At 43.7% G+C, this 137,446-nt stretch overlaps 2 protein-coding genes and 1 pseudogene across 3 annotated transcripts; 2 read left to right on the top strand and 1 right to left on the bottom strand.

Annotated features, from left to right (window-relative positions):
* Positions 1-30,003: 30,003 nt before the first annotated feature.
* On the top strand, positions 30,004-32,130 carry LOC123180703 (leucine-rich repeat extensin-like protein 4). Its single transcript, XM_044592816.1, has one exon. It carries the CDS (start codon positions 30,232-30,234, stop codon positions 31,471-31,473), a length of 1,242 nt encoding a protein of 413 aa, XP_044448751.1. The 5' UTR covers positions 30,004-30,231; the 3' UTR covers positions 31,474-32,130.
* A 7,546-nt stretch (positions 32,131-39,676) lies between these two features.
* On the bottom strand, positions 39,677-100,844 carry LOC123166672 (uncharacterized; annotated as a pseudogene).
* A 10,883-nt stretch (positions 100,845-111,727) lies between these two features.
* On the top strand, positions 111,728-113,086 carry LOC123166654 (uncharacterized). Of its 2 annotated transcripts, none has more exons than XM_044584461.1 (2): positions 111,728-112,085; positions 112,706-113,086. In XM_044584461.1, the coding sequence occupies exons 1-2, from the start codon at positions 111,987-111,989 to the stop codon at positions 112,934-112,936; spliced, it is 330 nt and encodes a 109-aa protein (XP_044440396.1). In that variant the 5' UTR covers positions 111,728-111,986; the 3' UTR covers positions 112,937-113,086. The 2 variants fall into 2 exon arrangements, with proteins under 2 accessions (XP_044440396.1, XP_044440401.1); XM_044584466.1 differs by having other exon boundaries at positions 111,728-112,367.
* Positions 113,087-137,446: the final 24,360 nt, after the last annotated feature.

Genomic DNA, 137,446 nt, shown 5'->3' with positions numbered 1-137,446 from the left:
CGTAAGTCACCCGATCCAACTACAAAAAAACAAAAGCCCACTGCAGGGCGTGGAACCGTATTGGAGGGATGGCTCAATGGGCCATGCAAAATTCACAGTACATCGAATACCATACCAACACATAGCCTTAGAGCATGTTGGATACTCCGGCAGGTGGCCAAGAGCGGCGGGGATATCCTCATCGATAATACAACAGAGCTCCATCCCGTGGAAAATAACAATACAGTATTGACAGTCTTCGAGACCTTCGCCTCAAATAATAGGCGCAAGCGAGCACTCCGCAGCCTTGCCGAAGTCTGCCACGTGGCACCAATAAATCTATGGAGCGATACGGCTATAATCTTTAATGCCAGTGACGAACCTAAATTCCGAACAGCTCGAGCACCAGCCGCCTTGGTCCTTAGTCCAATTGTGGACGGCTTCCGGCTCACTAAAGTGCTCATGGACGGTGGCAGCGGATTAAACCTCATCTATGAGGAGACTCTTCGAAAAATGGAAATAGACAAGAGCCGCATTGAGCAAAGCAGCACGACCTTCAGAGGAATTATCCCTAGTCGGGAGGCACGATGTGCAGGAAAAATCACACTAGATGTGGTATTCGGCACGCCGGAGAACTATAGGTCCGAAGAAATCACATTCCAAGTGGCCCCGTTCAGTAGCGGATACCACGCCCTTTTAGGGTGGGAGACATCCACGATCTTCCAAGCTATACCCCATTACGGGTACATGAAGCTCAAAATGCCCGGGCCCAATGGAATCATCACTCTAGCTAGTGATCCGGACATAGCACTCCGCGCCGAAAATAAAACTGCCGCACTAGCCCTCGAAGCGTTATCCGAAGCCCTGGCGTCCGAGGAACTAACTGCGCTGCGCTCCACAGTGGACAGGGACGACGTGATACTCGACAAAAGACCCAAGTCCACCTCTTTTAAACTAGCGGACGAAATAGTCAAATTCCAAGTCCACCCAACGGACCATACAAAAACAGCATCCATCGGGGCACGGTTAAACCCCACAGTAGACGCCGCATTGCCGGAGTTCTTGTGCAAGAATTGGGACATCTTCGCCTGGCATCCTTCAGACATGCGAGGAATCCCACGTAGGCTGGCCGAGCATAGCCTTAACATTCTAAAGGGGTTCAAGCCGGTCAAGCAGACTCTTCGGCGTTTCTCTGAGCCTAAGCGACAAGCCATGGGAGAAGAGCTAGCCAAGTTACTTGAGGCCGGATTCATTAAAGAAATAAAACATCCGGACTGGCTAGCAAACCTGGTGATGGTACCAAAGAAGGACAAATCCTGGCGCCTATGTGTCGATTTCAAGGACCTTAACAAAGCTTGCCCTAAGGATCCCTTCCCCCTCCCCCGCATCGATCAAATTATCGACGCTACCGCAGGACACGATTCATTGTGTTTCCTCGACGCATACTCCGGATACCATCAAATTAAGATGGTGGAGTCCGATCAAGCCGCAACGGCATTCATCACTCCATACGACCCCTTCTGTTTTAACACCATGGCTTTCGGGCTCAAAAACGCCGGTGCAACCTATCAACGCATGATTCAGACATGCCTGGAAACACAAATTGGCAAAACAGTGGAGGCATACGTAGACGACGTGGTCATTAAAACCAGATACGTCGAATCCTTAATAGATGACTTAAGGCTCACATTCGACAATCTTCGAACATATGACATCAAGCTCAATCCGGAAAACTGCGTTTTCGGCATGCCCGCCGGAAAGCTCTTGGGCTTCATCGTCTCTAGTAGAGGAATTGAAGCAAATCCGGCTAAAATCCGAGCTCTGTCACAATTGGCTATCCCAACAGACCTCAAGCAAATCCAGAAACTAACTGGATGCATGGCTGCCTTAAGCCGCTTTATCTACCGATTAGGAGAAAAGGCACTACCCCTTTATCACCTTCTTTGACGCACCAAACACTTCGAGTGGACGGATGCGGACACGGCCAGATTGGAACAAATAAAGGTCGTTTTGGCCACCAACCCAATCTTGGCCGCGCCAAATGTCGGCGAACCAATGTTGTTATATATAGCGGCAACACACCAAGTTGTAAGCGCAGTGCTCGTCGTCGAACGAGAGACGGACGGACATAAGTTCCCGCTTCAAAAGCCGGTATACTATGTATCCACTGTCCTCACTCCATGCAAATCACGGTACCCACATTATCAAAAGATAGCATACGCGGTCTTCGTGGCATCCCGGAAATTATGACACTACTTTCAAGAGTGTTCAATTATGGTGGCCTCTGAAGTACCACTCAACGACATAATAAATAACCGCGATGCCACGGGCCGGATTGCTAAATGGGCTATTGAGCTCCTCCCATTCGACATAACATACAAACCACGGCGAGCCATTAAGTCACAAGTACTGGCCGATTTCGTCGCCGAATGGACAGAAGCCGAACTCCCTAAAGAGTACGCCGCGTACTCCAATTGGATCATGCACTTTGACGGCTCTAAGATGCTGGCTGGTCTGGGGGCAGGCATTGTCCTGACATCCCCCACCGGAGATACAATCCAATACGTACTCCAAATATTATACACAGACTCCAACAACGCAGCAGAATATGAGGCCCTGTTGCATTGTCTCCGGATGGCGGTCTCCATGGGCATTCAACGCCTAGAGGTGCGTGGGGATCCGAACCTTGCAATATCTCAAATAAATGGAGACTTTGATGCCAAGGATCCAAAAATGGCGGCTTACCGCAACGCCGTCCTCAAAATGTCAGCTCGGTTCGAGGGGCTTGAATTCCACCACGTGGTCCGGGAAAACAATCAAGCGGCGGATATCCTCGCCCGCATCGGCGCTAAGCGCGACCCTGTCTCACCTAATATTTTCTTGGAAAAGTTGTTTAAGCCATCCGTGGTGTGGGAAGGGGAGACCGGCAACAACGGTCTGGATCCGGACACAACTCCATATCCCGAACACTCTGACATAATCGGAGGCCCTGCCACCGAAATAACACCTTCGACCCACGTGATTATGGTTGTCATCGCCTCGTGGACAGAACCCTTCTTGGCCTACCTAACTAGGCAACAACTCCCTGAGGACCCAAGCGAGGCACGTCGCATTGTGCGGCGGTCTAAAGCCTACAAGGTCCACAAGGGAGAGCTTTATAAGAAAAGCGCCACCGGAGTACTTCAAAGGTGCATCTCCGAAGAGGAAGGACGGCAACTTTTGGCAGAAATTCATGCTGGACTTGGCGGCCACCACGCTGCAGCTCGGGCCCTTGTAAGCAAGGCCTTCTGTACAGGTTTTTACTGGCCGACGGCCCGAGCAGACGCACAGGATCTCGTTCAACGATGCGTCGGTTGCCAGCTTTTTGCAAACCAAAGCCATATGCCACCTACCGCACTCCAAACAATCCCCATTACTTGGCCCTTTGCGGTCTGGGGGCTTGATATGGTAGGACCCCTTAAAGGGGGAAGCCATAAGAAAAAATACCTATTAGTCATGGTAGATAAATTCACCAAATGGATAGAAGCCAAACCAGTTAAAACGGCCGAGTCCGGACCAGTGATAAACTTCATATCCGGGGTTGTACACCGTTACGGCGTCCCCCACAGCATCATTACCGATAACGGCTCGAACTTTACAGTCGACGAGGTAAAAACTTGGTGTAGCAACATGGGCATTAAGCTCGATTATGCTTCTGTCTACCACCCGCAAACTAACGGACAAGTCGAGCGAGCAAATGGTCTTATCATGAGCGGCATTAAACCCAGATTAGTGCGATCTTTGAAGGAATCAGATACGCACTGGGTCGAGGAGCTCGACTCTGTACTATGGGGGCTGCGGACCACGCCGAATCACACTCCGGATACACACCTTTCTTTATGGTGTGCGGCGTAGAGGTGGTACTGCCCTGCGACATAATTCATTACTCACCTCGAGTGCGCATGTACAAAGAGAAAGAAGCCGAGCTTGATCGGCAGGACAGTTTGGACGCCCTGGAGGAGGAGCGTGACGTGGCAAAAGCCCGCTCCGCATTCTATCAGCAACAGGCTCGACGGTATCAAAGCAGAGAAGTACGGGCCAAAACTTATAACGTTGGTGAACTCGTTCTACGCCTACCGGAGAAGAAAAAGGACAAGCTCAAGCCCAAATGGGAAGGTCCCTTCGTTACTGACCAAGTTCTGACCGGTGGAGCGTACCGTCTGCGGGATGCATCGGACAATCGACTCGAGCCAAACCCATGGAACGCGGCCAGACTCCGACGATTTTACGCCTAGTGCCGGACTCTGTGTTCGTCTCCTTACCTCCGACCATTTTTTATATATCTGTTACATGTCTTTTCTTTCTTTCTTCCCCTTTTTCTTCATGGCCTTAAAAGGTTAAATTGTGTTTTGACTGCACAATCTTGACGCGCTAGTCGTGCTCATTATACCTGGGGGCTTCTTATACAGAAGCTTAACATAACTATTTTTTGGGCTCTATGCCCCACACATGTGTTACTTTTCCACATGTACCTTTTTTCGCCATTATATGCATCGATGTGACTTAAGTTTTGGCCAAGCTGGGTTGCCTGGCTCTTGTGTTTATGCCCTACATTCCCGTTAATTTGGCTAGGGCATAAGGGGAGCACCTCTGCGATTGTTACTGCTGGGTCAGCCGGATGTGTACCTCAGACTGGGTGAAGCCGAAAGCTAGCGTTCTTAAGGGAATATTCGGCCAGTGAACAAAATATGACTTTTATTTATTGTAATACACGCCCCCAGATGTTTATATCCTGCGTCTCTTTTCGCAGTTCAGACATGCACATTAATGCATGTGTACCCAGGGAAAGGAACCCTTAACGGAACTATTCTCCCTGGAAGATGTTTCTTACTATCCATGTAATATAACATAGCTAGTTGGGTACTTATCTGTTCAAGCACTTATGACCCCTACGCCTGGTTTCCACGCGTACCCCGGTTTTTACATAACTGAGCGGGTATTCGGATACACTCCGGACTGTCGGGTCCAGAGGTCGAAGCGAAAAGGTCCGCCATGGCAAATGATTTACAATCCGGCTAGGGACAATATATGTCACTTGAAGTACACAGTCACTTAGACTGACTAATTCTGCTTCTATACCATCCAACAGGTTGTCTAGCCTACAATCCTATTGGGAATACTTTGCAGCTAATTTCACCTGGTCATACACCAAACTGACGGGGATCTCTTTCCCATCAGACCCCACAGGTCCGACCTCGGCCATGTGGTTCGGGTCAGCCTTGGTATATCGCGTCTTCACCATGGCCCAGGCTTCCCTTGCTCCTTGTCGGCAGGCTGATATCTTCCATAATCGGAAGCACCGCCGCGCTCCCTTGAGCTTCTCTACAAGCTCCATCATGCCTCCTGGCAGGGAGGCGGATGGCCACAAGGCTTTGGCAATGCCCTGCATCACCTGCCGAACTTGTTCGTGCAGTTGTGAGAGCTCTGGCAGAAGATCACCCATAGACCCGGGCATCTCCTCTGCGGGACGACCCGTTAGCATACCTACAGATATAACTCTGTTAGCCGGTTTCTTCACCGAACTCTATAAAAGTTCGTTCAAGCACTTGCTAAAAATGCCGCGTCGAAGCCTCTTATTCTCCCTTACGGAGTCAGCAAGCTGGGCTCGAACATCTTTCAGTTCAACACCCAGCAGGGTATTGGCATCTTGGAGATCGTTTTTCTCCCGCATAACCCGCGTAAGCACGCGCTCGCCAGCCTTTAGCTTTCATTGAGCATGTTGCTCATCCCCTCGCGCGACCTTCGGACTCACTCCGGAATCATCTGCAGAATTTATTGTTAGATTTGTATTCATGCCGAATACTAATTGGTACATGTCATTCTTTTCGATAGAAACAAGTGTTACCAGATGGGGCCTTTTCGGACTCCTTCATTGCGGCAACTGCGGCCCGTAGCTGGGCTTTGCACTCCTCGAGCTCTTGAGACAACTGGGTATTCTTCTCCGTAAGAACCTATGCGAACGATGATCCTTAAATCAGTTGTGCCAACTGTTTCAAGTCTCAGGGGCTACCGATATACATGATTATTAGATTTTATTACCCTTATATCCTTTACATACTGGTCCGTGGCTCTGGCAAGACCATTTTGAGCAGCTCGGATGTACGCGTCTCCTGAGTTGAAGGCATCGAACGCCTCTTCGGAGAAACAAGCGTCGCGGAGTACGGCCCGGCGACGCCTGTGATTCATGGCACTCTCCACTCGGAATTCATAGCGGGCAGCCTATCCGCATCCTCTGTAGGAGGAACATCCGGTGTTGGCCCCACGTTGGCGTCTGCCTCTAAGCCCGGCTGGTGGAGGCGTGCCCGGCAGGCTCTCCGGATATGGTCCGGCGGGCGTTTTTCCTGCTAGGAAACATGGACGTTATTATATTATAAAAGACGACAACCATGGAGCGGGGTTCTTTTCCATACCTCTGCGACGACATCTCTGTCCTGACCGCCTTCCTTTTAAGCCTACTCGGTTTCGGTGCCCCTTGTTGGTGAGTCACTGCGGGTTCGGCATGGCGTCCCGAGGACCTTCCCTGTAAGACACCATATGTGTGCGGTAGGTGAAGTGCAAAAAAAGGGATCCTTCTCGGAAGTTGGGACTCCGATTTTACTTACATGCGATGCAGGGAGTAGTCCAGGATAATCGGCTATGATGGCCACCAAGGCACCGTCGCAGCTTAATTGATAGAACATCATGTCGATGAGCTCCACAAATGTGTTCGTATCTTCTTCGAGTCTGGGGTCGAGGGCCCGGTTAGGGTCCTCTGGCTGTGGAGATGGGCTGTGGATCTCCCTCACAGCTTTTCACAGTTCCTGCTATGAAATAGCAATGTAAATACTTCTGACGAAGAATGTGGGAATGTTTGGAGTAAAAAGTAGCAGCTCACCAAGTTCGGGGGGTTGCACATGGAAAATCCATCCCGTGGCTTAATGCAGATGAACTCCTCTTGCTCTCCTTTATATAAATTGGATAGTATTTTCGCTAGAGCAGCGACGGAGTCCGGTCCCTTACGACCGCAGCGGGTAGCATCGTCTTCTCCATTGAAGTGCCACATGGGTTGTCCCCGATATTGAAGTGGCTGCACCCCCCCCCCACATTATGCATATTGACATAACCTCAATTATCGTCAATCCTGATTTGGCCAGCGTTTTTATCCGGCCCATCAGGTAAAGGACTTCTCTGTTATCTTCCTCCTGGGGGCTCCGAGGGCGCCAGCTGCGGCGTTTCTTCAAAGGGGCATTGTCGAACTCAGGAAGGCCCATCCGAATAGGGTCCGGAAGGGGGAAGTCCTCCATATAAAACCACTCTAAAGGCCAGTCTTCGGGTGTCTTCTTCGGAGTACCGGACAGGTATCCGGTCCCGGCGATGCGCCATATCTCGGCTCCGCCCACTTGATATATTGACCCCTCCTGTGTACGGGGTACGAGGCAGAATAGCCTCTTCCATAGCTCGAAATGAGCTTCGCGGCCCAAAAACAGCTCGCAAAAGGCGACGTAGCCAGCGATGTGTAAGATGGAGGCGGGAGTAAGGTTATGCAGCTGGAGGCCGTAGAACTCCAGGAGCCCGCGGAGGAACGGATGGATTGGAAATCCGAGTCGCCTCCATAAGTAAGGGACAAGGCATACCCGCTCCCCCATGGATGGGTTGGGAAAGCTCTCTGCTTTCTTCCCGCCATTGTAAGTGGCTAATCCGGCTCGGACGGGGACCATATACGCAGGAGGGAGAAACCCCTGGGTCTGTCACTCTACTAATTGGCTGTGGGGAACGGAACACTTCTTCCAATTGCCTGGCTTAGGGCTACGGGAGCGAGAGGAGGAGCTGCGATGGCCGGCCATGATGGAATGGATTTTCCCGGGTGCTCTCCGATGGATGCTCGCTGTGGGAGGATGGTGTGATCCTGATCTAAAGATCCCCGTCTCTTTAAATAGACGATTTACTTACATGGTTAGGGTGGCAAGTGTAAAAATGCCCCGACTTCTCGCATTCGCTCGACACGTGGAGGATAGCCATTATTGGGCGCAGAAGCCGAGGAGTGCAACATTCGTGGGAAGTCGGACACTATTTGACAGGTACTCAGAATTTGGAGAAGAACCCGCCTTGCAATGCCAAAGACAATATGCGCGCCGGACTCATCATCATTGAAGCCTGGTTCAGGGGCTACTGAGGGAGTCCTGGATTAGGGGGTCCTCGGACGGCCGGACTATATCCTTTGGCCGGACTGTTGGACTATGAAGATACAAGATTGAAGACTTCGTCCCGTGTCCGGGTGGGACTCTCCTTGGCGTTGAAGGCAAGCTTGGCAATTCGGATCTGTAGATCTCCTCCCTTGTAACCGACTCTGTGTAACCCTAGCCCCCTCCGGTGTCTATATAAACCGGAGGGTTTAGTCCGTAGGACAAGAACAATCATAATCATAAGCTAGCTTCTAGGGTTTAGCCTCTATGATCTCGTGGTAGATCAACTCTTGTAATACTAATATCATCAAGATCAATCAAGCAGGAAGTAGGGTATTACCTCCATCGAGAGGGCCCGAACCTGGGTAAACATTGTGTCCCCCACCTCCTATTATCATCCGCCTTAGACGCACAGTTTGGGACCCCCTACCCGAGATCCGCCAATTTTGACACCGACAGAAAGCACTCTTCACATCCATTTGATGTAATGTAAAACCATTGAAAGCAGCATAAGCAATTAAGATGCGAATGGATTCAAGACGGGCAACGGGGGCAAAGGTCTCACCAAAGTCCAAACCTTCAACTTGTGAGTACCCTTGTGCCACTAACCTTGCCTTGTTGCGGATGATTACACCATTCTCATCTTACTTGTTCTTGAAAATCCACTTTGTTCCAATGACGTTGTGTTCCGTAGTTGGCCTCTTGACTAATGACCACACTTGGTTGGGCTCAAAGCTGTTCAACTCTTCTTGCATAGCAACGAGCCAATCGTTGTCCATTAATGCCTCTTGTACCTTGAGAGGCTCAACACTAGACACAAACTAGAAGTGAGCACAAAAGTTGGTCAATTGTTTATGAGTGACTCTACCTTCTGATATGCCGGTGAGAATTTTGTCAACATCAACACGACCGGCCACTCGAGGCATGATGGAGGTTAAGGTTTCATGAGGTTCAACTTCATGTCCATCATCCACGTCCTCAACATATGGATCATTAATGTGTGGTGGAGAATCTTCTTCTTCATATTGCATTTGTTCAGGTTCATTGTCCATGATTGCACTTTCTTGTTCTTGCCCTTGAGGATGATCTTGTTCTTGATGATTATCATGGAGAGGAACTTGATCATCATCTTGTACTTGGACTATGGGGATTGGTTGAGTAATAGGAGCTTGTGGTGGTACGGGTGTTGAAGTAGTTTGATGATGTGTGAAGCTTCCATCTTCTTCTTCATCATCATGAGGTTCTTGTTCCATTGTAAGAAGTGCACCAACGCCCATGGTCAAGATATCTTGAGAAGAATCTTCTTCACCTACATCACTTAGATCAACTTGCTCCCTATGGGAGCCATCAAATTCATCAAACACCACGTCACAAGTTTCTACAACACATCCATTGGATTTGTTGTAGACTCTATAGGCGTGACAGTTTGATCCATATCCAACAAATATGCCCTCAACGGTTTTAGATTGAAATTTTCCTAACCGCTCTCTTTTGTTGAGGATGAAGCATTTGCACACAAATACACAAAAGTACTTGACATTTGGCTTGTTCCCGGTTAGGAGCTCATATGGAGTCTTTTCCAATATAGTGTGGAGGAAGAGCCGGTTTGATGCATGGCATGTGGTGTTGACAGCTTCGGCCCAAAAACTATGTGGTGACTTGTATTCATCCAACATGGACCTTGCCATCTCCACAAGTGTGCAGTTCTTCCTTTCTGCCACACCATTTTGTTGGGGAGTGTATGGAGCTGAATATTGATGCTCAATCCCTTCATCACTAAGAAATTCTTCCAAGGTGTAGTTCTTGAACTCGGAGCCATTATCACTTCTTATTGCTAAGATTTCTTTGTCAAACTTGCGTTGAGCTTGCTTGGCAAAATCAATGAAGGTGATCTTTGTCTCGTCCTTGGACTTGAGGAAGAAGACCCATGTATACCTTGAGTAATCATCAACAATGACAAGCCCATACTTTTTCCCACCAAGACTATCCCATGAAGGAGGCCTCCAAGGGTCTTGAAGTAGACACAATATTCTTGGATGGGTGCTTTGATTGATGTTGCTTCCCGGCTATGCATGCACTACACACACGATCTTTCTTGGTTAGAGGCACCCATTTTGCAATGGGACCTCTTAAGTTAGTCACAAGGGTCTTAGGGACCCAAATAGCATAAAACCGAAATGCATTTCGAGGACCAACAAACTTTGCATAAACTTCTCCATCCTTAGTCTTACGAAGTACATAGGATGGAGGCATGAACTCTTTTGGCTTGTTGAGAGTGGGCATGCCCCTTGTGGCCTTCCCACTAACAACCTTACCATTCTCCTTGTGCCCTTCTCGTACAAAAGTTTCTTTTAGAGGGGTGGTGCACTTTTGAGAGGACGTCTTCTTCTTGCTTGTGCTTGGGTCAAACCCGAGTCCCTCTTTGGCAAACACTTCATTGTGTTGGCTCAACACCTCATTAAGGTTCTTTCGCCCTTGAGCACATGTCATGAGCCCTTTCTCGATTTGAGCTTTGAGAAAACGATTCTCCTCAAGAATAGATGCTAGATCACTACTAGAGTTTAGTAGTACAAGTATCAACATTGATAATAGGAGAAGAGTAAGCCTTGGCTAGAGTTTCAAGATAAGTAAGCTTGAGTGTCTCAAAACTCTTTGTAAGAAGGGTGAGCTCTTCTTCCTTACTCTTGAGGGACACGGATAGGATCTCACAATCCTTAGAGAGAGAAGCATTAGACTTCTCAAGCTTACTTTTATCATTCATCAACTCTTCGCAAGAGTCAATAGCCTTTTTCAAGGAGGCAAGATCTTTAGTATGAACATCAATGTTTGCACCAATTTTTAAGCATAGTTCATCATTTCGTGCTTCCTCATATTGGACTTTCCGCTCAAGGATTTCATATTTTTCCTTTTCCTCGGTGACAAGGGTTTCGAGTTCCTTAATTGAAATGGTGTGCTTACTCACCATCTCCACAAGAATACGAAACATAGTGAGCTTCTTTCCTTTAAGGGAGCACATGAACTTATTTAGTTTAGCAAGCATAGGATCATTTATATCATCATCCTCATAACTATCCTCCGCATCAAGATACTCATCACTAGGAGTAGGAGGAGTGAAAAGAGGAGGGTTTCATCGTGGGGTTACCTTGACCTTGTCAGGAGAGTGTTCGTCCTCTCCATCTTCTACTATGGCCTTTGCCATGAGGCACTTGTGAGCGTTGTCCTTGTAGTCCTTCATGTAGTTGTAGGTGACAACATCACCACTCTTGTTGACTAGCCTCAATGTGTTTTGAGAATCTTGAGCAACTCCGGCAACACCACTAACATCATCCGGATCAGATTCTTCTTGAGCAACCATTGCTTTCCCATCTCTCTTCTTGAGCTTGGAGTTCAAAGGATTTGGCAACTTCTTCTTGGGAAAGGTCTTGGGAAACCTTGGTTTATCCTCTCTCTTCTCATAAGGGCACTCGTTGGAGAAGTGGTTGGTTTCTTCACAGTTATAGCATTTTCTTACTTTCTTCTTTTGAAATCTTCCCTTGAATTTTCCCGCGCTAAACTTCTTGACAAAGAGAGCCATGTCTTCATATGAAGGGCCCTCATCGGATTCAACCTCATCACCATCTTCATCATCATCATCTTCTTCTTCTTCACTTTGCTCATCTTCACATACATGCTTGGCCTTCAATGCAAGATTGATCTTTGATGTTGGAGTACCATGCATGGCAAGATGTTTTGTAGCATTTTCCTTCGACTCTTCAAATAGTTGGAAAGTGGATATGATGTCATCTGTAGTCATTTCCTTGAAGGCATGGTGTTGTCTTATGTCCCACACCATTTGATGGTGATATGGGGCAAGGGCATGAAGCAACTTGTCCACAAGGAACCGCTAGTCATGTTGAATCCATCTTGTGTCTTGTCACACTCACACGACTCAATGTCAGCGGTGAGAGTCATGAGATGCTCAAGGAGTTGATTGGGAGTTTCACCTTTTTCCGTACAAAAGTTTTGCAATTGCCCCTTGGCAATTTCATATTGAGCACTCCGGAGGGTGGAGGTACCGGTCTTGGATCTTATAATACTTTCCCATAGTTCCTTGGCACTTGTGATGTGTATGAAAGGTCGCCTTTGCTTTTCAACCATACGTCTCCTTATACACATGGTTGCAGTGTCATTGAGATTATTGTCATAAATTTCTCTTGGTATAGGATTCTTTGGATCAACCACATGGTAACCATACTCCAAGATCTCCAGCATCTCATCATTTCCATATCGAAGATGATCCTGCATAGCAACTCTCCACAAGGCAAAATCGGAAGTGGCATCAAGTAAAGGAGGTTTGCCTTGAGAGTTATATTTTGGTTTCTCAACTTGGGCTCTTGCATAAAGCCAAGGAACACTGGAGTGTTCATTGCTAGGAGGTTGTTGACCAAGTGACGGAGTAGGCACAGTTGGCCTCGAAGCCGCACCACCCGAAAGTGATGCAAGCACCGTGGACAACGTGGCTATTCTCATTTGGACCAAGGCCTCAAGAGAAGCATCATGCTCCTCTTTTTTCTTAGCAAGGGCCCGTTCCAGATCCTCAGAAGTAAAGGACTTGACTTCTGACGAAGCGTCGCCTTTATCCTTCGGATCTGCAACACGGGGAGTCCCATCGGGGTTCATCTCACTCTAGGGCGGTTAAGCCACAAGAATAGAGCACGAGGCTCTGATACCAATTGAAAGGATCGAGATGGACCTAGAGGGGGGTGAATAGGTACAACTATAAATTTTAATTGTTACTTAGCAATTTTAGGCAATAATGCAGAATATGAAAGTGAGCCTAACAATTGCAAGTGAAGTACTAAGTGCTAAGCAAGTAACACAAGTAGTAAGCAAGCAAACACAAAGTGATATAAGTAAGTGCCAAGAGACAAGTAACCACAAGTAGAGAGTTAGGGTTAGGGATAACCGCAACTCCGGGAGACGAGCATGTATGCTGATGTTCACTTCCTTGGAGGGAAGCTACGTCACCGTTAGAGAGGTGGATGTTACCACGAAGGCACACCAACGCCACGAAGGCTCACCCTATTCTCCCTTTGAGACAACACCACGGAGGCGTTTCTCAACCACTAGTGATAGACCTTCGGGTGGTCTCCAAACCCTCACAAACTTTTCCAGGGGTAATCACAAAGGTCGATTCCTCTCCGAAAGACTCCTACCGCCTAGGAGTCTCAAACCTCCAAGAGTAACAAGAACGATGGGGAAAAGCTCAAGACTTGCTCAAATCACGAATTTCTTTGGTGCAAAGAAGGAGAAGGAGTGGATCTATCACTTGATCAGAGAACTTCTCTCAAATGCTCTCAAATCCCTTGGGGATCTAAGATTTGGTGTGGAGGAGTGAGAGAGAGAGAGTGAAATGTGTTCTAGGGTTTGTTCAAAGTGAGTGTTCGATGATCGTTTTGAGTGTAAGTAAATGAGCAGGCCGGACATCCGGGCTAGGGGCCGGACATCCGGGCTAGGGGCCAGACATCCGGCCTGGCAAGCTACAAGGAACAGAGTTGAAGCAGAACAGAAAACAGAGGGGCCGGACATCCGGGGCCAAGCCCGGACATCCGGTGCAACAGGAAGGCTCAGACATCCGGCAGACAGCCGGACATCCGGCGCGATTACGAACTAGTAATAGAACCTCAGCTGTTCCACGGTTAGCAGAGGCCGGACATCCGGGAGAGGGCCCAGACATCCGGCGTATCAGGAAGTCCCGGACATCCGGGGAAAGCCCGGACATCCGGCATGAAACCAGAAACCTTCTGGATATGAAAGAGGGTAAGCCCGGACATCCGGCGCATGAGTCGGATATCCAGGGAGCAGCCCGGACATCCGGCACTCCCAGGGGAAGAATAAAACAAAGAGGGGTGATAGATCAAATGAGTCAAGTAGAAGAGATATCATGGCAAGAGCAAGTCTTTTACTAACCCTATCGATCCCCTCTTAATAGTGCGGGATCCTATACTCAAGAAAACAAATGTGAAATCAATTTTTATGCTCCATCCTTGAGTAAAATCACTTGTAAGCTCTTGATCCACACACATCGATGAACCGGTAACTAATACCTGAGATTTACTTTACAACCATTGTTAGTTCCCTACATGTATATTGTCATCAACATCAAAACATGATGTAAGGGCATGATTGCTCTTTCAGTTATCCATCATAACCCTATCCATTTTAATCATGCGCTACACATTTTGAGAGCACACCTCAACCAAAACAGTTACATGTGTTGCGTGACATTTTAACCTCATTGATACGATCACAATAATTCTAGTCGACAAATTCCACATTATTAGACCAATGTTTGTGTTGGATTCATTTTTTATGAAGGTTAACGAATAGACTCAAATTTTTGGGTTCCCTCCATTATTTCGTTTCCATCGCTCCCCAATTTTTCCCCTTCCCACCTTATTTTCTAATTGTCCCGCTAAATTTCCCCCACCCCACCCTCTAAATATCTCGTTACTTGTTCACAACTAACCCCGCACATAACTTCACACTTTCCCCTCGTCTCTATCGTATCCTCCAGATTTAGATCCCTCCCGGCGATAGGTTTCCCTCCCCGGCGCTGACGTATGACATGACGAAAGGAGATCGCCGCCTTGCCATCGCCCACAAGGAAACGCTACTGAGAACCTGATACGTCCATTTTGCATCATGCTTTTATATCGATATTTATTGCATTATGGGCTGTTATTACACATTATGTCACAATACTTATGCCTATTCTCTCTTAGTTTACAAGGTTTACATAAGGAGGGAGAATGCCGGCAGCTGGAATTCTGGGCTGGAAAAGGAGCAAATATTAGAGACCTATTCTGCACAACTCCAAAAGTCCTGAAACTCCACGAAAGTTATTTTTGGAAATAATAAAAAATACTGGAAGAAGAATCCATGTCAGGGGGGCCTCCACCTGTCCACGAGGGTGGGGGCGCGCCCTACCCCCTGGGCGCGCCCCCCTGCATCGTGGGCCCCCTGTTGGCCCTCTGGTGCCCATCTTCTGCTATATGAAGTCTTTCGTCCGAAGAAAAATCAGAAGCAAGCTTTCGGGACGACAATCCGCCGCCACGAGGCAGAACCTTGGCGGAACCAATCTAGGGCTCTGGCAGAGCTGTTCTGCCGGGGACACTTCCCTCCGGGAGGGGGAAATCATCGCCATCATCATCACCAAAGCTCCTCTCATCGGGAGAGGGCAATCTCCATCAACATCTTCACCAGCACCATCTCCTCTCAAACCCTAGTTCATCCCTTGTATCCAATTCTTGTCTCTAAGTTTGGGATTGGTACCTGTAGGTTGCTAGTAGTGTTGATTACTCCTTGTAGTTGATGCTAGTTGGTTTATTTGGTGGAAGATCATATGTTCAGATCCTTTATGCATATTAATACTCCTCTGATTATGAACATGAATATGCTTTGTGAGTAGTTACGTTTGTTCCTGAGGACATGGGAGAAGTCTTGCTATTAGTAGTCATGTGAATTTGGTATTCGTTCGATATTTTGATGAGATGTATGTTGTCTCTCCTCTAGTGGTGTTATGTGAACGTCGACTACATGACACTTCACCATTATTTGGGCCTAGAGGAAGGCATTGGGAAGTAATAAGTAGATGATGGGTTGCTAGAGTGACAGAAGCTTAAACCCTAGTTTATGCGTTGCTTCGTAAGGGGCTGATTTGGATCCACATGTTTCATGCTATGGTTAGGTTTACCTTAATACTTCTTTTGTAGTTGCGGATGCTTGCAATAGGGGTTAATCATAAGTGGGATGCTTGTCCAAGTAAGGACAGCACCCAAGCACCGGTCCACCCACATATCAAATTATCAAAGTACCGAACGCGAATCATATGAACGTGATGAAAACTAGCTTGACGATAATTCCCATGTGTCCTCGGGAGCGCTTTTCTCTATATAAGAGTTTGTCCAGGCTTGTCCTTTGCTACAAAAAGGATTGGGCCACCTTGCTGCACTTTATTTACTTTTGTTACTTGTTGCTCGTTACAAATTATCTTATCACAAAACTATCTGTTACCTATTATTTCAGTGCTTGCAGAGAATACCTTGCTGAAAACCGCTTATCATTTCCTTCTGCTCCTCGTTGGGTTCGACACTCTTACTTATCGAAAGGACTACGATAGATCCCCTATACTTGTGGGTCATCAAGACTCTTTTCTGGCGCCGTTGCCGGGGAGTGAAGCGCCTTTGGTAGGTGGAATTTGGTAAGGAAAAATTTATATAGTGTGCTGAAATTTACTGTCACTTGTTACTATGGAAAGTAATCCTCTGAGGGGCTTGTTCGGGGTATCTTCACCCCGACCAGTAGAGCAAAGAGTTGCTCCTCAACCTACTGAACCTACTGAAAATGAAAATGTCTACTTTGAGATTCCTTCGGGTATGATAGAAAAACTGCTAGCTAATCCTTTTGCAGGAGACGGAACAATGCATCCTGATGAGCACCTAATATATGTGGATGAAGTTTGTGGATTATTTAAGCTTGCAGGTGTGCCCGATGATGTTATTAAGAAGAAGGTCTTCCCTTTATCTTTGAAGGGAGATGCATTGACATGGTATAGGCTATGTGATGATATGGGATCATGGAACTACAAACGATTGAAATTGGAATTTCATCAGAAGTTTTATCCTATGCATCTTGTTCATCGTGATCGCAATTATATATATAATTTTTGGCCTCGCGAAGGAGAAAGCATCGCTCAAGCTTGGGGGAGGCTTAAATCAATGTTATATTCATGCCCCAATCATGAGCTCCCAAGAGAAATAATTATTCAAAAATTTATGCTCGGCTTTCTGATAACAATCGCACCATGCTCGATACTTCTTGTGCTGGCTCTTTTATGATGAAGACTATTGAATTCAAATGGGATTTATTGGAAAGAATTAAACGCAACTCTGAAGATTGGGATCTCGACGAAGGTAAGGAGTCAGGTATGACACCTAAGTTTGATTGTGTTAAATCTTTTATGGATACCGATGTTTTCCGTAAATTTAGCACTAAATATGGACTTGACTCTGAGATAGTAGCTTCTTTCTGTGAATCTTTTGCTACTCATGTTGATCTCCCTAAGGAGAAGTGGTTTAAATATCATCCTCCCATAGAAGTAAAAGTAGCTGCACCTATTAAAGTTGAAGAAAAGACTATCACTTATAATGATCCTATTGTTCCTACTGCTTATGTTGAGAAACCACCTTTCCCTGTTAGGATAAAGGATCATGCTAAAGCTTCAACTGTGGTTCGTAAAAGCAATATTAGAACTTATACACCTCCTGAGCAAGTTAAAGTTGAACCTAATATTGCTATTGTTAAAGATCTCTTGTCTGATAATATTGATGGGCATGTTATTCATTTCTGTGATGAAACTGCTAGAATTGTCAAACCTTGTGCTCAAGATAAACATAGAGCTGTGGTAGGCATGCATGTTATTTCTGTTAAAATAGGAGATCATTGTTATCATGGCTTATGTGATATGGGTGATAATGCTAGTGCAATACCTATTAACTTATACAAAGAAATTATGCATGATATTGCACCTACTGAGTTAGAAGATATTGATGTTACCATCAAGCTTGCCAATAGAGATACCATATCACCCATTGGAATTGTCAGAGATGTTGAAGTCTTGTGTGGGAAAACTAAATATCCTACTGATTTTCTTGTTCTTGGTTCCCCACAAGATAGCTTTTGTCCCATTATATTTGGTAGACCCTTCTTGAACACTATTAATGCTAAGATAGACTGCAAAAAGGATATCGTTACTATTGGTTTGGGTGATATGTCTCATGAGTTTAATTTCTCTAAATTTCATAGACAACACCGTGAAGAGGAATTGCTTAGTAAGGATGAAATTATTGGTCTTGCTTCTATTGTCGTACCTCCTAGTGATCCTTTAGAACAATATTTGCTAGACCATGAAAATGATATATTTATGAATGAAAGAAGGGAAATAGATGAAGTATTCTTTAAACAGGAACCCATCCTGAAACACAATTTGCTTGTTGAAATCTTAGGGGACCCTCCTCCACCCAAGGGTGATCCCGTGTTTGAGCTTAAACCGTTACCTGATACTCTTAAATATGCTTATCTTGATGAGAAAAAGATATATCCTGTTATTATTAGCGCTAACCTTTCAGAGCATGAAGAAGAGAGATTATTGAAAACTCTGAAGAAGCACCGTGCTGCTATTGGATATACTCTCGATGATCTTAAGGGCATTAGTCCCACACTATGTCAACACAAAATAAATTTGGAGAAAGATGCCAAACCAGTTCGTGATCACCAACGACGGCTGAATCCTAAGATGAAAGAAGTGGTAAGAAAGGAAATACTAAAGCTCCTTGAGGCAGGTATAATTTATCCCGTTGCTGATAGTCAGTGGGTAAGTCCTGTCCATTGTGTCCCTAAGAAGGGAGGTATTACTGTCGTTCCTAATGATAAAGATGAATTGATTCCGCAAAGAATTATTACAGGTTATAGGATGGTAATTGATTTCCGCAAATTGAATAAAGCTACTAAAAAGGATCATTACCCCTTACCTTTTATTGATCAAATGCTAGAAAGATTATCCAAACATACACATTTTTGCTTTCTAGATGGTTATTCTGGTTTGTCTCAAATATCTGTGTCAGCCGATGATCAATCAAAGACCACTTTTACTTGCCCTTTCGGTACTTTTGCTTATAGACGTATGCCTTTTGGTTTATGTAATGCACCTGCTACCTTTCAAAGATGCATGATGGCTATATTCTCTGACTTTTGTGAAAAGATTTGTGAGGTTTTCATGGATGATTTCTCCGTTTATGGATCCTCTTTTGATGATTGCTTAAGCAACCTTGATCGAGTTTTGCAGAGATGAAGAAACTAACCTTGTCTTGCATTGGGAAAAGTGCCACTTTATGGTTAATGAAGGTATTGTCTTGGGGCATAAAGTTTCTGAAAGAGGTATTGAGGTTGATAAAGCCAAGGTTGATGCTATTGAAAAGATGCCATGTCCCAAGGACATCAAAGGTATAAGAAGTTTCCTTGGTCACGCCGGTTTTTATAGGAGGTTCATTAAGGACTTCTCAAAAATTTCTCGGCCTCTGACTAATTTATTACAAAAAGATATACCATTTGTCTTTGATGATGATTGTGTGGAAGCATTTGAAATACTTAAGAAAGCATTGATCTCTGCACCTATTGTTCAGCCACCTGATTGGAATTTACCCTTTGAAATTATGTGTGATGCTAGTGATTATGCTGTAGGTGCTGTTCTAGGGCAAAGAGTTGATAAGAAATTAAATGTTATTCAATATGCTAGTAAAACTCTAGACAATGCTCAGAGAAATTATGCTACTACTGAAAAAGAATTCTTAGCAGTTGTATTTGCTTGTGATAAGTTCAGACCTTATATTGTTGATTCTAAAGTAACTATTCACACGGATCATGCTGCTATTAAATATCTTATGGAAAAGAAAGATGCTAAACCTAGACTTATTAGATGGGTTCTCTTGCTACAAGAATTTGATTTGCATATTATTGATAGAAAGAGAGCTGAGAACCCCGTTGCAGACAACTTGTCTAGGTTAGAGAATGTTCTTGATGACCCACTACCTATTGATGATAGCTTTCCTGATGAACAATTAAATGTCATAAATGCTTCTCGTACTACTCCATGGTATGCTGATTATGCTAATTACATCGTTGCTAAATTCATACCACCTAGTTTCACATACCAACAAAAGAAAAAGTTTTTCTATGATTTGAGACATTACTTTTGGGATGACCCACATCTTTATAAAGAAGGAGTAGATGGTGTTATTAGACGTTGTGTACCTGAGCATGAACATGAACAGATCCTACGCAAGTGTCACTCCGAGGCTTATGGAGGACACCACGCTGGAGATAGAACTGCACATAAGGTATTGCAATCCGGTTTTTATTGGCCTACTCTCTTCAAGGATGCCCGTAAGTTTGTCTTATCTTGTGATGAATGTCAAAGAATTGGTAATATTAGTAGACGTCAAGAAATGCCTATGAATTATTCACTTGTTATTGAACCATTTGATGTTTGGGGCTTTGATTATATGGGACCTTTTCCTGCCTCTAATGGATACACACATATTTTAGTTGTTGTTGATTACGTTACTAAGTGGGTAGAAGCTATTCCAACTAGTAGTGCTGATCATAACACCTCTATTAAGATGCTTAAAGAAGTTATTTTTCCGAGGTTTGGAGTCCCTAGATATTTAATGACTGATGGTGGTTCACATTTTATTCATGGTGCTTTCCGTAAAATGCTTGCTAAGTATGATGTTAATCATAGAATTGCATCTCCTTATCACCCACAGTCTAGTGGTCAAGTAGAATTGAGTAATAGAGAGCTCAAATTAATTTTGCAAAAGACTTTTAATAGATCTAGAAAGAATTCGTCCAAGAAACTTGATGATGCATTATGGGCTTATAGAACTGCATATAAAAATCCTATGGGTATGTCTCCGTATAAAATGGTTTATGGAAAAGCATGTCACTTACCTCTTGAACTAGAACATAAGGCTTATTGGGCTATTAAAGAGCTCAACTAAGATTTCAAACTTTCCGGTGAGAAGAGGTTATTTGACATTAGCTCACTTGATGAATGGAGAACCCAAGCTTATGAGAATGCCAAATTGTTTAAAGAAAAAGTTAAAAGATGGCATGACAAAAGAATACAAAAGCGTGAGTTCAATGTAGGTGATTATGTATTGCTATACAACTCTCGTTTAAGATTTTTTGCAGGAAAACTTCTCTCTAATGGGAAGGTCCTTACGTTATCGATGAGGTCTATCGTCAAGGTGCCATAAAAATCAACAACTTCGAAGGCACAAATCCGAAGGTGGTGAACGATCAAAGAATCAAACATTATATCTCAGGTAATCCCATAAATGTTGAAACCAATGTTATTGAAACCGTAACCCCTGAGGAATACATAAGGGACACTTTCCGTAATGTTTCAGACTCCGAAAAGGAATAGGTATGTGGTACGGTAAGTAAACCGACTCCAAAACAGTTCTAATGGAAATTTTTCTCCGTTTTGGAATATTTAGAAAAATAGAAAAATAAGAAGTAGTCCGGGAGGGACACGAGGGCTCCACGAGGGTGGAGGGCGCGCCCCTGCCTCGTGGGCACCTCGTGCGCTCTCCGGACTCCGTTTTCTTGCACGATACGTATTTTGGTCGGTAAAAATTCATTATATAATCTCCCGAAGGGTTTGACTCCTGTATCACGCAATTACCCTCTGTTCTTGTTTCGAGCTGTCCTGCTGCAGATTAGAGCAACATGTCATCCCAGGATTCGGAAGGAGAAAGCTATGTGGCTGATTACCTTGCAGATCCTAAGGTCTATGGTGATGTGGAGCATTGTGGTTGGACTACGGAAGAAGAAGAGGACTATGAACCCAAGAGAAAGGAGGAGACGAGCTCAGATGAAGATGAAGTCCCATTACCTCAACCTGGGGACATGCATGTGGAGTTCAAAAAGTCAAGCCTCCCTGATAGAGCAAAGAAATTTAAGATCGAGTTTATCCCTTTTCGCCTCTTGCAGGAAAACAAGCAGGAATTATGCAAAAAGATATTAAGCCTGGAGCAGGAGATTGATGACCTGAGGGATCAAAATTCTGTCCTTAAGCGTAAATTAAGGAAGAAGCCTACGCCATCAACTAAACCACCATCTTCTTCACCAACAAAGAAGGAGGCATAATCACATGGGTATGGGCACTCCCCTTGGCAACTGCCAAGCTTGGGGGAGATGCCCCGGTATCGTATCACCATCATCTCCTATCTTCACCGTTTTTCTTAGTTTGATCCTATTAGATTTATCTTGATCTAGTAGAATAAAGTTTTTGGTATGATCTAGTTTTAAGTTTTGCTTTATGATCCCTCTATGTAATCAAGTCCGTGAGCTATATATAATAAAGATTAGTGTTGAGTCAAGGGCTTGATTATCTTGCTATGATCTTGAGGGAATAAAAGAAAAGAAAAAGAATAAAAAGAAACAAAGAGATCATATTGGTTTTATGGAGAGTAATGACTTCACATAGAAAGAGTTTGATGATTAAAAATTGTTGAGAGTTGACAAACATAGCTTTGGTCATCGTTGCAATTAATAGGAAGTAATAAAGAAAGAGAGGTTTCACATATAAATATACTATCTTGACATCTTTTATGATTGGGAGCACTCATTAAAATATGACATGCTAAAGAGTTGACGTTGGACAAGGAAGACAACGTAATGGGTTATGTTTTCTTATATTTGAGATAAAGTATATTGTCATGGATCATTCAACATGTTGAGCTTGCCTTTCCCCCTCATGCTAGCCAAATTCTTTGCACCAAGTAGAGATACTACTTGTGCTTCCAAAAACCCTTAAACCCAGTTTTGCCATGAGAGTCCACCATATCTACCTATGGATTGAGTAAGATCCTTCAAGTAAGTTGTCATCGGTGCAAGCAATAAAAATCGCTCTTTAAATATGTATGATTGATTGGTGTGGAGGAAATAAGCTTTATACGATCTTGTGATGTGGAAGAAATAAAAGCGACGGACTGCATAATAAAGGTCTATATCACAAGTGGCAATATAAAGTGACGTTCTTTCGCATTAAGATTTTGTGCATCCAACCCTGAAAGCGCATGGCAACCTCTGCTTCCCTCTGCGAAGGGCCTATCTTTTATTATTACCTTCTACCTTATGCAAGAGTCATGGTGATCTTCACCTTTCCTTTTTACATTTTATCCTTTGGCAAGCATAGGATGTTGGAAAGATCCTGATATATATATATATATATATATATATATCTAATTGGATGTAGGTTAGCATGAATTATTATTGTTGACATTACCCTTGAGGTAAAAGGTTGGGAGGCAAAACTATAAGCCCCTATCTTTCTCTGTGTCCGATTAAAACTCCGTAACCACAAGTATTGCGTGAGTGTTAGCAATTATGAAAGACTAAATGATAGTTGAGTATGTGGACTTGCTAGAAAGCTCTGACATAGACTCTTTCTGATGTTATGATAAATTGCAATTGCTTCAATGATTGAGATTATAGTTTGTTGGTTCTCAATAAAGTTTCTGATTCATACTTTGCATTGTAAATATATTATTACTTGAGCATAAGAAATCATATGACAATATCCATATATGTTGCTATTATGAGAATAATCATGATGCCCTCATGTCCGTATTTTATTTTATCGACGCCTCTACCTCTAAACATGTGGACATATTTATCGTCATCGGCTTCCGCTTGAGGACAAGCGAGGTCTAAGCTTGGGGGAGTTGATACGTCCATTTTGCATCATGCTTTTATATCGATATTTATTGCATTATGGGCTGTTATTACACATTATGTCACAATACTTATGCCTATTCTCTCTTATTTACAAGGTTTACATAAGGAGGGAGAATGTCGGCAGCTGGAATTCTGGGCTGGAAAAGGAGCAAATATTAGAGACCTATTCTGCACAACTCCAAAAGTCCTGAAACTCCACGAAAGTTATTTTTGGAAATAATAAAAAAATACTGGAAGAAGAATCCACGTCAGGGGGGCCTCCACCTGTCCACGAGGGTGGGGGGCGCGCCCTACCCCCTGGGCGCGCCCCCTGCCTCGTGGGCCCCCTGTTGGCCCTCCGGTGCCTATCTTCTGCTATATGAAGTCTTTCGTTCGAAGAAAAATCAGAAGCAAGCTTTCGGGACGAGACTCCGCCGCCACGAGGCGGAACCTTGGCGGAACCAATCTAGGGCACTGGCAGAGCTGTTCTGCCGGGGACACGTCCCTCCGGGAGGGGGAAATCATCGCCATCATCATCACCAACGCTCCTCTCATCGGGAGAGGGCAATCTCCATCAACATCTTCACCAGCACCATCTCCTCTCAAACCCTAGTTCATCTCTTGTATCCAATTCTTGTCTCTAAGTCTGGGATTGGTACCTGTAGGTTGCTAGTAGTGTTGATTACTCCTTGTAGTTGATGCCAGTTGGTTTATTTGGTGGAAGATCATATGTTCAGATCCTTTATGCATATTAATACTCCTCTGATTATGAACATGAATATGCTTTGTGAGTAGTTATGTTTGTTCCTGAGGACATGGGAGAAGTCTTGCTATTATTAGTCATGTGAATTTGGTATTCGTTCGATATTTTGATGAGATGTATGTTGTCTCTCCTCTAGTGGTGTTATGTGAACGTCGACTACATGACACTTCACCATTATTTGGGCCTAGAGGAAGGCATTGGGAAGTAATAAGTAGATGATGGGTTGCTAGAGTGACAGAAGCTTAAACCCTAGTTTATGCGTTGCTTCGTAAGGGGCTGATTTGGATCCACATGTTTCATGCTATGGTTAGGTTTACCTTAATACTTCTTTTGTAGTTGCGGATGCTTGCAATAGGGGTTAATCATAAGTGGGATGCTTGTCCAAGTAAGGACAGCACCCAAGCACCGGTCCACCCACATATCAAATTATCAAAGTACCGAACGCGAATCATATGAACGTGATGAAAACTAGCTTGACGATAATTCCCATGTGTCCTCGGGAGCGCTTTTCTCTATATAAGAAATTGTCCAGGCTTGTCCTTTGCTACAAAAAGGATTGGGCCACCTTGCTGCACTTTATTTACTTTTGTTACTTGTTGCTCGTTACAAATTACCTTATCAGAAAACTATCTGTTACCTATTATTTCAGTGCTTGCAGAGAATACCTTGCTGAAAACTGCTTATCGTTTCCTTCCGCTCCTCATTGGGTTCGACACTCTTACTTATCGAAAGGACTACGATAGATCCCCTATACTTGTGGGTCATCAGAACCCCAAGGATTTTCCATAAAGGTGATAAATATTTCCTCCTCCTTCAATACACAAGCCCATCTAGATTGCTATGGTTCACTCGTGTTGCTAGTTTTATCCTCATATATTCATGAATTCCTTGTTTAATTCAATACAAAAATAAATTTAGGGTTTTTATCAGGTTGTTTGGTGCGTGTGTTATAGATTTGATAGCATCTTGTTTTTCTAATTGCATTATAGACCTAAACCCGACTTTCCTCTCCATCAGAGGGTGCGAATGAGTTTTCTTTTTAACTGCTCATTTAGAAAGCAGTCACACCCGTCTCCGCACCGCCCCTCCCGCTGCCCCCCACCACCACCACATCGTATCTGCCAACGCCTAGATCCACCCCCTCCTAGGCCTCCCACCTCTGATGAAGCTTCCAATCGCCCGGAGCCGCCCCAAATGGCTGGATCCCACCCTCCTAGAAAGCCGCCATTGATTCGTACGACGGATCCATGATGCGGCAACAGTCGAGCCGTCGCCGACGACCCCATCACGCTCCTTCGATGTCGACTTGCCGATGCCGCCGCCGCCGAATAAGAAGAACCATGGCATGCGGCAACGGCCATGGGGGATGTGGTATCGTAAATCAGAGACACTAAGACAAGCGTCCGGTATTGGCTGGGCTCCCACCAATCGGCGGAGCTCACGGCGAAGGCATACGACATCAAGGCAGTGGCATTGTACGACTGCAAAGCGAAGCTAAACTTCCCAATAGGCACACCCAACGTGTCGTCGCCCGTCGAAATCGACCATCGAGTTGTATCCAGATGCTAGGTACGGGAGAACAGGCAGGCGTTCGAGTAGCTCGAGGTGGCGCGCGCAGACGAAGAGTACATGGCGGACATCCGGTAGATGCATCCGGAGATCGTCGCCGAGGAGCGCCGGGTACTTGAGCTGTGCCAGAAGGGGGTTCACGATGCCGACGAAGCCAGTCTGTCCGGGAGAAGGGGGTTTGAGGTTGTTCATTGTAAGGAAAAATAAACTTTATACAAACTTGAGATGGTAACGCAATAAAAACGACGGACTTCTCAATAAAGGTTGCTATCATAATGGGCAACATAAAGTGACATTCCTTTGCATTAAGAGCTTTCACATCCAACAATTAAAAGCGCATGACGACCTCTGCTTCCCTCTGCGAAGGGCCTATCTTTCAATGTTTAATTTTTACTTTTATGCAAGAGTCAAAAATATGTATTATTATTCCAACCTCAGTTATCCTCCACTTGACAAGCATCATATGGTGAGGAAAGATCCAGGAATATGTATCCAGTTGAATATATGCAATCATGAGTTATTATCGTTGACATTATCCCTGAGATAAATAAGTTGGGAGGTGAAACATTAAATCCCCATCTTCCTTTGTGTCTGATTGAAACGGTTTGTCCTAAAAATATGCTGTGAGTGCCAGCAATCATAGAAGACTATATGATAATTGAGTATGTGAAGTTTGTTAAACCAAAAGCTCTTACATAGACCCTTCGTGGAAATATGATGAATTGCAATTGCTTTAATGATGGAGAATACAGTTTGTTAGTTTCCTAGAAAGTTTATTGTTTATACTTTAGCTTGTGCATGAATTGTTACTTGTTCATGAGAAGTTATATGATTGATAGTTGTTGTTATAATAATGATCATGATGCTACTATGTTCGTATTTTTGTTTTTTTACACCTCTCTCTATAAACCTGTGGTGAAGCTTATCGAGCTCGGTATTCGCTTGAGGGCAAGTGAGGTCTAAGCTTGGGGGAGTTGATATGTCAATTTTGCATCATGTTTTCCTACTACTATTTCTACTATTTTAAAGTTACATTTTACTTTTTGATGCAATTCTAATGCCTTTTCTCTCTTAAATTGCAAGTTCTATCACAAGAGGGAGATTGCTGGCAGCTAGAATTCTGGACCTAAAAAGAGCTACAACAGAGATAGCTATTCTCCGGAGCTCCAAATGACCTGAAAATTTATGAAGATCTATTTTGGAATATATAGAAAATACTGGAAGGAACATGCGCCTGTTGAGCTGGTTGGTCCCACAAAGGGCCTTTGTGGCCCATCTCCTGCTATATGAAGCCATTTGCGTAAAAAAACAAGAGAAGTCTTTCGGGATGAAGTGCCGTCGTCTTGAGGCGGAATCTGGGCAGGACCACTTCTGCTCTCTCGAGGAGTGATTCTGCTAGAGAAACTCCCCCCCAGGAGGGATAAATCGAAGACATCGTCGTCACCAACGACCCTCTCATTGTGGGAGGACTCATCTTCATCAACATTTTCACCAGCACCATCTCATCTCCAAACCCTAGTTCATCTCTTGTATTCAATCTTTGTCTCAAAACCTCATATTGGTACATGTGGGTTGCTAGTAGTGTTGATTACATCTTGTAGTTGTCGCTAATTGGTTTACTTGGTGGAAGATCATATGTTCAGATTGTTAATCATATATTATTCTCCGATGATCATGAACATGAATATGATTTGTGAGTAGTTCCATTTGTTCTTGAGGACATGGGAGAAGTCTCTTATAAGTAATAATGTAAAGTTGGTTTTTGTTCAATGTTTTTATTATGTGTTATGTTGTTCTTCCTCTAGTGGTGTCGTGTGAACGTCGACTACATGACACACTACCATACTTGGGCCTAGGGGAAGGCATTGCGGGATTAGTAAGTAGATGATGGGTTGCTAGAGTGATAGAAACTTAAACCCTAGTTTATGCGATATTCCGTAAGGGGCTGATTTGGATCCATATGTTTCATGCTATGGTTAGATTTATCTTAATTCTTCTTTCGTAGTTGCAGATGTTTGCAAGAGGGGGTAATCATAAGTAGGTTGAGTGTTCAAGTAGGAACAACACCTTAGCACCGGCCCACCCACATAACAACTTATCAAAGTAGTGAATGCGTGTCAATAAATCACAATGAAAGTGACTAGGCGAAATTCTCATGTGTCCTCGAGAACGCTTTGCTCATTATAAGAAGTACTTTCGGTTTGTCCTTTGCAATAAAAAGGATTGGGTCACCTTGCTGCACCTTGTTACTCTGGTTACTTGTTACTTGCTACGAATTATCTTCCTATCAAACTATGTGTCATAACTATCTTACAACACTTGCAGAGAATACCTTGCGAAAACCACTTATTGATTCCTTTCGCACCTCATTGGGTTCGACACTCTTACTTATCAAATGGACTACGATTGATGCCCTATACTTGTGGGTCATCACTCCTCCTCTCTTCTTATTCACCGATGCGGTGCCTGATGGAGAGACATCTTCGATAGTTTTGTGGGGTGTGAGAGCTAGCTTGAGGATTCAATTTCTTGTTCCCACTACATCAATCTCGGCCAAGGAAGCTACTTCCTCCGTCCCATAATCTAAGACGTTTTTCAGCACTAGTGTAGTGCCAAAAAACATCTTACATTATGGGACGGAGGGAGTACATATTAACAAAATAATTGCTTTTGTCGTGCCATTTTTAACCTCCAAGTGAGGCCCATTTTCCCTTGCCCGTTGTTGGCAAGGTTTGCGTTTGGAAATGACGGCCATGAAGTCTCCAATGAAGTTGCTACGCCTGTTAGGACTCAATTGCATTCCTTTTGTGGATTGGGTTCCTAGATAAAAGAAGGGAGGACCATATTGTAATTTTTTGTTTCTTTTTATGAAAGACAACGGGAGAGCTGCTGTGATTCCGTTAAGAAGAAGAGAGGTTGATGGCCGAGTACAACATCAGGTCAGAGACCATGTGAGAAAAAAATCAAAATACAATCATTGTTGGCTTTGCGAGACAACATCGCGTCGAGTTTATAAATAATGCTCAGCCTGGGTCAAATGGGATTGGGCATCAAGCAAGTTTCTAGATCGCTGCTTCATCCCTAATTCGGTTAACCAGCGTTGGCAGTGGTAGTTCTTGCTAGTGGAAAATTCGTCGGTTTCGCTCTAGCCAAAGTTCCCAGCAGATTAGCATTGCCAGCGCCTGCGTACCTCTTCTACGTGTTGCATCAGTGTCCTAGGGGGTAAGCTCTTGTAGCCATTCACGAAGTGTTGCATCCACGCTCCACTGTGAAGACTTAAACGAAGGAATGTTCGCAGCCGCGGCCATAGAGTCCCAAACTCGTCTGGGCCACGAGCACTCCGAGAATAGGTGTGCGGCCTTTTCAAGGCAGCGCATGCAAAGAGGGCAAAAGTAGTTATTGTCCCAACCTCTCAACAATAGCACGTCCGCCATAAGGATCTTGCGTTGCAAGGCCATCCAGAGAAAGATCTTGCATTTGGCAGGAGCCCATCCTCGCCAGACACTGTTGCATATAGGAGATTTGACTGGAGGACGTCCTCTATTCAGTGTTGTACTCGCTCCGTTTCATAATGTAGTGCGGTAGATTTTTTGAAAAAGTCAAACTTCATAAACTTTGACAAAGTTTGTGGAGAAAACTATTTGTATCTATAATAATAAATATATATAATATGAAACTATGTCTTATGATATATGTTGGACATTCTAGATGTAAATCTTTTTCTCCATAACTTGATCAAAGTTTGTGAAGATTGACTTTTAAAAAAAATCTATATACACAACATTATGGAATAGAGGGAGTAATAATTTTGATATGAAATGTCAGGGACCTTTGGATCCTTACCCTTATTACAGGGCAAAAAATGTTGGATTGCTCTACCTGCTGCATGCTTTACAAAAAAGAATGTGCAAAATTCATATATGGATGAATGTGCCCCAACAATCCAAATTCCAGATTTCACTCTTACTATTAGTACTACTACTAGCTTTGGATTATGCACGCCACCCAGCCCTCTGGCCATGTCCAGTACAGTCCACTGAACCACTGAACCCACGCCATCACCGCCATAATTACCGTAGTACTGTACTCCGGAGACAAATGCGGGGGACCCCAAGCCTATCATAAATCCTCTCCCCCACCATAAATGTCCCCCCGCCGCGCCCCCTCTCCCCGCTACGCGTCCCCCGCCAAACTCCCACCCCGCTCGCTCTCCCTCTGAGCTGTGGCATAGCTGTCTTCCTCTCCCCACTCCCACCTCCACCTCCACCCCCCTCGTCCTCGCTCCTCCTCCGTCCATCCACAACTCAATTGCTGCCAAATCTTAGCGCTGCACCCACCGCCTCCGTTCAGTTCCCTGGATTCTTCTCCGCGCCCGCGAGAAATCTGGGTGATGAGATGATGAGGACGGCGGCGGTGCTCCTCCTCCTCTGCCTTTTCGCCGTCGCCGGCAGCGGCGGGGGCGTAGCGCGGGCCGCGGCCGTATGGGCGGAGGGGATCAGGGCGACTGCGGCGGTGGAGGTCGACCCTGCCTGGCGGTTCCCTAGCCCGCGGCTGCGGGACGCGTACGTCGCGCTGCAGACGTGGAAGCAGCAGGCCATCTTCTCCGACCCCAAGAACCTCACCGGCAACTGGGTGGGGCCCGGGGTCTGCGGCTACACCGGCGTGTTCTGCGCGCCCGTCCCGTCGTCGGGCGAGCTCGCCGTCGCCGGCGTCGACCTCAACCACGGCGACATCGCGGGCTACCTCCCGTCGGAGCTCGGCCTCCTCTGCGACCTCGCGCTGCTCCACCTCAACTCCAACCGCTTCTGCGGCCTCGTGCCCGACACCTTCCGCCGCCTCGTCCTCCTCCACGAGCTCGACCTCAGCAACAACCGCTTCGTGGGCGCGTTCCCGACCGTCGTGCTCGACCTCCCGTCCCTCAGGTTCCTCGACCTCCGCTTCAACGACTTCGAGGGCGGCGTGCCGTCGGAGCTCTTCGACCGCCCGTTCGACGCCATCTTCCTCAACCACAATCGCCTCCGCTTCCAGCTCCCCGACAACTTCGGCAATTCGCCCGTGTCCGTCATCGTCCTCGCCAACAACCACTTCGGCGGCTGCCTCCCGGCGAGCCTCGGCAACATGTCCGACACGCTCAACGAGATCCTCCTCATCAACAACGGCCTCACCTCGTGCCTCCCGCCGGAGGTCGGGATGCTCCGGGAGGTGACGGTGTTCGACGTCAGCTTCAACGCCCTCGCAGGCCCGCTGCCGCCGGAGGTGGCCAGGATGCAAAAGGTGGAGCAGCTCGACATCGCGCACAACCTGCTGTCGGGGACCGTGCCGGAGGCCGTGTGCGACCTCCCACGGCTCAAGAACTTCACCTTCTCCTACAACTTCTTCACCGGCGAGCCGCCGTCCTGCGCGCGCGTCCTGCCTGCCGACGGCGACCGCCGGAACTGCCTCCCAAACCGCCCCGCCCAGCGCATGCCGCAGCAGTGCGCCGCTTTCTATGCCCGCCCGCCCGTCGACTGCGCAGCTTTCCAGTGCAAGCCGTTTGTCCCACCTCGGCCACCCCCACCGCCAGCATACCCCGGCCCGTTGCCGCCAGTGTACCCCATGCCATACGCGTCGCCGCCGCCGCCTCCACGTTACCGATGATTCTTTGACAGCAGAGGCATTGCCAGTTTCACTTTCCCTTGCCGCACCCCTCGCCGCCGGTGTGGAAGAGCCAGCGGAGGTCGCCGTCACAAAAGTACGTGGTCATTGTTGTTCGTGGATTACCAGTTCTTGGTTGATAGCTACCGGCGTAAAGAAGAACGTGGTGCATATATCCTTTTCTTGTTTTTTTGCATTGGTTGGTGTCTGTTTTCCGCATCGTCGTCTTCGATCATCCGTTTGCGCGGTGGCGATGGCGAAAAGGATTGGAGCATGGTGATAGGGAAATTTGAAAGGTGGGAACAAAGTGAGCTTGGATTGATGGCTGCTAATTGGGATGTGAATAATAAACTGGTTGAGAGAGACAGGTTAAGCTGAGATTGAGAAATCCATGGAAAAGTTGTGATGCGGGATGTATAGAACGATACTACTTTTAGTTCGGTAAAAGGGTCAGAGATAAGTTTCTACATCAAGAGATTTGTCCTACTGAATTCCTCTTGTGTCACAGCTGCTTACTGTTATTCGATTATTATTATTAAGATATTTAGTTGGGCTTCTTGGAGAATGTTGTCTCCTAACTGTTAGTCTGCTCTTAGTACAAATTTTGTACTATGACACTAAATCTATCTATACTATCCTATACTGTTATCTCTTGATGTATCTCATGGTGTGCTTGTTAATTTAGCCGAGCCTAGATTATCTTTTGATGCATCCCATGGTGTGCTTGTTAATTTACCCGAGCCTGGACGATCTGAGATAGACATGATCTCAGAAAATATGGCGGCTAGCTAAACGGGTGCCAAAATTGTGTAGAATGAAATAGAATGGCTGCCAAAATCGTGTATCTGATTGGGACAAAGGTTTGCGTCGCCTAACTAAACGGTTGGCAGAACTATGTCCATGTGGGCAAGGCATGAGGTAAGAAACTTTGGCGGCTAACAAAACGGCTGCCTAAAATCGCGTGTAAAATGAAGAGAAGAAGAGAAGGATGTCTGACTGCCCAAAACCTGAAAATGGCATCGGTCTCGTTTTGCCAGGTTCCAATTTTCGTTCTCACTGACGACCCCATTTGGCCTTTGCTTCCGGTGTAAGATACGACCGTTGTGCCGCTTTTTTGGCGGTTAAGCGTGCTACCAGCTTTTACAGGCCCTTTCTGCTCCGGGATTAAACTAGTGGTTATGCCATTTTGCAGTGGGGTTTTGGTCTCTGACAAGAATGATCACTGCACCCCTTGCTATTGACAAACAGAGAAGCTGCCACTGGAGCGGGGTCGAACCCTGTTGGACTAAAGAAATTGGGTCCGAGATCGACCAGTGGGCAAGAAACTGACAAATTACTGTATAATATGACTGAAGAATCGCAACTACTTTATGGACGACAGTTTGCTAGCCGACCCTTGAACTACGACTGATCCAGGGGTGCTAATCCATGCAAAAGACGTAATGAAAGGCTCAGCTCAGTCATCGTGCATAGATTGTTCAAACAGTGTCGTGTTTGTAGCATTGCTCCTGAAGAATTTCCATTGGGATTATGTATGGATTTTTTTTGTTATATGATACGTTGACTGTTTAATTGGTTTTTTTAGAAAAGAAGGATGACCCCCGGCCTCTGCATCTGGACGATGCATACGGCCACTTTATTAATTATTCTCACAAGACCTTACAAAGCCATACAACAGCAAGACTAAAGCCACCGTCTAAGCAACAATTGTCGCTATACCTATCCAATTGATGAAAGGGTGCAAATAGTCTGGGCCTAATACCAAACAGACATCGCAGCCAAACCTAAACATCTAAGACCTGAGGTCCCAACCAGGACGCCTGCCGGGTATGGGGCACCTACCAGTCCGGCGCACTCCTCAACCAGGACGCCTGCCTGGTATGAGGCCGCCGCAGCCACCTGCCACCAATCCATCTTCAGAGTTGTATTGTTGCATGTACCGTGCCAGGTCTCTCTGCCATCGACGCCACCATGACGCCTGACAGCGTCGTCCTCCTGCGCGAGTCCATCCTCCCACAGCGAACTCCGAATCTGCACTGCGCCACGCCGTTAAGATCCGTCGCCATCAGTGTGTACGATGAATCACCGCTCCACCAAAGAATCCGTCCTCTGGTCCCTCGATCACGTGTGTACCTCCAAGAATGACGCCCCCAAGGGAGGAACGACATCAAAGCGCCGCCGTCATCCGATCATCCGATCTAGGGTTTCCCCCGGAGGTAGCAGAGAGTGGCCTTGAACTTCTCCACGACGATGCCTTCAAGAAGGGAAAGACGCAGATAGCGCCGCCACCGCTGGCCTTAGCAGACGCCGAAGGCAAGTTTTCACCCAGATCAGTTCGAAGGGATCCAACTCTCGTGCACGGGCCGCTGTCACCACCAGCACCACCAGGCAGAACCCTGGAGCACCGGCAGATCAACGAGCCGCCAGCACCACCGCATCCAGATCGCCGGCCACGCCGGGCCGCCGCCATCCCCCACGCCGTCCGGGTCAAAGACGGAGCCGTCGACCGCGCACAGGGACCACCGCCGCCTGCACACGTCGGAGCGCCCCCGAGCGGACTCCCACGCACACCAAGGGAAACCGCGAGCGTGAGCCCTGCCGTCGCCCCCAAGCCCGCGCGGCGCGCCCCGCCTCCAGTGCGCCGCCAACAACCATCGCGATCCGCCCGCGCCAGATCCAGCGAGTCGTGGGAGAAGAGATCCCGCCGCCGCCGACGCCGTCCGGGCTTTGCCCGGCGGCGGCGAGGAGGAGAGGTCGGGGGAGGGACGAGGACGCGGCGGCGCTAAGGTTCCCCCCGGTCGCCGCGCAGGGGCTATATCTCTTAAAAAATGTTTCTACGGGGTATTGTAATCCGTAACAAAGTAATCTACCTTATAAACTTTGGAAAGAGTATAAGTGCATCTCCAACGCCGACCCTCAAACATCCCGCAAGCGTCCGGACCAAGCTGTTCGAGCGATGCACGCCATCCAGCAGTGTCCTGCATTTGTGAACACACCAGTACATGTGTTTGTTTTCTCGAAAAACCAGAAGCAAAACATGAGGCTTTGCGGAGTCCAGCCATGTAGGACTTCGACACTCCCAGCCCACCCAAAACTGAGGCGGAGCTCACACATTTGGAGTTAGTCGTACTATTTTTGCGGCAAGCCCCCTTTCTCAACCTCGTCCTCTACCATTCCGCCACTCTCCACCCCAATCCCCACCCTTTTTCACCGCCGCATAGACCCGTAGGAAAAACTGACAAAAACGGTGGTGCTGGAGGATCAGGCGAAGGCGGACGCCCGAAAGATCAACTCGGCGACACGACAAGACCGATGCCTCAGACCGAAGGCAAAGGAGATGGCACCGCTCAAAAAGAAGGGCGACAATAGTGGCGACAGACGTGTAGGAGGCGAGCGTCGTACCGACGGAGAGCGTGTGCAGGGCGGGACCTGAGACAGGGGGCGCCACCACCATCACTATTCATGCAGACGGGGTTCTGGTCAGATCAATACAAGCCTCCCTACTTCTACGCTGCCCAGCAGCTCAGACGTCGGGCATGGAGCAGCTCGGTGCCCACTCTCTGTTTCGCCGGTATGTGTCAACCAGGCGAGCCGACGTACGACGACGTAGACACAGAGATGATGGAGATGATCTACAACGAAGGGGGGAGACAGACGATGGTTCGAGGACGATCAGGTGGATGACTTGGAGCCGAAGTTGCGGGCCCAACAACCCGAAACGTACACATAGTCCGGCATGTACACCCAAGCCGGGCACATGCACCAAGCCAGGCATGTACGCAATGTCGATCACGCAGCCGGGCATGTACACTGGCCAGCTGGATTCATACATCAGTTAGCAGGAGCAGGACGGCGACGACGACATTGATCCGGATGACTTTCTGGACGGTCCAAAGAAGAGGGGCAGGGGAGAAAGCTTCAACATACGGGAGGACGAGTTGTTGTGTGATGCATGGTGGCCACTAGCATCGAACCGATCCATGACACAGAGCAAAGGGGCGCAACATTTTGGGCCAACATTCATATTTGGTTCCATGAGCATAAGCATTTCGAGCCCTACCACGACAAACTCATCCGCAACCGTGGGACGAAGTCGCTCAACCACCGATGGTGCACGATACAAGAGGTTGTGTCCAAGTATTGCTACCATTTGAAGCAATTAATTGATCGATGGCCAAGTGGTGCGCAAATCACCGAGCAAGTAAATTGCTCTATGTCTTAGTCATTTGGCCGGATATGCAACTTGTTTGCCGGATATGCTCTGTGTGTTTAAGGATGGCAATGGGTAGGGTATTGAGCGGGTAGAGCAATACCATACCCATACCCGTGTAGTCAATGGGTACAAAATTCTATCCATACCCGTACCCATGGGTATGAAACTTTACCCGTACCCATACCCGACGGTTACCCATACACATTGGGTTCCCAGTGGATAGATCAAACAGTACACAAGTTATTCGCAATTTTACACTCATCTATAGCAGATTTGACAAAAAAACATTGGTCTCAACTCAATAACATATAGAAGAGTACATCACAGTTATCTCAATTCAAATTGAAAATTGGTGACAACTTTAACATAGGTTCACAAACTCACAACACAATTTTAACATAGGTACACTTGTGAATCACGGGTAAGCTTCACATGCTAGTATAAATGGGTAGGGTATGGGTGTATCCATGGGTAAAAGACTATACTCATGCCTTACACATGACTTAGCGGGTAGGGTATGGGTATTACCCGCGGGTATAAAATTGTGCCCATACCTTGCCCATGCGGGTACGGTATCCGCGGGTACCCGTACCCATGGGTAAAATTGTCATCCTTATGTGTGTTGGTCATTTGGTCGAATCAATAATTTGATGACAATATTTTTCTTTGTAGCCTTCCCATGCTTGTGACTTGTTCTTGAAGGTGGATAAGAGGAACTTCGTCCTCATGCATTGTTGGTTGAAGTTGAGTGGGCAACCCAAGTGGAATTTATTCATTACCAACACCATCAAGACCCTGGACATCGGCATCGGGGAACAAGCGGGTTCTCCAACTGACCCAACAGAAGTGCCGCCCAAGAAGGTTAGAAGACGGTTCCGGAGAAAGAAGTGGGAGGATGAGAAGGAGAAGAGAGAAGGGGCACGACCAAGATGATGTATATGTTCGAGGACATCTTGGTGAAGATGGAGGAGGCATGTGTCAAGCGCTCTGACGTCAAGCAGGAAAAAAGGCTGACGATTTTATCATGTTAATGGCAGCGGCTGAGAAGAAGTTCAATCTCGAAGAGAACAAGACAGCACTCAAAGAGAAGAAGGTTGAGACCACGACCACTTTGAAGATTCAGAGATGTCGACCTTGAAGATGGACGAGTTGGATGAGAATGCAAGGATTATAGTGCAAGACGTCTGTCTGAGGATGCTAAAGCACTTAAAAGAGCAGCTGGAGACAGCGGAGCAGGAGGCGGTTGAGAAGGAAGCATAAATATTGCAAGCATTAATTATTTTCAAACTTGAGCAAATTAGTTGAAGTTGGACAAGGAAGACAACATAATGAGTTATGGTTGTGTATATTTGCATAGAAGTTATATTGTTATGGATCCTCCAACATGTGGTGTTTGCCTAAGAATCTTTTGCTAGCCAAAAATTCGTACCAAGTAGAGATACTACTTGTGCATCCAAAAACCCTTAAACCCAGTTTCTTGCCATGAGTGTCTACCGTACCTACCTATGGATTGAATAAGATCTTTCGAGTAAGCTGCCATCGGTGCATAAAGCAATAAAAATTGCTCCTAAATATGTTTGAACTTTTATTGTAAGGGAAAATTGAGCGTTGTACGAACTTGTGATGGAAAAGTAATAAAAGCAACGGACTGCATAATAAATGTTGATATCATAAGGGGCAATATAATGTGATGTTCCTTTGCATTAAGAGCTTGGGCACCCAAAAATAAAACGCGCATGACAACCTCTGCTTCCCTCTGCGAAGGGCCTATCTTTTACTTTTCAGTATTTACTTTTATGCAAGAGTCAATAGTATGCATTCTTATTTCAACCCCAATTATCCTCTACTCCCTCCATTCTGAATTACTTGTCGCACGTATGGATGTATCTAGATGTATTTTAGTTCTAGATACATCCATTTCAGCGACGAGTAATTTGGGACGGAGGGAATAGTTGGCAAGCATCATGTGCAGGGGAAAGATCTAGGCACATATGGCCAATCAAATATATTTGATCATGATTTATTATTGTTGACAATTATCTCTATGATAAATGAGTTGGGAGGCAAGACATTAAGACCATATCTTTCTGTGTGTCGATGGATGCCATTTGTTCTAAGAATATGCTTTGAGTACTAGCAATCATAGAAGACTATATGATGATTGAGTATGTGGAGCTCTTACTTAGACTCTGTTGAATAAGTTGAATTGCAATTGTTTGGTGACTAAGAATATAGGTTGTTGAGTTTCAAAAGAATTCATTGTTTGATCCTTAACATGTGAATTGGTTGCTACTTTAACATGAGAAGTTTTATGAAAAATAATTTCTATTATGATGCTAGGAAAAGTGATTGAAATTATCATTTATCAAACTTATGCACTTTGCTAGCATTGACACTTCATAAATTATTTCTTTTATCATTTACCTACTCGAGGACGAGTAGGAATTAAGCTTGGGGATGCTGATATGTCTCCAACGTATCTACAATTTATGAAGTATTCATGCCATGTTTATAACAATTTTGTATGGTTTTGGTACGATTTGGATGGAACTAACCCAGACTGATGTTGTTTTCAGCACAACAACCGTGGTGTTGTTTTTTGTGCAGAAATAAAAGTTCTCCAAATGCAACGAAACTGTTTGACGATTTTTTTGGAACAAAAGAGGCACTAGAAGCTTCGTTGGAGGGCCAGAAGACTCACGAGGAGGGCACAACCCACCAGGGCACGCCAGAGGGGCCTGGCTTGCCCCGGTGGGTTGTGCTCACTTCGAGGCCCATCTTCGCGTGATTCCAACGCTGAAAATCCTATAAATAGAGAAACCATCAGAAATAACCCTAGATCAGAAGTTCCGCCACCGCAAGCCTCTGTAGCCACGAAAAATCAATCTAGACCCCGTTCTGGCACCCTACCGGAGGGGGAAATCATCACCGGTGGCCATATTCATAATCCCGGCGGCCACCATGATGAGGAGGGAGTAGTCCACCCTTGGGGCTGAGGGTTTGTACCAGTAGCTATGTGTTTAATCTCTCTCTCTCTCTCTCTCTCGTGTTCTTGAGATGGCACGATCTTGATGTATCGCGGGCTTATATAGTTGGATCATATGGTGTTTTCCCCTCTATCTTGTTGTGATGAATTGAGTTTTCCCTTTGAGATTTTTTTATCGGATTGAATACTTTTATGGATTTGAGAGCACTTGATCTATGTCTTGGCACTCAACTCGCGGATTTCCGAGGTGACATTGTGGTAATCTATGCATAGGGGTTGATGCATGTTTTCGTCCTTGTTTCTCTGGTAGAAATCTTGGGGCACTCTTTGAGGTTCTTTGTGTTGGATTGAGTATTATGAATCTGAAATTGTTTGATGCATATCGCATAATCAACTCACGGATACTCGCGGTGACATTGGAGTATCTAGGTGACATAGAGTTTGTTGATGTGTATCATATGGTGTTATTTTAGTACGAACTCTTGGTTAGATCGATTGGAAAGAATAGATTGGTGTTATTTTAGTACGAACTCTAGGATAGATTGATCGGAAAGAATAACTTTGAGGTGGTTTTGTACCCTACAAACAATTTATTCTTATATTCTATGCTAGATAGGAGCTTTGGAGTGATTCTTCATCGCAAATTGATGGATGGTCATATCATCCAATTATATTAGCATTGTTGAGAGATTGCACTAGAAAAAGTACGAACCCTAGGCCTCATTTTCAAGCATTGCAATACCTTTTGTGCTCCGTTTTATCAATTGCTACCTTGCTGTTTTTTATTGTTCCTATTACAAAAATAATATATACTATCATTACTATGCTTGTATCACCATCTCTTCACCGAACAAGTGCACCTATACAAATAACCATTGTATTTGGTGTGTTGGGGACACAAGATACTGTTGGGGAACGTAGTATTTTAAAAAAAAATCCTACGCACACGCAAGATCATGGTGATACATAGCAACGAGAGGGGAGAGTGTTGTCCACGTACCCTCGTAGACCGAAAGTGGAAGCGTTATGACAACGTGGTTGATGTAGTCGTACGTCTTCACGATCGACCGATCCTAGTACCGAACGTACGGCACCTCCGCGATCTGCACACGTTCAGCTTGGTGACGTCCCGCGAACTCACGATCCAGTAGAGCTTCGAGGGAGAGTTTCGTCAGCAGGACGGTGATGACGAAGCTACCGGCGCAGGGTTTCGCCTAAGCACTACGACGATATGACCGAGGTGGATTATGGTGGAGGGGGGCACCGCACACGGCTTGGAACAATCAACTTGTGTGTCCTAGGGTGCCCCCTGCCCCCGTATATAAAGGAGCAAGGGGGGAGGTCGGCCGGCTTTGGGGCACGCCAAGGAGAGGGGGGAGTCCTCCTCCTAGTGGGAGTAGGACTCCCCTTTCCTAGTTCAACTAGGAAGGAGGATGGGGGAAGGAAGGAGAGGGAGAGAGGGAAGAAAGAGGGGGCGCCGCCCCCCCTCCTTGTCCAATTCGGACTCCCAAGGGGGGGCAGCACTAGGCCCTCTCCTCTCTCTCCCACAAGGCCCATGTTGGCCCATTATATCCCCCGGGGGTTCCGATAAGCCCCCGGCACTCCGATAAATATCCGGTGATCCCCGGAACTCATCCGGTGTCCAAATATAGTCGTCTAGTATATCAATCTTTATGTCTCGACCATTTCGAGACTCCCCGTCGTGTCCGTGATCACATCCGGGACTCCGAACTATCTTCGGTACATCAAAACACATAAAATAATACCGATCGTCACCGAACGTTAAGCGTGCGGACCCTACGGGTTCGAGAATTATGTAGACATGACCGAGACATGTCTCCGGTCAAAAACCAATAGCGGAACCTGGATGCTCATATTGGCTCCTACATATTCTACGAAGATATTTATCGGTCAAATTGCATAACAACATACGTTGTTCCCTTTGTCATCGGTATGTTACTTGCCCGGGATTCGATCGTCGGTATCTCAATACCTAGTTCAATCTTGTTACCGGCAAGTCTCTTCACTCGTTCCGTAATGCATCATCCCGCAACTAACTCATTAGTCACATTGCTTGCAAGGCTTATATTGATGTGCATTACCGAGAGGGCCCAGAGATACCTCTCCAACAATCGGAGTGACAAATCCTAATCTCGATCTATACCAACTTAACAAGTACCATCAGAGACACCTTAGGGCACCTTTATAATCACCCAGTTACGTTGTGATGTTTGGTAGCACACAAAGTGTTCCTACGGTATTCGGGAGTTGCATAATCTCATAGTCATAGGAACATCTATAAGTCATGAAGAAAGCAATAACAATATACTAAACGATCAAATGCTAAGCTAACGGAATGGGTCAAGTCAATCACATCATTCTCTAATGATGTGATCCCGTTAATCAAATGACAACGCATGACAATGTTTAGGAAACTTAACCATCTTTGATTCAACGAGCTAGTCAAGTAGAGGCATACTAGTGACACTCTGTTTGTCTACGTATTCACACATGTATTAAGTCTCCGGTTAATACAATTCTAGCATGAATAATAAACATTTATCATGATATAAGGAAATATAAATAACAACTTTATTATTGCCTCTAGGGCATATTTCCTTCAGTCTCCCACTTGCACTAGAGTCAATAATCTAGATTACACAGTAATGATTCTAACACCCATGGAGTCTTGGTGTTGATCATGTTTTGTTTGTGATAGAGGCTTAGTCAACGGGTCTGCAACATTCAGATCCGTATGTATCTTGCAAATCTCTATGTCTCCCTCCTTGACTTGATCGCGGATGGAATTGAAGCGCCTCTTGATGTGCTTGGTTCTCTTGTGAAATCTGGATTCCTTTGCCATAGGCTCTTTGTCACCTCCATAAACGAGAAACATATCCTTAGTCCTTTTCAGGTATTTCAGGATGTTCTTGACCGCTGTCCAATGATCCATCCCTGGATTACTTTGGTACCTCCCTGCTAAACTAATAGCAAGGCACACATCAGGTCTGGTACACAGCATTGCATACATGATAGAGCCTATGGCTGAAGCATAGGGAACACCTTTCAGTTTCTCTCTATCTTCTGCAGTGGTCGGGCATTGAGTCTGACTCAACTTCACACCTTGTAACACAGGCAAGAACCCTTTCTTTGCTTGATCCATTTTGAACTTCTTCAAAACTTTGTCAAGGTATGTGCTCTGTGAAAGTCCAATTAAGCGTCTTGATCTATCTCTATAGATCTTGATGGCCAATATATAAGCAGCTTCACCGAGGTCTTTCATTGAAAAACTCTTATTCAAGTATCCTTTTATGCTATCCAGAAATTCTATATCATTTCCAATCAATAATATGTCATCCACATATAATATTAGAAATGCTACAGAGCTCCCACTCACTTTCTTGTAAATGCAGGCTTCTCCAAAAGTCTGTATAAAACCATATGCTTTGTATCAAAACGTTTATTCCAACTCCGAGATGCTTGCACCAGTCCATAAATGGATCGCTGGAGCTTGCACACTTTGTTAGCACCCTTTGGATCTATAAAACCTTCAGGTTGCATCATATACAACTCTTCTTCCAGAAATCCATTCAGGAATGTAGTCTTTACATCCATTGGCCAAATTTCATAATCATAAAATGCAGCAATTGCTAACATGATTCGGACGGACTTAAGCATCGCTACGGGTGAGAAAGTCTCATCGTAGTCAACTCCTTGAACTTGTCGAAAACCATTCACAACAAGTCGAGCTTTGTAGACAGTAACATTACCGTCAGCGTCAGTCTTCTTCTTGAAGATCCATTTATTCTCGATGGCTTGCCGATCATCGGGCAAGTCAACCAAAGTCCACACTTTGTTCTCATACATGGATCCCATCTCAGATTTCATGGCCTCAAGCCATTTCGCAGAATCTGGGCTCATCATCACTTCCTCATAGTTCGTAGGTTCGTCATGGTCAAGCAACATGACCTCCAGAACAGGATTACCGTACCACTCTGGTGCGGATCTTACTCTGGTTGACCTACGAGGTTCGGTAGTAACTTGATCTGAAGTTACATGATCATCATCATTAGCTTCCTCACTAATTGGTGTAGCAGTCACAGGAACAGATTTCTGTGATGAACTACTTTCCAATAAGGGAGCAGGTACAATTACCTCATCAAGTTCTACTTTCCTCCCACTCACTTCTTTCGAGAGAAACTCCTTCTCTAGAAAGGATCCATTCTTAGCAACGGATGTCTTGCCTTCCGATCTGTGATAGAAGGTGTACCCAACAGTCACCTTTGGGTATCCTATGAAGACACATTTCTCCGATTTGGGTTCGAGTTTATCAGGTTGAAGCTTTTTCACATAAGCATCACAGCCCCAAACTTTAAGGAACGACAACTTTGGTTTCTTGTCAAACCATAGTTCATAAGGTGTCGTCTCAACGGATTTAGATGGTGCCCTATTTAACGTGAATGCAGTTGTCTCTAAAGCATAACCCCAAAACGATAGCGGTAAATCAGTAAGAGATATCATAGATCGCACCATATCCAGTAAAGTACGATTACGACGTTTGGACACACCATTACGCTGTGGTGTTTCGGGTGGCGTGAGTTGCGAAACTATTCCGCATTGTTTCAAATGAAGACAAAACTCATAACTCAAATATTCTCCTCCACGATCAGATCGTAGAAACTTTATTTTCTTGTTACGATGATTTTCCACTTCACTCTGAAATTCTTTGAACTTTTCAAATGTTTCGGACTTATGCTTCATCAAGTAGATATACCCATATCTGCTCAAATCATCTGGGAAGGTGAGAAAATAACGATACCCGCCGCGAGCCTCAACATTCATTGGACCACATACATCAGTATGTATGATTTCCAACAAATCTGTTGCTCGCTCCATTGTTCCGGAGAATGGAGTTTTAGTCATCTTGCCCATGAGGCATGGTTCGCAAGTACCAAGTGATTCATAATCAAGTGATTCCAAAAGTCCATAAGAATGGAGTTTCTTCATGTGCTTTACACCAATATGACCCAAACGGCAGTGCCACAAATAAGTTGCACTATCATTATCGACTCTGCATCTTTTGGCTTCAATATTATGAATATGTGTATCACTACTATCGAGATTCAATAAAAATAGACCACTCTTCAAGGGTGCATGACCATAAAAGATATTACTCATATAAATAGAACAACCATTATTCTCTGATTTAAATGAATAACCGTCTTGCATCAAACAAGATCCAGATATAATGTTCATGCTCAACGCTGGCACCAAATAACAATTATTTAGGTCTAATACTAATCCCGAAGGTAGAGGTAGAGGTAGCGTGCCGACGGCGATCACATCGACTTTGGAACCGTTTCCCACGCGCATCGTCACCTCGTCCTTCGCCAATCTTCGCTTAATCTGTAGTCCCTGTTTCGAGTTGCAAATATTAGCAACAGAACCAGTATCAAATACTCAGGTGCTACTGCGAGCATTAGTAAGGTACACATCAATAACATGTATATCATATATACCTTTGTTCACCTTGCCATCCTTCTTATCCGCCAAATACTTGGGGCAGTTCCGCTTCAAGTGACATGTCCCTTTGCAGTAGAAGCACTCAGTCTCAGACTTAGGTCCAGACTTGGGCTTCTTCCCTTGAGCAGCAACTTGCTTGCCGTTCTTCCTGAAGTTCCCCTTCTTCCCTTTACCCTTTTTCTTGAAACTGGTGGTCTTGTTGTGTTGGAAATATGCCCTAGAGGCAATAATAAATAGGTTATTATTATATTTCCTTGTTCATGATAATCGTTTATTATCCATGCTAGAATTGTATTGATAGGAAACTCAGATACATGTGTGGATACATAGACAACACCATGTCCCTAGTAAGCCTCTAGTTGACTAGCTCGTTGATCGATAGATGGTTACGGTTTCCTGACCATGGACATTGGATGTCGTTGATAACGGGATCACATCATTAGGAGAATGATGTGATGGACAAGACCCAATCCTAAGCCTAGCACAAGATCGTGTAGTTCGTTTGCTCAGAGCTTTTCTAATGTCAAGTATCATTTCCTTAGACCATGAGATTGTGCAACTCCCGGATACCGTAGGAATGCTTTGGGTGTACCAAACGTCACAACGTAACTGGGTGGCTATAAAGGTGCACTACAGGTATCTCCGAAAGTGTCTGTTGGGTTGGCACGAATCGAGACTGGGATTTGTCACTCCGTGTAAACGGAGAGGTATCTCTGGGCCCACTCGGTAGGACATCATCATAATGTGCACAGTGTGACCAAGGAGTTGATCACGGGATGATGTGAGTTACGGAACGAGTAAAGAGACTTGCCGGTAACGAGATTGAACAAGGTATCGGGATACCGACGATCGAATCTCGGGCAAGTAACATACCGATAGATAAAGGGAATTGTATACGGGATTGATTGAATCCCCGACATCGTGGTTCATCCGATGAGATCATCGTGGAACATGTGGGAGCCAACATGGGTATCCAGATCCCGCTGTTGGTTATTGACCGGAGAACGTCTCGGTCATGTCTGCATGGTTCCCGAACCCGTAGGGTCTACACACTTAAGGTTCGATGACGCTAGGGTTATAGGGAAAGTATGTACGTGGTTACCGAATGTTGTTCGGAGTCCCGGATGAGATCCCAGACGTCACGAGGAGTTCCGGAATGGTCCGGAGGTAAAGATTTATATATGGGAAGTCCTGTTTTGGTCACCGGAAAAGTTTCGGGTGATATCGGTAATGTACCGGGACCACCGGGAGGGTCCCGGGGGTCCACCAAGTGGGGCCACCAGCCCCAGAAGGCTGCGTGGGCCAAGTGTGGGAGGGGACCAGCCCCAGGTGGGCTGGTGCGCCCCCCACCAAGGCCCAAGGCGCATGGGAGAGTGGGAGGGGGCAAACCCTAGGTCCAGATGGGCCTTAAGGCCCACCCTAGTGGCGCCCCCCTCTCTCCTCCCCTTGGCCGCACCCTAGATGGGTTTGGGGGCTGCCGCCACCCCTGAGGAGGGAACCCTAGATGGGGGCGCAGCCCCTCCCCTTCCCCTATATATACTTGAGGTATTTGGGGCTGCAAATATATGAGTTTTCCGGTCTCTCTTGGCGCAGCCCTACCTCTCTCCCTCCTCCTCTCCCGCGGTGCTTGGCGAAGCCCTGCGGGATTGCCACGCTCCTCCATCACCACCACGCCATCGTTCTGCTGCTGGATGGAGTCTTCCCCGACCTCTCCCTCTCTCCTTGCTGGATCAAGGCGTGGGAGACGTCACCGGGCTGCACGTGTGTTGAACGCGGAGGCACCGTTCTTCGGTGCTTAGATCGGAACCAACCGCGATCTGAATCGCTACGAGTATGGCTCCTTCATCCGTGTTCTTGCAACGCTTCCGCATCGCGATCTACAATGGTATGTAGATGCACTCCCCTTCCCCTCGTTGCTAGATTACTCCATAGATTGATCTTGGTGATGCGTAGAAAATTTTGAATTTCTGCTACGTTACCCAACAGTGGCATCATGAGCTAGGTCTATGCGTAGTTTCTATGCACGAGTAGAACACAAAGCAGTTGTGGGCGTAGATGTTGCCAATTCTTCTTGCCGCTACTAGTCTTATCTTGTTTCGGCGGCATTGTGGGATGAAGCGGCCCGGACCGACCTTACACGTACGCTTACGTGAGACAGGTTCCACCGACTGACATGCACTAGTTGCATAAGGTGGCTAGCGGGTGTCTGTCTCTCCCACTTTAGTCGGAACGGATTCGATGAAAAGGGTCCTTATGAAGGGTAAATGGAAATTGGCTATATCACGTTGTGGTTTTACGTAGGTAAGAAAGGTTCTTGCTAAAAACCTATACAAGCCACGTAAAAACTTGCAACAACAATTAGAGGACGTCTAACTTGTTTTTGCAGCATGTGCTATGTGATGTGATATGGCCAAAAGGATGTGATGAATGATATATGTGATGTATGAGATTGATCATGTTCTTGTAATAGGAATCACGACTTGCATGTCGATGAGTATGACAACCGGCAGGAGCCATAGGAGTTGTCTTTATTTTTTGTATGACCTGCGTGTCATTGAATAACGCCATGTAAATTACTTTACTTTATTGCTAAACGCGTTAGCCATAGAAGTAGAAGTAATCGTTGGCGTGACAACTTCATGAAGACACAATGATGGAGATCATGGTGTCATGCCGGTGACAAAGATGATCATGGTGCCCTGAAGATGGAGATCAAAGGAGCAAAATGATATTGGCCATATCATGTCACTATTTGATTGCATGTGATGTTTATCATGTTTTGCATCTTATTTGCTTAGAACGACGGTAGTAAGTAAGATGATCCCTCACTAAAATTTCAAGAGACGTGTTCCCCCTAACTGTGCACCGTTGCGAAGGTTCGTTGTTTCGAAGCACCACGTGATGATTGGGTGTGATAGATTCTAATGTTCGAATACAACGGGTGTTGACGAGCCTGGCATGTACAGACATGGCCTCGGAACACATGCGAAACACTTAGGTTGACTTGACGAGCCTAGCATGTACAGACATGGCCTCGGAACACAAGAGACCGAAGGGTCGAACATGAGTCGTATAGTAGATGCGATCAACATGGAGATGTTCACCGATGATGACTAGTCCGTCTCACGTGATGATCGGACAAGGCCTAGTTTGACTCGGATCATGTATCACTTAGATGACTAGAGGGATGTCTATCTGAGTGGGAGTTCAATAATCAGATGAACTTCATTATCATGAACATAGTCAAAAAGTCTTTCCAAATCATGTCATATCTTGCACTTTAGTTCTACTGTTTAAGATATGTTCCTAGAGAAAATTTAGTTGAAAGTTGATAGTAGCAATTATGCGGACTGGGTCCGTAAACTGAGGATTGTCCTCATTGCTGCACAGAAGGCTTATGTCCTTAATGCACCGCTCGGTGTGCTGAACCTCAGCGTCGTCTGTAGATGTTACGAAACATCTGACATACACGTTTTTGATGACTACGTGATAGTTCAGTGGTAATGCTAACGGTTTAGAATTGTGGCACCAGAGACGTTTTTGAAACGTCGCAGAACATATGAGATGTTCTGAAGACTGAAATTGGGATTTCAGACTAATGCCCGCGTCAAGAGGTATGAGACCTCTGACAAGTTTCTTAAGCCTGCAGACTAAGGGAGAAAAGCTCAATCGTTGAGCGTGTGCTCAGATTGTCTGAGTGCCACAATCGCTAGAATCGAGTGGGAGTTAATCTTCCAGATGAGATAGTGATGGTTCTCCATAGTCACTGCCACCAAGCTATTAGAGCTTCATGATGAACTATAACATATCAGGGATGGATGATGATCCTTGAGCAACTCGCGATGTTTGACACCGCGAAAGTAGAAATCAAATAGGAGCATCAATTGTTGATGGTTAGTAAAACCACTAGTTTCAAGAAGGGTAAGGGCAAAAGGGATACTTCATGAAACAGCAAATCATTTGCTGCTCTAGTGAAGAATCCCAAGGTTGAACCCAAACCCGAGACTAAGTGCTTCTGTAATGAGGGGAACGGTCACTGAAGCAGTACTACCCTAGATACTTGGTAGATGAGAAGGCAGGCAAGGTCGACAGAAGTATATTGGATATACGTTATATGAATGTGTACTTTACTAGTACTCCTAGCAGCACCAGGGTATTAGATACCGGTTCGGTTGCTAAGTGTTAGTAACTCGAAATAAAAGCTGCGGAATAAACAGAGACTAGCTAAAGGTGAGATGACGATATGTGTTGGAAGTGTTTCCAAGGTTGATGTGATCAAGCATCGCATGCTCCCTCTACCATCGAGATTGGTGTTAAACCCAAATAATTGTTATTTGGAGTTTGCGTTGAGCATAAACATGATTGGATTATGTTTATTGCAATACGGTTATTCATTTAAGGAGAATAATGGTTACTCTGTTTATTTGAATAATACCTTCAATGGTCTTGCACCTAAAATGAATCTCGATCGTAGTGATACACATGTTCATGCCAAAAGATATAAGATAGTAATGATAGTACCACATACTTGTGGCACTGCCATTTGAGTCATAATTGGTATAGAACGCATGAAGAAGCTCCATGTAGATGGATCTTTGGACTCAGTCATTTTTGAAAAGATTGAGACATGCGAACCATGTCTATTGGTATATATGCATGAAGAAACTCCATGTAGATGGATCGTTTGGACTCACTTGATTTTGAATCACCTGAGACATGCAAATCATGCCACATGGGCAAGATGACTGAAAGACCTCGTTTTCAGTAAGATGGAACAAGAGAGCAACTTATTGGAAGTAATACATTTTGATGTATGCAGTCCAATGAGTGCTGAGGCATGCAGTGGATATCGTTATGTTCTTACTTCACAGATGATTTGAGTAGATGCTGAGTGTATTTACTTGATGAAACACAAGTCTGAATTATTGAAAGGTTCAAGTAATTTCAGAGTGAAGTTCAAGATTGTCGTGACAAGAGGATAAAATGTCTGTGATATGATCATAGAGATGAGTATCTGAGTTACGAGTTTGGCACACAATTAAGACATTGTGGAAAGTGTTTCACAATTAATACCGCCTGGAACACCATAGTGTGATGGTGTGTCCGAACATCATAACTGCACCCTATTGGATATGGTGCATACCATGATGTCTCTTATCGAATTACCACTATCGTTTATGGGTTAGGCATTAGAGACAACCGCATTCACTTTAAATAGGGCACCACGCAATTCCGTTGATACGACACCGTTTAGAGAAACCTAAGTTGTCGTTTCTTAAAAGTTTGGGGCTGCGACGCTTATGTGAAAAAGTTTCAGGCTGATAAGCTCGAACCCAAAGCGGATAAATGCATCTTCATAGAATACCCAAAACAGTTGGGTATACCTCCTATTTCAGATCTGGAAGCAAAAGTAATTGCTTCTATAAACGAGTCCTTTCTCGAGGAAAAGTTTCTCTCGAAAGAACTGAGTGGGAGGATGGTGGAGACTTGATAAGATTATTGAACCGTCACTTCAACTAGTGTGTAGCAGGGCACAGGAAGTTGTTCCTGTGGCACCTACACCAATTGAAGTGGAAGCTTATGATAGTGATCATGAAACTTCGGATCAAGTCACTACCAAACCTCGTAGGACGACGAGGATGCGTGCTCCTTCAGAGTGGTACGTGATCCTGTCTGAGATATCATGTTGTTGGACAATACTGAACCTACGAGCTATGGAGAAGCGATGGTGGGCCCATATTCCGACAAATGGTTAGAAGCCATGAAATCCGAGATAAATGGATCTTTGAGAAGAAGACGGACGTGGACGGTAATGTTACCGTCTATGAAGCTCGACTTGTGGCAAAGAGTATTTCCACAAGTTCAAGGAGTTGACTACGATGAGATTTTCTCATCCGTAGCGATGCTTAAGTCCGTCGGAATCATGTTAGCATTAGCTGCATTTATGAAATCTGGCAGATGGATGTAAAAACAAGTTTCCTTACCAGTTTTCGTAAGGAACGGTTGTATGTGATACAATCAGAAAGGTTTTGTCGATCCTAAGGATGCTAAAAGCTATGCTAGCTCCAGCGATCCTTCCATGGATTAGAGCAAGCATCTCGGAGTCAGAATATAAGCTTTGATGGAGTGATCAAAGTTTTTGGGTTTATACAAAGTTTGTTAGAAACTTGTATTTACAATAAAGTGAGTGGGAGGGCTACAACATTTCTGATAAGTATATGTGAATGACATATTGTTGATCCGAAATGATGTAAAATTTCCGGAAAGCATAAAGGGTTGTTTGAAAGGAGTTTTTCAAAGGAAAACCTGGATAAAAGCTGCTTACATATTGGGCATCAAGATCTATAGAGATAGATCAAGACGCCCGATGATACTTTCAAAGAACGCACACCTTGACATGATTTTGAAAGAGTTCAAAATAGGTCAGCAAAGAAGGAGTTCTTGGCTGTGTTACAAGGCGTGAGTATTGAGTAAGACTCAAGACCTGGCCACAGCAGAAGAGAGAGACAGGACGAAGGTCGTCCCCTATGCTTTAGACGTAGGCTCTACAGTATGCTATGCTGTGTACCGCACATGAAGTGTGCCTTGCCATGAGTTGGTCAAGGGGTACAATAGTGATCCGGGAATGGATCACATGACAGCGGTCGAACTTGTCCTTAGTATCTAGTGGACTAAGGAATTTTCTCGATTATGGAGGTGAAGAGGAGTTCGTCGTAAAGGGTTATGTCGATGCAAACTTTGACACTAATCCGGATGACTCTGAGTAGTAAACCGGATTCGTATAGTAGAGCAATTATTTGAAATGGCTCCAAGTAGCGCGTGGTAGCATCCACAAGATGACATAGATATTCGTAAAGCACACACGGATCTGAAGGGTTCCGACCCGTTGACTAATAACCTCTCTCACAAGCATAACATGATCAAACCAGAACCCATTGAGTGTTAATCACATAGTGATGTGAACCAGATTGTTGACTCTAGTAAACTCTTGGGTGTTGGTCACATGGTGATGTGACCTGTGAGTGTTAATCACATGGTGATGTGAACTAGATTATTGACTCTAGTGCAAGTGGGAGACTGTTGGAAATATGCCCTAGAGGCAATAATAAATAGGTTATTATTATATTTCCTTGTTCATGATAATCGTTTATTATCCATGCTAGAATTGTATTGATAGGAAACTCAGATACATGTGTGGATACATAGACAACACCATGTCCCTAGTAAGCCTCTAGTTGACTAGCTCTTTGATCGATAGATGGTTACGGTTTCCTGACCATGGACATTGGATGTCGTTGATAACGGGATCACATCATTAGGAGAATGATGTGATGGACAAGACCCAATCCTAAGCCTAGCACAAGATCGTGTAGTTCGTTTGCTCAGAGCTTTTCTAATGTCAAGTATCATTTCCTTAGACCATGAGATTGTGCAACTCCCGGATACCGTAGGAATGCTTTGGGTGTACCAAACGTCACAACGTAACTGGGTGGCTATAAAGGTGCACTACAGGTATCTCCGAAAGTGTCTGTTGGGTTGGCACAATCGAGACTGGGATTTGTCACTTCGTGTAAACGGAGAGGTATCTCTGGGCCCACTCGGTAGGACATCATCATAATGTGCATAGTGTGACCAAGGAGTTGATCACGGGATGATGTGAGTTACGGAACGAGTAAAGAGACTTGCCGGTAACGAGATTGAACAAGGTATCGGGATATCGACGATCGAATCTCGGGCAAGTAACATACCGATAGACAAAGGGAATTGTATACGGGATTGATTGAATCCCCGACATCGTGGTTCATCCGATGAGATCATCGTGGAACATGTGGGAGCCAACATGGGTATCCAGGTCTCGGTCATGTCTGCATGGTTCCCGAACCCGTAGGGTCTACACACTTAAGGTTCGATGACGCTAGGGTTATAGTGTAGCGACCCGACCCGAATGGATCAAGTCTCTGTGCTTAAGTGTCATCCCTGGATCGGTATGCTGACACACACAGTACTCGAGGATTTATAACAAAGGTAAATCACATGTATAAAGTAACATAAATACTATTACCTCAATCCAAAATAGCGGAAGTAACAAGGTTGTGGATTCCCATCAACACCAACGGCAAAGTTGAGTGTAGAAATCGTAACCCTAACGTATCACTTACTCGTCGTAAGATATCCTGCAACATGAAATGTTGCAGCCCGAAAACGGGTCAGCACATGGAATGTACTGGCAAATTCACACCATAGAGAAATGATGAACAAAGGCTATCACTACATGCATATATGGCTGGTGGAAAAGCTCTATGGTTATAATGTTTTTGCGAAAAGCCAATTTTTCCCTACTGCAAAGGAATAAATTTTATTTAACTATCATGGTGGTTGTGAAACATTGAGATGGTTGACAGCATCTCAATCCCAATTAAGTAACATCATTAACCCAACAAAATTAATTATAAATATCACGGTGATGAGATACAAATGATAATCCAGGTACTAGATACTCAAGTTGTCCATAACCGGGGACACGGCTAATCATGATTAGTTTGTACACTCTGCAGAGGTTTGTGCACTTTTCCCCACAAGACTCGATCGCCTCCGCTTGATTCTCGCACTGCATGATGTTTGAGAAACGGATGACCGAGACACAGTCTTTCAGAAACAGTCACTCTCTACTCTGGATGGACCGGTACACCTACTTTCCCCTACATCTGCTAGTCCACCTCTTCAAGAGATCCTGTAACCTACTCAGCTATGCTAGAGCCCATAATAGCTTGCGGCTGCACACGGAAGTTTCTAGCATGAATAATCTTATGATCCCTTTGAGCCTGGGTGGCGGACCTTATACATACAGACAACACTGGGTTCTCCAGGTGCCTCAATCCACCCAGATGTGAGTTTTAGTTGCCACCTTAAGTTGAACCATTAATAAACATCTCACATCTGTCATGGATATCACTCAAACCCAAATCCACGTCTACGAGCATAGCATGGCAATAATAAAAGCAACGTAGAAGTAACTCCCAAGGGTTTGATAAAAGAACAGGTAATAGGTACTACCTCAACTACTTCCTAATACCCACAGTTTAATTAGATCCTAATCATGCAAGTGTTTGAGGGAATAGATCTAATGCAAATAAAACTGGGTATGAACGGGGTATGATCAAAGTGTGAACTTGCCTGCAATGATGATGAGGATAATTCGCACTCAAAACTCTTGATAGATCTACTCGTCACACTCCGGTCAATCTATCGTAAGCAAGCAATAGTAACCACACATAAGCAATCACTCAAAAGATCAGAAAGAACGAGGAAAACAATTCGGAAAACTTCAAAACCAAGCAATTAACTCTTGCAACATAAAACAATTTCTAACAGTACCAAAATTATATGAATTTGGCCTTATCAGAAAGTTTAGGTCAAGAGCTTCGATTTGCAAAAAGAATCAACTCAAACGGAGTTACGAAACTTAAGTTATGAACAAAAGAAGTTTGAATACAAATCTGTTTGAATTCAAATTTTTTAAAACTTTCAAAAACATGTTTAAGTTGTTTTACTGGATAGAGGAGATCATAACGAAGACGTGGGCCTTGGTTTCGTTGGATTTGGACAAACGAGTAAAAATTTGTGACCGTTTGAAAATCAAGGACTAATCTGTAAATAAAATCATCACAAACGGGTCCCTGGCAGAAAACTAAAATAAAAGGAAAAGTCTAAATAGCGAACGCTCGCTAACTAGTTCCAAACAGAGAACGTTCACTGTTTAGTAAAACCTAAAAAAACAGATCTAGGCTAGGGTTTTTTTTAAAAAAAAACCGAACATAAGGAAAACCGAGAAAACCGGGGCGGCGGTTATACCGGTTCGCGGCGGATCGGGTCCGGCGAGGTCGGGGCAGTGGCGTGCTCCGGCGACGGCGGCGCGCGGGCAAGGCGAGGGCGGCGAGCTCCGGTGGGTCTCCGACGGCGGCGAGGGCGTCAGGGGGCTCGGCGCGGCGCGGCGGTGAGGATGGAGGGGGCGGCGTCGGTCGGGAGTGGCGGGGCGGAGCAGGGCGTCGGCGACGAGGCTCGGCGGCGGCGGCAATCTCCGGCGAGTGCAGGGTGCGGTGGCGGCGGACGAGAAGAGAGGGGCGGGGCGGCGCTATTTAAGAGGGGGAGGGGCGGCGCGGTGGCGTGCGGGAGGGGCAGAGGAGAGGCGGCGGAGGGAGTCCGGCCGGGGCACAAACGCCGAGGCGGTGCGGCGGCGTGCGGCGGGAGGAGTCCCGCTCGGGGCTCGGGGGCGAGCAGCGTGGGCCGGCTGGGCCGCGGCCTGGCTCGGGCGCTGGGCCGGCCCGGTCGGCAGAGAGTTTTTTTTTTAAACTCCGACAAACAAAATAAAAACAAATAAAAGTAAAATATTATATAGGCATATAATATATCAAATTTTTCAGAAAAAGATTTCCTACAACGTGGACATTTTTGTAAAGTCAAATAAAATTCACACAAATTTTAATAAATCAAACAGTGCTGCTGCCTTATTAAAATCCAATAAAAATCATTTTAAAAATACCAAAATGATTTCAAATTTGTTTTTCTCCAATTTTCTAATGTAGGGAATCATGTTACCCTATTTTCTGTATATTTTGTTTTTGGAGAAAAATAATTTGAATAAAACTCAAATAACTCCAATATTGAAAATAATTTCAATGGGACTTTGATTTTAATCCTTTGAAACTCCCAACTCATATTTCATTTGTTTTGAAGAAGTCATTTTATCTTCTCTCGTGAAAATCATTGAGTTGCATAAAGTTTCAGAAATGAAAAATATTTTCAAATAAAATTCAAATATTTTCAACACCCCTTGTCATTTAAATAAATGGAAGAAGTCATGTCATCCTCTCTCCAGGGTTTTTGTGGTGAAAAGAATTTGAATTCATGGAGATCATAACAGCAAAAATGAAAGTTTGGGAAAGTCCTTTTATTCCCTCTCATTTAACTTTCAAAAAGTTTCGAATTCCACTCAATTTCACTCAATCAATCAAACAATCAATCCAATCTATCTGTTTATTATAACATTCCAAAATTTAGAATTTTGGGATGTTACATATAGGGAAAGTATGTACGTGGTTACCGAATGTTGTTCGGAGTCCCGGATGAGATCCCGGACGTCACGAGGAGTTCCGGAATGGTCCGGAGGTAAAGATTTATATATGGGAAGTCCTGTTTTGGTTACCGGAAAAGTTTCGGGTGATACCAGTAATGTACCGGGACCACCGGGAGGGTCCCGGGGGTCCACCAAGTGGGGCCACCAGCCCCAGAAGGCTGCGTGGGCCAAGTGTGGGAGGGGACCAGCCCCAGGTGGGCTGGTGCGCCCCCCACCAAGGCCCAAGGCGCATGGAAGAGTGGGAGGGGGCAAACCCTAGGTCCAGATGGGCCTTAAGGCCCACCCTAGTGGCCCCCCCCTCTCTCCTCCCCTTGGCCGCACCCTAGATGGGTTTGGGGGCTGCCGCCACCCCTGGGGAGGGAACCCTAGATGGGCGCGCAGCCCCTCCCCTGCCCCTATATATACTTGAGGTATTTGGGGCTGCAAATATATGAGTTTTCCGGTCTCTCTTGGCGCAGCCCTACCTCTCTCCCTCCTCCTCTCCCGCGGTGCTTGGCGAAGCCCTGCGGGATTGCCACGCTCCTCCATCACCACCACGCCGTCGTGCTGCTGCTGGATGGAGTCTTCCCCAACCTCTCCCTCTCTCCTTGTTGGATCAAGGCGTGGGAGACGTCACCGGGCTGCACGTGTGTTGAACGCGGAGGCACCGTTCTTCGGTGCTTAGATCGGAACCAACCGCGATCTGAATCGCTACGAGTACGGCTCCTTCATCCGCGTTCTTGCAACGCTTCCGCATCGCAATCTACAATGGTATGTAGATGCACTCCCCTTCCCCTCGTTGCTAGATTACTCCATAGATTGATCTTGGTGATGCGTAGAAAATTTTGAATTTCTGCTACGTTACCCAACATGTTGACCATCAACACTTGATGCTCCTTCTTGATTTCTACCTCCGCAACCTTTAGCATTGCGAAGAGCTCGGGAATTGTCTTATCCATACCTTGCATATTATAGTTCATCACGAAGATCTTGTAGCTTGGTGGCAGTGATTGAAGAATTCTGTCAATGACACCATCATCAGGAAGATTAACTCCTAGTTGAATCAAGTGATTATTATACCCAGACATTTTGAGTATATGTTCACTGACAGAACTATTCTCCTCCATCTTGCAGCTGTAGAACTTATTGGAGACTTCATATCTCTCAATCCGGGCATTTGCTTGAAATATTAACTTCAACTCCTGGAACATCTCATATGCTCCATGACGTTCAAAACGTCGTCGAAGTCCTGCTTCTAAGCCGTAAAGCATGGCACACTGAACTATCAAGTAGTCATCAGCTTTGCTCTGCCAGACGTTCATAACATCTGGCGTTGCTCTTGCAGCGGGTGTTGGGGAACGTAGTAATTTCAAAAAAAATCCTATGCACACGCAAGATCATGGTGATGCATAGCAACGAGAGGGGAGAGTGTTGTCAACGTACCCTCGTAGACCGAAAGCGGAAGCGTTAGCACAACGCGGTTGATGTAGTCGTACGTCTTCACGATCCGACCGATCCAAGTACCGAACGTACGGCACCTCCGAGTTCAGCACACGTTCAGCTCGATGACGTCCCTCGAACTCCGATCCATCCGAGCTTTGAGGGAGAGTTCCGTCAGCACGACGGCGTGGTGACGATGATGATGTTCTACCGACGCAGGGCTTCGCCTAAGCACCGCTACGATATTATCGAGGTGGATTATGGTGGAGGGGGGCACCGCACACGGCTAAGAGATCAATAGATCAATTGTTGTGTCTTTGGGGTGCCCCCTGCCCCCGTATATAAAGGAGCAAGGGGGGAGGCGGCCGGCCTAGGAGGAGGGCGCGCCAAGGGGGAAGTCCTACTCCCACCGGGAGTAGGACTCCTCCTTTCCTTGTTGGAGTAGGAGAAGGGAAGGGAGAAGGAGAAGGAAGGAAGGGGGCGCCCCCCTTCCCTAGTCCAATTCGGACTAGTCCATGGGGAGGGGTGCGGCCACCCTTTGGGGCCTTTCTCTCCTTTCTCGTATGACCCATTAAGGCCCAATACGAATTCCCGTAACTCTCCGGTACTCCGAAAAATACCCGAATCACTCGGAACCTTTCCGATGTCCGAATATAGTCATCCAATATACCGATCTTTATGCCTCGACCATTTCGAGACTCCTCGGCATGTCCCTGATCTCATCCGGGACTCCGAACTCCTTCGGTACATCAAAACACATAAACTCATAATATAACCGTCATCTAACTTTAAGCGTGCGGACCCTACGGGTTCGAGAACTATGTAGCCATGACCGAGACACGTCTCCGGTCAATAACCAATACCGGAACCTGGATGCTCATATTGGCTCCTACATACTCTACGAAGATCTTTATCGGTCAAACCGCAAAACAACATACGTTGTTCCCTTTGTCACCGGTATGTTACTTGCCCGAGATTCGATCGTCGGTATCTCAATACCTAGTTTAATCTCGTTACCGGCAAGTCTATTTACTCGTTCCGTAATACATCATCCCGCAACTAACTCATTAGTTACAATGCTTGCAAGGCTTATAGTGATGTGCATTACCGAGTGGGCCCAGAGATACCTCTCTGACAATCGGAGTGACAAATCCTAATCTCGAAATACGCCAACCCAACAAGTACCTTCGGAGACACCTGTAGAGCACCTTTATAATCACCCAGTTACGTTGTGACGTTTGGTAGCACACAAAGTGTTCCTCCGGTAAACGGGAGTTGCATAATCTCATAGTCATAGGAACATGTATAAGTCATGAAGAAAGCAATAGCAGAATACTAAACGATCAAGTGCTAAGCTAACGGAATGGGTCAAGTCAATCACATCATTCTCCTAATGATGTGATCCCGTTAAACAAATGACAACTCATGTCCATGGCTAGGAAACTTAACCATCTTTGATCAACGAGCTAGTCAAGTAGAGGCATACTAGTGGCACTCTGTTTGTCTATGTATTCACACATGTATCATGTTTCCGGTTAATACAATTCTAGCATCAATAATAAACATTTATCATGATATAAGGAAATAAATAATAACTTTATTATTGCCTCTAGGGCATATTTCCTTCAGCAGGTTTGGCACCTAGCGGTGCTTCCAGGACGTAATTCTTTTGTGCAGCAATGAGGATAATCCTCAAGTTACGGACCCAGTCCGTGTAGTTGCTACCATCATCTTTCAACTTAGCTTTCTCTAGGAACGCATTAAAATTCAACGGAACAATAGCACGGGCCATCTATCTACAACAACATAGACATGCAAAATACTATCAGGTACTAAGTTCATGATAAATTAAAGTTCAATTAAACATATTACGAAAGAACTCCCACTTAGATAGACATCTCTCTAATCATCTAAGTGATCACGTGATCCATATCAACTAAACCATGTCCGATCATCACGTGAGATGGAGTAGTTTTCAATGGTGAACATCACTATGTTGATCATATCTACTATATGATTCACGCTCAACCTTTCGGTCTCAGTGTTCCGAGGCCATATCTGCATATGCTAGGCTCGTCAAGTTTAACCCGAGTATTCTGCGTGTGCAAAACTGGCTTGCACCCGTTGTATGTGAACGTAGAGCTTATCACACCCAATCATCACGTGGTGTCTCGGCACGACGAACTTTCGCAACAGTGCATACTCAGGGAGAACACTTGTACCTTGAAATTTAGTGAGAGATCATCTTATAATGCTACCGCCGTACTAAGCAAAATAAGATGCATAAAGGATAAACATCACATGCAATAAATATAAGTGATATGATATGGCCATCATCATCTTGTGCCTTTGATCTTCATCTCCAAAGCACCGTCATGATCACCATCGTCACCGGCGCGACACCTTGATCTCCATCGTAGCATCGTTGTAGTCTCGCCAACTATTGCTTCTACGACTATCGCTACCGCTTAGTGATAAAGTAAAGCAATTACATGGCGATTGCATTTCATACAATAAAGCGACAACCATATGGCTCCTGCCAGTTATCGATAACTCCGTTACAAAACATGATCATCTCATACAATAAAATTTAGCATCATGTCTTGACCATATCACATCACAACATGCCCTGTAAAAACAAGTTAGACGTCCTCTACTTTGTTGTTGCAAGTTTTATGTGGCTGCTACGGGCTGAGCAAGAACCGTTCTTACCTACGCATCAAAACCACAACGATATTTCATCAAGTATGTGTTGTTTTAACCTTCAACAAGGACCGGGCGTAGCCATACTCGATTCAACTAAAGTTGGAGAAACTGACAACCGCCAGCCACCTATGTGCGAAGCACGTTGGTAGAACCAGTCTCGCGTAAGCGTACGCGTAATGTCGGTCCGGGCCGCTTCATCCAACAATACCGCCGAATCAAAGTATGATATGCTGGTAAGCAGTATGACTAGTATCGTCCACAACTCACTTGTGTTCTACTCGTGCATATAACATCTACGCATAAACCTGGCTCGGATGCCACTGTTGGGGAATGTAGTAATTTCAAAAAAATTCCTACGCACACGCAAGATCATGGTGATGCATAGCAATGAGAGGGGAGAGTGTTGTCCACGTACCATCGTAGACCGAAAGCGGAAGCGTTATGACAACGCGGTTGATTTAGTCGTGCGTCTTCACGATCGACCGATCCTAGTACCGAGCGTACGACACCTCCGCGATCTGCACACGTTCAGCTCGGTGACGTCCCGCGAACTCACGATCCAGTAGAGCTTCGAGGGAGAGTTTCGTCAGCACGACGGCGTGATGACGGTGATGATGAAGCTACCGGCGCAGGGCTTCGCCTAAGCACTATGACGATATGACCGAGGTGGATTATGGTGGAGGGGGGCACCGCACACGGCTTGGAACAATCAACTTGTGTGTCCTAGGGTGCCCCCTGCCCCCGTATATAAAGGAGCAAGGGGGAAGGCTGGCCGGCCTTGGGGCACGCCAAGGAGAGGGGGGAGTCCTCCTCCTAGTGGGAGTAGGACTCCCCTTTCCTAGTTCAACTAGGAAGGAGGAAGGGGGAAGGAAGGAGAGGGAGAGAGGGAGGAAAGAGGGGGCGCCGCCCCCCTCCTTGTCCAATTCGGACTCCCAAACAGGGAGGGGCGCTCGGCCAGCCCTAGGCCCTCTCCTCTCTCTCCCACTAGGCCCATGTTGGCCCATTATATCCCCCGGGGTTCCGATAACCCCCCGGCACTCCAATAAATATCCGGTGATCCCCGGAACTCATCGGGTGTCCGAATATAGTCGTCCAATATATGAATCTTTATGTCTCGGCCATTTCGAGACTCCTCATCAGGTCCGTGATCACATCCGGGACTCCAAACTATCTTCGGTACATCAAAACACATGAACTCATAATACCGACCGTCACCGAATGTTAAGCGTGCGGACCCTACGGGTTCGAGAACTATGTGGACATGGCCGAGACATGTCTCCGGTCAATAACCAATAGAGAAACCTAGATGCTCATATTGGCTCCTACATATTCTATGAAGATCTATATCGGTCAAACCACATAACAACATACGTTGTTGCCTTTGTCATCGGTATGTTACTTGCCCGAGATACGAGCGTCGGTATCTCAATACCTAGTTCAATCTCGTTACCGACAAGTCTCTTTACTCGTTCCGTGATGCATCATCCCGCAACTAACTCATTAGTCACATTGCTTGCAAGGCTTATATTGTTGTGCATTACCGAGAGGGCCCAGAGATACCTCTCCGACAATCGGAGTGACAAATCCTAATCTCGATCTATGCCAACTCAACAAGTACCATCGGAGACACCTGTAGAGAACCTTTATAATCACCCTGTTACGTTGTGACGTTTGCTAGCACACAGAGTGTTCCTCCGGTATTCGGGAGTTGCATAATCTCATAGTCATAGGAACATGTATAAGTCATGAAGAAAGCAATAGCAATATACTAAATGATCAAATGTTAAGCTAACGGAATGGGTCAAGTCAATCACATCATTCTCTAATGATGTGATCCCGTTAATCAAATGACAACTCATGTCAATGGTTAGGAAACTTAACCATCTTTGATTCAACGAGCTAGAAAAGTAGAGGCATACTAGTGACACTCTGTTTGTCTATGTATTCACACATGTACTAAGTTTCCGGTTTATACAATTCTAGCATGAATAATAAACATTTATCATGATATAAGGAAATATAAATAACAACTTTATTATTGCCTCTAGGGCATATTTCCTTCAGATACTTTTTGTTATTTGGTTGCAGGGTTGTTTGAGAGAGACCATCTTCATCCTACGCCTCCCACGGATTCATAAACCTTAGGTCGTCCACTTGAGGGAAAATTTCCACTGTCCTACAAAACTCTGTGCTTGGAGGCCCAACACGAGTCTACAAGAACAAATTGTGTAGTAGACATCAAGTCTCCATTATGCTATACATAAAAACAAACCTTTCATGATGGATGACATGTTTCTATATCATGCAACTCATTTATTTGAGCATTAGATATTTTGTGCTAACCAACACATGCACGTGCGCATCATAATGGATGTTGTGTACATATACCACGCACACACAATTTTTCCTTTGTCTTTGTTGAGTGTAGGTACTCATGAATACTTGTCAACTTCACAATCCCATGAGTTGACAAAACGAGCTCTTGACAGCAACGATAATTTGGGATACTATGGATTATACTTCCCACCATTTCATTCGTGCAAGGATTTCGCTCATCACTTTTACTTGGCTCTCACACAGCTATGGGTTATATACCACTTGTCTCCTTATACCCAACTTACCGTGTTCACTTTGCATGATATCACTGGTACACGTCGGTGCTATACTAACGGTTTTAAACCCCTTTCCGCGACTGCATTTGGAACCGTCGCCTAGTGAGTGACGGTGATAGGGGGTCCTTCCCACACGACCCAGAAACCGTCGGGGATATGCCCTCCTAGCACACACGCTCGGCAAAATGTGGTCATGTGCGACCGGCGAGCGCTCAAATATGGAAATACATACAGTAGAGCTAAAAATACAATTATACAGGTGAAATTGTTTCCGGTCGCAAGTACATCCCACACAGTCAGTCCCCGCTAAACGTTTTCGTTCGTATGTACATCCCACACAGTCGCTCCAAGGAAAACATTTCCGTTCACAGGTACATCACACATAATTTTTCCCGTTAAATCGTTTGTGATAGCGTTGCCACAATATTAACAATTTTATCGTTTGCATTATTGAATGCATCACACACGGTGCGTAGAAGAAACTATGTGGCAAAGGCTGTCCATCACACACAGTTTTTATGTGGTAAACGTTTGCTCAAGGTGGCCTAACGCAAACAGTTTTCAAGAGGATGTCGTGTGTGCAGTGGAGATTGATCGCACACGTAGTGGATCCTAGAAACATTTCTGGTCTCCACGTCTATCACAGACGTTTCACTTTCGCAAACTGTATGCAGTGTAATCCCTAATTAATCCCTAATTTAAAAATCACATGTTTTGAATTTCAAAGTAGGCACATCACTTATTTCATATCCAACCACATTTATTAAAAATATAGGTTCAACCACGAATGCATAATTCGATGCACAGGTACATATACTGAAGAACTACAGAAGCACCAAGTAAAGAATGGTGAACCACAGTTGTACTAAAGACTGTAAAGAGAGATGCGAAAGACATTCTGGTTGCTGGAGAAGGTGTAGCAGAATGCCCATATTGTGCCCTCCTCCATGCGTAATGCGCGCACAACTCTAGGCCAACCCCTTGTGATGGCTGCCCGTCCATTCTTCACTGTTTTCATTACGACTTCTCGATGCTCATTGTAGCCTGGATGAAATACTTTAACCTTCATTGTGTGTCCACCAATCATGTACTTTGCGAGGTAATCTTGAGTGAACTGCTTCGGGAACCACTGGGAACGAAAAAGATCCAGACATTGTTGTCTAACAACTCATTATGGGCAGTAAAAAGAGAAGGCTGCAGAGTTTGTAGTTACCATCCTACAGCTCACTGTTGTGTTGGATAGAGCATAAACAAATAATTTGCTTTCCACCATTCGTATCCTTTTGCTAATAATCCTTATCAGTTTCCTCACTTGATGCTTGTTCATGAATATCTCATTGCCCCATACGCAAAAAGGGTCGATGCGTGGATCCTTGCCAAGGGCATATGTACCTACAAGCAACAAGTCAATATTAGAAGCTAACAAGTGTCCAGGCCTGGATCTATATGCACTACATTATGGAACAACGGGGGGAGTACAAGCCGAGGGATGAAGCTAACCTCGGCAGAAAATGGTGGCCACTCCCGTTGTTGTCCTGCATAAGTAGTGGAAAGGCATGATAAGTACAGCAACCTTAACATCAAACAAATATAGCAAAGGTAAACAACATCATCTCCAAATGATAGCTTGAATGTGTTGGTTTCAGCATGCTGTTAAAGCAGATATAAAATGGAAGGCAATGTTACTGACAGCAGGCTTAACAGCCATCAAATATTGCAATTCAAACTGGTATTGTTCAAAATGAATAGAACGTAGGTAATGCTTAAACATCACACTGGATAAATGTGTAAAACTGAAATAAAGGGCATGTGTTAACTACACCAGGAATAACTGGAACCAAATATAGCCGTTCAAACTGGTATTGATGTAGTCGAGCGGCACAGTTCCGACTTGTACATAATGAACAACACATTGTGAATGACTGAAATAAACAAGGCATAAATGACCAGTATAACAACCAAATATAGCCATTGAAAACTAGACAGAGTCTCACTGCAACCAACCTAACAAGCAAATACAGATAAACAGGGCATATGCTTGAAAACTGGACAAATGCTCACTTCAACCAACCTAACAACCAGACACAGATAAACAAGGCATCTGCTTGATAACTGGACAAATGCTCACTGCAACCAAACTAAGAACCAAATACATATAAACAAGGCATCTGCTCGATAACTAGAAAAATGCTCACTCCAACCAACCTAACAACCAAATACAGATAAACAAGGCATCTACTCACTATAAACAACCAAATATAGCCATTCGTGAAACTGAAGTGGACAATTCATACTTAAACATCACATAGCCCTATTGAACAATACATTTTTGCATAACTGAAATAATTAAACACGTCACAGTTAAAGCACCACACGACAGATGCTACTACAACAAAGGGTACGGGTTGGCAAGCTAGAAAAGGTAAGATTTGCTGATAGAATGTTGCCTCACATTTCATGGACGGGATCCTTCCAGTTGGAAGAGCACAGACCCATGGTGCGCTCTCTAATGTCACAGATGGGCTGTTTCACCTTGGAAGAACCTTGGTGGCTGCCCTCCTCGTGGTCGTGGTCGATTAGATCTGACTTGGCAATTGAGGATTCCAAGCCGCCGCCGTAGAACGTGTCCTTCAGAAATGACAAAATGGGATCGATGGCGTATAACGCTCGCAAATCCTTGACCGCTTGGCGGAGGAGATCAGCGGCAGGGCCATCGAAGAGATCGACGACGGTTGAACCAGAGGGGTTTGGGATGGACCACTTAACCTGTGACATGGCCCGCGTGAAGCCGTCGCTATGGACGAGCTTGATGTCATAGCCAGCTTTCCCCAGTAATACGCTAGCCCGCTGACATGAAGCCTTCGGCATGGCAACGTAGTCAACGTCTTCGCCGGCTTCCGCGGTGACGTGTTGCTCCGGGATCGATAGGTCGGGGCGAATGACAGCCACCTCACCAACATCCGCCGGAGAGGCCATGATAAACCTCTTCTTGGCCGAACGCTCGTCGGGCTCCCTGGGATACGTGGTCGAGCTTAGGCTGCGACATTCTGGAGCAGGGGATGTGGATCTGGCGGGGAGGGACACTGCAGGCCTCATCTAAAAACTCAGGGGAGTGGGGCGACGGTATTGGAATCGCTGGATAACCTGGACTTTATTATCTAAGCTAGGAGGAACGGACAGACCGGCAGGGGGTGGCGGCCGTGAGCTAGGGTTCGAGGGGGGAGGGAGTGCGTGGGGGACTGTGGAGGGGGGTTGGTGTTTGAGGATACGCCGCGGCTACTGAAAATTTTAGTAATGGTGGGTGGAGATGGTGGTGGACGAGGGAGGGCAATGGTTCAAATGCCTCGGCTACTGCAATTTTACTATAAGGTTGGTGCTGGAGGAGTGTGGGCGACGGTTGAAGTAAGACGGCTACTAAAATTTGGGTAAAGGAATTGATGCGGGGCGGGAGTGCCCAAGATCGCGCACGGTCCAATAACAATATGCGTGTATGATAATAAGGAAAAGTGGCGCATAACTGCCGATTTTTGCAACGCTCAAGGCGGGTAGTTTGTTTTTATATTTCTAGCTAGCTGGTCTATCGCACACGGTTCGTCCTAATTTCCAAATAAACTTACCCGCCTTTAGCTTGCACAGGTGATGGTTTTACAGCGCACTTGCATCGCACACGGTTAAGCCAGTACCTCCACCCTTTGCTCGCGCTTGCGCGGTCGTGGTAATTTCAGCGCACTTGCATCACACACGGTTGAACCAGTACCTCCACCCTTTGCTCGTGCTTGCACGGTCGTGGTGATTTCAGCGCACTTGCATCACACACGGTTGAGCCAGTACCTCCACCCTTTTGCTCGCGCTTGCGCGGTCGTGGTGATTTCAGCGCACTAGTATCGCACACGGTTGAGCCAGTACCTCCACCCCTTTGCTCGCGCTTGCGCGGTCGTGGTGATTTCAGCGCACTTGCATCGCACACGGTTGAGCCAGTACCTCCACCTTAATTTGCTTGCGCTTGCGCGGTCGTGGTGATTTTAGCGCACTTGCATCGCACACGGTTGAGCCATCACACTTGCATCGCACACGGTTAAGATATTATACCCGTGTCCATGGAGCGTCATCAGAGTCTTTGCAACAAAAAATAACGTTAGAGATGGTCAGAAGACAGCCACACCAGCATGTGGCCCAAATATATATGAGTGAAGAGGGTGGTCTCTGATGTTCAAAATTCCAATGCACAACTTTGACCGCGCGGGCCCACTGTTGGGCGAGTCGTCGAAGATCGATGAGAGGGGCCAGAAGTCAAGAACCACCTGGAAGTGGCTAAATATATGTAGGAATATTAGGGATGTTTAAAACTTTAAATACACAATGCATAACTTTGGTGGCACCTGCCTCGCAAACCCGAAAGCACCCTTGGATATATATATATATATATATATATATATATATATATAGGACAACACTATTCTAATCCCAGGATTAGAATAGTTATTTGGATCACAACAGCCCCTATAAGGGCCCGATGGACCCCTCCTGAACTTCCCTGAACTGCCCGGCCCGACCCACTAGATCCCGAGGCCGCCCCGACAGGATCCACCTGATCCCCCGACCCCGAGCCGACCCCTCCCCCCTCCTCGCCGCTCCTCCCCTCGATCCCCGACCTCCCCTCGTGCTTCGCCGCCGATCTTCGCCGGATCCGGCTCCCCCCATCTCCAGCTCCTGGCCGACCGGATCCGCCGCCTCCCCTCCGTCTCCAGCTCCTGGTCAACTGGATCCGCCGCCACCCCTCCATCCCACCTCCTGGCCGACCACCGGCGCGGGCGAGCGAGCGACGGCGGACGCCGGCGCGAGGGAGCCCGCGTCGCCTGGATGCGGCGAAGCCGCCATGGACTTTCGAAAGCCTCATCCTCCTTCTATCCTCACCGCCCGACGCCTTGGCAGAGTAGATGACGGTCCCAATGCAAGCTACGGCGAACGGCGCGACCAATGGAGCAACTCCGCGGCGGAGGCAGCATCAGCGGCGCCTTCAAATCCAGTAGCGGTACATGAACTTCCTCCCACTTGTTGCCTTCTTCTTCAATCTTGACTTCCCTGACCTTCTTGCTTCGTGCAGATGAACTTCGCACCCTATGCAAGACATGGAGTTCCATGGAATTCCTCTCCTACCTCCCCGACGAATTGCTCTCAAGGTGGCCTATCAGCTGCTGGAAAAGGTTGGCCGAACTTCTAGCCAGGGTATGGTTGAACTTCCTTCTGTTTGTCATTGTCTTACAGCCATGTGAAGTTCAGGTAGTGTGTGAGCATCAGTACAGGCTACAAAAAGCATTTTAAAATCGGCCTGCTTATAGCCATGTGAAGTTCTGGTAGTGTGTGAGCCTCAGTCCAGGCTACAAACAGTAGGAAATCTGTCTGCTTTTCACATTCACATGTGAAAAGCCATGTGAAGTTCAACTATTAAGTGTGCTAGAGTTCAGGTTGGTATGTATCTGGTTGTGTGAAAAAAATAAAAGGAAAATAGAACATGCATGTGATCACATGAAGGTCAGGTTGGTATGCACTAGTGGTTCAACCATTCAAACTCATGAAGGTTCAGGTTTTTTAACTGTAGACAGTATTTCCCCATTGCAAAACAAGAAGTTCAGGTTGTGGAGAGTGCTTAGTTCAGGTACATATAAGTAATCAAATAGTGTAGAATTAACAGAATGTGAGGTTCATTCTGTGAAGGGTGCTCAATTCAGGTACAAAAGTATTGGCAGATGCTCTGCTCAGTGCAAAGTGTGATGCCTGTCCTAGGGGAAAACACATGTACATGAACACCACTTTTATATGAGAAGTTCAGGCTGTGAGTAATGCTAACTTCAGTTACAAAGGTATAGGCAGATGTAACTTGTGTGCTAATAAACATTTTTTCCTTTTATGTCAGGAAGACGAGAGACGCATGAAGAAGCTTAGAAGTTCCTAGCAGCAAGTACACAATCCTAAGCCTGTACGCATTGCACCACCCCCACAATGGGTCACACCTCAAACGCACCAACAGCATTACCAACCTACTCCAGAGCAAAAATGGATGACACCCGAAACACATGGAGACTTCCAAGATGCTGGGTCACAGCCCTATCTGCACAACTTTGCGCCTCCACTTAATTGGGTGATGCCAGAAATCCCCCGCGGATTATTTGTATCCACCAGCAGACTCCCAAGCACGCCGATGGAGGAGGGGGTTAGCTCAAGTCCTGTGTGTAACTCTGGAGGTTATCCTGGTGTGCCTCGTCAATGCCAAAGGGAAGCAACTAAACCGGATCCCAGGACAAATCCAACAGGAACACACACACGGAGGAGAGTGCTCTGCACACTACCACCGTTGATTCCTACTGCTGCTGCTACAAGTCAGAAATCTACGGGACATAAGGTAGATGGATCGCTTCACAAAACAAAATACCAAACCAAAACCAGGATCGCAATACCTCCACAACCACCTCAAGCAAAAAAGAACGCAAACAAGAGAGAGGCCATCTTCAGCCCTACTTCCTCCTCGTGATCCACTCCTGCATCCTGCTATGATTACTCCGCCGTGCTCCATCCCAGAGGGACAACAGCAGACTCCGTTGGAGTTGCGATCATACACGCACGTAAGTGAAACAAAATATTTAGGTATTTATATACCCATCTTGTATTATCTGCAAATTGTCTGCTCCCTCCAGGATAACAAGTTCATAAAGTGCACTTTTGGATTATTTTTCTTTCTCTGCAGACGCCGGATCTCCCGGATTATCTAATACCAAGACTAAAGATGCGATTCCAAGATGTAGAGAAAGCACGGGAATTTTATAACAGATACACTAGACACGCTGGTTTTGGAATCAGGAAGACGGGAGGCAATGACAACCACAAGCATTTTGTTTGCACGTTCCAAGGGAAATACACAACTTCTATTTCAGAGGCTAACAGGAAGCGAAACAAAACATCGTAGAGGACAGGCTGCAATGCAAGAAGGAGGGTGAAGGTGCAGGAGGATAACACATGTGTGGCAGTGGACATTGAGTATAATCATAATCACCAACTCATGCAAACTGATGGCATGCTGGTATTCTTGCACTCACACAAGAATTATGACCCCACTATTCTGGAGTACGTAAAGCTCCTGCAGTACCATGATGTCAAGCATACAACAATCATGTCCATGCTATCAGAAAATGAAGATGGAAGCTACTTCCGAAGCATGACCGGACGAGACCTACTAAACCAGTAAGTATTCAAAAATGCACATACAGCAAATGTACATAGCTTCCTAAGTCAACACCCTTTGCTAGCAAAAATAACAAATGCATGTTTGCATATAATTTGCAGGAAAGCCATGAATGCAAGGAAAGATGATTTGGATGATGTATTGAAACTTGTATCATTCTTCAAAGACATGAAGGCAATCAATGATGAGTTTTTCTATGACATACAAGTAGACAAGGACAAGTCAATTAAAAACATTTTCTGGTCCAATGCAAGCTGCCGAGGAGCGTATCAAGACTTCGGCGATTGCGTAACATTCGACACAACTTACAAGATCAACAGATTTCATATGCCTCTGGGAGTGTTTGTTGGAACAAACCATCACTTGCAGTCAACGATATTTGCTGTTGCCCTGATCTGAGACAAAGATGCAAAGTCATTCAAGTGGTTGTTCGATACATTTGTACGGTGCATGAACAACAAGCACCCAACTTGCATTCCAACAGGTGAGTTCAAAAAAACTCTACAAGTTTCATCATCTTTTTAGTCTATGGGTCTGTATTGGGTACATTGCTTTTATCTGAAAATAATGTAAAGCAAGCAGTTCAACCACTGTTAGCACAGAAGTCCAACAAAACAGTATACGAAGCAAAATTATATGTCGCATGTTTAGAAAAAATATAGTTCTGCATGTGAAGTTCAAATAGAGGAACCATAGAAGTTCAAGGACACTGTTGTAAGAAAAAACATATGAAACATGTTCAGGAAAAATATAGTTTTGTATGTGAAGTTCAAGCACTGGTACCACAGAAGTTCAATAGGACTGATGTAAGAAAAAATTGGGTTACATTATTAGTTAGTAATACTGCTACCTTTGAAGTTCAAGTACTTGAACAACATAAGTTGAACAACACTGCTATAAGCAAAATATATGTGACATTATTAGATAGTCCTACTGCTACCTATGACGTTCAAGTACTTATACATCATAAGTTCACCATCAGTGCAAAAAGAAGCAAGTTTTATTTTTTTAATTCATGCAGACCAGTGCCCCTCGATGGCGAAAGCTATACCACAATCATTCCCAAACACCGTCCACAGGCTATGCCGTTGGCACATCCTGGAGAAGTACAAGGAATACCTCGCGTTGCTGTACAAAATGTATAAAACATTCAAAGAGGAGTTCACAGCTATATTAAACTGGTTGCTGATGCCAACAGAGTTTGAAACTGCCTGGGCTGAACTCGTGCACAAGTACAACCTGGAGAACGATCAGATGATGATGCAGCTGTGGAGTGATAGGAAAATGTGGATTTCAGCATATTACAAGAACATTTTCTGTGCTAGAATGACTTGCACACAACGAAGCAAGAGCATGAATCACGTGCTCAAGAGAGGGTTTGTCAAGGGGACCCAGAACCTACACAAGTTTGCTAGGCGGGTAAATGCCTGCATACAAACTCGAATGCAGAAGGAGAACGAGCAAACAATGACCAGCATGGTATTAACACAAAAAAACATCCCCATCATATTGTGACTTCCTTCAACATGTGCACACTGTATTTAAAAAAATGAAACCCATGACTCTGCTTCGACTAATATCTTATTTTTTGACATGTGTAGACCAATCCTGTGACAAAAACAACCTACGGCTACGAGGAAGACATGGCTATCAAGTATACAAGAGTTGTCTACACCGAGATGAGGACTAGGATGAGAAAAGCCACGCATTTCGCGCAAAGCCTACAGCAGAGCCCACTAAGTACCTTGTGTACTACCACAACAAGGCTGGAAATAATGATGAAAACAGATTTGCCTGGTCAAAGCATGAATTCCAGGTTGTAGCTGACCCAGAGAATGAAACATACGAGTGTGAGTGCAAGCTTTGGATACACACAGGTGAGCAAAAAAACAAACTCATTAAATATCTAAACTAGTAGTATCATATCAAATACAAGAAACTCATTGCTGGCTCACAAACTATGTATTGTGCATTCATCACAAAATGCAGGCCTGTTCTGCCTTCACATCATGACCATACTGGACCACCTGAAGCCTGGCAAATTTCTAGACAAATATATCCTCAAATGGTACACAAAGACTGCAAAATCATAACCAACCTTTGATACAAGGGACTGATACGTCTCCAACGTATCTATAATTTATGAAGTATTCATGCTATTATATTATCCATCTTAGATATTTTATATGCATTTATATGCTATTTTATATGATTTTTGGGACTAACCTATTAACCTAGAGCCCAGTGCCAGTTTCTGTTTTTTTTCCTTGTTTTTGAGTTTTATAGAAAAGGAATACCAAACGGAGTCCAATTGATGTGCCAATTTTTGTTGATTTTTTATGGATCAAAAGAAGACCCCGGAGTAAAAGAGTTGGGCCAGGAGAGTCCCGGGGTGTCCACGAGGGTGGGGGCGCGCTCCCCCCCTCCCAGGCGCGTGGGCCTGCCTCGTGGACGCCTCGGGCACCCCCTTGACGTGAGACCGACGCCAAAAATTCCTATAAATACAGAAACCCCCAGAAGATAACCTAGATCGGAAGTTCCGCCGCCGCAAGCCTCTGTAGCTACGAGAAATCAATCTAGGCCCTCTCTGGCACCCTGCCGGAGGGGGCCATCATCACCGGAGGCCATGGAGGAGGATCCCGGAGGGGCCATGAAGGCCAAGGACCAGAGGGAGAACCTCTCCCCATCTAGGGGGGAGGCCATGGAGGAGGAAGCACAAGGGGGAGAACCTCTCCTCCTCTCTTTCGGTGGCGCCGGAGTGCCATCAGGAGGGGAATCATCGCCACGGTGATCGTCTTCATCAACATCACCATCATCATCACCATCCTCATCTATTTTACGCGATCCACTCTCCCGCACCCCGCTGTAATCCCTACTTGAACATGGTGCTTTATGCCACATATTATGATCCAATGATGTGTTGCCATCCTATGCTATTTTGAGTAGATATCTTTTGTACTTGGGTTGATTGATGATCTAGATTGGTACGAGTTGTATGTTTTATTTTGGTGCTGTCCTATGGTGCCCTCCGTGTCGCGCAAGCGTGAGGGATTCCCGCTGTAGGGTGTTGCAATACGTTCATGATTCGCTTATAGTGGGTTGCTTGAGTGACAGAAGCATAAACCCAAGTAAGGGGATTGTTGCATATGGGATAAAGGGGACTTGATGCTTTAATGCTATGGTTGGGTTTTACCTTAATGATCTTTAGTAGTTGCGGATGCTTGCTAGAGTTCCAATCATAAGTGCATATGATCCAAGAAGATAAAGTATGTTAGCTTATGCCTCTCCCTCATATGAAATTGCAATGACGACTACCGGTCTTGTTAACAATTTCCTAGGATAATTCCGCACACCGACCCATCATTATTCCATACTTGCTATTTATAATATTTAGTAATATATTCTAACTTTATGATAACATCACCTACTTTTATGTTTTAGCTCTCCGATACCATGCAAAGTTATCCTCTTCATACCCACAACGTAGTTTTATTTCTCGTTTCTAGTTGGAAGCAAACGTTCGGTGTACGTAGAGTCGTATCAGTGGCAGATAGGACTTGAGAGAATATTGATCTTACCTTTAGCCCCTTGTGGTTTCGACACTCCATACTTATCACTTCCACCATTGGGAATTGCTACGATGATTCCCTGCACTTGGGGATTATCAAGCTCTTTTCTGGCGCCGTTGCCGGGGAGCAATAGCGTGGGGTTGATATTCTCGTGTGTGCTTGTTTGCTTTGTTCACTAAGTAGATTTTTTTTTCCTTTTTGTTTCTGTTTAGTTGTGGGTGAAACATACCAAAAAATTTTAAGAATGAAAATACAAAAAAAAATTACTTGCCTTCCTTGCCTAAAAAGTTTCTCAAAAAGAGAAGTGATTGGAAAGTTATGCATTGAAGAAGTGAGGGTCGACCTTGAGCACTTGTGTTCATGCTCACGGAAACAATGTAGAATTTTTCATGGAAGTTTCTCTGTAAATAATTATCCCCATGTGTATATCCATTGTATTATAAAAATAATGTGCCAAGCTTTGGTTTTAGGATGATTAGATTGCTTGTTTACTATGTGCAGAACAACAACAAAAACTTTGGCTGTAGTGTGTGATTTTAAATTTTTTACTGGAAGGTCAAATGGGTCTGAAACTTTTTGCACATTACTTCTGTAAAAAAATTTCAAATTTTCAAATTTAGTTCATAATTTTTGGAGTTACAGAAGTATACTAAACTTCCAGATTACTACAGACTGTCCTGTTTTTGACAGATTCTGTTTTTTGCGTGTTGTTTGCTTATTTTGATGAATCTATGGCTAGTATCAGGGGGTATGAACCATAGAGAAGTTGGAATACATTAGGTTTAACACCAATTTAAACAAAGAATGAGTTCATTACAGTACCTTAAAGTGGTAGTTTGCTTTATTACACTAACAGATCTCACAAAGTTTTTGTTAAAGTTTTGTGTCGATGAAGTGTTCGAAGATCGAGGAGCTATCAATATGAGAAGAATAAAGAGAGGCAAGAGTTCAAGCTTGGGGATTCCCAAGGCACCCCAAGTAAATATTTCAAAGGATACTCAAGCATCTAAGCTTGGGGATGCCCCGGTTGGCATCCCATCTTTCTTCTTCAACAAATATCGGTATACCTCGGTTTTCGTTTTGTTCACATGATTTGTGTCCTTTGTGTTTTTGTTTTTCCTTTAAGAACCATGCTAGTATGAGATAGCACTTCATTGATTTATTGAATACTTCATGTGCTTCACTTATATCTTTTAAGTATGATCTTATAGAATTGCTCTTTGTGCTTCACTTAAATCTTTTGAGTATGGTTTTATAGAATGCTTCGTGTGCTTCACTTATACATTTTGAGCTTGGATATTGGTTAGTCTATATTAATCGTATAATGCTCCATGAACTTCACTTATATATTTTGGAGTATGAATAATACAATCATCTAAAGTGGGTTTGGAAGAGTGTCAACTTTAGGAATTAGTGATCCCACTATTCCGAATGAGAAGAATTTTGCTTATGTGGAGAGTAGAAAAATTTCTATGCTTGTAGATCATGAAAAGAATGCTTTATGTGATGGTTATATTGTTGAATTCACTCATGATGCTACTGAAAATTATTATGAGGAGGAATATATGCTTGTAGGAGTAGCAATAATACCAAGTTTCCTCTCTATGTGCTTAAAGTTTTGAAGTTATACTTGTTTTGCCTTCCTATGCTAGTTGATTCTTGTTCCTATAAATTATGTGCTCACAAAATCCCTAGGCATAGGAAGTGGGTTAAATTTAAATATGCTAGTCATATTCTTCATGATGTTCTGTACATGTTTCAATTCTTATCTTTTATGTGAGCATCATTGAAATCATCATGCCTAGCTAAAAGGCATTAAAGAAAAGGGCTTGTTGGGAGACAACCCAATATTTACCCTTACTGTTTTTGTGTGTTTACATGATTAAGATACTGTAGTAATCATGTTTCATAGCTTTTTTTCAATAAAGTGCCAAGTAAGACCTTTGGGAAGACTTGGGTGAAAGTTAATGTGATCTTGCTGTAAAAAACAGAAACTTTGCGCTCACGGGAATAGATGCCATTTTTTACTGGAGAGTGTTTTTAGGTTGATTATTTTTGCATATGATTAATAGACAATTTCCTCACGCCCACCAATTTATATCATAATTTTTGGAGTAGCATAAGTATGGTTGCTGTTCATATCATTACAGACTGTTCTGTTTCTGACAGATTCTGTTTTCATTGCATAGTTTGCTTGTTTTCTAGTTTCTATGGATTATATTTCTCAATATAAATTGTAGAAATGATATGGTACAGTAGGAATTGTGTGAGAACAATTATGAACCTTGTCTTTGACAGTACCAAAGTGAATGGTTTACCCTTTATCATACTAACCTATCTCACGAAGTTTCGTTAAGTTTTGTGTGATTGAAGTTTTCAAGCTTTGGGTGAGATATCGATATGAGGAGAATAAGGAGTGGAAAGATCCTAAGCTTGGGGGATGCCCAAGGCAACCCAAGGTAATATTCAAGGAATACTCAAGCGCCTAAGCTTGGGGATGCCCCGGAAGGCATCCCCTCTTTCGTCTTCAAAACTATCAGTATACCTTACTCGGAGCTATATTTTTATTCATCACATGATATGTGTTTTGCTTGGAGCGTATTTTGAATTTTACTTGCTGTTTGAATAAAATCATTGGATCTGAAATCTTGAATGAAAAAGAATCCTCCCATGGCTAGTTAATTATTTGACTACTCAGTGTTCTTCACTTATATCTTTTTGGAGTAGTTTGTCATTTACTCACGTGCTTCACATATATCCTGTGAGTAAATGGTTGAATGAATTGAATATCATAAATCTGAATTTATATATGTTTCATATGCGTATACCATGGGGAGTAATGACTTCACACAGAATAAGTATAGGTAGTAAACTTATTGAAAGTTAGCAAACACAGAATTGGTCACTTGAACAATTCATGAAAGAATATTGAAAGAAAAGAGATTTCACATATAAATATACTATCTTGGACATCTTTTGTAATTGTGAGCACTCATTAAAATATGACATGCTAAAAGGTTGATGTTGGACAAGGAAGGCAACGTAATGGGTTATGTTTTCTTATATCCGAAATAAAGTATATTGTCATGGATCATCCAACATGCTGAGCTTGCCTTTCCCCCTTATGCTAGCCAAATTCTTTGCACCAAGTAGAGATACTACTTGTGCTTCCAAATATCCCTTAAACTAGTTTTACCATGAGAGTCCACCATACCTACCTATGGATTGAGTAAGATCCTTCAAGTATGTTGTCATCGGTGCATGAAATAAAAATTGCTCTGTAAATATGTATGATCTATTAGTGCGAAGAAAATAAGCTTTATACGAACTTGTGATATGGAAGAAATAAAAGCGATGGACTACATAATAAAGGTCTCTATGACAAGAGGCAATATAAAGTGATGTTCTTTTGCATTAAGATTTTGTGCATCCAACCTTAAAAGTACATGATAACCTCTGCTTCCCTCTGCGAAGGTCCTATCTTTTACTTTTATCTTCTACCTTATGCAAGAGTCATGGTGATCTTCACCTTTTCTTTTTACATTTTATCCTTTGGCAAGCACATTGTGTTGGAAAGATCCTGATATATATATATATATATATATATATATATATATATATATATATCAATTGGATGTAAGTTATCATGAACTATTATCGTTGACATTATCCTTGAGGTAAAAGGTTGGGAGGCGAATCTATAAGCCCCTATCTTTCTCTATGTCCGATTAAAACTTTGAACCCATAAATATCACGTGAGTGTTAGCAATTGCGAAAGATTAAATGATAGTTGAGTATGTGGAGTTCGCTAAATCAAAGCTCTGACATAGACCCTTCCTTAAAATAAGATGAATTGCAATTGTTTGATGACTAAGAGCATTGTTTGTTAGTTTTCAAGAAAGTTTATGATCTATACTTTAACATGTGAATAGATTGTTAGTTGATCATGAAAAGTTTTATGAGATGAGCTACTGTTATGACATATAATGTTGCTAGAAAAAGGTGATTGAAATTACCATTGATCAAACTTGTGCACCTGCTAGCATTCACACTTCATAAATTATTTCTTTTATCATTTACCTACTCGAGGACGAGCATGAATTAAGCTTGGGGGTGCTGATATGTCTCCAACGTATCTATAATTTATGAAGTATTCATGCTATCATATTATCCATCTTAGATGTTTTATATGCATTTATATGCTATTTTATATGATTTTTGGGACTAACCTATTAACCTAGAGCCCAGTGCCAGTTTCTGTTTTTTCCTTGTTTTTGAGTTTTATAGAAAAGGAATACCAAACGGAGTCCAATTGACGTGCCAATTTTTGTTGATTTTTTATGGATCAAAAGAAGACCCCGGAGTAAAAGAGTTGGGCCAGGAGAGTCCCGGGGCGTCCACGAGGGTGGGGGCGCGCCCACCCCCCTAGGCGCGTGGGCCTGCCTCGTGGATGCCTCGGGCACCTCCTTGACGTGAGACCGACGCCAAAAATTCCTATAAATACAAAACCCCCCAGAAAATAACCTAGATCGGAAGTTCCGCCGCCGCAAGCCTCTGTAGCTACGAGGAATCAATCTAGGCCCTCTCTGGCACCCTGCCGGAGGGGCCATCATCACCGGAGGCCATGGAGGAGGATCCCGGAGGGGCCATCATCGCCATGAAGGCCAAGGACCAGAGGGAGAACCTCTCCCCATCTATGGGGGAGGCCATGGAGGAGGAAGCACAATGGGGAGAACCTCTCCTCCTCTCTCTCGGTGGCGCCGGAGTGCCATCGGGAGGGGAATCATCGCCACGGTGATCGTCTTCATCAACATCACCATCATCATCACCATCCTTATCTATTTTACGCGGTCCACTCTCCCGCACCCCGCTGTAATCCCTACTTGAACATGGTGCTTTATGCCACATATTATGATCCAATGATGTGTTGCCATCCTATGCTATTTTGAGTAGATATCTTTTGTCCTTGGGTTGATTGATGATCTAGATTGGTACGAGTTGTATGTTTTATTTTGGTGCTGTCCTATGGTGCCCTCCGTGTCGCGCAAGCGTGAGGGATTCCCGTTGTAGGGTGTTGCAATACGTTCATGATTCGCTTATAGTGGGTTGCTTGAGTGACAGAAGCATAAACCCAAGTAAGGGGATTGTTGCATATGGGATAAAGGGGACTTGATGCTTTAATGCTATGGTTGGGTTTTACCTTAATGATCTTTAGTAGTTGCGGATGCTTGCTAGAGTTCCAATCATAAGTGCATATGATCCAAGAAGATAAAGTATGTTAGCTTATGCCTCTCCCTCATATGAAATTGCAACGACGACTACCGGTCTTGTTTACAATTTCCTAGGATAATTCCGCACACCGACCCATCATTATTCCACACTCGCTATTTATAATATTTAGTAATATATTCTAACTTTATGATAAAAGCACCTACTTTTATGTTTTAGCACTCCGATACCATGCAAAGTTATCCTCTTCATACCCACGACGTAGTTTTATTTCTCGTTTCTAGTTGGAAGCAAACGTTTGGTGTACGTAGAGTCATATCAGTGGCAGATAGGACTTGAGAGAATATTGATCTTATCTTTAGCTCCTTGTGGGTTCGACACTCCATACTTATCACTTCCACCATTGGGAATTGCTACGATGATTCCCTGCACTTGGGGATTATCAGGGACTACAACACAACTGCATCGGATGGCAACTCAAGACTATCCAAGCAAGACATCTTGCTGCAGCTAAATTTGATGGTTAACAAGAAAGTGATGAGATGTGACCAGCAATATGACAGAGCCTTCTATATTCTCAAGAGGCTCGTGGAAGAGCTTGATGCAATACATTCAGCAAATCAAGCGGATGCTGACGAAAGGATGGATGAAGAGGATGCTGAAATTGAAGATGACCTTCATTATTATGCAGCTGAAATGCTCCAGGCCGCTGCTCAAGCCAACCAATACAAGCAGGGTGTTGACTAATCAATGCAGCAGCGGTAGCAAGAGACGATGAAACTGCCGCTGTACTCTGAAACAAAGGGTAGGAAGAAAATTTCTGCAACAAAGAAAAGTGACAAGAGAGCTCAAATAAAGGCACCACCTGCAGGAAGAGTCGTCGTGCTCGATGAGAACGGAGTGCCAATTGGACACAGGCAATGTAGTGTGTGCAAAAAAGTTGCAGGACACAACAAGCTCACCTGTCCAACACCCTTAGAAAGCAACAATGCCGAGGAGGTCAAGCAACCCAAAGTTCAAAAACAGCAACCCAAAGTTATAGAACAAAACAAGGGACCACACCCACAGAAAGCAATCAGCAGACTTTGTAGCATATGCAAGGAGTATGAACCACATAAAGCAAGAACATGCCCAAAGCGCGCAGATGCTGAAAAGACAAGCAAAATGCCAGAAAAGAAACATAAAGCAAAACCTAGAGCCAGCAACAAGAAAGTGGTGGAAGATTAAGAAGAAGACGAATATGAAGACACCATCGAAGAAGAGGAAGACGAAGAGGAAGAGGAAGTGGAATGCGAAGAGGAAGAGGATGATGAAGAGGAAGAGGAAGATGAAGAGGAAGAGGTACATGTCAAGCAAAAACCACTACAAGCAAAGCCTAGGAGGAGCGCAAGGCTGATGAACAGTTAGACTAGGTCAATTAAACAAAGCAAACTTATGTCATGTCAATGTGCAGAATGTTATTCCACTTTTGAAACAGTATTTTAGGAGAAGCTTACTTGAACTTCTATTGTTGAAGGTTCAAAGAAATTATACAGTAGAAGTTCAAGTAAGCTTACTGCAGAAGTCCTGGTATAGCATGAGAGGAGGTGTTGGTGATGTATTGCATAGAAAGAGCAAGCGGTAATAAAATGAAAATATACATTGTGAAGTTCAAGTAATATTTCTGCATAAGTCCTAGTATATTATGAGAGGAAGTGTTGTGCTGAGTATTCCATAAAAGTGCAAGCAAGAATAAAAATGAAATTATACACTATGAAGTTCAAGTAAGCTTAAAGTAGAACTTCTGGTATATTATGACAGGAGGTGCTGGTATTGTATTCCATAAAAGAGCAAGCAGCAATAAAATGAAAAAATATACAGTTTGAAGTTTAGGTCAACTTTTAGAAGAAGTTCTGGTATATAAAGCGATGTAGGAAAAAATATGCTTAAAAAATAAGTATTGCCATATGAACTAAGGTTAGCAAGCCTAAGACAACGCGTTTAGATATGAAGTTCTGTTTGGATACGTGCAGAAGTTCATGTACAATGCCGACAAAAGATAAAGAAACGTAAAGGAGTGTATGAGAATATTTTTGCACAAAGTTACATTTGAAATCCATTTGCAGTTGAAAAAACACAAAAAAACACATATAGATTCTATGCAAAAGGCTACATATTATTGGTTGCGTTGAAAAACATACCAATACATTACACAACACAGAAAATCCTCTCCATCTGGAACCAGCAGCCCAGCCACATCTCAAAGTAGAAGTTCAAGTCTACGATCATATGTTGGGGCCCAAAATTAAACAACACAAAAAACCCAGCAGACGAACCATAGCCCAGAGAGAAGTTCAAGTACATATGTTGGGGAAAAACATACAACACATGGATACTGAAAGAGATGCAGTACATTGAAATTCACAAGCCAAATCATTCTTCACACCAAATACATTTGACCTCAGTATATTAAATAATAGTGCTGCAGCTATAGATACACAAATTACTAAATCATTCTTACAACCAAATCTTTACAAAATCATTCCAATCATTATCAAAACCTAAATCTTTACAAACTCAAATCTACACTGAAACTAATGCTTCGAATTCATGGGCCCAAGGACTAGATCTCTTTAGGAAGCTCTGCACGCATCACTTCATTCTTCTCGCTAAAGATTAGAGTATGCATGAACTCAGCCTTCCAGTCATCTACAGCAGCCTGCAAACAAGAAATGAAATGATGGTTTAGTAAAGGATAACTAAAAGCACAGCAGGAGCGTCTCAGCAAAAAACACACAAGAAAAATGAAAGGATGATGACACAAGACCAAGAACAAAACACTCCTCCACATCACCAAAATCATCAACAAGCTCATCGCCATCATATGTAGAGTAGAACTTCACGGCAAACAAACCACAATCATTATTCACTTGCTTTGGAACATCGATAAAAGTAGGCCTCTTTGCAATATTCGCCCAGTTAGGCTGCTTGCTCGCTTTGTACGCAGCCTTGCCGTACACCTCCTCGAGCAACCCAACAAATCTCTTGATCTGCCAGAAATGACAAATAAGATGAAGTCAAAAACATGTTAACCAAAATAGTTAAGTTCAGGTACATAAAAGGGATACTCGCATAGATCCAGCTAAACAAATACCCGAAGTTCTAGTCAGTTCAAGCAGTATTACCAAAACAGAGACAAACACATATTTTGTCAACACAAGCCATAATAAACTTCGTGTCAAACAAGCAGATACGAAAGGAGGTTCAGACCAAGAAACACTCATGATATTTTGGCAGTCTCTGTGGAAAGTTGTTTGTGACGTTCCCTAATTAGTGTAAGGAAGTGAATCAAGGATGTCAATGCTCCCACGATATCTATTTAGCACATACATGCTGTAGTGCGCCATTGTGCCAATTGGCTTGAATAGTATCAAAAAAACCTGCCAAGAATGAAAGAAACGGTGAACACAAACTATAAAGCATAGGTATTGAACAACCGGGATGAACAAAAACTTCTTGACAAACTTAGCAAAAGGATGTACATAAAATTTAAAAAAGCAAGAGTTATGAAAAAACCAGCTTTGCGTTAAGAAGGTCTTCTTCCTTGCGAACAAACATTCGGAGGAGACCAGCAGATTTTTTTTGCATCAAACTTTGGAACTGTTGCACCGAAAAAATCATACTCCAGGCAGTACTGTGCATTCGCAAAAACAGAATTAAAACACCTCCCAAATGCCACTACAACAAAACTAGAGCAAAAAAGGGAGATAGGGGTGCAAAGAACTAAAACCTGTATGAAGTAGGGACTAAGTACAACCCTGTCAGCACAAGAGAATATCTCAGAGGTCTTCGGCTTATCCTTCCACAAATTTATGAGATAATCCATTCTGTCTCCTTCCATCTGCTGCCCTTCACCGAAAAGAGTATAGAGGACATGTCCTGTGAGGTCAATCACATTCCCAGGGATGGTAAACATGCAGTACCTCGTGCTGCATATTTGAAAGGATGGGGAAATATTAGTAGTTCAGATACAATAACAAAACAGAAGTTCAGATACTATAACTCAAAGGCAAGGAGAGATGAACAGAAGTTCAGATACTATAACAACAGAAGTTTAGACACTATAACTAAAAGGCAAGGAGAAATGAACAGAAGTTCACAAACTACAACAACAGAAGTTGAGAACAAAGTAGCATCTCTGGCAGCAGCAAAAATAAGAAGAAGAAAACTCACTCAGAATACTTCTCCAGACCATCTTTACTAAGCACATACTGTCTCAACCTCCGGGCCTCGGATAGATGAGGGTAACAGTATTTCTTTAGGGGAGCAACAGCAGAACGCCACTTCAAAGGCAATCTTGATGCTCTCTTGGAGGAAGTTAAGTTGCCAGACTCAACTGCCGGTTTCCTCCTGGTGATGACAGCATTCTTCCGACCTCTCCCATCAACAGTACCAGCAGCAGATTTACCATCCTTCGGGTAAGCAATCTTCTCAAAATCATCATCCGACGAAATCACCTCTGCTTCGACTGCTTCGACTGCACCAACCTTCCTGGAGCAAGGGGTGTTTGGAGCACCACAAATACCAACAGCCTGCTTCCCCAACTTGGAAGGAATAAGGGTTCGAGAGCTATCATCTTCTCTCGGAGTTGTACTCATCGATTCCTCCCTAGGCTGGTATTCCTGTGACCCGAGGAATGAGTAGTGGTAATCGGTCAAGTCCAACGGCTCAACTGTAAAAGAAAAGCAAGAGAAAAAAAGACCATTAAATATAACTGAAGTTCAGGTACAGCACAATGTGCAGTCCAACTAATATAGATGACATGGTTACTACTCAAGCTGGCCTAAAAAAATGTGTTGCATTTTAAAAACTAAATGAAGTTCAGGCACAACCCAAGGCACAGTTCAAGATAAATTTATGAACTGGAAAACATTCAACTACAGCTAACAAAAAGCATAGAAAGGCATCATCTCTAAAGTTCAAGTAGAAGATATGCTCGTACCCAACTAAGCAATGGAAGGAAAAAAATACTGAAAGTAAATACACAAGGAAAATAAAAAAGATAAAAATGAAGTTCATGTAGAAGAAATGCTCCTCTCCATCTGAAACCAGCAGCCCAGCCAGATCTCAAGCAGAAGTTCAAGTTCAATAAATAATGAAGTTCGTGTAGAATAAAAGACGCAGTACAGGTAAGCAGTCCAAATTTCAAGACTTACATGTATAGTAGCCAAACAGAGCTTGGAAGTCTGTCTCAAACAGGTTAGAAGAAGCAATTGAGTACAACCACGTCTTCCTGATATCCGCAATATTTTCATGGGAATAATTTGCAAGAACCCCATCATGAAACGAATTAACATTCGTATGCATGAAGAATCCGCAGTTGATACTGCCATCAAACACAAAAAAGAACAGTGTTAGAACAAAAAAGATAGACAACGAATAAAAGACGTCGCAACCTACATACAACTACAGTTAAACACAAGTGATAGAGAGAAAAGTGGAACTCATACTTGTTATTTTGTTGGGGGACATCAATCCAATCCAAAGGGAAATGGTCGATAGTAAGTGGACTGAAGGGTGTCTCCCTGTTGTTGCTGGCATCGCTCCAAAGCTTCTTGATGTTGTCAGTCATCCGCCGAAACAGGCGTACCGCACAGTCATCGTCTGGTCCATAGTGAGAGTCGAGAAGCTAGAACCTTGAATTCTTCATGTCAAGAAATATCGAAATCCAATGACCAACACCACCCATGTGAGCAGGAATTTCAAGCGGGTCAAAAGTGGGGAAAACAACCTGAAGCAACATAAACACATGAATCGTTAAAAACTGAAAATTAATATCAAACGGTACAAAGAAAAATAAAACAATACAAACACAGTGGATCGTAGTGCAAAACTAATACAAAGGCAAAGAACAAGATATTGCATACAGAATCATTGCATCCATGCTATGTGGACCAGTTGCCAAGAAGTACTTCCTCACACGCGAATCAAATTGACCTCTGAAAATCTTGTCCTAAAATAATGCAGACAACACCAACATATGAAAATAAAAAAATGAGACAAACAAGTTTTAACTAAGATGGTAAGGAACAAAACAGAAAAGAAATCACTATATGGCTGACTTACACAAACCCAATATGGCAGGACGAATTTGTCCGATCCCTGGTACTTCGCACGTAGACAGTAGAGTGCAACCTCAGCCACATTAGATCGAAACATTCCGCGAGGAGCAAAAGATATTGCGACATCTTCAACAGAAGCTTCACACTCCTTGTTTTGGCACATAATCATTGATCTAAAACAAGCAATAGAAAGTAAAATAAGTTCAGCATCAGGAACTCAGGAAGTTCATAACACATACAAGCACAGAAGTTCGGCTACGACATCACAACAGGCAGTACAAAAAGGCCAGAAGTTCAGCACTAGAGAAGTAAAATAGAAGTTCAGCAACATATAGTAAAGAAGTTCAGGTATGAAACCACAGGCAGTTCACAGGGGGTAGATGGATGTAAATATTGACCAGCTGCACTCACCTCTTGGAACGATCATTCTTAAGCCTAGTTACACTGAAATAAAAGTCATCAACCTTCTTTCGGATGACAACAAGGTCACAATCTGCTCAGCAAAAAGAAATAGAAATTAAGAGCAACATTCAAGCACATAGATTCACGACAGTTTAACTAATACCAACATTCAAAAACAAGCACATCTCAGCTGCTACACCAGAAAAGATAAAACCACGGGATTATAAACATCACAACCCATGCATTACAAACCTTCCCCCACATAGAAACAGGTTCACTTAACTTTATTTACAAACCACACGACAAAGCACAAACCATAAGTTCAACTTGCACCACATAGGCAGTTCACAGGGATATCATGGACAAAAACAAACAACAAAAGGGACGGGGATGGGAAAAGAAGAGAGAAGCATGCTCCTCTCTTTATGGATTCTTGCCTAGACCAGTGGCAGCACTGGAATGATCAACCTCCTCTCCATAGCTATCGCTTTCAGTCTCTTCATCGTCATCTCCAGTAGACATTGCAACGTCGTCAGGAAGGACACCAGCAGCAGCTGGAGCAGCTGGAGAATATGAAACAACAAAAATTGTTGGTTCTCCTGCACTAGGAAGAGCTGGAGAACCAGCATCAACATCAACTGATGGCTCTGCTGCAGGAGACTTCTCCGGGCCTGCGGCAGCACTACCACCAGTCTCAACAGCAGCCTCGACAGGATCTTTCTCCAAAATGATATCTCCAGCTAGCTTGCCCTGCTCAGCATCACAAACCTCAGCTGGCTTGCCCTGCTCAGCATCACAAACCTCAGCTGTCTTGCCCTGCTCAGCATCAGAAACCTCAGCGCCAATGGACGACTGAGGTTCAGTTGGGTCCACCCCGTCGGAGCAGCCGGTGCCTGACACGGACTTGTCTGCATGTAACATCCCAAATTTTCAATTTGGTATGTTATACATAGATCATCATTGCATATCATGTTTTATTGCATTTTGACAAAATCCTCGATAAATCCTAAGCAACTCAAGGACCCTCGGAGAGAGTTGGGGATTTTCTCGAATTTTCATATTTGATTTTTATCAAATAATAAGACGAGGATTTTGGTTTTAATTATTTTCCCTCCGGAAAAATATTTCATTTTAAAATAAACGAGAGGAGAAAATATGACTTCTCCAAAACAATTGAAATACTGGAGGAAAAATGTTAAAATCATTATTTGGATTTTATTTGCAATTTTTATTGCATTAAAAATATTGCATGTTTTCAAAAAATTCATTTTGTGTTAAAAAATGTTCACCCTATTCTAGATTTTCTAACTAGACGGGGAAAATTTATTTCATATTTTTCTGATTTTTATTTATTTTTCTACAAATTATTTACCGTGGAACTTATTTAAAAAAAACTGCGCGCGCCCGACCGGGCCGCAGCCCAGCCAGGCCGCCGGCCCACCCCGCGCCCTCTCCTCCTCGCGCACGAGACGCCGCCGCCGCCATGGCCGAGTCCGGCTCCCGCACGGCTCCCGCCGGCCACCCCCTTCCCCAAGTCACCTCCACCCCCCCTATTTATACCGCCGCCGCCCCCCCCTCTCCCTCAACGCAAGCCGCCGCCGCCGCACTCGCCTCGCCCGCCGCCGCCCGCACGGATCCGCGCCGCGCCGCCTTGCGCCGCCGCCGGAGCCCCGCCCCTCGCCCCGAGCCGCCCGAGCCCCGAGCCCCCGCAGCCCCGTCGCCGGAGCCTCGCCGGAGCCCGTCCCCGAGGTAGCCGCACCTCGCCGTTGCCGGTTTTCTTTTTAAAAAAACCCTAGATCGGTTTTTTTTCGGTTTTATTATTTTGCGAGCGTTCACCGAACCGTTCGTTTTAACGAACGCGTTCGTCGGTTTTTCTCTGTTAACGAACGTCCGTTATTTAATCGTTAGTCCGTTTTTCTTTTTCGTCGGATTTTTCTCGTTATTTTCTCAGATTCGATTTCTAATCGAATCTTCGATTCTGTTTAACTTCTCGCTCGATTATCGGAATCAGGCGATTCAAGCGCCTAGAGTTTCGTCTCGAAATTCTCTTTCCGTTTAACCTACTCAAACAAGTTTTGCTACAGTAAAATTTGACCTAGATCCAGATTAGCAAACGAAGTTTCTTTCTTTCGTCGTTTGATTTTCGTTGCTTCTTTCGAGTTGATTCTTTTTGCAAACCGGAGTTCTTAAGCTGAACTTTCTGGTTGGATCTTTCATTCGAGTTTTACCTGTGCATTAGATGAGTACTGATTGTAAGCTTGTTTGTTTGCGTTAGAGTACCCGGAGTGTGCCGCTTGTTACTTCGACTCGCTAGGTTTTGCGGATCATCAGCAAGGCAAGTAACACTTTGATCATATCCCGTTCATACCCAGTTTTACTGCATTAGATCTGTTTTCCTCAAACACTTGCATGGTTAGGATCTAATTAAATTGTTGGTATTGGGAATTAGTTGAGGTAGTACCTATTACCTGTTTTTCTTATCAAACCCTTGGGAGTTACTTCTACGTTGCTTTTATTATTGCCATGCTATGCTCGTAGACGTGGATTGGGTTTGAGTGATATTCACGACAGATGTGAGATTGTTAATAATGGTTCAACTTAAGGTGGCAACTAAAACTCACATCTGGGTGGATTGAGGCACCTGGAGAACCCAGTGTTGTCTGTTTGTATAAGGATCGCCACCCAGGCTCAAAGGGATCATAAGATTATTCATGCTAGAAACTTCCGTGTGCAGCCACAAGCTATTATGGGCTCTAGCATAGTTGAGTAGGTTACAAGATCTCTTGAAGAGGTGGGCTAGCAGATGTAGGGGAAAGTAGGTGTACCGGTCCATCCAGAGTAAAGAGGGATTGTTTCTGAAAGGCTGTGTCTCGGTCATCCGTTTCTCAAACATCATGATTATGGTTTCGCAAACCTCTGCAGAGTGTACAAACTAATCATGGTTAGCCGTGTCCCCGGTTATGGACAACTTGAGTATCTAGTACCTGGATTATCATTTGAATCTCATCACCATGTTACTTATAATTAATTTTGTTGGGTTAATGATGACACTTAATTGGGATTGAGTTGGAGGTACCTTCTCAATGTTTCACAACCACCATGATAGTTAAATAAAATTTATTCCTTTGAAGTAGGATAAAATTGGCTTTTCGCAAAACTGTAACCATAGAGCTTTCCACCAGCCATATATGCATATAGTATAGCATTATTATTGTTCATTGCTCTCTATGTGTTACTTTGCCAGCATATTCTATGTGCTGACCCGTTTTCGGGCTGCAACGTTTCATGTTGCAGACTTTTTAGACGACGCGTAAGGTGCCTTAGGCCGTGGTCTTATACTCAGTGATGCCGCTGGAGTTGATGGACTCACTTATCTTCCAAGTCTTCCGCCGTTATCGTTATTAGATGGCCTTAAGCCATGTTTATCATACTTAATCTCTTCGGAGATATTGGATGTAATAAGTGTGTGATTGCTACTCTGTTATAAATCCTCCATTTGTACTGTGCGTGTCAGCATTACTGATCCAGGGATGACACTGGTGCATAGCAGCACATGCCATTTGAGGTCTGGTCGCTACACTGCAACCTTCTCTGGAGGAACACTAGCATCATCATTCTGCAGCAAGAACATAAAGTCATTACAAAGGGTCACATAGTGATAAAATGCACAAACAAGTAAAATAAAAAATGAGACAAATGGACAAGAAAAATGGTACCTTATTTTCACTGCCATGAACCTCATCAACTAATACATCGCTACCGGGAGCAGGTTCATGCACACGGGCAGCTTCATGCACAGGAGCAGGTTCATGCACAGGTAAAACATCCTCCTCAACCCTAGCACCATCATCAACAGCCTACAAAAAAATTATGTAGAACACAAATACCTAATCAGCAGAAGTTCACATCACATAATCAAAGAAGGTCGGCTATGACAACTGACACATAATGGAAGTCCAAATACAGTAAACATAGCAGGTCAGATATCAAAACTACTCTAAATACAAAAGGGAACAAAAAGGGCCAGCTATCGAAGTCATAGAAGTTCAGGTGCTGTAGCACTTGAAGTTCAGGTACTACAAACAGAGAAGGTCAACTAGGAAACACTAGTACTAAAAAGAAAAAGTTTAGGACACATGAAATCAATAAGGGTCGCCTATGACTAAAAACAGTAATAACTGAAAGCTAACCATGAACATTAGTGCAAAGAAATATCAAAAGCCAACATAAACAAACCTCTTCTGTATGCTCCACGTGGCCTCCTTCACGACCCAAACGAACAGAATCTTGCCTCTGAATCTGTCTGACAACAACAGTAGCCTCATCTTCAAAAGGCTTGCAACGAGCATCCTGCATTTCCCTAAACAGCCCAAAGCTAGTCCGGAGGTGGGAAGTGCTCTGACAAAGCTCATCAAGAAATCTAGCTTCAATTGACAAAACCTGCTTCGAAGATTCACCATCAAAACCGTGGCCGGGAGGAAGAATCCCATCAACGCGACTAAGACGCTCAACAGTTGACGGAACATGGGCCAACTCCCCACAAACAGTTTCAAGAAGACCGTCAATCCTAGATAGGGAAACATTGGCAGCTTCAAACAAACTCTCGGAAGACACGCCACCTGCAGCACTCACACGGGCAGAAGAACCTCCTGGATCTACAGGGGGGCACCAGTATTAACATCCCGGGAGAATTCAAATCTTGGGGAAGTTCCACTCTCTAGGCCGGCGGCACGAGGCATAGTAAGAACAGGACGTTTGATACGCCTAAAGAACACAACCTCAGCCCGTGTCTTCCACTGCATACAAAAACAAAAGTCAACGCGTCGGAAAACAAATGAAGGAACATGGAAACAAAAAGTATAGAAGACTGTACCAGAAGTTCAGGTTAAACTACTCAGGAAAGAAAGATGCATAGAAACACTCACAGGCAGTTTCCCAAACAGCCAGTTGGCTGGGTCATCATCACCCTTCTTGACCAAGTCAGCCGCAGCAAGCTCAAGAAGCTTGGTCTGATCCATGAAATTGATGCGAGGGGTCCTCAAGTCAGAATTAGGCTTCTTGCCAATGATAAGGCAGTACAGATACATAAGAAGCGGCGCAATGGCACAGCCAGTGATAGCTTTTCCTCTGCTAGTACCTTGCTGATACCTAACAACAGCACTTCAAATACCATCAACAACCAACTGGCAGTAGTCCATATCTGCCATATCCTCAAACACAAGATTCTCAGCCATTGCTGCCTTCCTGGACACTTGTGTAGACGTTCCAGGAATAACCACCTTCATGAAAACAATCAGGTAAAACAGCTACAGAGCAAGATCATCCTTCGTCTCATCCTTCACAAGTTCCGCGAGGATATTCCGCAGATCCTTTGTCTTGATGTCGTCACTCCTAGCGTACCCAAGCTTGCCCTTCAGCCTCATAACAGCATCATCAAACCCATCATTCGAGGGCCTAGGAGGGGTACGACTACCTTGAGGGAATCCAAACAGATGGTGAATAGCATCACTTGTAATACGCAGAACCTTGTTCGCCTCACCCATGTCCAGAATCATGGTTGTAGGGTCAATCCTCGTGTAGATGTTGCCCGTCAAAGGATGAGAAATGCTGGAATCAACCTTCAAGTCAAACACACAACCAAAACCAGCCTTGATAACCCTCGTCTTGTGCCTAAGTTGTAGCATTTTCGCACACATCTTGACCTCTCTCAGTGAGCAGCGAACCGTCTTGTTAAAACGTTTCGCCTCATCTCCTCCTTGGCCACCTTATTCGGGCGCTTTGCCTCCTCTCTTCCTCCTCTCAGGCCACTCCACAAGCTGATACTGAACAAAATTACAATGACAAGGAAAAAAGGCAGAACAATGAGATACACAAGCTACACCAAAATTCCACTAATGCCTACATACGCCATACATTTCAGAAGTCCAACTATGTCTACATAGGCAGTACAACCATGTATGACCAGAAGTGAAGATGCTTTCGAAATGTTGGAAATTTACATAGCAGAAGTTCAACCATGTACACCAAGGCAGTAATAAAACATGTATTTCAGAAGTCCAACTATGTCTACATAGGCTGTACAACCATGTATGACCAGAAGTAAAGATGCTTTCAAAATGTTGGAAATTTACATAGCAGAAGTTCAACCATGTACACCAAGGCAGTAATAAAACATGTATACCAACAAGTTAAGCTAATTTCTTCATGTATATATCCAGAAGTCCAACTATGTACACAAAGGCAGTAATACCATAAAAGCAAAGCAGTTCAGCTAATTTATTCGTGTATATGAAGCAGAAGGTCAGCTATGTACGCCAAGGCAGTGCTAAAAACACAAAAACTACAACAATAGCGACAAATGCTCTAAAAGCGGTAAACATGAGACATTCATACCTGATTAGCGGCGGCAGCATCATCATCGCCGTCCTCGTTATCAGCGTTGAAATCAACATCATCCTTGTCCTCTGGATTAACACGAGAACGCTTCTTGTCACCCTTGTTGACCTTTGCAGGTGCAACCTTGCGCTTAACGCCGCATTTCTTCCCCTTACCAGATGCACCAGCACCAAGAGGAGAAGGTGTAGGCGCGGCAATGGCAAGCACAGGAGGACTACGGCGTGGCGTACCATCGAGGCCTAGCCCTTCATCTTCAGCAAGTTCTGCAGGCCTTGAAACACGTGGGCTCCTCCGAGGAGTAACTTCACCAACTAAATGCTTCCTCGCAGCGGTCTTCTTGATTTTCTTCTTAACAGGGACAACCGTGCCATCAGTGCCACACGGCACGTCTTCCTCAGAAACAGAGCAATGCCCAACCATGAGCTCAGCAACATCAACAGATTCAGGAACATCAGAACCTTTCTGAAGGCGGGCCGCCCTCTTCTTCTCAATATCTTCTTGCTTCTTCCGCTTGCGTTGGTCCTCCAGAAGAAGCTGAAGAGGCACATCCTCAGGTTGCGTGACAGGTTCAGTGCCATCAACAGACTGCTACTGCGTCTCTGACATCTGAAGAGAGCCCAAAGGATCCGGAACAGAATCACAACCTTCGACTAACGGAGCCCCCTACTCGGCAGCAGCAGTGTTTCCTGATAAATCCAACTCATATAGAACATCATTGATGGTGTTCACAGCTTCCTCCTCTGTGGACACATCTGCAAGAACACAAAAAAGCAAAGCAAAAAATAAAAAAGTCAGGAACAAAATAAAAAACACGCGACAGGAACAAGTTAAAAAAACATGGCTCGAGAATTTAAAATGAAAAGAAAAGGAGTTGCACATACTAGGTGAAGCAAGAGCTGCAGAAGCAAGATCCTCAAGGCTTGAATTATTCTCAAGGCTCGGAGCAACCTCAGCAATCAAAGTCAAAGGAATAATGGGTGATTTAGCCGCATCAGATATTGGAGCATCAGTATTAACTTCTGAAGCTCCATCTTGATCGCAGACTTTTTTTTAGAACTATTCAATTCATCACCAACTACAAAAAATGCAAGTAAAAAGGCAGTTGAGTTCTAATCCGCAATCCTACATCAAAGGTAGTTCTACTTTTACATCAATACCTAAAAGTTCAACAATACCTAACAAAGCAGTAAACACAATGAACAATCTACAATTTACATACTAAATATAGAACAATCTACACCAGAGGGACTACTACAGATAAGATGAATGTCCAGAAGTTCAACAATATATAACAAAGCAGTAAAAGAAATGCATAGAACAGAAGTTCAACCAAATTTCATTATAAACAAACAATAATTAAAACAAGAAGTTCAACTATGTCACCCAAGCAACTAGCACATACAAAAGATGTAGCATGAGCAGAAATACTATTTCACATGCAAACTAAATATCAATACAATGAAAATGATCACATGCAAAAAAAGATATACACTATAAATATGAAACATTTGGGAAGTCCAACAACACTTGGTGACATAGTTCACCAACAATTCATCAACTAAAAATTAAGCAACACTCTACTAACTTGAACTAAGGGCAAAATGCATACACATGACCTTTGTTAGAAGTTCACACTTTTAAGAAAGGGCAGTCCAACAAGACAACTAAGTGAGATATGGGCAGACATATATAAGAAAACTGCTATTTAAAATACAAGATTCAACTACAATAAAATACCTGGAGAAGGTTTTGAAGCCATGACAACACAACCCCTTGATGAATGGAACTCCAAACCCTAGAACAACCCACTAAAAACAGGGGATAGATTGCATATAGTTAGCAGGTAGAAAATCATACAACAAATACAAAAAACAACTAAATCAAACCCTAGGATGAAACAACTAGAACATATCAACAAGTATGAAAAGATGAACAGTAGCACATCTTGGCAAGCACAAACAAAAAAAGAATTCATAAACTAACTAGCATGTGACAGACACAAACTAGACTTCGCAATCAACAACACTAATAGAATTAGATACATCAGATCCAGCATCAACCATCACACCACACCCTCTCTTACATGCATCTGAGTGCTGAAATAACCAAAGGGGAAATGAAATCCACTCAAGTCTGAAGGGAGAAATAGCACACACAAGCATCTCACATACAAATCTGACCACGGGGGAATGGAATCCACCCACCACACGCACAAGAACCCTACCTAATCTCCCACCCAACCATCAGAACAAAGGGGAGGACGCGGATGTGGGAGAGCACAGAAGAAACAGAGAGCCCTCATCGGATCTGGCAAACACTAAGAGCAAGGATTGGGGGGAGGGAGCATTTGTACCTCTCCAAACGAACCCCGCACGCACGAATCCGGGGCGGTTCTTCCACCCCCACGAAGCCATGCGCACCTTGCAACCGCGCAGGTAGTTGCTGCCCATGCTTCAGAGCAGAAGGGCTGGGCGAGGGAGAGCGGGGCGTGGGGGAGAAATAGGAGCGTCGCGGGCGCCGGTTACTACACGCACGACCGTAGGGGACAGCGACGGAGAAATCGGGGGAGGTTGGAGGCAGCGGAGCGACAGAGAGGGAGAAGAGAGCGAGCGAGAGGGAGGGGGGTTTCTGACAGGTGGTGGCGAGGGAGACAGAGACTTAATGCCTCTCTGTAGTGGGGTGTTGCAGCGTCGTGGTAATTACACTTTTACCCCCCCCCCCCCCAACAACTAAAAAAAGTAAATGCATCTATTGATAAATAAATGCACCATTTGAATGCATCTATTTTTAAAAGTTAAGATCACATAACAAATCTGCTGGTATCCTTAAAACAAAAAATTGATTGCAAGTAGAAAGGTCAAGTACTCTACCAAGGGAAGAAAATACATACACAAATATGCACCTACAAACACAAGACAAAGAAGTTCAAAAAAATAAAGAACAGAAGTTCAAGTACACTAATCAGAGAAGTAAAGGCATATGAATAAATAAACACTAAGAAACAAAAAGAAGAAGTTCAAATACAAAACAGATGAAGTCCATATCTAACTAAAAGAGATAACTTAAAAACAATATAGAAGTTCAAAATTCAAATACACACAAAGTACACATGCGGCTCGGCCTCGCGCTACTGCATTGCTGCGCGCTAGGTTTTGACAGGACGCAATGCGGTTATTTTGTTTCCACCCCCACCGCACGCACCTCAGAGCCACACCCCTAAGATAGATAGTGGGGTCACGGATGTGACGGACTTGCCTCCGCATGCGACGACGCGGCAGGCCGCGTCGTCGCCTGCTCCGGCTCGTTCCTGTCTCGGCCTCGCAGGGGGAGGGGAGAGGGGTCTCGACCCCCCTCCCCCCTGCTCGGCCTCACGCTACCGCATTGCTGCGCGCTAGGTTTTGACAAGACGCAATGCGGTTATTCTGTTTCCACCCCCACCGCACGCACCCCAGAGCCACACCCCTAAGGTAGATAGTGGGGTCACGGATGTGACAGACTCGCCTCCACATGCGACGATGCGGCACGCCGCGTCATCGCCTGCTCTGGCTCGTTCCTGTCTCGGCCTCGCAGGGGGAGGGGAGGGGGGTCCCGACCCCCCATCCCCCCTGCTCGGCCTCGCGCTGCCGCATTGTTGCACGCTAGGTTTTGACAGGACGCAATGCGGTTTTCAATTATTAAAATATTAAAAACCAAAAAATTATCAAAAATTATTGACGAAGTTCAAGTTGTAAAGTCACAGAAGTTTGGGGGTTTGTAAAAACATTAGATGCACATGTCGAAAAATATGGAAATTTTACATGAGCAAAAAACTAGTAAGTTCAGGTTAAATACGTACTAAAGTGCTAACATTGTTCGAAGTATGCAAACAGTTACAAAAAAATAAAAAAAATTATGCGTGCATAATTGGGACTAATCCCACGGTTGCACACTAGACAAACTCAAAAACAATTCAAAAATTGAAAATTACAAAAAAAAAAACGAAGAAATATAGAGCACAATGTTGTACCGCCTTGCAACGTGGAAACACAGAAGTTCAATCACTGATACAATAGAAGTCCAGCTTCTACTACAGACCTTGGGAATAAGAAGTTCAAAGAGTGATGATATAGAAGTTCGGGGTTATCTAAAACCTCGAACTAGCATACAGAAGTTCAGGATAGTTGATAACGAGGACATACTAGAAAAAAATAAAAATATATATGCATATCCTTCGGCCAAACAATTCAATGGTTGCTCATGTGACTCAGTCATAAAATCAAAACCAATGCAAGAATGAAAATGACATTAAAAAGGAAAGAAATACAGAGGACTTGCTGCATAACCTTGCAAAATAAAGGAAAATTAGAAGTTCAGGTAGAACAACGCAGAAGTCCAGCTTGTACGACGGCCACTAGATGACACAGAAAACATGAACGAACGAATTCGTCCGAAGCATAAAATCATCTGCGCCTGATTAGAACACATCCGCACACCCTTTTAAATGATCTGCCAACTACCTTTCTACAAGAAAAATGACCAGAGGGCAAATCCAAAAACCACAAAAAAAAACCGTGCAACAGCCGCGGGAGTGCCAACATCAAAACGCCAGAAATCAAACAGTATAGACCCTCCCGATTGAAATCGACGACGTAGTAAGCCTTGAATTTAACTATAGTACGCAAATCAGCGAGCAAACTTGACAGGAAAACAAGAAATCACCGATGGCGGAGGATGCATCTCGGGCGGATGAAGAACACGGCCGGTTTCAAATACATTTGAAATAACAAAAATTTGTGCAACAAAATCGTACAAAAACACAATTCCCATCATGCCAGAGCTTTGACAACACCCACATCATGCATTAAACTCGTAACAGACGCAAGTTCATCATGACCCGAGAGCAAATCTGCCAATGAGCGTGATTCCTATTTAGAACGCGCGTTTAGTTGCTAAAAACCGTGTCCACATTACACTTACATCACAAACAACACGAATGATCAGAAAAACTTGTGGTAGAAGGCACAGTTGCGAAGATAGCCCGAAGGCCGAGTTCGTACAGAGGGAAGTTCAGGCTAGCTACTCAGGCAGTTCAGGTTGTGATCAGAATATTATTCTGATCCCGTGATCAGAATAGTGTTTATGTGTGTGTGTCTATATATATATATAATGACATAATGTCCTACCTAGCTAGGATGCTTGGCCCACCACCTCCCACTTTGTGTCAGCGAGGCGGATGCACATAATGACCGATACTTTGGTCATACATGCATGTCGCCATGACCTACCATAAGACGGACCAATGAATCTATTGTTTGGTCAAACGGCAGTTGTTGTTGTCGATAAACCGCTTGGGCCAATAGATTGAACCATCATAAAAATCGCACGAGAGGGACCACAAAACCAGCACCTCTTGCATGCGTCCCAAAATGATGTACGTTGGGAAGGGGTGATGTGTGTTTTCAATATAGAATAATGTACAATTTAGATGTGGTGCCTACCTCTCGATACAGACAACAACCATGAAGGCAAGGTAGTTAAGGACGAGATACGCAGGGTTTGATGTAGGACGAACCCAGCAATCCGAGCATGTGGGAGGGAATCCTGACAATGCATGAGCTCGAGCTTTGGTTGAGCGACATGTGACGGTGACCGGCCCTAACACGAACTAGGAGGAATCCATTCATGGCCAACACATACCCTCATTATCGGTCAAAGGGATGATATATATACACTCGGGGAGCCCACAGATATGTGTGTCATCACAAAAAACCGCACATGGGAGACGTGGTCGATCAGAAGACCCCGTATACACTGCATATGGCCCGAAAATATGTATGGGTACAGTGGTGTGTGATGTGTTTAAATCCCAAATGCACAACTTGGATGGGCCACCAACTACATTACAAACCGAACACCGTACCCGACTCCAAGCCTGGTTCAATACATTCGATGTCAGTTTCCCAACTTCGAGGCGGCGGGGGGGGGGGTCGTCCCACGCATGTGCTCAAACTTTATTTGGTCTAGCATGGGACACACACACACACACACATATATATATACACACACACACACACATCTATACACCTATATAGTGTGCGAATAAGTTTGAAAGTTGGTCATTGGATGAAGCCAATCCGACGGTACAGAGATGGCAAATCCGAGCACTACTGGCCGTTGGATATCATCTACATTCCACCAGATTCTGCCACATGTACAATCTAGAAGACTCCATGGTTGAACTTAAGCATAATGCACAAACCTCAAAACACAAGCACTTCTCCTTTGTTCTCTAGAATCTTCCATATCTTAATTGCCCAAACTTTTTTAATGAATTGTCACTTTTTGTTTTTACCTTTACAATGAACAATTCCATGAATCTTAAAATAGACAAGTCCAGTCAATCATTCTTTAATTTTTTTAGAGCAAAAAATAACCCATAAAAACATAGTCTACAAATTAACAAAACAAGGATCCCAAGGTTTATATAATTGCCATGATAGGTCACTATAGAGATATAATATATCTCTATAATGACCGTGTCATGGCATTTAAATGAAGCTTGAGATATGCAACTTCCCACCGGGTCACCCATCCTTGGACTACTCCAGCCCGAGCATGCTTAACTTCTGCGTTCTATTCGACTAGGCTAGCGGATGGGAAGCCGGCCCTTGCTGATAAGAATTACCTCCTTGCCATTAAGGCGTTTCATGCTGGTCACCCTATAGGACCTACTCCCTCCTATCACACACATTTGTGCTTTTAGAAACTGTGTGGGATATTTTACATGGCCGGCGTGTCGCCGCTAGCCTTCAATGAGCATTGACACTGGTAGCGGGAAAATGATGGGAGAAGAGGCGGGAAACCGATGAGAGGAGTGGTGAGAAACGGTAGCCTGTTTTGAAAACCTGGTAGAGAAGGAAGCGTGAGCTAGCACGACGCATGCGCACAGTGCTTACCATGTACTGCATGTGCTGTCGAAAGGGCTCAGGGTTGCCGTTCTATCTGGGAGCATCCAATGGTGCACACGTACAATACGTGGGATTTGGGTACTGGCCAATCAGAACGCACGACTCACATCGCGCACGCAGCAGGGGGGAGAATATCATACGGAAACCAACATTCGGTGGAAACCGGTGAAAACCACGAGAAAAGATGTTTTGAAGTTTCAATTTTTTTTGAAAAAAATGCGGGATGTTAAGAGGATGATGTTTTATTGCCACATAAAATTTCAAGTTGAAACACATTACAAGATGTGAGCTATGAAAAAGACAAAATCAGCGTTGAATAGTGCCGAATAGTAATGTCACTATTCAGGGCTGAATTTGTCTTTTTCATAGCTCACATCTCGTAATGTTTTTCAACTTGAAATTTGTGTCGCAATAAAACATCACCTTCTTAACATCCCACATTTTTTCAGATTTTTATGAAACTTTAAAATATGGTTTCCACGAAGTTTTCATTGAATATCAGCTTTCGTGAGTGGACCGTGTGCTATTTGAAAACATTTCATGAGAAGAATCTCGGTTTTTAAATCCCCGTAAATCCAAAACTAAGCCGAAGATCGTGAAACCTGGCATGGTGTCACGACATGGCACTTATATGTCGAGGAATTTTTTCGTACATTGTGGCGCAAGTTTTATTACAAGCCTCTTACAAACCGGAGCTTCTCTCAAAGAAGCCTCGTGGTTCCGATAGGGAAACGTGTCCCCCTTGTGGGCGAAACGTAATCACTGCCTCTTTTTGCCTTGTATTTTCTTCTACGGACAACATGGAACAACAGGATATCTGTGGTGAAATTTAAACTTATTCAGGGTTCGTTTGGCCTTTTTATACACTAATTGAGTTTCCTAGGCATTTAATGTCCATAATTCAAATCTGAACTTCAAATACATGCTCCAGTTCACCAAAATGGCTAGAAAATTTATACATGTGTCCTTGGGTGCATGTTTAGGTCCCATGCCAGGAATGGGAATGAATTACAACCGTACCAGCGTCCTGGCTCGTCCTCAAACATTTGGAATCTCGGTTTTTAAATCCCCGTAAATCCTAAACTCACCAGAAAGTCATCAAAGGTGGCATGGTGTCACGTCATGGCACATATATGTCGTGGTAAAAACATTGTCCAATTTGGGCCAAGCTTTATTACAAACCTCTTACAAAAACCAGAGCTTCTCTCAAAGAAGCCTCGTGGTTCCGAGAAACGGGTTCCCCTTGTGGGTGAAACGTAATCACTGCCTCTTTTCGCCTTGTATTTTCTTCCACGGGCAACATGGAACGACATGATATCCGTGCTGAAATTTAAGCTTATTCAGGGTTCGTTTGGCCTTTTTATACACTAATTGAGTTTCCTAGGCATTTAATGTCCATAATTTAAATCTGAACTACAAATACATGCTCCAGTTCACCAAAATGGCTAGAAAAATTATACATGTGTCCTTGGGTGCATGTTTAGGTCCCATGCCAGGAATGGGAACGAATTACAACCGTAGGTGTCCTGGCTCGTCCTCAAACATTTCAAATCTCGTTTTTTAAGTCCCCATAAATCCAAAACTCACCAGAAAGTCATCAAAGGTGGCATGGTGTCACGTCATGGCACATATATGTCGTGGTAAAAACATTGCCAATTTGGGCCAAGCTTTATTACAAACCTCTTACAAACCGGAGCCTGTCGCAAGAACCCTCGTGGTTTCGATAGGGAAACGTGTCCCCTTGTGGGCCAAACGATAATCACTCCCTCTTCTAGCCTCGTATTTTCTTCTACACGCGACATGGAACAACGGCAGATTCGCGCTGAACTTTGAAATTATTCAGGGTTCGTTTGACCTTTTTTATTCATTAATTGAGTTTTCTAGGCATTTAATGTCCATAATTCAAATCCGAACTACAAATACATGCTCCAGTGCACCAAAATGGCTAGAAAAAACATACATGTTTCCTTGGGATGCATGTTTAGGTCCCATGGAACGAATGGGAACGAATTCAACCGTCTCGCCGTCCTGGCTTGGCCACAAACATTATGAATCTTGGTTTTTAAATCTCTGTAAATCCAAAACTCACCAGGAAATCATGAAACTTGGCATGGTGTCACTACATGGTACATATAATTGTCCAATTTGGGCGAAGCTATATTACAAGCCTCTTACAAACCGGAGCCTGTTGCAACCCTCGTGGTTCCAGTAGGGAAACATGCCCCTCTTGTGGGTGAAACGATAATCGCTGCCTCTTCTCGCCTTGAACTTTTTTTTTCTATAGGCAACATAGAATAACAGGAGTGTCGGGCTGAAATTTAAAACTGTTCAGGGTTCGTTTGGCCATTGTATATATATTACTAATTACTAAGTTTTCTACGCATTTAATGTAGTCCATAATTCAAATTTGAACTACAAGCACATGCTCCAGTGAAGCAAAATGGGTGGGAAATCGTACATGTGTCATTGGGTGCATGTTTAGGTCTCATTTAAGGAACGGAAATGAATTACAAACTTGTCGTCGTCCTAAAACATTGAGAATCTCGGTTTTTAAATTCTAGCAAATCAAAAACTCACCCAAAAAACATGAAACTTGGCATGGTTTCATGACATGGCACATATATGTCGTGGTAAAAAAATTATCCAGTTTGAGAAGAGGCGCACACATTAGTAGCCAACGAAGTCCTTTTTGAAACAAAAAGCTGACACGTTAATATCGCAAACAGTTGTATTATATTAACCGTGTCGAAATTTAACCATACTCTGTGGCGTGCGTGCGGCTTTTGATTAGACGGGACGAGCACGAGAAGTCCGCCATGCAGTCTCGACAGGACGCGTGCGCAGCCCGCCGCGCAGGCTCGACGGGACGCGTGCATCCTGTCCACCTCGCAGACTCAACGGGACACGTGCGAGCAGCAGGGCCGCCCATGCTCACCGAGAAGCGAGCTCTTTGACCTCCATGCACCAGCCGCCGCCCGCCTCGCTCACAACTTCTCCATTAATGGGTTAATTAAAGCACCTGGATGGAGGGTGTTTGGTTGTGATCCCATGGCAACATTTGCTTTGTTCGTGTTTTCAACTCGTATTTCGCCCTAATTTAAATTGCCACATAGGGCAACGGATAATACGACAACAGATAAAATGGCAACTGATAATACGATGACAAATTTACAATGGCGCAGATAATAATTGTCTTACATATTCCGGATAATTTAAAATGCCACATGCGGCAAAGCCCGGAAGACACGGGGGCAAGAGAAGAAGGAAATTGCAGACAACGATCTGGGTCGCTACTGTCTCTACTCGTCGATGGATCGCCGGGCGATGAAATCCTTCAGCTCCTTCTTCAATTCCTCACGACTTTGCTTGAAAGCAGCCACAGATTCCTCCACCTCCTGCTCGCGCTTGATCGGGAGCTTCCTCAAGCCACCCATCAGTTCCTCGACAACCGCTTTCAGCGTCATCTCCGAGGCACTGCTTTGCTCATGCAGCATCTTCCAGCCGGCGGCCTCCTCCTCCTTCTCCGTGACCAACTTGAGGAGCTTTGCATTGTCACCCATGAGTTGCTCGACGAGGCCGATCGCCTTGTCAACCGAGGCATCACTGATCTTGAGCAGCTTCATCAAGTCGTCGACCAGCTCTTGCTGTGTAGTGACGCTAGCAAGAAGGTCATCGTCGCTGGCGAAGGACTTCAGGAACGCCGGCTCATTGCAATGGCCGACGCCGCGAATGCGTTTGTGAGAGCCCTCGCGTGCCCGTGAGAGCTCGTTCGAGGGCTCCGCGGCGCGCCGGGACATCTCTGCTGCGGCTGCGGCTTCGCGGCGGGACCTCTCTAGTGCTTCCGTGGCCTTGGTCTTTGCTACCTGGTTATATGTCCACCCTAAACTCCTCCTACCGGTCATGGCGGAACGGCTTGACAGGAAAGACCAGTTTTGTGGGTGATGAGGAGAGGAACTATGAAGTAATTTTTTAGGGTAGTTTTTATAGCCCGGTGCTAAGTGTGAACACATAATAGTTTGATAGGTGTGAACAGATTTGCAATTACTTATTGCGTTGTAATCTGCAATGTGACGAGAAACAAGGTCAAAATTTATTGATGGCAGAAGGTTGACCACGTGGTTGCTCCCGTTGAGGCGGTCGTGGCGCGCTCTGCTCACGTCCGTCCGCGCGTTTTGCTCGCCATTGAGGCGGCCGCGGGGCGCTCCGCTCTAGCGTCCCTGTGCGCGCTCTACTCGCCGTTGAGGCCAATTTACAATGGAAATGGTTAATAATTCTTAATAATTATCTTACATATTCAGGATAATTTAAAATGCCACATGCGGCAAGGCCCAAAACACTCACGACCTACATATGCATACAATTATAATAAAATATAAGCTAAAAGGCTGAGCTGGCAGCCTTCCAACGATGGTCTTCTCGGACTCCATGATCAGCATAGCACCCTTGCGGTCGTTCACTCCAAGTGTCCAGACCCGCCTCCGCCTACGGAGCAGCTGGCGCTGGGAGGCTCTTGGGGCTGCTGGGCCTCTTCCAGAAGAGCTTAACAGCGTGCAATCGCGCGCATGAAAACTCCGTGGAACCGCTCCATTTCCATGTCTCTGGCCTGGTAACAAATTCCTGCCTTCACCTGCATCCTCAAGATATCACGTTGGTGATGTTCTACTTCGTCGGGGACGTCAACTCCGCCAAGGATGCGCTCGAGCCTGGCCACCACATCATCGGGATCAAGATTGACACGGCCGCCGCGGGCAATGATGAAGCCGCAGGCTGCCTGTGTCTTGACTGAATCACAGAGGTCCTCTGCCCATTCCTTGTGGGGCATCAGGCTCTCGTTGAGCACTGGTGACAACGGCTCTTCGGGTTGGTCGTCGATCATGTCGCCGAGCATCTATGGATCTTTTGCACGGTGGATGGCAAACTGCTCATCACACCTCCTCTGCAATATGTCGATTGTGCTCCCAAGGACTGTCACACCGATATCGCTGCCGATGGGCCATGGTGCCTGCACCGGTCGATGAAGCTCTTGCTCCCCGACCTACTCCAGCTCATTCTCCTCGCCGAAGATGTAATGCAGGTAGGCGTCGACGTTGAAGCTTTGGTCGTTGCCTGACATGCTTGGAGTAACTAATGGTAGATGGGTGAGGATTAGATCTGCGGAGAGTGTCGCGGCGGTGCGTTGCCGCCTGGGTTATATGTAGCAAGTCGTTAGCTGGTGGCGGGAAAACGATGAGGGAAGAGGCGTGGATTTTACAATTCACCCATGTGGAGCGCGGGAAGCATTCGCTAGAGCGCGGGAAGACTAAGTGGAGCACACACACAACCCGAATATCGTATCCGGTGCCACGTGTTATTTATCACACAAGTGTTAACATAAGGAAACGTATGTGTAACTTACTAATCATCGCACACGAGTACTCGCAGACGCATCGTGTGCGATACTCCTAGCCACCGCAAGCAACTAGTTTGCATTTTTCAAAGTTTTTTGAACACACGGAATCGCACACGAACTAACTGTATTAACCGTCTATGTTGTAATTTCTCATCGCAAATAGTTCAACCGAGTCGGCTGTTTGCCACGTATCACACACATCTTGTTAAGTTGAATCGCTTCTGTTGTGTTCGCTAATCGAAAACAGTTTGTCCGAGTGAACCGTATGCCCTATATCACACACACCTTGATCTGGCTAATCGTTTCTGTTGCACTCCCTAATAGCAAACAGTTCATCGGAGCGTATTGTATGCCGTATATCGCACACATATTGATATGGCTGCCCGTTTCTGTTGTTCTGCCTCATCGCAAAAAGTTCGAACGGGTTACCCGTGTGCCCACTATCGCACACGCAACTAAAATCTGAATCGTGTTTGATGCATCCTCCATCGGAAACGTTTTGCACCTTTTTTGACGGGTTTTTTACACCACCGTTTGCGATTAATGCATCACACATAGTTTCGTCGAAGGGTCTCTGATTGTAGTGTCGCGTTAGCAGCAACCTGCAATAGTGTATGACTCTTTCCATGACTTTGCTATGCAATTGTGACCCTTGCCTGCACTCACATATGATTCACCATTCTACTACTACTACTACTATGTGTATTTGCATGCTTAGTGGAGATCCTTGTTGCTATGACCATGTTTACCTTGAACCTCATGCTATTGTTGATTCTTGTGTTGGGAGAGTCATGATGTTCCATTACTATTCACATAGGACTTCTTGCAAATACAATGATGATACATTACTCATACCTTGTTTTCATGCTTGTGATATGTCATGTGCATTATATATGCTCACTAGTTGCACACATGACATGATTTCCATGGTACCTTCTAGAATGTTGCATCTTCGCACTACTAGCTTGTATGACTTGTTTACTATGATCACTTGCTTTGTCACATCACCCATGATTCATAATTGCTCATTCCATTGGGTTGATGGCATATATGTTCATGCCTCTCACTTGCGTTGTTTAGATCATTCTCCCTTGTCTCCATTAGTTGCCTCTCTCATCAAACATTGTAGTGAGTGCAACCATGCTATGCTTATTGATCTCGGAGACTTGGATATTTTACTTGTGATGCATGCTTGTTGGTTTGAGCCTAATGTATTCGGTTGTTCTCGCAACATATGCTTCCATACAATGTCACACTACCTTGTCCTCTCTTATGATAAGCATGATGAAAACACTTGTTGGGTATCTCACCACCCGAATGCTAGGTTTTGCATTCACGCTAACCTCATTGGTTTTTCCTAGTGTTTTTCATGTTCTTTCGTTTTGAAGGATTCACAAGGCGACACCGTCATGAGCTTTCTTGGTCATGTGAAGGCATACACGTTGCACGACACCATCATCCTTGGGAACCTGATCGAGCGAAAAGATATCCATGCCTACCGTGTACATGGTGATACGGTTTATGATCCGAGGTCAGATCTTTCCCAAGGGGGAAGGGATGATGCGGAGCATCCTACAGTCATCTCCATGTACACCTTCATAGCACCTCAAGCTCCAAGTGGACCTACCGGACTTAAGGTGAACCCACTCCTCTTCGATATTGACATGAATATCCATTGGACTTGATTGCTACCTCACCATGGAACATTGTGCATCATTAGGTACGAGGACGACCGCCACCAAGCAGCTAGGGAGCATCCCGGAGGCAAAGAAAAAGGACCCCAAGGCCACAAGGAAGAAGGAGGAGTGCACCAAGACCAAAACAACAAGTCCCAGGCGACCCCATGCCCACGGGTCCCCAAGACCCCGTGCACACGGGCCTCCCAGGGAGCTACTGGAAGTGAAGACGCGCACCCCCATGCGCATGGCCTCCAGACCCCGTGCGCACGGTCCCTCGCTGTCGTAGCACCCTGTGCGCACGGGCTTGTACCGTGCCCACGGGACCCCCGTGCGCATGAGCCGAACTTACCCCGTGCGCATGAGCCGAACTTACCCCGTGCGCACGGGCCCATCAGGAAGCTGACCGAGAGCCACTTGTTTGGGCCTCCACTTCGTCCCCCTCCTCCACCTACCTATATATTCCGTACCTAGACCATTTGTTAGGGTTAGCAAATTACATGATATGATCTTGAGAGCTTCGCTCCTATCCACCCTCTCCCATGGAGATCACGACCTCCTAGGAGAAGATCCCTTGAGGATTCAAGACCCCATCTAGGGAAGGATCCCCATCATAGGATCATCAAGACCTCATCTCCCTTTGGGATTTGGGATGAACTTTACCTTGTGCTGTTTTCCCTTTGTTGTTCATGTATCTTGTGGATCCATGTGTTGCTAGTCTAGTGGATGTGTAATTGGGATTGTTCTTGAGTGTTTCTCTTGTCATTTCTTCGCGTTCTTCATGTTCTTCGTGGGATTCCCCTTCCAATTCGTGAAAGATCTCCACTTAGGGTTCACCCCTACCACACCACCCCTGCTCCCCCTTGCTTTGCATCCACACCCTCCTCGTATTACACCGTCGGTGTACCTCTCCGGCCGCCGCCCAGGCATCGTAGGACATCTGCAGCCCCCACCAACATGCCTTCCCTCCTTGGACTACATTGCCGTCCACCCAGGTTCCCTCCGCAACCAGGCACCTCCCCCTAGCGACGACATCCATGATAGACACCACGCCCGACAAGTGTTCGGTCAATGCCATTGAGTTTTTGTTGTTGAACTTCTTGTTGTTTTCTACAGTAAAGCACGATGTCAGGGTACTCTGTGACCGAGGATGAGTTGTTATGTGATGTGTGGTTGGCCATATTTGCAGATTTTGTAGGCACGAGCTCTGGGGGCTCGATATTTTGGTAGCGCGTGCATGCTTCGTTTCATGCACGAAAGAACTTCTCGCCCTACGACATGCACTTCATCCATCAACAATATGTGAAGTCCATATCACAACAATGGTACATCATCTGCAACTCCGTCATGAAGTTTTGCGGTGAAATGGCACGAGTGGAGACAATGAGGCCATCAGGCTCATCAACCATGGAGATCATAAGTTTTGCTTCTTGTTCCTCTACATGTTGATTAATTTATTCAATCACTTAATGTTGCTCTACACGTTGTGTAGCCTACACGCACTGTAGTGATATACTATAGGACCGAGGGCAGACCATTCACACACATACGTTGTTCGATGAAGCACAATGGGTAGCATGTGTGGGACGACATATGTCGGCTCTGATTCTAGTATTGTCTTGAACACATGGTTATCATACGTGTAATATTTACATTTAAACTACGGTTGTACTAGGGATATTTGCATGTTACTTATGAATGAATTGTGCTATTTTCGATGAATATCTAGAGTGTTGCAGTTAGAAAAAAATCAAGACGAAAATTTTAAGGGATATGGTTAGATGGCCGACTCCTACATTAATGTACGCAGACTGGTCTGGACCGGTCCACGGACGTATAGCGGGTCTGTTTTGGGGGTCAGCGCTAGAGATGCCCTTATACCTTCGTAAAATTTGTCCTATGATTTCAATGTTTTCATCGGCTTCCATAGAATTCAGGTGGATTTTGGTTCTTTTTATGCAAATCAAATACTACCTCTGCACCGAAATATTTGTAGCTGGGAAAAACTAGTATAAGTTTCACCAACTACAAGTATTTCGGTACAGAGAAAGTTGTATTTTATCCTATAAATACGCCCTTTAATTAATATTAGTTATCGCTCACGCGGATGTATCTAAACATATTTCAGTATTAAATACATCCGTTTGAGTGATAATTAATATAGATCAGAGGAAAGTAATTTGTTTCTCTTTGTACGGTTTGTATTTGAGAGTTTATTGGTTCTCCATTTTGCAATCTTACTTAACTTAACAAACAGCTATGTATATTTCTATCATTGTGGTTGATTATGATTACATATTTTGCCATTCGTGACGAAGAAATAGCACCATAATAACGATCTGATCGAAACACACGATTCGTGACACTTCAAATGGGGTGAGAAATAACTTGATAGGATGTATATCAATATCAATCAAGAAATAATTATTTCAAAGTCAACAGAGCTATAAGCAGGCTTGTAACAAAAAAACATACCTCCATTCGTTGGTAAGCGTACTATTTGTAATTTGATACCAGAGGGTTAGGACATCTTCAAAGCACACCTTCAAACTGCCCGCAATTGTCCATACTGCACGGTTCACTTCCGGAGATGTAAAATACAACCCTCACGATACAAATTTGCATCTCCGTCTACAGGAGACGTAAAATTCACGACCGCACGCCAATTGCCCAACCGCCTTCATTTCACTTCCGCCCGCCTGCCTGCCCCCCGCCAGCGATTTTCGCCCTGAAACGCGTCGCCGCCGCCCCATCCCCGACCCTGCCGCCTATCCTTGCTGCCGGCCGTGCCGCTGTAGCCACCGCCGACCCGCCGATTTGAGTCCGCCACGCTGACGACTGCTCGCCTCCGCCGCCGGCGATTTGTGCCCGGAAACGCCGCCACCATCGCCCGTCTCTCCATCCCCGACGCTGTCGTGACTCTGCGGCCTATCCTTGCCACCACCGCATCGCCGCTCCGCCTGCACGCCGCAAATCGGCCGTATTTTTCATCGCTCCACCGCCGCCGTTTCAGCCGTCGCCGCAGCCACCACCCGACCGCCAAGCACCCGCCCAGCCACCACCAAACCGCCGCTCCGCCCGCATGCTGTGAATTGACTGTATTTTCTGCCACTCCACCGTTGCCGCTCTGCTGGAGTTGCCTCTTTTTGGAGATGTAAAAGAGGCAACTCCCCTATGAACGTATCCACACACATAGGTGTCGTTGGGATAAAATGTGTGTGGATACGTTCATAGGGGATGACTATGCATATATTGATACGCACATCTGAGTCTGAAATTATATGTGTTAGAACTTAGAACCCTTTGCGAGGCTAAGAGCATCTACAATCAGGCTTTGTAAATTACCGGATGGTGTTCGGTCAGTGCCATGCAGGATTTGACCCATCACGGATCATCTTTTCTCTTTGTTTATTCTTTCTCTTTTTTCTCTCCATCTTCACTAATCACATGCATGTGACCGGACGTATGGAGGAAAGTGAGGGGTTACCGGGCATGTCCACGGTCGTTTAGGATGCCGGATTAGTGGTGTACTCCCTCCGTTCCTAAATATAAGTCTTTTTAGACATTTCAAATGGACTACAACATACGGATGTATCTAGACATATTTTAGAGTGTAGATTCACTCATTTTGCTCCATATATAGTCACTTGTTAGAATCTCTAGAAAAACTTATATTTAGGAAACCCAACGAATTACTAGTTCCCAACCACGGGTGGAGTGAAATCCAACAAAAAAATCAGTAACTAAAAGAATAAAAAAAGCTTTTATTGAGTCATTTAAATTATAGAAGAATTCCTAAACCCAAGAATTCAAAATGACAAGTTCCTCTTTACCCAGAAAAAAAGAACCACTTAGAATAGCCAAACCATAGTCACCCCGGTGACCTTCGTCACCAAAGCGTCACGACAGTTTCCAAGACCCTTGCTGAGTAGCGAAGTGAGCATACTCAAGATCCAATTCATCAATCATTTGAGTTGGTACGAACATAGGAATCCAGACTCCGCTTGATTCGATCTTCAGTTTCGACCTTCATCAGTCAGGAAAAAGAAGAAGGACCCACTTATTCCACTCGGAGAGACCGAACCAGGCAACCCTTTGGTGCACACTAACCGATGAAGCTCAACCCTCTCTCGAACTGAGCTATTTCCGCTTTTTCGAACAAAAAGTTCGAGTAGTTCAGTGAAAAAACGGAATTTTTCCGGTAAACTACTTGGAGCTCACGTAGCCCATGCCGGATTAATCGTATTCTGGGCCGAGTAGATGCTTAATTGAACAGTGCAACTGGGAAAGGGCCGGAGGCTGGTCCTACCTTAGCATCGACTTTTTGGGCGAATCCGTGCATTGTGCTGAATTGCACCAATTTATGCCGGATCGATGTAGCCGAGTAGCTAGCTAGATGATGGGCAGCATGTGCAACTAGGAGGCGTGAAACGTGACACTACCCTGGTGAGTGGCGAGCGAGGAAAGGAAAGCTTGCGGGAGAAACTTTAGTTTCCAGAAGCCCGTCCCACTTGCTCGTCCCAGCGTCCAACAAGTCTTTTTTGGCAAACAAGTCTTTTTTAGTTTCCAACAGAAAAAACTGCGCGCGCCTTTAGGTGCCACGCAGCGGCGCAGGCCATGTGAGCCCGTCCGCCAAAGGCAACCCACCACGACTGTTTACCTCCAGCGCTGCGCGCGCGTTGCAGTGCCGTGCAGCTATAGCCACTGCCCACTGATGGCCAACAGCTGCGCTACCTGCCATAGTGTTTACTCCAAGCCAAGTTTACCGGAGGACAAAGCAAACAAACCTTTCCATAGTCAGAAGGTCAACTAGATCCGCTCAGAGTAGTAAAAACTCAATCATCAGGTTATCAAACGATGAAGCGACCGCGGAATCTGGTTGCAATTTGCGGCGACCGACAACGCAATTTCGTGCAAATGCAAGTGTTGGTGGTACGTTCGATCGAGGGCCGTCGGTGTGTGAGCTAGTGTGACCAACTGACCATGTGTGTCTCGCACCGACGCCGGTGCACGGAGGCTATTGATTAACTGAGTAAGTACTCTAGCATAAACACGAGTCATCTTGCCATGACTATGGGCGCAAACCGCCCCCACTCTCGGTGAGTTAAGGGGCACAGAAACAGCAACTTGTACACAAAAAGACGGTAGGTATGGGTGTGGCAAGGGAGCGGTGTAGAACCAGACACAGCTGCGCAAAAGAGGCGGTAGGTATAGGCCGGCTGGAAGGCATTTGGTATAACTGCTAGCTAGCTAGCTAGAGTGTCCTCGCTTTGGTATCTGATTCCGTTCGTAAGATCAAGTACACTTATTCGAGTAAGCAGAACAATCTGCTGGTCACAAACACCACACATGCATGTCTTGATCGTCCATAGCGGACGCGCGCCTAGGCATTGCAGGTACAGTGCGCTCCACACGATTGACCGCCTAATTAAGGTCGCTCTCATCTGAGTGAAAAAGCACACGACCACCACATTCCTGGTCGTGATTAACAAAAGGCCACTATTTTACGTTTTATATTAGCTTGTTTCACCGGACGCAACGGTAATCCGTGACATAAAACACCGAGGTTGGCCATGGCCGCTGCCGTGTGCAATCGGATATTTTCTCTGCTGCAGTAGCGTCCCCTCTTGCTCCATGCACTGACCAGAGAGCAGCATAATTCCTTTCCTTTCTTTTTCCTGGTCACCACCGTTGCCGAGGCTGCTAGTGCTTCCGCAGTTCCGCTTCACCTTCACGAAAGCCAGACGCCGTGGACTCGTTGTGCATGGTGGGCGGCCCCGCTAAAATAATTCGTGGTTGCTTGTTGGTCTTCCATGGTTCCGGCGAGATATTCGCCCGCAACTTGGTGCGTGCGTACGTGCGCCGTTGACAATCGTCTTTTCAGTGCAACGCTGGGCAGTAGGCACGTATTCTCAGGTGACGATCACGGTGTGGGGGCACGTGCACTGATAACGTTCGCCATGGCCACTTTTACACAGGTGGTGTGGTGTGGTGTGGTGTGGTGTGCTGGACCGAAAATCGCTGCCTTGGCGTGGAGATCAGGCTGATCTCGGCCGGGACAACTGCGCGCCTTGCATGCTGCATGTTGGACCAGTCGTTGGTCCTGCACGCTATTTCTGCACAGTGGAATGTTACGCGAGGTTTCACCATGCATGGATCTGGCCGAGGCGAAACGTGGGCAGCACAGCGCAGCGCGCAGGGTTCTCCACATGTGTCGCCGTTTCATTTATTTTATTACTATTGCAAGTATCAGGCTAGCCATAATGGAGTAACTTAGCTAGTAACATAACGTAACTCAAAACAAATGTGCTTATGTGGCAAAGCGTTAATAAAGAAAAAGGTGTTTGTGGTGACATAATATGTTACTGTAACATAACACACCTCAATGCAAAATGTGTCTACAACCTAATAAATGAAGGCTTGCATGACACTAAATTTATGTTACTACCCACTATGAATGGTAGTAACATAGACTAGTAAAATATACATGTTACTTCCCAGCTAGCCTCACGCCCACATTTCGACTGGCCGTAGGAGGGCGATATGTCTGGCCGTGTTATTTTATTGGGGCACAGTCCAATACCTTTGATTCAACTGCAATCTAACGCCTCGGAAATTGTGCTTCTTTTGTTAAAAGAAAAAAAAATCGGCAGGAACTAACTGCCCGCAGCCCACGGACGTAAACCTCCCCGTAATATCGCCCCTAACCTCTCCTGATTCCAGTCGCAGCCACATCGGCCCTATCTCCTCCTCCTCGCCCAGATCCGCTTCTCCTCGAGCATCATGGCCATCCCACCGGCCAGCTCGCCGCTGTCCATCTACACGACGCTCGGCCTGGTGGCCGCCGGAGCACGCGGCAAAACCCTGGAAGAGCGCATGGCCCTGCTTGGCGCCTCGTCCACTGCCGAGGTCGCCGGGTTCGTGAGCGGCCTCGCCGCCGACCCATCCTGCCTACCCACACACCGCCGCAGTCCTACATGGCGGAGATACGTACAATCGACTTTGCCGACGTCTGCACTCTCATCTTTCTTTGTTGCTGCCGGTGCTTGGTCTCACGTTGTAATGAATTCGTGCATGTAAGGGTGCTTCTAATATACGGTACAACTATGTTGTGTCACATGATAATTTTCTTCCATAGTTTTTCTTTTGCAACGGAGCTTAAGTTGGACATACCAGTCAAGTAATACTCCTGTTCGGCCATCCTCGTCCGTTGATGCTCTCGCGGCTACAACACACACTCTGCCTCCCTCGTTGCCGCCAGCTACTGCGTCATGGCCACCGCCACGATCCTATTCGGCGCCAACGACATATCCATGCTCGACCGAGAGCGTGTTTCAGCACGCCCCGTCGACGATCACGTACACTCGCTATCTCACTGCCTCACTTGTGTCGTCATCCCTTCCTGTTTTTCTGTCGCGTTCTATTTGTGGTGATTATTTCCGTGCAATGGGAAATAGTTCATCAGCATCAGAATATGTTTCTACTCCATGTAAAAAATGCTTCCATCACATGATCAAGTGCTTCCTAAGTTTGCTCTATAATGCTTCTTTAGTACTTTGCTAGTACATACTCCTACAATGCTTCGATAGTAATGCTAAGATATTTTAGCTATCACTACAATGTGCTCCTTATTTTCTTTCGGTGCAAATTCTAACATCTTTGGAAGCAATGTTTGATGCATACTCCTCCTATGCAGGAAGCAAAGTTTGTTGCACAATGTCATAAGAACCAGGGGACTGGTGACCTTTGCTTCACCAAGGGCTTCTCTGCGGCCATCCAGGGCCAGTGTGTAGATGGAGACGGCAACAACGAGGTGGCTGCTAGGGGTAGCGGCGGCACTGGCGAGGACGTCTACCGGCAGCAACAACATCCCCTCTCCCATCAGCAGCTATGCCACAATTCTACTCGAGAATTGAAACAATATTGATACAATCAGGAAGCAACTAACATGAATATGTGCTTATGTGTCGGTGCTACTATTGAAGCAGGCAATGAAACTAAAGGGTGCATTTTTTGCTCTTCTTTTTATGTTGACGAAGCACTGAATAATATTCTATGAATCTCTGTAAAATTTCTATGGAAGCAAGTAACTTTGATTACAACATATTAAGCATATAGGAAAATAGAAAAGGAAGCATACAATGACAATGGTTGAAACAATAATTCAAAGCATGGAAGCATATGTGATGAACATTTAAATATTGCTACTGGATGAGAATTTGAATCACTTGTGATATATAACCTCTCTAAAACACAAAAATGGAACCACGTCTAATATAAATCATGGATGTATGATCCATTAATTTTGTTGGTGCCGAAACAATACACTAATAAGTTATGTAGATTTATTAAATTTTGTACGAAGCAACTGGATAGCTAGTGAATCAAAGAATTGGAAGCATTTTATCTAAAAAATGAAGAAAGCACGCCACTTGATAGTGCTGCGATGTACTACAGATTATGAAGAACGACTGTAGTGTTGGAAGCATGACTTCCGTATAACAGAAATAAACATACAGCTATGAAGCATGGTTTGCAATGCTTGAAGCAGAAATATTGATGGTTTGTTGAGGGAAATCAATGGGAAGCATTACCAGACGATAATTGTTTAGATATGGAAGCAGGTCATGGAAAGTACAGGTTGTGCGTGATTCATGGAGCAGTTTTCTTTTAGCAGTTAAAAAGCTAGCGCTGATGGATGGAAACTACCAAAGCCCACTTAACTACCAAAGGCCCACGTCTAGCTATCCTATTAGATCAGACACTCAGATCCACCCCAATCGTACGGCCGTGGACTAGTCTCTGATCCCTAGTGGTTCCCAATATTACCATTAACTACCGCGTCTCAGTCAGGCGTGTGGAGCCTGGCATTCCCTAAACGGCGCCCGTTACATGCATCGACGCAAATGGGCCTACACCCCCTCCCTTCTTCATGGGCCGCACCATTTTTACCTTCTGTTAAATTCCAAAAAAGTGCAACGGGATGATTCAAACTCCACACCACTTCTTTCATGGAGAAAGATAGTAACCATTAGGATAACTTCATTGCTTGTGACCACTTACCATGTTTTCGCCCTCTTATTCTTCATTCAGTTTGTGGAAGTATATCTTTTCTTTTTTGTTTTTGTTTAGTTTTCCCCCCTTTCTTTTCTTTACATTTATTATTGCTTTTTTCAAATAACAATAAACTTTTCTCAAAAATTATAAACTTTTTTTCATTTTTTGTGAACTTTTCAAAATCGATGCACTTTCTTCAGATTTGATGATTTTTTTTCAAATTAGATGATTTAAAAAAATGAACCTTTTCTAATTCGATGAACTTTTTTCAAATACGGTGAACGTTTTTTCAAATTCAATGAACTTTCTATCAAATTCCAAGAACCTTTTTTCAAAATCAATGATTTTTTAAGTTCATGACATTTTTAAAATCCATGAACTTTTTCCAAAATCGATGAACTTTTTCCAAGTTTTTGATTTTTTTAAAATTTGATGAACTTTTTCTAAAAAACAGCGAATTTTTAAATAAAATTGCGAATTTTTTAATCAATGAACTTGTTTTTAAACTTGATTAACATTTTTTTCAAAATTAGTGCACTTGTTTTTTAAATTTGTGTTTTTTTAAATCAATGAGTGTTTTTAGAATTTTTTATATTTTTTCATTTTTATGAACTTTTTGAATTCTTTGAACTTTTTCCTAATTTGCGATTTTTATTAATCTGTGGACATTCAAATTTTGTTCACATTTCTTTTCAAAAGAAATCACATATTTTATAAATAGCGCGGATAGAGTTTAGTTCTTAATCTTTTCGCGTGCTATCTTTTGCAAGGGCTTAATAGTTGTAGTGGTTAGCCAACCATGCACTGGAACTAACTAGGGTCGGTTTGAATCCTCAAGATAGCGACATTTTGGGGTTGTTTTATCGCGCCATAAATACATTTTTTTGACTAACCTGCGTGTTTTGATGGGCTGGCCCACTAGCATGCTGCAGTGGGCGCCAGTGGCGTCAACCGACACATAAGGCGCCCTATAGGAGCTACCGTGGAGACCACGCGCCACTTAGGCAAACCTTATTTGGCGCTGCAGGCGCCGGTTACTACTGTTTCTATAAACCGGCCCTTGCAGGCGTGTCAGCTGGGCCAGCCCATCTATGTATTCTTTTTTGTGTTTGAAATCGCTGGTCCAGATTCGAACCCTCAACCCCGCACAAGTTTCGCCGGTACAACCACCCCGCAAACCCTGCGGGATTTGGCAAAAATGAACTTTCTCCTTCTATTATTCTTCTTTTCCTTTTTCCTTTTTTCTTTTTTTGTTTACCTTTTTTTCTTTTTCGTTTTCATTTTTATATTTTTTCATCCTATTTCGTTGAAATGTTTGCAAATGTGTGAACTTTTCATTTAATTTGATGATTTTTTTTTTGAAATTCGATGATTTTTTTTCAAATTGATTAACTTTTTTCAATTTTGTGAACTTTTTTCCAAACCGATAAACTATTTTTTAAAATCGGTGATCTTATTTCAAAATCGTTGAACTTATTTATAACTTCAGTGAATTTTTTGAAACCCATGAACATTTTTCAAATTTGATGATTTTTTTCAAATTCCATGATAATTTTTTTTGCATTTGATGAACTTTTCTATCAAGTTCGATTAGTTTTTCTTCCAAAACGAATGAACTTCTTTCACATTTTGTGAACTTTTTTCAGATTGGTGAACTTTTTCTCCAATTTTGTGAATCTTTTTTCTAAATTGATGAACTTTTTTCAAATTCATCTTTTTCCCCCAAATTTGATGAACCTTTTTCGAATTCCATGAACTTATTAAAAAATCGGAATTTTTTCCATACTGGTGTACTCGCTCACACCCTCCCCCCCCCCCCCCCCCCCCGCTCTCATCCGCGTTGGGCGGCCCATCTTCCCTTTTCTTCTTCTGTTTTAACGCGCAAAATACTACGCACGTGTTGTGATTCAAACCAGCGATCTCCTTCGCTAACCACCCAACCACCTCACATGATCCAATTAGTTATATTTTTTTCATTCTTTCTTATTTTATTTTTTGCTTGTTTCTTTTACTTTCTTTTTTTGAATGGTTTTGTTCGTTTTTATTTCATTTTTCCTTTTTGTTTTGCCAATGATTTTTTTTTCAAATTCGTGATCTTTTTTTCAAAATTTTCAATTATTTTCAAAATTGATGCACTTTGTTCAAAATTGATCAATTTTTCATAAATCATGATTTTTTTTGTGTTACTTTTTTTTCTAATTTCGTGAACTTTTTTAAACCCGTGAACATTTTAATAAATTCATGTTTCTTTTTCTATTTCATGAACAATATTCAAAATCAGAAAAAATGAATGATGATCTTTTTCCTGAACCAACAATATAACACAGCCAAAAAAGACAAATTGGGAGCAAGGCAAGTTGATCGAGCAAATGATTATTTATTTATTTAGCGAGCGAGCGAATAAAGCAAACCAGGAGCGATGCTTAATGGGCTACGGTCCGCTGCGTTTGCGTGAGCGCCCAAAGCCACCGGTTAGGAGGTCGCTATCTCGGCCTCCTCTTGCATGGTCTAGGTGATAGCACTCCAGCTTGGGCTGCATGTGGGTCTATTGAGAGCAACTAATGAACAAGTATTCCTTGGGAGCTCTTGTAAGGGTCCCTTTCGGTGGGCTGGGAGCGCGTCACTTGGCGCGCTCTCAGCCGCCGTCACGTTCGCTTGCTGGGTGCTTCCTCTTACTTTATTTATTTTATTTTTCTATCCATGTTTTCGGCTTTTAGATGAATTATTATGTGTTTTTTTACTTTTCGGTTTTCCCCGGTTTTCCTTAAGTTATGGAGAAAAAAAATCAAAAATTTTTTGCGTGAAAAACACATTTTTTTTTCTACCACGAGAGGCACCAATTTGATTCCGCGAGAAGCACAGAAAAGAAAAAAACACCTTATATTTTTTTCTTCAGTGAGAGGCACTGACTTAGTTCTTGTGGAGACACGTATTTTCTTCCGCGAGAGGTATAGCCATGTCTCTCGAAAAAGGGAAAAAAGAGAGGCATAGTCGTGCCATTCGGAAAAGAAAAAAAATGTGTTTTATTTTTTTCTTCTGTGAGAGGCACAGATATAGTTCTCGTGGAGGCACAGATTTGCTTCCGCGAGAGGCACAACCGTGCATCTTAGAAAGAAAGAAAAAGTGCTCGTGGTACGTGTTTTTTCGTGAAAAAAAGTTTATTGATACCTATCAACATGGGATCTAGTTCTGAAGATCTCGAAGCGGGGAATCCAACGGTGAAAACGATTTGAGATTTGGATGCACGATTTATGAGATAAAACATCTTGAATAAACGAATCTACTGAAAGCTCCGAGTGTGCCAATTATCGCAACCTGGGAATGTGAGAGTGAAGTGCAAAGAGTACTTAATTAGTGATTATAGGGTACTCAAAAAGTAATAATAGTGATTTTGGGATCTATTCCATTAAAAGCTCTATCAAAATTGTAGTTTTTTTAGAAATATCAAAAATGTAGCTAAGCAGGCCAATAGCGCAATTCTTATTCCACACTTATACGGCTGTCCCAGTTTCTATTCCACGGTTTATGCTCCGACATTTCCTAAACGGTGCCCGCTGCGCCCTTTTCTTTGATTTCCCCAAACGGGCGCACACCCTGGATCGATCGACTGACAGAGCAGCGCACTCACCACCAGGATATAGATGAACTTGTGCTTACGAACTTCTTTCTTTTCTTTTATTCTTTCTCTAGGTCGTTCGCTGGTCAGTTTCTGGGCGTTCTTTTTCTTGTTCCTTTTTCACTTTTCTTTTCTTATTTCCCTTTATTTTTTACTTTCCTTAAATGCATGAACTTTTTATCAAATTTCATGAACTTTTTTCAAATTCAATAAAATCGATGAACTTTTTTCAAATTTGATGACATTTTTCAAATTCAGTGAACATTTTTTAAATCGATGAACTTTTTTCAAATCCGATGAACTTTTTTCAAAGTTGATGAACCTTTTTACAAAACCGATGAAGTTTTTTCAATTTTTGTGAACTTTTTTAAAAATTGATGAACTAGTTTTCAAATTATATGAACTTGTTTTTCAATATTAATGAACTATCAACTAATTTTCAGATTTTTACGTTAAATGTTTCACTAGGGAATGGTTAAGTAGAACCTTTTCCTAGTTGCAGGACAAAACAACATGTTTGGTCTAGTGGTACTTGTGTTAGTGCGAAAAGACGTGCGATCCTGAGTAGGAAACCTGGCTTTCGCGCATTTTTTTCATGTTTTTTTTCGCGACGTGTTAGCTGTGGTCGATCGAAAGCCACCCGCGCCGGCCCAGTAGCGTGACGCTTCGAGTGCTACAACTCAAACCGGCCTCCCTTATGCTCCGGTTACAGCTGCAGAAATTACTAACCGACGCTAACCCTCCTCATCTATATCTATAAATGGGCCAGCCCATGTAGGTCTTTTCTTTTCACCAGTTTTTTTGGAAACATTTTGAAATGTTTTGTACTGCGCTTTTTGTGGGCCGTTTTCTTCTGGTTTTCCCAAACATGGATTTATGCCGGTTTTCTCATTTTTCATTTTTTTTCTTGTTTTAGTTTCTTTTTTAAATCAGTAATCTTTTCCTAAAAAATTTACTTTTCCAAATTTCTGTAAGAAAAAAACTTAAACCCGTGAACTTTTCTCAAATTCATGAACCTTTTCCCAAATTTTGGGAACTTTTTTCTAATCTTCATGTGTTTTTTATGTTCACAAACTTTTCCAAGTTGTGAAGTTTTTTGAAATCAGTGAACTAGTTTTCAAAATTGATGTATATTTTTTCAAATCCACATTTTTAAAAATCTGTAAACTTTCATCAAATTTGTGAACTTTATTTTTCAATATCGATGAACTTTTATCAATTCCAAGAACTTTCAAAAAAATTATTTATTTTTTCAAAATCATGATTTTTTTCAAATTCGTGAAGTTTTGCAACTTTGGGAACTTTTTTATTTTTTGTGAACTTTGTTAGCTTCACGAGTTTGTTTGAAAATTTAATGGTTCACCCATCAACCGTTGACCGACGAACCAAACGCGCCCTGGCGAAACGACAGTATCGCGCATGTAGATGGGTCAGCCCTTGGTTGTGGACTAGTGGGCGCCAGAATTCCTAACCGGCGCAATAGGCGCCTATTAGGAGGTCTGTGGGCTGTTTGGTTCATAAGTACACTGCGCTCGCACCCGCAACAATTGGGCCAGCCGTTTAAAATGCTTACCCTGTTTTCTCTAGTTTTCCAGACCGGTTTCGGGAAGCTTCCCACCGGCACAAAATAAAAAAAAATGAAAAACAAAATTGGTGAGAAGCTTCTGAGGGGTTTTGGGAAGCTTCTAGAAGCTTTTGACTAGTTTTTTGTTTGACTTATATTTTATTTTCATTTTTGTTTTGTTTCTTCATTTTCTTTTAGTTTTATTTTTTCCATTTTAAAATTTTCATGACCATTTCAAAAATCATGATTAATTTTTAAATTCACGATCATTTTTATTTTTTCAAATAGGTGAACAATTTCTCAAATTCGTGAAATTTTTTGAAATCCGTCTTTTTTACATACAATATTTTTTTTTCAAATTGATGAACTTTTTCAAACTCAGGATCGTTCTCCAAATGTATGTCCTTTTATAATTCTAAACCTTTTCAATTTTTTATTTTTTTATTTTCATTTTTTTAATTCAAATTCAAGAATTATTTTCAATCCACAAACATTTTTCCAAAGGTGTGATTTTGTTTTCAAATCCATGTACTTTTTCCAGTCCATTAACATCTTTCAAATCCATGCTTTTTTTTGAATTGCATGACCATTTTCCAAGTATATTAAGTTTTTTCAAATATGTGAATTTTTATAAATATTTTAAAAAGTCAACGGTTTATTAGTCAACGATGACCAGGTAAACGAAACAGCTTCGTGACCACCGAGCGAGCGACTGCATGATCGTAGGAGTGGCCCACGGGAGCGGCTGCATGAGTGCCACCTTCCCCGAGCTGGTGCCGTGAGAGCCAATTAGGAGGTCCCGGCCAAGTGGTTCAAAAGAATTGTACTCCCTCCATCCGGAATTACTTGTCGCAGAAACAGATAAAAATAGATGTATCTAGAGTTAAAATATGTTAGATACTTCTATTTCTCCAACAAGTAATTCTGGACGGAGGGAGTATCTAAGTTGATCAAGTCTTGTTAACAAACTCATTCCGACTAACATGGAACCGGAGAAATTTTGAATAACACTATGTTACCTCAACGGGGATATGCACATCCCCAATAATAAGAATATCATATCTCTTTTTAACAGTAGGAAGAGGAAATTCAAAACCTCCAAAAATAATTGATGGAATTTTCCCAATAGAATTGATACTGTGAACTTGAGGTTGTTTCCTCGGAAAGTGTACCGTATGTTCATTGTCATTAACATGAAAAGTGACATTGCCTTTATTGCAATCAATAACAGCCCCTGCAGTATTCAAAAAGGGTCTTCCAAGAATAATAGACATACTATCGTCCTCAGGAATATCAAGAATAACAAAGTCCGTTAAAATAGTAACGTTTGCAACCACAACAGGCACTTCGTCACAAATACCGACTGGTATAGCAGTTGATTTATCAGCCATTTGCAAAGATATTTCAGTAGGTGTCAACTTATTCAAGTCAAGTCTACGATATAAAGAGAGAGGCATAACACTAACACCGGCTCCAAGATCACATAAAGCAGTTTTAACATAATTTTTTTAATGGAGCATGGTATAGTTGGTACTCCTGGATCTCCTAGTTTCTTAGGTATTCCACCCTTGAAAGTGTAATTAGCAAGCATGGTGGAAATTTCAGCTTCCGGTATCTTTCTTTTATTTGTGATAATATCCTTCATATACTTAGCATAAGGATTCGTTTTGAGCATATCAGTTAATCGCATACGCAAAAAGATAGGTCTAATCATTTCAGCAAAGCGCTCAAAATCCTCATCATCTTTTTTCTTGGATGGTTTGGGAGGAAAAGGCATGGGTTTCTGAACCCTTGGTTCTCTTTCTTTACCGTGTTTCCTAGCAACAAAGTCTCTCTTATCATAACGTTGATTCTTTGATTGTGGGTTATCAAGATCAACAGCAGGTTCAATTTCTACATCATTATCATTGCTAGGTGGAGCATCATCATGAACATCATCATTAACATTATCACTAGGTTCATGTTCATTACCAGATTGTGTTTCAGCATCAGAAATAGAAATATCATTGGGATTCTCAGGTGTTTCAGTAATAGGTTCACTAGAAGCATGCAAAGTCCTATCATTTTTCTTTTTCTTATTTTTAGAAGGACTAGGTGCATCAATATTATTTCTCTGAGAGTCCTACTCAATTCTCTTAGGATGGCCTTCAGGATACAAAGGTTCCTGAGTCATTTTACCAGTTTTAGTAGCCACTCTAACAGCATAGTCATTATTCTTACTATTCAATTCATTGAGCAAATCATTTTGAGCTTTAAGTACTTGTTCTACTTGAGTGGTAACCATAGAAGCATGTTTACTAATGAGTTTAAGTTCACCTTTAACTCTAGACATATAATCACCCAAGTGTTCAAGCGTATCGGAATTATATTTCAATTGTCTACCAATATAAGCATTCATCTAAGCATTGTCTAGCAGACTTATAACGAGGAATATCACCTTCATCAAATCTATAGAGAGAATTTACCTTTACTACCTGTGTCGGGTTATCAAGACCATGAGTTTCTTCAATAGGTGATGGATTAAGACCATATATTTTTTCAACAGGCGGTAAATTAAGACCATGTATTTCTTCAATAGGAGGTAAATTCTTAACATCTTCAGCTTTTATAACCTTTTCTTTCATAGATTTCTTTGCCTCTTGCATATCTTCAGGACTGAGAAATAGAACATCCCTCTTCTTCGGAGTTGGTTTAAGAATAGGCTCAGGAGCTGGCTCAGGAAGTGTCCAATTATTTTCATTTGTCAACATATTATTCAATAGAATTTCAGCTTCATCCAGTGTTCTTTCCCTGAAAACAGAACCAGCACAACTATCCAGGTGGTCTCTGGAAGCATCGGTTAGTCCATTATAAAAGATATCAAGTATTTCGTTTTTCTTAAGAGGATGATCAGGCAAAGCATTAAGTAATTGGAGAAGCCTCCCCCAAGCTTGTGGGAGACTCTCTTCTTCAATTTGCACAAAATTATATATATCCCTTAAGGCAGCTTGTTTCTTATGAGCAGGGAAATATTTAGCAGAGAAGTAATAAATCATATCCTGGGGACTACGCACACAACCAGGATCAAGAGAATTAAACCATATCTTAGCATCACCCTTTAATGAGAACGGAAATATTTTAAGGATATAAAAGTAGCGAGTTCTCTCATCATTAGTGAACAGGGTGGCTATATCATTTAATTTAGTAAGATGTGCCACAACAGTTTCAGATTCATAGCCATAAAAAGGATCGGACTCAACTAAAGTAATTATATCAGGATCAATAGAGAATTCATAATCCTTATCAGTAACAAAGATAGGTGAAGTAGCATAAGCAGGATCATATTTCATTCTAGCATTCAGAGTTTTTTGTTTAAGCTTAGCTAATAATTTCTTAAGATCACTTCTATCATTGCAAGCAAGAAAGTCTCTTTTAGTTTCTTCATCCATGACATAGCCCTCAGGCACAAGGTCTGAACTTATCACAAGCAAATACAACTCCTAAGAATTCTTTTTCAGTAGTAGCATAATTTCTCTGGGCATTGTCTAGAGTTTTACTAGCATATTGAATAACATTTAATTTCTTATCAACTCTTTGCCCTAGAACAGCACCTACAGCATAATCACTAGCATCACACATAATTTCAAAGGGTAAATTCCAATCAGGTGGCTGAACAATAGGTGCAGAAATCAATGCTTTCTTAAGTATTTCAAATGCTTCTACACAATCATCATCAAAAACGAAAGGTATATCTTTTTGTAATAAATTAGTCAGAGGCCGAGAAATTTTTGAGAAGTCCTTAATGAACCTCCTATAAAAGCCGGCATGACCAAGGAAACTTCTTATACCTTTGATGTCCTTGGGACACGACATCTTTTCAATAGCATCAACTTTAGCTTTATCAACTTCAATGCCCCTTTCAGAAATTTTATGCCTCAAGACAATACCTTCATTAACCATAAAGTGGCACTTCTCCCAATTCAAGACAAGGTTAGTTTCTTCACATCTCTGCAAAACTCGATCAAGGTTGCTTAAGCAATCATCAAAAGAGGATCCATAAACGGAGAAATCGTCCATGAAAACCTCACAAATCTTTTCACAAAAGTCAGAGAATATAGCCATCATGCATCTTTGAAAGGTAGCAGGTGCATTACGTAAACCAAAAGGCATACTTCTATAAGAAAAAGTACCGAAAGGGCAAGTAAAAGTGGTCTTAGCTTGATCATCAGCTGACACAGGTATTTGAGAGAAACCAGAATAACCATCTAGAAAGCAAAAATGTGTATGTTTGGATAACCTTTCTAGCATTTGATCAATAAAAGGTAAGGGGTAATGATATTTTTTAGTAGACTTATTTAATTTGCAGAAATCAATTACCATCCTATAACCTGTAATAATTCTTTGCAGAATCAATTCATCTTTATCATTAGGAACGACAGTAATACCTCCCTTCTTAGGAACACAATGGACAAGACTTACCCACTGACTATCAGCAACGGGATAAATTATACCTGCCTCAAGGAGCTTTAGTATTTCTTTTCTTACCACTTCTTTCATCTTAGGATTCAGCCGTCGTTGATGATCAATAACTGGTTTGGCATCTTTCTCCAAATTTATTTTGTGTTGACATAGAGTGTGACTAATGCCCTTAAGATCATCAAGAGTATATCCAATAGCAGCACGGTGCTTCTTCAGAGTTTTCAATAATTTTTCTTCCTCCTTCTCTGAAAGGTTAGCACTAATAATAACAGGATATATCTTCTTTTCATCAAGATAAGCATATTTAAGGGTATCAGGTAATGGTTTAAGCTCAAACACGGGATCACCCTTGGGTGGAGGAGGATCCCCTAGGATTTCAACAGGCAAGTTGTGTTTCCTGTTTAAAGAACACTTCATCTATTTCCCTTCTTTCATTCATAAACATATCATTTTCATGGTCTAGCAAATATTGTTCTAAAGGATCACTAGGAGGTACGGCAATAGAAGCAAGACCAATAATTTCATCTTTACTAGGCAGTTCCTCTTCACGGTGTTGTCTACGAAATTTAGAGAAGTTTGAACTCATGAGACATATCACCTAAACCAATAGTAACAACATCCTTTTCACAGTCTATCCTAGCATTAACAGTGTTTAAGAAGGGTCTACCAAATATAATGGGACAAAAGCTATCTTGTGGGGAACCAAGAACGAGAAAATCAGCAGGGTATTTAGTTTTCCCACATAAGACTTCAACATCTCTAACAATTCCAATTGGTGATATAGTATCTCTATTGGCAAGTTTAATTGTGACATCAATTTCTTCTAACTCAGTAGGTGCAATATCATGCATAATTTCTTTGTATAAGTCAATAGGTATTGCACTAGCACTAGCACCCATATCACACAAGCCATGATAACAATGATCTCCTATTTTAACAGAAATAACAAGCATGCCTACCACAGGTCTATGTTTATCTTTAGCACAAGGTTTAGCAATTCTAGCAGTTTCATCACAGAAATAAATAACATGCCCATCAATATTATCAGCCAAGAGATCTTTAACAATAGCAATATTAGGTTCAACTTTAACTTGCTCAGGAGGTGTATAAGTTCTAATATTGCTTTTACGAACCACAGTTGAAGCTTTAGCATGATCCTTTATTCTAACAGGGAAAGGTGGTTTTCAACATACGCAGTAGGAACAATAGGATCATTATAAGTGATAGTCTTTTCTTCAACTTTAATAGGTGAAACTACTTTTACTTCTATGGGAGGATGATATTTAAAACACTTCTCCTTAGGGAGATCAACATGAGTAGCAAAAGATTCACAGAAAGAAGCTACTATCTCAGAGTCAAGTCCATATTTAGTGCTAAATTTACGAAAAACATCGGTATCCATAAAAGATTTAACACAATCAAACTTAGGTGTCATACCTGACTCCTTACCTTCGTCGAGATCCCAATCTTCAGAGTTGCATTTAATTCTTTCCAATAAATCCCATTTGAATTCAATAGTCTTCATCATAAAAGAGCCAGCACAAGAAGTATCGAGCATGGTGCGATTGTTGTCAGAAAGCCGAGCATAAATTTTTTGAATAATCATTTCTCTTGAGAGCTCATGATTGGGGCATGAATATAACATTGATTTAAGCCTCCCCCAAGCTTGAGCGATGCTTTCTCCTTCGCGAGGCCAAAAATTATATATATAATTACGATCACGATGAACAAGATGCATAGCATAAAACTTCTGATGAAATTCCAATTTCAATCGTTTGTAGTTCCATGACCCCATATCATCACATAGCCTATACCATGTCAATGCATCTCCCTTCAAAGATAAAGGGAAGACCTTCTTCTTGATAACATCATCGGGCATACCTGCAAGCTTAAATAATCCACAAACCTCATCCACATAGATTAGGTGCTCATCAGGATGTAATGTTCCATCTCCTGCAAAAGGATTAGCTAGCAGTTTTTCTACCATACCCGAAGGAATTTCGAAGTAGATATTTTCCTTTTCAGTAGGTTCAGTAGGTTCAGTGGGTTGAGGAGCAACTATTTTCTCTACTGGTCGGGGTGAAGATACCCCAAACAAGCCCCTCAAAGGATTACTTTCCATAGTAACAAGTGACAGTATATTTCAGCACACTATATAAATTTTTCCTTACCAAATTCCACCTACCAAAGGCGCTTCACTCCCCGGCAACAGCGCCAGAAAAACGTCTTAATGACCCACAAGTATAGGGGATCTATCGTAGTCCTTTCGATAAGTAAGAGTGTCGAACCCAACGAGGAGCAGAAGGAAATGATAAGCGGTTTTCAGCAAGGTATTCTCTGCAAGCACTGAAATAATAGGTAACAGATAGTTTTGTGATAAGATAATTTGTAACGAGCAACAAGTAACAAAAGTAAACAAAGTGCAGCAAGGTGGCCCAATCCTTTTTGTAGCAAAGGACAAGCCTGGACAAACTCTTATATAGAGAAAAGCGCTCCCGAGGACACATGGGAATTATTGTCAAGCTAGTTTTCATCACGTTCATATGATTCGCCTTCGGTACTTTGATAATTTGATATGTGGGTGGACCGGTGCTTGGGTGCTGTCCTTACTTGGACAAGCATCCCACTTATGATTAACTCCTATTGCAAGCATCCGCAACTACAAAAGAAGTATTAAGGTAAACCTAACCATAGCATGAAACATATGGATCCAAATCAGCCCCTTACGAAGCAACGCATAAACTAGGGTTTAAGCTTCTGTCACTCTAGCAACCCATCATCTACTTATTACTCCCCAATGCCTTCCTCTAGGCCCAAATAATGGTGAAGTGTCATGTAGCCGACGTTCACATAACACCACTAGAGGAGAGACAACATACATCTCACCAAAATATCGAACTAATACCAAATTCACATGACTACTAATAGCAAGACTTCTCCCATATCCTCAGGAACAAATGTAACTACTCACAAAGCATATTCATGTTCATAATCAGAGGAGTATTAATATGCATATAGGATCTGAACATATGATCTTCCACCAAATAAACCAACTAGCATCAACTACAAGGAGTAACCAACACTACTAGCAACCTACAGGTACCAATCCCAGACTTAGAGACAAGAATTGGATACAAGAGATGAACTAGGGTTTGAGAGGAGATGGTGCTGGTGAAGATGTTGATGGAGATTGGCCCCCTCCCGATGAGAGGATCATTGGTGATGACGATGGCGGTGATTTGCCCCTCCCGGAGGGAAGTGTCCCCGGCAGAACAGCTCCACCGGAGCCCTAGATTGGTTCCGCCAAGGTTCCGCCTCGTGGCGGCGGAGTCTCGTCCCGAAAGCTTGCTTATGATTTTTCTTCGGACGAAAGACATCATATAGCAGAAGATGGGCACTGGAGGACCAACAGGGGGCCCACGAGGCAGGGGGGCGCGCCCAGGGGGTAGGGCGCGCCCCACCCTCGTGGCAAGGGTGTGGCCCCCCTCTAGTATTTCTTCCGCTCAATATTTTTTATTATTTCCAAAAATAACTTCCCTGGAGTTTCAGGGCTTTTGGAGTTGTGCAGAATAGGTCTCTAATATTTGCTCCTTTTCCAGCCCAGAATTCCAGTTGCCGGCATTCTCCCTCCTTATGTAAACCTTGTAAAATAAGAGAGAATAGGCATAAGTATTGTGACATAATGTGTAATAACAGCCCATAATGCAATAAATATCGATATAAAAGCATGATGCAAAATGGATGTATCAAGCATAAACGTTGAGACGGAAGAGAGAGAAATCATAAGAAAAGAATTCTCTTCTCTCATTTAAGAGATGCTCTCGTATCACAATGTCTCACCATGTTTTTTCGGAAGAGTTACTAAAGATAAGCCTAAGAGCCTGTTTGGATCTCGTCCACTTAGCAACTCCGCTCCTGGAGTGACCAGAGCGATGTCGAATGCCACAACTCCGTGGAGTTAGAGGAGTGGAGCGGAGCCTGGCGAAGTGGCAAAAACCGAGCTCCACGTATGACTCCGCAGCTTATCGGTTGGTTGATCAGAATGTCCTCTATCACGGATATCAACCCTCTCCCCTGAACATATGGACTGGAGTTGGTAGCTGATGGTAGCTAGAACTACGTCGGTATTTCCCCGGAGAGGGAGGGATGATGTTGCACAACGACGGTGGAGTATTTCCCTCAGTTATGAAACCAAGGTATTGAACCAGTAGGAGAACCAAGCAACACAACGTAAACAACACCTGCACACAAATAACACCACCTCGCAACCCGACGTGTTAAAGGGGTTGTCAATCCCTTTCGGGTAACGGCGCCAGAAATTGGCAAGCGGACGTGAGATAAATTGTAGTAGATTGATAGATCGAACGCCAAATAAAATAAATAAAGATAAAATGCAGCAAGGTATTTTTGTATTTTTGGTTTAATATATCTGAATAAAAATGCAAAGTAAAAGTAGATCGCAAGCAAATATATGAGAAAGAAGATCCGGGGGCCGTAGGTTTCACTAGTGGCTTCTCTCGAGAAAAATAGCAAACGGTGGGTAAACAAATTACTGTTGGGCAATTGATAGAACTTCAAATAATTATGACGATATCCAGGCAATGATCATTACATAGGCATCACATCCAAGATTAGTAGACCGACTCCTACCTGCATCTACTACTATTACTCCACACATCGACCACTATCCAGCATGTATCTAGTGTATTAAGTTCATGGAAAAACGGAGTAATGCAATAAGAACGATGACATGATGTAGACAAGATCCTTTTATCTATATGGATGTAGATATAGATCCCGTCTTTTTATTCTTAGTAGCAACGATACATACATGTCGTTTCCCCTTCTGACACTGGGATCGAGCACCGTAAGATCGAACCCACTACCGGGCACCTTTTCCCATTGCAAGATAAATAGATCCAAACAAAAATATAAGAGATCAAAGAAACTCAAATAACTTTCATGTATATAAAAAGATATGACTGATCATAAACTCAAAGTTCATCAGATCCCAACAAACACACCCCAAAAGAGTTACATCATATGGATCTCCAAGAGACCATTGTATTGAGAATTCAGCGAGAGAGAGAGAGAGAGAGAGAGAGAGAGAGAGAGAGAGAGAAAGCCATCTAGCTACTAAGTACGGACCCGAAGGTCTACAAAGAACTACTCACGCATCATCGGAGAGGCACCAATGGAAGTGGTGAACCCCTCCGTGATGGTGTCTAGATTGGATCTGGTGGTTCTGGACTCTGCGGCGGCTAGATGAATATTTCGACGCTTGTTCTAGGGTTTCTGGAATATTGTGGTATTTATGGAGCAAAGAGGCGGTCTGGGGGCCACCCGAGGTGGGCACAACCCACCAGGGCGCGCCTGGGCCTCCTGGCGCGCCCTGGTGGGTTGTACCCCCCTCGGGGCACCCCCAGGTGCAACCAGGGCCCATTGCCTTTCTTCTGGCCCATAAAAACGCCGTGGAGTTTCGTGGCATTTGGACTTCGTTTGATATTGATTTCCTGCGATGTAAAAAACATGGAAAAAATAACAACTGGCACTTGGCACTATGTCAATACGTTAGTACCAAAAAAATGATATAAAATGACTATAAAATGATTATAAAACATCCAAGATTGATAATAAAATAGCATGGAACAATCAAAAATTATAGATACGTTGGAGACGTATCAGCATCCCCAAGCTTAACTCCTACTCGTCCTCGAGTAGGTAAGTGACAAAAATAGAATTTTTGATGTGGAGTGTTGTTCATCAAGTCATATCATATTCTTTTCTTTATAGCATGGACATTTGGACTTTTAAGTGATTCAAAGCAATAGTCTAGTTTTGACATAATAATTTAGATACTCAAGCATATCAACAAGCAACCATGTCTTTCAAAATATCAACGCTAAAATAAGTTATCCCTAGCCCATCATGCTCAAACATTGATCCATTCATGAAACACACTCGAATATTAACTACACCCAATACTTGAGCACGATCATGTTGCCTCCTAGTTGGTGCTTTTTATGAGAGAAGATGGAGACTCAAATTTCAAAATAAAAATTGCATAAAGTAAAGGATAGGCCCTTCGCAGAGTGAAGTAGGGATTTGTAGAGGTGTCAGAGCTCAAAGCGAAAAAATAGAGGTAAAAACATTTTGGGAGGTGTATCCATCCCACCAACGAAAATGACTTAGAGTTACGAACACTTTCCATGCTAGATATGCCATAGGCGGTTCCCAAACAGAAAATAAAGCTTATTCCTTTTCCACCATTCTTTCACTTTCCATGGCTAACCGTATCCACGGGTGCCCTCCATACCAACACTTTCCAAGGAATTCATTATTTGACAACATAAAGTAAATTCAATTTTTTTGCATTTCGGGAATGGGCATCCCTAAGACCTTTGCCTTACTCTCGTGCAATGACAAGTGAATAAACACTCATCTTGAGATAACACATCTAGCATGGAAAATATTAGCCACCCATTACCGTTCCGCGAGCGAAACAAACACACAAAAGAGAAGTTTATTTTGAAAATTAGAGATGGCACATGCAAATTTGCTTAGAACAGCAAAATAATACCGCATATAGGTAGATATAGTGGACTCATGTGGCAAAACTGGTTTAAAGGATTTTGGATGCACAAGTAGAGGTCATACTTAGTGCAAAATGAAGGCTAGCAAAAGATTGGGAAGCGACCAACCAAGAAACGAATAATCTCATAAGCAGGCATTAAGCATAATTAACACCAAATAATGCACCACAAGTAGGATATAATTTTCATTGCATGATTATTGACTTTCGTGCATGCATAGGGAATCACAAACCTTAACACCAATATTCTTACTAGAGCACAATTACTCATCAACATAACTCACCTATCACATTCTCATATCTCAAAACTATTACCAAGATCAAGTTTATTTTGTCCAATGATCTTCATGACATTTTATTTTACTTTATCCTTCTTGGATATCTATCACTTCGGGACTAATTTTTATGTGTTGCTTTTCATAAGCTCAAACAAATATAAGTGAAGATCATGAGCATAAGAAATTTTCTTTCTCTCAAAATAATTTAAGTGAAGCAAGAGAGAATTTCTTCAAAATTTTACGAACTCTCAAATAAATCTAAGTGAAGCAAGAGAGCATTTCTTAAAAATTAACAAAGCACACCGTGATAAAAAATATATAAGTGAAGCACTAGAGCAAGTCTTAGCTCATAAAAGATTTAAGTGAAGCATAGAGAGCAATTCTAACAAGTCATGACATAATTTTGGTTCTCTCAAATAGGTGTGTCCAGCAAGGATTGATGACTTAAAACACAAAATAAAACAAGCAAAGACACATATCATACAAGACGCTCCAAGCAAAACACATATCATGTGACGAATAAAAATATAGCCTCAAGTAAAATACCGATAGTTGTTGGAAGAAAGCGGGGATGCCACTCGGGGGCATCCCCAAGCTTAGTTGGTTGCTCATTCTTGGATAATAGCTTGGGATGCCGGGGAATCCCCAAGCTTAGGCTCTTACATCCTTCCTTCATCCATCGTAATATAACCCAAAACTTGAAAACTTCAATCGCACAAAACTCAACAAAACCTTCGTGAGATACGTTAGTGTAAGAAAAATAAGTCACTACTATAAGTGTTGTATCAAACCAATTGATATTTTGTTTCTGTATTATATCTACTGTATTCCAACTTTACTATGGAAAAAAATCATCAAAGAAAACCATAGAGCCATCAAAATAAGCACACAACACAAAAAAAAACAGAATCTGTCAAAACAGAATAGTCTGTAGCAATCTGATTTGTTCGAATATGTCTGGAACTCCAAAAATTCTGAAAAACTAGGACAACCTGGATAATTTTTATATTGATCTTCTGCAAAAAGAATTAATATTTTATCACGTTCTGGTGAATTTTAACAATTATTTTTGTGAGCACAAAGTTTCTGTCTTTTTCAGCAAGATCAAACAACTATCACCCAAGAAGATCCTATTAGTTATACTTGGCACAAACACTAATTAAAGCACAAAAAACACAATCATAACAGTAGCATAATTGTGCTAACACTCAAGAACAGAAAGCAAAAAGCAAAAATAAATTTTATTCATCGGGTTGCCTCCCAACAAGTGCTAGTTTTACGCCCTTAGCTAGGCATAAAGCAAGGATCTAAGTTTTGTCATCTTTAAAGTCTTTGTAATCCAAAAGAGTGGGCACATCACTAGTTAAAGTTTTGACCTCTCCAAACCCACTTTCATCAATTTTCTCAACAAGATTTTCACCCTCCGAAATATTGGGACGCTTTCTACCTAAAGTTGACTCTTCTCCAATCCCTTTTTCATCGTTCTTAACTTTACTAAACAAGGAATCAATAGAAGAAACACCAATCATTTTAAGATCTTCATCATCTTCGCAAGAATAATCACTAGAAAAAGCTTTTTCTAAAAATTCTCTTTTAGCTCTAAGCATAGCAGTTCTTTTCTTACTTTCATCCATAGAAACATAAAGAGCTTTAATTGATTCATCTACTTTAGGAACAAAAAATTTCATCTTGAGATTTTCCACATCATGAGCAATTCTATCAACACTTCTAGACAAATCATCAATCTTATTCAACTTTTCTTCTATGGAAGTGTTGAAAACTTTTTGTGTATTGATAAATTCTTTAATATTATTCTCAAGATTAGAGGTGTTCCTATTATTATTGTAAGATTGATTTCCATAGGAATTACCATAATTATTAGAGGAATTACTAGGAAAATGCCTAGGATTAAAATTACCTCTATAAGCATTGTTGTTGAAATTATTTCTAGAGATAAAATTAACATCAATGGCATCACTATTTTGCTCAATCAAAGTAGACAAAGGCATATCATTGAAATCAATAGGAGCACTTTTACTAGCAACCAATTTCATAAGAGCATCAACTTTATCACTCAAAGAAAAATTTTCTTCAAACGAACTAACTTTTTTACTAGTAGGAGCTCTTTCGATATGCCATTGCGAATAATTTGCCATGATATTATCAAGCAATTTGGTGGCTTAACCAAAAATAATTTCCATAATAGTACCACCCGTGGCGGAATCTAAAAGATTACGAGAAACAAAATTCAATCCCGCATAAATTTTTTGTATGATCATCCAAAGATTTAACCCATGAGTTGGGCAATTCCTTAGCATCATTTTCATCCTTTCCCAAGATTGTGCAACATGCTCATGTTCAAGTGATGTCTACTACGCAACCTTCTCCTTGTAGACGTTGTTGGGCCTCCAAGTGCAGAGGTTTGTAGGACAATAACAAATTTCCCTCAAGTGGATGACCTAAGGTTTATCAATCCGTGGGAGGTGCAGGATGAAGATGGTCTCTCTCAAACAACCCTGCAACCAGATAACAAAGAGTCTCTTGTGTCCCCAACACACCCAATACAATGGTAAATTGTATAGGTGCACTAGTTCGGCAAAGAGATGGTGATACAAGTGCAATATGGATGGTAGATATAGGTTTTTGTAATCTGAAAATATAAAAACAGCAAGGTAACTAATGATAAAAGTGAGCACAAATGGTATTTCAATGCTAGGAAACAAGGCCTAGGGTTCATACTTTCACTAGTGCAAGTTCTCTCAACAATAATAACATAGTCGGATCATATAACTATCCCTCAACATGCAACAAAGAGTCACTCAAAAGTCACTAATAGCGGAGAACAAACGAAGAGATTATGGTAGGGTACGAAACCACCTCAAAGTTATCCTTTCTGATCGATCTATTCAAGGGTCCATAGTAAAATAACATGAAGCTATTGTTTCCATTTGATCTATCATAGAGTTCGTACTAGAATAACACCTTAAGACACAAATCAACCAAAACCCTAATGTCACCTAGATACTCCAATGTCACCTCAAGTATCCGTGGGTATGATTATACGATATGCATCACACAATCTCAGATTCATCTATTCAAACCAACACAAAGTACTTCAAAGAGTTCCCCAAAGTTTCTACCGGAGAGTCAAGACGAAAACGTGTGCCAACCCCTATGCATAGGTTCATGGGCGGAACCCGCAAGTGTTGGGAACGTAGTAATTTCAAAAAAATTCCTACGCACACGCAAGATCATGGTGATGCATAGCAACGAGAGGGGAGAGTGTTGTCCACGTACCCTCGTAGACCGAAAGTGGAAGCGTTAACACAACGTGGTTGATGTAGTCGTACGTCTTCACGATCCGACCGATCAACTACCGAACGCACGGCACCTCCGAGTTCAGCACACGTTTAGCTCGATGACGTCCCTCGAACTCCGATCCAGCCGAGTGTTGAGGGAGAGTTTCGTCAGCACGACGGCGTGGTGACAATGATGATGTTCTACCGACGCAGGGCTTCGCCTAAGCACCGCTACGATATTATCGAGGTGTAATATGGTGGAGGGGGGCACCGCACACGGCTAAGAGATCAATGATCAATTGTGTCTAGAGGTGCCCCCCTGCCCCCGTATATAAAGGAGCAAGGGGGGGTTCGGCCGGCCAAGGGGAGAGGCGCGCCAGGAGGAGTCCTACTCCTACCGGGAGTAGGACTCCCCCCTTTTCCATGTTCGACTAGGAGAGAGAGGGGGAAGAGGTGGAGGGGACGAAGGAAAGGGGGGCGCCGCCCCCTTCTCCTTGTCCTATTCGGACTGGGGGGAGGGGCGTGCGGCCCTGCCCTGGCCTCCTCTCCTCTCTTCCACCTAGGCCCACTAAGGCCCATTAAGTTACCGTTCGGGTAACCTCCCGGTACTCCGGAAAAATCCCGATTTCACCTGGAACACTTCCGATATCCAAACATAGGCTTCCAATATATCAATCTTTATGTCTCGACCATTTCGAGACTCCTCGTTATGTCCGTGATCACATCCGGGACTCCGAACAACCTTCGGTACATCAAAACATATAAACTCATAATATAACTGTCATCGTAACGTTAAGCGTGCGGACCCTACGGGTTCGAGAACTATGTAGACATGACCGAGACACCTCTCCGGTCAATAACCAATAGCGGAACCTGGATGCTCATATTGGTTCCCACATATTCTACGAAGATCTTTATCGGTCAGACTGCATAACAACATACGTTGTTCCCTTTGTCATCGGTATGTTACTTGCCCGAGATTCGATCGTCGGTATCTCTATACCTAGTTCAATCTCGTTACCGGCAAGTCTCTTTACTCGTTCTGTAATACATCATCCCGCAACTAACTCATTAGTTACAATGCTTGCAAGGCTTATAGTGATGTGTATTACTGAGTGGGCCCAGAGATACCTCTCCGACAATCGGAGTGACAAATCCTAATCTCGAAATACGCCAACCCAACAAGTACCTTTGGAGACACCTGTAGAGCACCTTTATAATCACCCAGTTACGTTGTGACGTTTGGTAGCACACAAAGTGTTCCTCCGGTAAACGGGAGTTGCATAATCTCATAGTCATAGGAACATGTATAAGTCATGAAGAAAGCAATAGCAACATACTAAACGATCGAGTGCTAAGCTAACGGAATGGGTCAAGTCAATCACATCATTCTCCTAATGATGTGATCCCGTTAATCAAATGACAACTCATGTCTATGGCTAGGAAACATAACCATCTTTGATCAACGAGCTAGTCAAGTAGAGGCATACTAGTGACACTCTGTTTGTCTATGTATTCACACAAGTATTATGTTTCCGGTTAATACAATTCTAGCATGAATAATAAACATTTATCATGATATAAGGAAATAAATAATAACTTTATTATTGCCTCTAGGGCATATTTCCTTCAGTCTCCCACTTGCACTAGAGTCAATAATCTGGATTACACAGTAATGATTCTTACACCCATGGAGTCTTGGTGCTGATCATGTTTTGCTCGTGGAAGAGGCTTAGTCAACGGGTCTGCAACATTCAGATCCGTATGTATCTTGCAAATTTCTATGTCTCCCACCTGGACTAAATCCCGGATGGAATTGAAGCGTCTTTTGATGTGCTTGGTTCTTTTGTGAAATCTGGATTCCTTTGCTAAGGCAATTGCACCAGTATTGTCACAAAGATTTTCATTGGACCCGATGCACTAGGTATGACACCTAGATCGGATATGAACTCCTTCATTTGCTGCTTCCGAAGCAGCTATGTACTCCGCTTCACACGTAGATCCCGCTAGGACACTTTGCTTAGAACTGCACCAACTGACAGCTCCACCATTCAATGTAAACATGTATCCGGTTTCCGATTTAGAATCGTCCGTATCAGTGTCAAAGCTTGCATCAACGTAACCATTTACGATGAGCTCTTTGTCACCTCCATAAACGAGAAACATATCCTTAGTCCTTTTCAGGTATTTCAGGATGTTCTTGACCGCTGTCCAGTGATCCATTCCTGGATTACTTTGGTACCTCCCTGCTAAACTAATAGCAAGGCACACATCAGGTCTGGTACACAGCATTGCATACATGATAGAGCCTATGGCTGAAGCATAGGGAACACCTTTCAGTTTCTCTCTATCTTCTGCAGTGGTCGGGCATTGAGTCTGACTCAACTTCACACCTTGTAACACAGGCAAGAACCCTTTCTTTGCTTGATCCATTTTGAACTTCTTCAAAACTTTGTCAAGGTATGTGCTCTGTGAAAGTCCAATTAAGCGTCTTGATCTATCTCTATAGATCTTGATGGCCAATATATAAGCAGCTTCACCGAGGTCTTTCATTGAAAAACTCTTATTCAAGCATCCCTTTATGCTATCCAGAAATTCTATATCATTTCCAATTAGCAATATGTCATCCACATATAATATAAGAAATGCTACTGAGCTCCCACTCACTTTCTTGTAAATACAGGCTTCTCCAAAAGTTTGTATAAAAACAAATGCTTTGATCACACTATCAAAGCGTTTATTCTAACTCCGAGAGGCTTGCACCAGTCCATAAATGGATCGCTGGAGCTTGCACACTTTGTTAGCTCCCTTTGGATCGACAAAACCTTCCGGTTGCATCATATACAACTCTTCTTCCAGAAATCCATTCAGGAATGCAGTTTTGACATCCATTTGCCAAATTTCATAATCATAAAATGCGGCAATTGCTAACATGATTCGGACAGACTTGAGCATCGCTACGGGTGAGAAGGTCTCATCGTAGTCAATCCCTTGAACTTGTCGAAAACCTTTCGCAACAAGTCGAGCTTTATAGACAGTAACATTACCGTCAGCGTCAGTCTTCTTCTTGAAGATCCATTTATTTTCAATGGCTTGCCGATCATCGGGCAAGTCAACCAAAGTCCATACTTTGTTCTCATACATGGATCCCATCTCGGATTTCATGGCCTCAAGCCATTTTGCGGAATCTGGGCTCACCATCGCTTCTTCATAGTTCGTAGGTTCGTCATGGTCTAGTAACATGACCTCCAGAACAGGATTACCGTACCACTCTGGTGCAGATCTTAATCTGGTTGACCTACGAGGTTCAGTAATAACTTGATCTGAAGTTTCATGATCATTATCATTAACTTCCTCACTAATTGGTGTAGGTGTCGCAGAAACTGGTTTATGTGATGATCTACTTTCCAATAAGGGAGCAGGTACAGTTACCTCATCAAGTTCTACTTTCCTCCCACTCACTTCTTTCGAGAGAAACTCCTTCTCTAGAAAGGATCCACTCTTAGCAACGAATGTCTTGCCTTCGGATCTGTGATAGAAGGTGTACCCAACAGTCTCCTTTGGGTATCCTAT

The sequence above is a fragment of the Triticum aestivum genome, chromosome 1D, assembly GCF_018294505.1.
Source record: "Triticum aestivum cultivar Chinese Spring chromosome 1D, IWGSC CS RefSeq v2.1, whole genome shotgun sequence".
NCBI classification, from domain to species: domain Eukaryota; kingdom Viridiplantae; phylum Streptophyta; class Magnoliopsida; order Poales; family Poaceae; genus Triticum; species Triticum aestivum.
This window is presented reverse-complemented; position numbering and strand designations above follow the sequence as displayed.

Bases quoted from the DNA above. Each gene is read 5' to 3' on its own strand.
- LOC123180703 (XM_044592816.1), top strand. From the start codon at position 30,232: ATGATGAGGACGGCGGCGGTGCTCCTCCTCCTCTGCCTTTTCGCCGTC.
- LOC123166654 (XM_044584461.1), top strand. From the start codon at position 111,987: ATGGCGGAGATACGTACAATCGACTTTGCCGACGTCTGCACTCTCATC. The intron at 112,086-112,705 runs GTAAGGGTGCTT...CCTCCTATGCAG, and splicing joins GTTGTAATGAATTCGTGCAT to GAAGCAAAGTTTGTTGCACA.